This window comes from Mobula birostris, chromosome 1, assembly GCF_030028105.1.
Source record: "Mobula birostris isolate sMobBir1 chromosome 1, sMobBir1.hap1, whole genome shotgun sequence".
NCBI lineage: Eukaryota > Metazoa > Chordata > Chondrichthyes > Myliobatiformes > Myliobatidae > Mobula > Mobula birostris.
Window position 1 is genome coordinate 222,652,195 of NC_092370.1, and position 144,179 is coordinate 222,796,373.

The window sequence follows — 144,179 nt, forward strand, 5'->3', positions numbered from 1 at the left end:
CCACCACCACCCCTGGCAGCGCATGCCAGGCACCCACCAATCTCTGTATAAAAAAAACTTGTCCCACACATCTCCTTTGAACTTTCCCCACACACCTTAAATGCATACCCTCAAGTATTAAATATTTTGACAATGACTAAAAGATACCGGCTATCTATCCTACCTGTGGCTCTCATAATTTTATATACTTCTGTCAGGTCTCCCTTCAGTCTCCGACACTCCAAAGAAAACAACCAAAGTTTATCCAACTTCTCCTCATAGCGCATGCCCTCTCATTCAGACAGCATCCTGGGGAGCATCTTCTCCAAAGCCTCAGCCTTCTTCCTATGATGATGTGACAAGAACTGAATGCAATAAGGTACCATGTAAAAAACTGGAGCAGAATTAGGCCACTTGGTTTCTCAAACATGGTTTCTCTTTGTAGATGTGCTCAGTGTCGAGGGGAGCTTTTCCTGTGATGGACTCTAAATGTAGATCCCGTTTTGATAAAATAGAGAGGAGGTTCCTGGGGAATTGGCACTGAGGAACATTTGAGGCCAGAGGCTGATCATCCATGATTATATCGAATGGTGATGCAAGCTTGAGAAACCAAGTGGCCTAATAATTAGTGCGCATGCACCGGTCGTGCATGCAGCCTGTTACAGCCGTTCCGATCGGATTCTTACTTTTTTCTTCTTACTTTTTAACACGTTATTTTTTTGTTTTTTTTTCACAGTAACACGTCGAAGCTGCACCCTCTCTAACATGCTGGTAGAGAGAGTTTTATTTGGGTTTTTAGCGCTGGAAATAGTTACATCCCGACATGCGGGACAGAAGCATGGTCGCATTATTCATTCCAGGGACCAGCTGCTTGTGCTAATGCCAGCCGGTTTAGCGAGCAGAGCGGTGGACACCCCCGCTGAAATCTGGAGGAAAACACACAGAGGATGCAGAGGGGGATCACAAAGTCGAGGAAGGAGGACCGGGTCGAGACAACAGAGACTTATGGAGAAGAGGAGTTTGGTGGGTAATAAAATGGACGAGTTCACGGCGCTAGCCAGGCGTCAGAGAACATTTCGGGAGTGCAGTGTTATGTGTTTCACTGGAACAGGGCTGCACGAGGACATAACTGATCAAAACTTCTCCATGGACGGCTTCCAGACCGTTCGGGCTGACCGGAAGTGCACTGAGAGCGGTAAGCGTAGAGGAGTTGGGTGCTTACTGTTCTGGTTAACAACAGATGGTGCAATCTGGGTCATATTATGATCAAGGAACATGTTTGTAGACCGGATATTGAACTTTTTACTGTTGGACTTCGGCCACGTTCCACCGAGATTCAACACTGGGCGGCACGGGAGGTCGTTCCTGCCTGTGGCCATCGAACGTGCAGCTCCTCCCGTGGAGGGTCAGACACCCTGAGCCAATAGACTAGTCCTGGACTTTTTTCCATCTGGCATAGTTTGCATTTTGCTGTTTGGTTGTTTGTGGTTCTTGTATTGCTATATTTATGCTCTATTCTTGGTTGGTGCGGCTGTAACGAAACCCAATTTCCCTCGGGATCAATAAAGTATATCTATCTATCTATCTAACCTGGCTCTTATTTTTCTTGTGTTATTGTGTGTTGCTGTGGGTTTCAAAATCCTAACCCTTGAGAAATGAATTTACTTTTTTTACTGTACATTTTCTAAACTTTAAAATTTGTTAAAATATGCTCGATTTGGGCCTGGAGTAAAACAGCTCCCACTCAGTCTGGAACATCCCCTCAGCTTTGACTCAGACCAAGATGAATAGTGCAGTTTCTGGCATTTCACATTCATTCTCAAGCCAACTCCTGTCATCCTAGGAGAGGGCGCCAGTATTTTTTGACATTAGCACATCATTTGACATTCAATTGAACATTCCTGAAGACAGTTGCCAGTTGCTTTCTCTGGAAAAGTCACAGATGCACCAGGTTACTTGAGAAGGAAACTTTTAGAGGATAAGAATCTGGAGTAGGATTTGGTCACTCAGACCCCCGAACACACTTGGCTGTTCAATTGGTAATTGGTTTACTATTATCACACGTACAGTACTGAGATACAGTGAAAGCTTTTGTGATGTATACTGGGGCCAGAGGGCAGAGTCTCAGAATACAAGGATGTCCCTGCAGAATGGAGGTGAGGAGGAATTTCTTTAGCCAGGCTGACGTGGGGGCCAAGTCATTGGGTAGATTTAGAATAGATGAGGTTGAAAGGGAAAATAAATCAGCCATGATGGAATGGTAGAACTGACTCAATGGGCTGAATAGCCCAATTGTGCTCCTGTGGTCTTGTATGTAAATACACTGAGGTTGTACTGAAGGATAAAAGAAAACAGAATGCAGAGCATTCTGTATTACAGGTACAGAGAAAGTGCAAGGGTCACTCGTGTGAGGGTTCCCTGAGTTTGCCAACATTTGCTTCTCCCTGAAAGAAGGCACCAGGTGAAGGTGACTGGAGATGTACACATACGGCAAAGCATCACTGAAAAACAAATTTTGCATGGGCAACTTGGGCGTGCGAGAATCTTTGCATGGTCAGCTTAGTCTGTACAAGGAACGCCAAAAAGTAAGACTGGATTGAAACTTACTAAGCAGTTCAGAAGATGTTTATCCAGCAATTTTTCTGCAAGCTGTCCACAAAACTTTGCCATCTACTATCAGTGCCTTTTTTTATGGATTAGCAACAACATCTCCTCCTCCCATCAGCACAGGTGCAGCAGAAGGCTGTGTACGTAGCCCTCTGCTCTACTCACTTTATAGTTGTGACTGTGTGGCTCAGTGCAGCTCCAATGCCATATTTAAGTTTGCTGATGAGACCACTGTTGCTGGCAGAATCAAAGGTGGTGGCCAGTGCAGTCTCCTTTAAATTGGTGAGACCACACCTACACAGAGCGCTATCACAGGGAAGCAGCATCCATCATCAGGGATCCCCACCACCCAGGCCATGCTCTCTTCTCGCTACTGCCATCAGGGAGAAGGTACAGGAGTCTCAGTATTCACACCATCAATTCAATAAAAGTTATGACCCCTCAACCATCAGGCTCTTGAACCAAAGGCTCTTCACTCAGCTTCACTTACCCCAACACTGAAATGCTCCCACAACGTTATAGACTCACTTACAAGGACTTTTCATCTTACATTCTTGATATTTATTGCTTATTATTATTTATTTGCCCAGTTTGTTGTCTTCTGCACTGGTTGAATGCCTAAGCTGGTATAGTCTTTCATTGATTCTATTATGGTTATTATTCTATAATGAATTTATTGAATATGCCTACAACAAAATGAATCTCAGGGTTATATACGGTGACATATATGTACTTTGAAAAAATTTTCTTTGAACTTTAAACCAGACATAGATAAGGGAAAACATACAGTAAAATGTGTCATTTACATTAACAACCAACTCAACCTTAGGATGTGCTGGGGGCAACCAGAGAGAGTCGCCAGACATTCCAGCGCCAACATTCCAGCGCCAACATACCGTGCCCACAAGGTTCAGCAGAACAACACAAGTAACAATAACAACAACAGCAAAAACGTGCCCCTTTCCTCCCTCTCAACCACACACACACACACACACACACACACAGTCAAGCCTCCAACTCCAGACAGGCTGCCTCACAGACATTAGGCCTCTAACTTCCAGACATGTCAACCCAGGGCTTCGGCCATTGGGCCTTGACCTTTGGTATGGACCCCAGGAATAATTGATCATGGGATCCAGACTTGCACAGGCCTCCGACTCTGAGATTCTACTGCCTTTCAAATAAATCTAAGTTCTTATGAGATACAGAAACAAGTCTTGGTGAACACCTTTGTCTTTCTTACTCAGATAGGTGTTATACCTGAGAGATCTTCCTCAGGTACACAAACTAAAGATCTCCAGGTGACACAATAAATGAAGGTATCATCTGCCCTCCCAGTTACATACACACAAAAAAAAGCATCAATAACGAGGGCAGGCCAGGCTCCACACAGTAATTCACATTTGGCCAATTTTGTAGGTTTGTTTTAGTTATTTATTGTATTCTCATACCTCCAACAAAGATCCTGGGGAGATTGTTGCTGCCTACAACCTACGTTTCAGAGTAAAGGTCATTCCAGCCTCAGTAGTTGAGCTTGCTTGAGTACGTGTTCCGTTCCTTTCCATTCATTTCGAGAGGACTAGCATATAAAAGCTAAAATGTGACGCTGATAAGACATTGGTAAGACCACACTTGGAGCATTGTGAAAAGTTTAGGTTCCATATGTGCTGGTATTGGAGAGGGTCCAGAGGAAGTGCATAAGAATGATCCATCCTGCCTTGTGTAGCTGGATCCTGGACTTCCTGTCAGATTGCCAGCAAGAGGTAAGAGTGGCCTCCCTCACCTCTGTCCCTCTGACCCTCAACACAGATGCCCCTCAGGGCTGTGTACTAAGGCCCCTCCTTTACTCTCTGCCTACCCATGACTGTGCTGCCACCCACAGCTCCAATCTGCTAATTCAATTTGCTGACAACACTACACTGATTGGCCTAATCTCAAATAATAATAATGAGGCAGCCTACAGAGAAGAAGTCATCACCTTGATACAGTGGTGTCAAGAAAACAACCTCTCCCTCAATGTTGCAAAAACAAAGGAGCTGGTTGTGGACTACAGGAGGAATGGAGACCGGCTAACCCCTATTGACATCAATGGATCTGGGGTTGAGGGGGTGAACAGCTTTAAGTTCCTTGACATAAACAGAACTGAGGATTTCACGTGGTCTGTACATACCAGCTATGTGGTGGAAAAGGCATAACAGTGCCCCTTTCACCTCAGACCGTTGAAGAAGTTTGGTATGAGCCCCCAAATCCTAAGAACTTTCTACAGGGGCAAAATTGAGAGCATCCTGACTGGCTGCATCACTGCCTGGTATGGAAACTGTACCTCCTTTAGTCGCAGGACTCTGCAGAGAGTGGTGCAGACAGCCCAGCGCATCTGTAGTTGTCAGCTTCCCATGATTCAGGACATTTACAAAGACAGGTGTGTAAAAAGGGCTTGAAGGATCATTGGGATCCCAAGTCACCCGAACCACAAACTGTTTCAGCTGCTATCATCTGGGAAACAGTACCATAGCATAAAGGCCAGGACCAATTTTTTTATATATCAAAATATACCTTATTCAAAAATTAAGTTTACGTGCAATAAACCATTCAATGACTCTCAATCCTTTACAGATGTTTCCATTATGGTCTATACATTTCCACACTTCTAGCCAGCCACGTGGCACTCTGTTGTTTCATCTTTCCACACCATTGTTGAGGGGTATACTCCCCGCCACCCGTCCCCTCCCACTCCCGCGGGAAGAAGAACCCTAAACCGTGGTCCTTCCCCAGCGGGCCCTTACGGTGGTTGCACCAATTTTCAGTGCGTCCCTCAGCACGTACTCCTACAGCCAAGAATGTGCCAGTTGGCAGCATTCTCCCACGTACATCTCCATGTGCTGGTAGATCATCAAGTTTCAGGACGACCAAAGAGCGTCTTTCACCGAGTTGATGATCTGCCAGCAGCACCGAATGTTGGTCTCTGTGTGCGTCCCCGGCAACAGCCTGTAGATCAGAGAGTCCTCTGTTACACAGCTGCTGGGGATGGAACGTGACACTAGCCCATCCATCCTCCTCCACACCTTCTCTGTGAACCCACAGTGTGCAAAGAGGTGGGTCACAGACTCCTCCTCACTGCAGTCCACCTGTGGGCAGCGGGGTGTGGAGACGACATTCCGGGCATACAGGAGGGATCTGACTGGGAGGGCCCCTCTCACCGCCAACCAGGCAAGGCCTTGGTGCCTGTTGGTGAGGTCTGGGGATGAGGCATTTTGCCAGATGAACTGGACGGTCTGCACAGGGAACCACCCCACTGTGTCCATCACGTCCTTCTCCTGCAGTGCCTGCAGGACATTCCATGCCGACCACTGCCTGATGGCCCTGTGGTCAAAGGCGTTGTCCTGGAAGAACTTTTCTACGAAGGACAGGTATGGCGGCAACGACCAGCTGACTGGGGCGTTGCGTAGTAGTGGGGCCAGACCCATCCTTCGCAGCCAGGACAACAGGTAGAACCTGGGCACATGGTGCTACTTGGTGCCCACATATCTGGGTTCTACACACAACCTGATGCAGCCACACACGAAGCTGGCCATCAGGGTGAGGGTGACATTGAGAACGTTTTTTCCAACCAGGACCAATGGGACAACTTCTTCCACCAAGCCATCAGACTGATTAATTCATGCTGATACAATTATACTTCTATGTTATATTGACTGTCCTGTTGTACATAATATTTATTATAAATTACTATAAATTGCACTTTGCACATTTTGACAGAGATGTAACATTAAGATTTTTACTCTCATGTATATGAAGGATGTAAGAAGCTCAATTCAATTCAATTCAGAATAAAATGGTTTACATGTGAGATAGGTCCTTGATTTGTCAGATAATGGGCCAATCGCATAGCAAATGGGTCCAGCTCAATAGACTATTGGATCGGAATGGATGCATTGGGCCGAATGGGGCTGGACATTCATTGGTTGGTTTATGGACGGACGGGCGGGTCGAGCACAGCCACTGGGTGGGGAGAGCACCACGCACAAGCTAACACTTGATTGGTCGCAATGGGTGGGTGGCTGGATTGTGATTGGTCAGCATCGGTGCAGGCAGCAGTCCCCCTCTCCCTTGTCCCCTCCTAACTAGTGTGATCGCTCAGTGGCGGGTTGCTCGGGCTGCAATGGAGGCCTCGGTGCTGAGCGGCAAAGAATTGGCGGCGTAAGTGTTCGTCGCGAGGGGCCGTGGGGTCATGCGCGACTCATTCCCCCTCCCCCTCGCTATAGTTCGAACTGGAGTTTTCAACGGCGGAGGGTTGAAGCTGCGCCCGCGCTCTTTCTCTCACACGTGGAGGTCACCGAGTCCCCGCGGTGCTGATTGACGGCGCCAGGTCCGCGATCTGTGTGCTGAGGGAGGGGGCGCGTCCTATCACTGCCGTCAGCCCCTTCTCCCATTCGCCAATCAACCACCTATGCGCGTGTCCCTCGCGAAGCTCCCGGCGACGCACGCCTATTCCACTGCGCGTGTGCGCGCTCCCCCCACGTGCACGCACCCCCCCCTTCATGCGCGCCTCTACCTTCGGGCCCGATCCTTCCCCCCGCCCGCAGCGAGCGTGCTCCCTGTCACCCACCCACGGGACTTGGTGCTGTGAGTGGGGTGGCTTCAGAGAACTGGCTCCTTCAACGCAGACAGACCAAAAGAGTAGCAGTAACAGAATGTTAATGTTCAATGCCGGGGATTTGAATGCCAAGGATTCATTAAGGACTGGTGTGCAGAAAAGTTTACTAGGTTAATTACCTGGAATTGACAGGTTGCCATCTAAGGAGAGGCCAAGCGAGAGTTCAGAACAGGGACAAGAGTACTTACCTGAAGCATATGATCCTGAGGAGTACTGACAGATTGGAAGTGAAAACCAACACGCACAAAATGCTTGAGGATCTCAGCTAACAAAATAAAATGTCAATGTTTCAGGCTGAGAGCCTTCATCGGGATTGACTTTTTTTCTCTCCATAGATGCTACTTGACATGCTGAGTTCCTTCAACACTTGTGTGTTGCTCTAGATTTACAGCAACTGCAGAATCTCATGTGATGTGGTTGTTTAATTCAAATTCATAGTAAATTTTCTTGAGGGAATCTAGGAATGGCTTTCATTGTATAAAAAAATAAGAACTTTTCCATTTAAGATGAGGGAACTTTTGGCTTGGTGGCCATAAGTTTTCAAAATTGAAACATAATCAGTGAATACTATTAAGGCAAAGGTCAATAGATCCTTGATAAACGAAATGATGTGTGAAGTGTTACAAGTATACTGTATTGCAGAGCTGAGATTACAATCAGAATGTTACCTTTATGAATGGTGGAGCAAGTTCAAAGGCCAAGTAGCCTGCCCTTCTTCCATGAGTAAATTGCATAACTAGGGAAAGGAGATCTCAAGTTAAAGATGGGGTCCTGTGATGGGTTTAAAAAGCGGTGTGGTTAGGGATGTGTAGGCTGGAGATGAGACTGAGCAATTGGCTTTCAGTGAAAGAGAATTTAGTAGAGAATGTACAGCAGGTACATTGTGAATGGCAGTAAAGAGAAAGGAGGATTGTAGGGCAGAGTTGTGCCTTCCATAAGGTTCAGGCAGACAATTGGGCCACTCCAGAAGAGAGTATCTGACTCGGAACCAGACTGTAGCTCTTGTTGATAAATCAACAGGACTGGACTATCTTTCCTGGAACAGGTTTGACTTGAGAGAAGGAGATAGTTATCTTCGAGCATAAGAAAAAGGGACAATACAGCACGGAGGTAGGCCCTTCAGCCCAAGTCATCCATTCTGATCCAATACGCTACTGAGCTGTCCCATTTGCCATGTGATTGGCCCATAGTCTCACTAAGCCTTTCCTATCTATTTATCTGTCCAAATGCCTTTTAAACATTGCAGTTGTAATCAGTTTCACCTCTTCCTCTGGCAGATTGTTCTATGTACCACTGCTTTCTGTATGGAAAAAGTTGTCCCTTTTAAATCTTCTCCTTCTAGATTGAAGGTGTGAAGGGAGAGGAGATTGTGTATAGTCCATAAGATATAAGAACAGAATTGGACCGGTTGGCCTATTGAGTCTGCTCTGCCATTTCATCATGGCTGATCCAATTTTCTGCTCAGCACTAATCTCCTGCCTTCTCCCCATATCCCTTCAAGCGTGGATCAATCAAGAATCTATCAGCCTCTGTCTTAAATATACATAAAGACTTGGCCTCCACAGCTGCCTGTGGCAACAAATTCCACAGATTCACCATTCTCATGCTAAAGAAATTCCTCCTCATTTCTGTTCTAAAAGGACACCCCTCTATGCTGAGGCTATGTCCTATGGTCCTGGATTCTCCCTCCATAGGAGACATCTTCCACTCTATCAAGGCCTTTCACCTTTCAATAAGTTTCAATTAGGTCACCCTCATTCATATGAATTCCAGTGATTAGAGACCCAAAGCCATCAAAGTCTCTTCATATGACAAGCTGTTCAATGCCAGAATCATTTTCGTGAACCTCCTTTGAACCTTTTCCAGTGTCAGTGCATCCTTCCTAAGATAAGGAGCCCCAGACTGCTCATAATACTCCCCAGTGTTTTATAAACCCTTAACAAAATCAAAGATCAAAGCCCATCTGCCGTTTTCCTCAACTCCACTTTCCTGCATGATCTCCATCACTCTGGTTTTTATAGATTTCCCTATTTCTTAAAAAAAAGATATCAAGCTTGGAAATAAAACTGTGACTTAACTCTCAGCGTTCCTGAGTTAGCTGCAATCAACAACAGAAAAGTACACCACTAGACAGGCCATTCCATGAGACCATTATACTGTCAGACATAGAAGCAGAATTAAGACATGATGTGTTTACTCTGAGTAAACACTCCTCAGATTCCTTTTAAAATCTTTCTTCTCCCTTCTTGTTTTTGATGCTTATATCATGGGTAAATGTATCTACCCATCTATGCTTCCCATAATTTTATAAGCAGTACTTCTACCATGACACAGTCTCTTGGGTGGGGGAGAAAGCAAGCCCAGCCTATCCTGTCTCTAATCCAGTCAACATCCAAATGAATTTCCTCTGCACTTTCGCCAGCACCATCATTATTTCCTATAGTGTGGTGATCAGAACTGCAAACAATATTTTGTGTAGCCTGACCAACGTTGACAAGTTTCAACATAATGTGCGAACTCTTGTAGTCTGTGTCGTGACCCATGCTGTATGCCTTCTTCAGCACCTTGTTTATCTTAACAGTCATAAAGCACTACAGCGCAGGAACAGTCCCTTTGGCCCATCTAGTCCATACCTACCTGTTGTTCTGCCCATAAACATGCACCCAAACCATAGCCCTCCATGTCCTTCCCATCCATGTACTTTTGAAACTTCTCTTTAATATTACAATTGAACTCACATTCTCCATTTTTGTTGACAGCTCAGTCCACACTCACGCCATCATCTAATTGAAGTTCCCCCTCGTGTTTCCCTTAAACATTTCACCCTTCACCCTTAACTCTATTTCTAGTCTCACCCAACCTCAGTAGAAAAAAGCCTGCTTGTGTTGATACTACCAACACCACTCATAATTTTATATACCTGTGTCAAATTTTTCCTCATTTACCTAATCTCTAGGGAATAAAGTCCTAGCTTACTCAGGTTTTCAAATCCTGGCAACATCCTTGAAAAATTAATCTGTACTCTTCTAATCTTGGTGATTTTTCCTGTATGTAGGTGACCAGACCTGTTCACAATATGCTTTAATGCACAATGCCTTTGTTGCCTCTTTCAGAAAACTATAGGCTTGAACCTTAAGTCCCTTTGTTCATCAATTTTTCTGATGTGCTATCAATTATTGTATATATCATACCCATATTTGACTTGCCAAAATGCACAACTTTGCAATTGCAGGCATTAACTTCTACTTGCCACTTTTCTGCCCAATTTTACTTCTGGTCTCTATCCTGCTGTTGTAGACAGCCTTCCTTGCTATCCACAACACCAATCTTTATGTTGTCCACGTAACTTTCAATACAGAAAAGTGTGAAGTGTTTCACTTTGAACTTGAAGGGCGAATGCAAGGTTAAGGGCAGGATTCTTAGCATTATGGAGCAGCAGGAAGATCTTGGGGTCCAAGTTGATCAGGTGGTTAAGAACTTATGCTGGCCTGTATTAGTCAGCAGATTGAGTTCAAGAGCTGTGAAGTAATGTTGCAGCTCTATATAACCCTCGTTCGACCACACGTGTTCATTTCTGGTTGCTTCATTATAGGAAGGACAATGAAGCTTTAGAGAGGGTGCAGAGGAGGTTTATGAGGATGCTGCCTAGATTAGAAAGTATGTCTGATGAAGATGATCTGAGTGAGCTAGGGCTTTTCTCTTTGGAGCAAAGGAGGATGAGATGCAACTTGATAGAGGTGTACAAGGTGATAAATAGAATACATAGAGTGGAAAGCAGAGACTTTTTCCAGGGGCAAAAATGGCTAATACAAAGGGGCATATCTTTAAGTTCGGGAAAAGTTTTGGAGTTGATGTCATAAGATCTTTAACAGAGTGGTAAATGTATAGAACATTATAAATGTATAGAAATGTATAGGGTGGTAGGGGCAGATATTTAGGGACATTTAAGGACATGTAAGAAAAATGGAGGGCTATGTGGGAGGGAAGCGTTATAATAGGTTAAATAGTCAGCACAACATAGTGAGCCACAGGGCCTGTACTGTTCTATAATTGATACACTATACCTACTAATGATAATTCCTGTTTAATATCCAAATTGTTAGTATATATCGTAAACAGCAAAGATCCAGGCACTGATCATTCCAGTGTACAGACACAGACTTTCAATGAGGAAACCATCCTTCCACCATTACCCCCTCTCTCTATCTTCAAGGCAGCTTTGGATACATTTAGCCAGCTTGCCTTGAATACCATGTAGACCAAACTACTGTTCAGGACTGTCAAGTCCAAATAAACAACATCTATTACCCTGCATTTATCAGTCTCCTTTATTATCTGATCAAACTCACCCGGATGGGGATTCCCCCTCACAAAGCCACACTGACTTTCCTTGGTTTTTTTTTCCTGACAAAGGGGTCTTTAACCTGAAGTGTTAATTCAGCTTCTTTTCACGCAGATGCAGCTGAGGAGTATCAGCATTTTTCTTTTACATGGCTGTTAATGTGTGCTGTGTTTTACAGGGGACTATTAAGTGAAGATTGCTGAAGTTGTGAATCAGAACATTTGGGTTTATTCCAGGTGAAGGGAGATGAAAGTTGAAATGCCAGGACTAGTTTGAGGCTAGTTTATATTGCCTGGGTTCCCATCCTGCAAGGGATCCATACAGTCAAGATTTTATTGAGCTCAATGTTCAACAGTTGTATATATTTTATATCAGCTGACTTATAATCAAATCATTGTGACCTCGGAGTCATTCCAGCATCACCCTGCTCTGGCTGTGTGTTGGGAGTGGAGAGTGCTGCAGTAAAAAGGAAAAGACTGGTAAAGACAAATGTAGGTCCCCTACAGACAGAAACAGGTGAATTGATTATGGGGAGCAAGGACATGGCAGACCAATTGAATAATTACTTTGGTTCTGTCTTCACTAAGGAGGACATAAATAATCTTCCAGAAATAGTAGGGGACAGAGGGTCCAGTGAGATGGAGGAACTGAGCGAAATACGTGTTAGTAGGGAAGTGGTGTTAGGTAAATTGAAGGGATTGAAGGCAGATAAATCCCCAGGGCCAGATGGTCTGCATCCTAGAGTGCTTAAGGAAGTAGCCCAAGAAATAGTGGATGCATTAGTGATAATTTTTCAAAACTCGTTAGATTCTGGACTAGTTCCTGAGGATTGGAGGGTGGCTAATGTAACCCCACTTTTTAAAAGAGGAGGGAGAGAGAAACCAGGGAATTATAGACCGGTTAGCCTAACGTCGGTGGTGGGGAAACTGCTGGAGTCAGTTATCAAAGATGTGATAACAGCACATTTGGAAAGCGGCGAAATCATCGGACAAAGTCAGCATGGATTTGTGAAGGGAAAATCATGTCTGAGGAATCTCATAGAATTATTTGAGCATGTAACTAGTAGAGTGGATAGGGGAGAACCAGTGGATGTGGTATATTTGGATTTTCAAAAGGCTTTTGACAAGGTCCCACACAGGAGATTAGTGTGCAAACTTAAAGCACATGGTATTGGAGGTAAGGTATTGATGTGGATGGAGAATTGGTTAGCAGACAGGAAGCAAAGAGTGGGAATAAACGGGACCTTTTCAGAATGGTAGGCGGTGACTAGTGGGGTACCGCAAGGCTCAGTGCTGGGACCCCAGTTGTTTACAATATATATTAATGACTTGGATGAGGGAATTAAATGCAGCATCTCCAAGTTTGCGGATGACACGAAGCTGGGTGGCAGTGTTAGCTGTGAGGAGGATGCTAAGAGGATGCAGAGTGACTTGGATAGGTTGGGTGAGTGGGCAAATTCATGGCAGATGCAATTTAATGTGGATAAATGTGAAGTTATCCACTTTGGTAGCAAAAATAGGAAAACAGATTATTATCTGAATGGTGGCCGATTAGGAAAAGGGGAGGTGCAACGAGACCTGGGTGTCATTATACACCAGTCATTGAAAGCGGACATGCAAGTACAGCAGGCGGTGAAAAGGGCGAATGGTATGCTGGCATTTATAGCGAGAGGATTTGAGTACAGGAGCAGGGAGGTACTACTGCAGTTGTACAAGGCCTTGGTGAGACCACACCTGGAGTATTGTGTGCAGTTTTGGTCCCCTAATCTGAGGAAAGACATCCTTGCCATAGAGGGAGTACGAAGAAGGTTCACCAGATTGATTCCTGGGATGGCAGGACTTTCATATGAAGAAAGACTGGATGAACTGGGCTTGTACTTGTTGGAATTTAGAAGATTGAGGGGGGATCTGATTGAAACGTATAAAATCCTAAAGGGATTGGACAGGCTAGATGCAGGAAGATTGTTCCCGATGTTGAGGAAGTCCAGAACAAGGGGTCACAGTTTGAGGATAAAGGGGAAGCCTTTTAGGACCGAGATTAGGAAAAACTTCTTCACTCAGAGAGTGGTGAATCTGTGGAATTCTCTGCCACAGGAAGCAGTTGAGGCCAGTTCATTGGCTATATTTAAGAGGGAGTTAGATATGGCCCTTGTGGCTACGGGGATCAGGGGGTATGGAGGGAAGGCTGGGGTGGGGTTCTGAGTTGGATGATCAGCCATGATCATACTGAATGGCGGTGCAGGCTCGAGGGGCCAAATGGCCTACTCCTGCACCTATTTTCTATATTTCTATGTTAAGTGATTTTGATGCCCAGGAACTTGAAGTTGTTCACCCTTTCCAATGCTAACCCCTCAATGAATTCTTCCATTGCTTTTCATTCCATTACAACAATGAGTTGAGTTAGTTCAAGGTCAAAACAATAAAAAAGAGTGCAGGATAGCGTTACAGTTACAGGGAAAGTGCATCCTTCAGAGGGGGAGGAGTCAGGTGGAGGTAAAATGATTTATTATTGACATTTGTACCATCTTGCACACCATTCATACAGATAGTTTCATTACATCAGTGCATTGTCTAAGGGAAAACTTACAATGCAGAATAAAGTGTTGCAGTTACACAGGAAGTGCAGTGCAGGTAGACAATAAGGTTCAAGGTAGATTGTGATGTCATTGCGGCATCTTGCTGTACCAGGAGACCATTGGAAGTCTTAAAAAATGGGAAAGAACCTATCCTTGAGACTGGTGGTATGTCCTATGTACCTTCTGCCTTTTTTTTTGAAGGGGGAATGGAAGAAGAGGAAATGTTTGGGGTGTGTAGGGTCTTTAATTATGTTGGCTGCCTTACAATATCTTGTATACCTCTATCATATCTCCTCTTATCCTCCTTCTCTGCAAAGAGTAAAGCCTAGTTCCCTTAATCTCTGATCATAATTCATACTCTCTAAACCAGGCAGCATCCTGGTAAATCTCCTCTGTAACCTTTCCAATGGTTCCATGTCCTTCCTGAGTGAGGTGACCAAAACTGAACACAGTACTCCAAGTGTGGCCTAACCAGAATTTTATCGAGCTGCATCATTACCTCGCGACACTTAAACTCTGTCCCTCGACTTATGAGAGCTAACACCCCATCATTTTGGAAATATTTAAAATGGAAATGACCTACGCTCTGAGAATTCAAAAGGAAAAATTTTTATCAAATTTGGAATAAATGGATTGAATTTATAACCCCAGAGCGAGCAGACTTTAGATGACTCTCCGAATGGTTTATACTGTTTGTCTCACCAACATAGTAATAGTGTTAACATAAGCACCCTTGGCTTGAATGATTACTGTTTTTTTTTGGAAAATGTGGAATTAATACAAGTAAAGAAAAGATCTGGGGAAATTTTGGACCAGAAAGAAATGGAACAGAAGAGATGCATGGAAATTAGTATTCAACCACTATTATTAATATTTTTTATAACAACTATTATCATTATTTAGTTTAATATAGTGGAATTACAATTGCACATAAACGTCAAAAAAAAGGAAAGAAAGCTAACACCCCATAAGCTTTCTTAATTATCCTATCTACCTGTGGGGCAACTTTTGTGGATCTATGGACATGTACCCCCAGATCCCTCTGCTCCTCCGCACTACCAAATATCCTGCCATTTATTTTGTACTCTGCCTTGGAGTTTGTCCTTCCAGCTCACACTTCTCTGGGTTGAACTCCATCTGCCACTTCTCAGCTCACTTCTGCATCCTATCAATGTGTATCTGCAATCTTCGACAATCCCCTACACTATCCACAACACTACCAACCTTTGTGTCATCTGCAAACTTGCCAACCCACCCTTCTACCCCCACATCCAGGTCGTTAATAAAAATCAAGAAAAGTAGAGGACCCAGAACCGACCCTTATGGGACACCACTAGTCACAATCCTCCAATCCAAATGTACTCCCTCTCCCTCCACCACAACCCTCTGCTTTCTGCAGGCAAGCCAATTCTGAATCCACCTGGCCAAACTTCCCTGGATCCCATGCCTTCTGATTTTCTGAATAAGCCTACCATGTGGAACCCTGTCAAATGCCTTACTAAAATCCATGTAGATCACATCCACTGTAGATCTCATCCTTAAGAGGAAGTCTTGTCTGACAAATGTATTGGAATTCTTTGAGGAAATAACACAGGGTAGACAAAGGAGAGTCATTAGATGCATACTTGGATTTTCAAATGTCTTTGACAAGGTGCCGCAATTGAAGCTGTAAACAAGGTGCCGCACTTGAAGCTGTAAACAAGGTAGGAGCCTATGATATTACAGGAAAGATATTAGCATGCATAGGAGATTGGCTGTTGGCAGGAGACAGAGTGGGAATAATGGGGGTCTTTCCCGGTTGGCTGCCAATGGCTAGTGTACTGCAGAGGTCGATGTTGGGACGGATTGTTTTTACGTTATATGTCAATGATTTGGATGATGGAATTAATGGCTTTGTGGCCAGACTGGCCTGGGAGTATTGTGATCAATTTTCAGCCCCTTATCTAAGAAAGAATATGCTGGCTTTGGTGAGGATCCAGAGGAGGGTCAGGAGAATGATTCTGTGAGTGAAAGGGTAAATGTGTGAGGAGTGTTTGATGGCTCTGGGCCTGTACTCATTGGAGTTTAGAACAGTGAGGGGTGATCTCATTGAAACCTCTTGAATATTGAAGAGCCTAGATAGAGTGCATGTGGAGAGATGGTTTCTTACAATGGGGGAGTCTAGGACCAGAGGGCACGGCCTCAGAATAGAAAAAAGTCGCTTTAGAAAAGAGATAAGGAGAGAGGGTAGTGAATCTGTGGAACTGATTGTTACAGATGGCTGTGGGAGCCGAGTCACTGGGTATGTTTAAAGCGGAGGTTGATGGGGTCTTTGTTAATAAGGGTGTCAAAGGTTTTAGGGAGAAGGCAAAAGAACGGGATTGAAAGGGATAATAGAGCCATGGTGGAATGATAGAGTAGACAGGATGGGCTGAATGGCCTAATTCTGCTTCTGCATCAATATCATGGACATAGTTCAAGTTCCTTGGTGTCAATATCATGGAGGACCTATCCTGCCCCCAACACTTTGATGCAGTCACGAATAAGGCACACAGCAGCTCTAATTCACTAGAACTATGACGAGAATTGGTATATCACCAAAGATGCTTCCAAATTTCCAGCGATGTATCTCTGGTATGGCGGTTGCAATGCACAGGATTGCAACAGACTGCGGAGTGTTGTAGACTCAGCCAGCTCTGTTACAGGCACAATCCTCCCCACCATCAAGGAGCTCTTAAAGTGATAGTGCCTCAAGAATGTGCTATGAATCACTAAGGCCCTTGCCATCTGGTACATGCCTGTTATTACGGCCATCAGGGAGGAAGTGCCGGAGCCCAAACCCCCACGTTCATTGATAAGCTCCTCCTCCTCCGCCATCAAATTTCTGAATAGTCTGCGAACACATGAATGCTACCATTCCTCTTGTAATTTCATAATTTCTATTGTGTAATTTATAGTAAATTCTGGTCTTTGCATTGCTTTGTACTGCTGCAACAAAGCAACAAATTTCACATCATATAAGGCAGTTGTACAAAACCTGTTTCTGATAAATGAAACCTTAAACTAAGGCCCTATATGTATGTGCCCAGGAGGAGGCATGAATCAGTCTCCAACTAGAGTATAACAATGTGTCTTCTGTGTGTGGATTCTCTGCAGAAGGCAGCCAGTCGCTTATCTTCCAAAATGTAAATAGGCGGAATCAGTCATATGTTAGTCTAAAATTTCATCAGGAAATCATATGGTTGATTTATTTTCAGGTCACGAGTACCATCAGGTCTGTTTTTCATTTTATTGGAAAGCATTTTCAGTTTCCTAATTATCGCTAATCTTGATTCTTACATGGTTACTGTTCCAGGGACCACAGCTAATTCTGCGGCCACGTGGTGGGGCATTCAGAATCAGGTTTATTATCACTGGCATATGTGATGAAATTTGTTGTTTTTCAGCAGCAGTACAGTGCAAAGAGGTAAAATTGCTATAAATTTCTAATTAAATTAATAGTCTAAATTAAAGGAATAATGGGTTCATGGACTTAAAAATTTGATGGCAGAGGGAAAAAGTTGTTCCTAAAATGTTGAATGTGTGTCTTCAGGTTCCTATCCAACCTCAATGGTAGTAATGAGAAGAAGGCTGGTGAGGGTCCTTAGTGATGGATGCTGCCTTCTTGGAGCACTGCCTCTGGAAGATGTCCTCAGTGATGGGGAGGGCTTTCCCCATTATGGAGCCAACTAATCTACAATACTCTGAAGCCTCTACGATCCTATACATTGGAGGATCCATACAGGCTGCGATACAACCAGTCAGGGTACTCTCTATCATTCACCTATAAAATTAGCTAGAGTTCAGTGGTCAAAACTTCAAAGTAAATTTATTGTCAAAGTACATACATGTCACCATATACAACTGAGATTGATTTTCTTGTGGGCATACTGAATAAGTCTATAACAGAATAATAATCATAACCAAATCAATGAAAGACCGCATTAACTTGGGCATTCAGCCAGTGTGCAAAAGACAAACTGCACATAAAAAATGAATTAAATAAGCAATGAATTTCAAGAACTTGAGATGTTCCTTGAAAATAAGCCCATAGGTTATGAGAACATTTCAGTGATGAGGCAAGTGAAACTGAGTGAAGTTATCCCCTTTGGTTCAAGAGCCTAATGGTTCCTTAAGCTGGTGGTGTTAGTCTGAGGCTCTTGTACCTTCTTCCTAATGGCAGCAGTGAGAAGCAAGCCTGTCCTGGGTGATGGAGGTCCCTGATGATGGATGTTGCTTTTGGGCATTCACAATGGGTACAAAGAAACACAATAGAATCAATGAAAAACTCCATATGACAAAGATAGAGAAACAACCAATGTGCAAGAGACAACAAACTGCATATACATAAAAAAAGAAAATAGTAGTAATAATACATAAGTAAATCTCAAACTCCTAATGAGGTAGAACCACTGGCATTGCTTTCTCGTCATTGCATCAATATTGGGACCAGGATAGATCCTGCAAGATGTTGACACACAGGAATTTGAAGCTGCTTACCATTTCCACTACAACACACAAAAAGCTAGAGGTACTGCCTGACCTGAGTTCTTCCAGCTTGTGTGTGTGTGTTGCTCAAGACGTCCAGCAGATTTCTGCAGAATCTCTTGTGTTACCCCTGATGAGCATTGATGCATGTTCTTCCGAATTCCCCTTCCTGAAGTCTACTGTCAGTTCCTTGATCTTGCTGACATTGCTCAGACAGTGCAGCCTCTGTTTTAGATACTTTGCAGTGCACCAAGAAGATATTAAACCTACTATCAGCGAAACACAATCACAATGGTGTATGGAATGCTGGCCTTGTAAAGCATTTGTAACAGAAAGAAACAAAGAACCATCTCAATGGTTCTCAGCCCAGATCTGCATACTAACAACTCCACCAACCTTTGTATCATCTGCAAACATACTCATTTATTTAAATTTCACATCTTATGAGGCAATGATAAGAAACCTGATTCTGTTAGAGACCTTAAAATAAGACATTGTCTCCATAACATTGAGATGGTTCAGAACATCTTCACAGCCAGAGAAGTCACCCTTTGTTTCTATACAAGGATATAGGAGCTAACTTATGAAGAGCATACTGCCACAAACAAAACAAAAAAGCTTGAAGAAGAGGATTTGGAAAAAAAAAAATTAAAAAGAATATTGGAGAATTTAGTGAAATTGAAATCCAACAACCATCAAGAGCCAATGACCTGCATTCCAAAGCAATGATCCATATTGTTTCATATGCTCTCAGGGGGTAAGTGTCAGCCAAGGGTAACCTTATTTGCTCTGTAACTCAAGACCAGATACCTTACTAAGCCCAAGTGTCAGGGTTACGTGGCTTAGCAAGACAGCGTCTCCACCAGTTCTGTATTTTTCCAGTTATATACTAGAAACCTTCTATTGAGTGTTATTCAAACAAAACCTCACTGATCTATATGCTTGCACAATTTGTCCACAAACAAGAGAAAATCTCCAGACGCTGGAAATCCAAGTAAAACACACAAAATGCTGGAGGAACTCAGCAGGCCAGGCAGCATCTATGGAAAAAAGTACAGTTGAAGTTTCAGGCTGAAACCCTTTGGCAGGACTTGCACAATTTGTCTTCTTTTGCACATTGGTTGTTTGTCAGTCTTTATTTATACCTAGTTTTCATAAATTCTGTTGCATTTCTTTATTTTCCTGTAAATGCCTGCAAAAAAAGAACTTTAAAGTAGTATATGGTGAAGTATACATACTTCGATAATAAATTTTACTATGACTTTGAAACTGCAGTGCAGGTAGGCAGTGAAAGCCATACAGAGCTGGGTGGTGAGGTTAAGGATCCATCTTATCATATGAGGGGGACAAGTTGTATAACAATGGGGCAGAATCCTTTTGATACGGTCTTCCAGGCTTCTGCCCAATGGGAGGGGAGAGAAGAGAGAATGTTTTGGGGGGAAGGGGGTTGCTTTCGATTATGTTGGCTGCTTTAGCAAGGCAGTTCTCTTTACATCTGTCTTTCTTCTCCCCCTCCCCCCCACATACACACTTTTTTCAATGTAATGTGTCTCAGACCGGGGATGTTTATTACCAGTCTGTTAAAATTCAACTATAACTGAACAGTAGGAGAGGAATTTGGACCTAATCCTGATCGGGTGGCCTTGACTATGCAAAATCTTCATTTTAATAAGTTATTCACAGAAGTATAGGCTACTGAATATTCCTCATCTAATGGATATATGATTGTGGTCTGAAGGATTTATATGGGGGCATTGGGTGGTGACGGCAAAGGGTAGAGAACACATCTGAAAATTGTAACTGTGTTCGCAGGCTGTGTCTGTGCAAATAAGTAACACTTACTGTTCCAACAAGCATCACAGGCCAGTACACACTATAGTGTGTGGGCTGATTCCTGGCACTTCCAGCTGTTTCATACCGAGTATCAGTCTCTGCTTTTCTCTTCAGTAATGCGCAAGCTAACCTACCCTTTCCTCTCTCGTGGCCCCCTCCTGCCCCTTGGCAGGGGCTCCAGGCTGGCTGCAGTACTCTTTAATCCATGGAAAAGTTTGCTGGCAATGAGGGCAGTAGCGAGTGTGGTGTCCGGAGTGAAAACTTCCACGTGAGAACTGCACAGTTTATAGATGGTTTCTGTTTTGGTTTGAGTCCTGACCAATGATTGAGTGTGTGTGTTCTCTTCTTTTTCCTCCCCCTCCCCCCCCCCAGACAAGTCAGGGAACGACTGAAGAATGAAGTGAAACTGATGAAGGAGCAAGTCCCAGGATTTCGGCCTGGCTTGGCTATTCTGCAAGTGAGTATCATAGCTTTGAGTCACTTTCAGCACCCAATGAGCCAAATGACGTAATTCTGCTGCTACACCTTACGATCATTGCATATGTGTGTCAAATTAGTTTTGTATATAAGAAAGTATGGTAGGTGACTCTGAGATGTTCTGTGAAATTCAAGGCAGCAGCTACATCAATTCTCTCTCTCCCACCACCATGATTGTTGGGGGAAGGAGTCAAAACAGGTTAATGCTGACGAGAGGAGCAGGCTGTGTGATGGGTAAAGCAGCAAGACATTGAGCTGGGGTGGTGCAGGAAATGAATGGATGTGAACTGTAAAGTTGAAGCTGACCTCACACATCCATGCCAGTGAGCCTGAGGGTGTTCCGGGGTCCCTTGAGAGGGCTAACTTGTTCGTGTAACTAGTTCAGATGATGGAGACACGAACATGGTTCCTGGCATAATTTACATATTACTATTTAATTATTTATGGTGCAACTGTAACGAAAACCAATTTCCCCCAGGATCAATAAAGTATGACTATGACTATAAAGGGCGGAGGTGCTTTGGAAAATTCATTGAAACCTGTCAAATATTGAAAGGCCTAGATAGAATGGACATTGAAAGGATGTCTTCGGGGCCTACTTTTGCTCCCATTTTTTCCTCTAATCAAGGAAGATTTCTATGGGAAGTTGGCCTGAAGTACTGAGACTTAATTTTGCATAACCAAACATCATTTAATTTCCTGGCCAAGGTGCTTGACTCGTGCATCAAGGTAGCAGTTATATTGAACCGTTGCATGGCACACTTGCCTAGCACAGTGGAGCTGCTTCTCAGTCTTTCATGGTCGTACATTTGCTGAGCACCTGAACGGGGCACTTGACATGCAAGAATAATAAATTTTTCCAGCTCTGGGCGCAATCTATATGGACCACAGCTGGTAAATTGATTGGAAATTCCAAACGTGTAGAGCGTGACTAAGTGCTGGCCCGAGCAACTTTGGCCCATCCATCTCACCACTTCATTAACCTTGCTTCCGTTCTCCTTTGTTTACTGTTCTCGCATTGTATCTGGGCCAACATTGCATCTCCTCAATGTCAGACCTGCTGAGGCATATCACATTGCTGTGGAAATATTTTAAAAAGAAGAACCTGGAAATCTAAAATAAAAAGGAAAAATGTGCAGAATACACAGCAGATCAGGCTGCATCTGTGGGAAGAGAAATGTAGTTAACTTTTAAGGTCTGACAAAGGGCCTTTGATCGGAAACACTACCTCAGTTTCTCTTCCCACAGTTGTAGCCTGACCTGCTGAGTACTCCCAGCATTTGTCACATTGCTGTGGGATTGGCGTCACATACCTACAGTGGATAAGGATTCCTATCCTACAGAGCAATAGTCAATCGGACAGGGTTTAACACAGTTCAGTGGTTTCATGATCACTATTAATAAACCACCTTTTATTCCATATTTAATTACGTAAATTTAAATTCTTCAAATAGAAGGATTAGAACATGATCAGTATTTCTGGGCCATAGTCATATCAATTTCTTTTTAACAAGGAGAGTTTTACAGTTTTTAATATATTGTTTCTGTTGCACAATTGCATTCTCATTCTTTTTTTCTGCCACCTTATGCTTTCTTCTATTTCTGACTATATTAACTGCCAGTCTCTGTCACCCATATCTATCCAGCACCTCAGTCATGAGACCCATCTGTCACCTTCCCTTCCTATGCATCCTGATCCTATCATCCATTCTGCTCCTCCCTCTCTCTCTCTCTCTCTCTCTGTCTCTCTCTCTCTGTGTCTCTCTCTCTCTCTCTCTCTCTCTCTCTCTCTTTCTCTCTCTCCCTCTATCTCATTTGCTTCCTATTCTTCAGTTTGCTCATGCTCCTTTTCGCCTCTCATTCTCCTCCTTTCATTCCTTTTTAGGTTGGAGACAGGGATGATTCGAACCTGTACATCAGTATGAAACTGAAGGCAGCTGCTGAGGTATGAAATATTTTAAACATTTTCACTTTTGATTAACCAGGTTAACTGCACTGACTTTCAATTGCAGCTGTCAAAACTGATGTTTCTTCCTCCTCTCCTACTTCCTTGATGTATCTCTGGTGTTGGTTATCAGATTAAAGATCCCAGAAGATCTACACATTGAGATACTCAAACCATCCTGCCTAACACTAACAATCATTCCACGGTCCAAGTCACTTAAATCACATTTTATCCCCATTCTGATGTTTGGCCTCACCAACAAATGAACCTCTTGACTATGTCTGCATGCTTTTATGCATTGAGTCGCTGCCACGTGATAATTGCATTAATCTGCAGGTGTACCTAAAGTGGCCACTGAGTGTACATAGACTGATTGTAATATAGTGACGCCAAGTGGTGATGGTGGGGTGGGTTAATTAGTGGAATTTGATCAGCCTGTCAGTTTGGGGGAAGTAACTGTTTTTGAGTCTAGTGGTCCTGGCATAGGTACTGTGTAGTGTCTTCCCTGATGGGAATTCACAGTCCATGAGCAGGGTGCATGGGATCCTTCATGATATTGCTTGCCTTTTTCTGGCACCTTTCTATATATATTTGCTTGATGGTGGGTAAGTGCAGAGCAGTTTTAACTACCCATTATAGAGCTCCCCTGTCTGCCACAGTACAGTTTTTGTCCCACAGGGTGATGCAGCACCTCAGGGTGCTGTCCACTGCACACCTGTAGAAATTGTGAGTAGAGATGTGCATAGGCCAGCTCTCTTTAGCCTCCTCAGAAAGTAGAGGTGTTGGTGAGCTTTCCTGACCGAAGAGGTTGTGTTTCTTTGTTGTTGATTTATATCTCTCCCTGCAGATTGGAATGAATGCCAACCACATGAAGATGCCAAAAACTGCCACTGAAGATGAGGCAAGTACAGCTTCTGCATTTTCTGTTCCACCCTTCCATTCATTTCTCTATGCCCCCACCACCGAGAAATTTTTCTCTCCCATTCAGGAAAGCATAGAGCACTGCAGCACAGAAACAAACCCTCCAGCCTATCTAGTCCAACAGTTCAACACGCCCTGCCTTGTCCCATCGACCCATACAACAGGAAATCTGCAGATGCTGGAAATTCAAGCAACACACATCAAAGTTGCTGGTGAACGCAGCAGACCAAGCAGCATCTGTAGGAAGAGGTATAGTCGACGTTTCAGGCCGAGACCCTTCGTCAGGGCTCCTGACGAAGGGTCTCGGCCTGAAACGTCGACTATACCTCTTCCTACAGATGCTGCTTGGCCTGCTGCGTTCACCAGCAACTTTGATGTGTGTCCCATCGACCCATGCCTGGACCATAGTCCTCCATACCCCTCACATCCATGTACTTTCCAAACTTCTCTTAGATGTTCCAATTGAACCCACCTCCACCACTTCCGCTGGAAGTTCGTTCCACCCTCCAAATCAGGAAGATCCTCCTCTTGTTCTAGTCTCACCCAACCTCAATGGAAGAAGCCTGCATGCATTTACCCTATCTATATCTCATAATTTTGTATACCTCTATCAAATCTCCTCCTTCTGCTGCACTCCAGGGAACAAAGCGCTCACCTACTCAACCTTTCCCTGTAGTGAAACAAGGACCACTGCTTTCCCTTGCAGTGCGGGTACTCCAGTCTCTGTTCTGTGAGTGGGAAATTTAATCCGGGAATCTCTGTTTTGCCCTCACCTTCTAGGTTACAGCTAGTAGCAGGAGCTCGGGTCACTTTCACCCATTCTGAATCGGGAGTCCTTGGTTTAAATGAGAGCACCAGATTGAAGATTAGCTATTTTTGTACAAGCTGAGCAGTGCCCTTGTTCCAAACCGCAAGGTTGAATCAGGATCAGAAATATGTTGTGAGTTGTTTTGGTTTGTAACAGCATAAAAAAATTGTAAGTTACAATCATAAATAAGTAATAAGTAAATAAGTGGTGCAAAAAGAAGTTGTGATAAGAAACATATTAAAATAAATAAGTAGTAAATTAAATAGGAAGCAAATAATTGGTGACTGGGGGGAGACATAGGAAGAAAGTCAGAGTTAAGTTCTTTGCACATGGAATGCCCTGTAGGGGTAGTGGTAAAGGCAGATACATTAGGGAGATTTTAAGTAACTCCGAGATAGGCATGTGGATGATAGAAAAACTGAGGGCTCTGGTGTAGGGAAGTGTTAGATTGATCTTTGAATAGTTAAAAAGGTCAGCACAACATGGTGGTTCGAAGGGCCTGTACTGTTCTATAAGCAGTAATGACTAAGTAGTACAAAAAGTAATGTCACATTCATTGTTGTTCAGTACAAAAGCCACTCCAGGTCACATGAATGTTCACTTCCTTGGTTCCTTGGAGGATAATCAGTGAAGCATTCTGTTCGTGCTAACTGGCAGCCAGGCATGTTTCAGCCCTGTGTTTTACTTCAGTTGTTAACATTTGTCCTCCCATTCCACTCATAGAATTATCTTTCCCCTACTCTTGATTGTCTTTGTGATATTGCTTGAGCCATGAAGTTATAGGGCAGGGAAGCAGGCCCAACTTACCCAAGGTGAGTTAAGCCTGTCTGTTAGGGAGCATTGTTGAATTGAAGTTGAGGTAGCAGGTTCAAGAGTGCCATTCTGCGGTCAGTGAACTCGATCTGAGTGTTTGTTCGTTCAGTCAAAGGTCCCTGGTTAATGTGTCCGTGGATCCCCTGGAGTGCAATGTCTTTTATATAGAGATACAGCACAATAACAGGCCAGTCTGGCCTAACGAGCCCATGCCACCCAACTACACCCATATGACCAATTAATCTTTGGCATGTGGGAGGAGACTGGAGCACCTAGAAGAAACTTATGTGGTCACAGGGAGAACATCCAAACTCCTTACAGACAGTGGTGGGGATTGAATCCAGGTCACTGGTAATATAATAGTGTTATGCTAATTGTTCACTACCATGCCAGCCCTCGCTTGGGATCCCTTGCTGTGTTATCTTGCTGACTGACCTATTCTCTATTGTTGCAGGTGCTGAGTAACATCACTCACATTAACGAAGACCCTAGTGTGCATGGACTCATTGTACAGCTCCCGCTGGACTCCATTAATCCAATCGATGTTGAGAAAGTAACAAATGCTGTTGCCCCTGAAAAGGATGTTGATGGGTATGGATGCTTATGCACATGGTGTCAGATCCACTCTACTCCTTGTGTTCCCCAGAAGGGGCCAGTAACTAGCAGTCAAGTATGAGCACTTTACCTATCACCTACCAGCTTGTACTCCTCCCTATCTCCTCACCTTCTTATTCTGGTTTCTTCCACTTTCCTTTCCAACCCTGATGAAGGGTCTTGGCTTAAAACGTCAACCATTTCCTCCTCCCATAGATGGTGCCTGATCTGCTGAGTTCCTCCAGCATTTTGTGTTTTAATCTGCAGATTTTCTCTTTGTGATTAAGCTGGCCAGGAAGCACCTTTGGAGCAAAGGCACAGTTAACATTTCAGATTGGCAACCTTGCATAGGAATTCTTCGTAAGAAGATCAGTTAAGAGTCAACAAAATGCTGGAGGAACTCAACAGGTCAGGCAACATCCATGGAGAGGAATAAACAGTCGGCATTTCAGGCCAAATGCCAAATCACTTCATCAGGAGTTCCTTCAGCATTTTGTGTGTGTTGCTCAAGATTTCCAGCGTTGCAAAATCTCTTGTGTATTTGATTTGCTAGAGGTGTTTTATATAGGCATATGAAAGTGCAGAGAACGGAGGGGTATGGGGACTGTGTAGGCAGAAGGGAATAGGTGTAGTCTTAAAGGATCTTGGCCTGAAATCTCAATAGGTGCTACCTTACCTGCTGAGTTCGTCCAGCACTTCTGTGTGTTCCATAATCTGCACTTCACCAACAAGTCTGTTAGGGTCATCTGTGTGCTTCTGATGTATCCTCCTCTGTATTGGTAAGGCCTGGCTTAGATTGGGGGACCTCTTTGTTGAGCACCTTCGCTCCATCCACAACATGCAGGATTTCCCTGTGGCCAATCATTTTAATTCCAATCCCTACTCCCATTCTGATATGTCGGTCCATGGCCTCCTGTACTGCCACTCTCAGATTGGAGGAGCAACGGGCCTTCTGTCTGGGTAGCTGCCAATCTGATGGTATGAACATTGCTATCTTTAACTTCTGGTAATTTCTCTCCCTCCCCTTTCTTCTTTCATTTCCCACTATGGCTCCCTTCTTAACTCTTCTCACTGCTGATCAACCCCTCTCTTTCCCACACCACGGGCCTCTCCTCCTGCCCTTTCTCCCATAGTTTACTCTCCTCTCCTTTGAGGTACCTCTTCTTCAGCACTTTACCCATTTCACTTATCACCTCCCTTAAGCACATGCCCTCTGGTGTTAAACATTTTACTCCTGGGAAATAGATACCAGCTGTCAAATCTGTCTATGCCTGTCATAATCTTATAAGTCTCTGTCCATGACCTCCTGTTGCGCCATGATGAGGCCACCCTCAGGGCGGAAGAGCAAACTTTATATTCTGACCGGATAGCCTCTAATCTGATGGCATGAATATCAATTTCTCCTTCTGCTAAAAAAAAAAAGTTCCTCCATCTCCCCTCTTCTTCTATTCCCCACTCTGGCCCCTAACCTCTTCTCATCTGCCTATCATCTCGCCCTGGGTCCTCTCCTCCTTTCCTTTCTCCTGGGGTTCACTCTCCTCTCCCATCAGATTCCTTCTTCTCCAGCCGTTTGTCTTTCCCACCCACTTAGCTTCACTTACTACCTTCTAACTATCCTCCTTCCCCTCTCCTCAGTTTTTTATTCTGTCATCTTCCCCTTCCTTTCCAGACCTGAAGCAGGGTCTCAGCCCGAAACGTTGACTATTTATTCATTGCCGTAGATGCTGCCTGACCTGCTGAGTTCCTCCAGCATTTTGTGTGTGTGTGTTGCTCAGGATTTCCAGCATCTGCAGAATTTCATCTGTTTAAACTCTCCCCTCAGCCTCTGCCGCTCTAGAGAAAACAATCTAAGTTTATCCAGCCTCCCATCAGAGCACATATCCTCTAATCCTGGCAGTATTCTGGTAAACCTTTAACGCACCACTCCAGATTATTCAGATTTATGAGGTATTTTTGGATCACAGCAAAGAAACAGGCCTTCTGCATTCTCATCCATGCCAAGCTGAGCCTGTCTCATTTAGTTGCATTTGACCCACACCCCTCTTAACCTTTTCTACCAATGTAATGTCTTTTAGAAGTAGTAATTGTATGTGCGTCCAGCACTTTATCTGGCAGCTCTTTTCACGCATCCACCACCCTCTGTGTGCAAAAAATTCACCTCTTGGATCTCCTTTAAATCTTTCTCTTCTCACCTTAAGCCTATGCCCTCTAGATTTAGACTGAAAAGGCGATGCCTCAAAAAGATGGCATCCATCATGAAGGTCCCTTTTATTATATATTTTTTATTGTAACTTATAGTATTTTTAATGTATTGCAATTCACTGCTAATGCAAAACAACAAATTACATGACATTTCACTTATGGGCATTCCCCAGCACATCCATGGGTGTGTTGGCTGTTAACACAAATGACTCTTTTCATTATATTTCAATGTAAATGTGATAAATAAATCTGAATGTAGTAGTGTTAGTAAACCTGATTCTTGGGTACGTCTATGACCTTATTGACTGCCTGTCTTGAGTTGATGTATTTGTAATTTTTAACACCCATTTTAACAAACTCCCAGATTAACAAGCATCAATGCGGGGAAGCTGGCTCGAGGAGACCTAAATGACTGCTTCATCCCCTGTACTCCCAAAGGCTGCCTGGAGCTGATCAAACAGACTGGTAGGAGCTGAGTCTGATTATAAGATCATGGAGATGTGGAAACATGAATATCTACTTCCATTTACTCCAACATGTAATTACAGTAGATCTCTGAGGCCTCAGTCATTGAGCTTATTGTAGACTGGGATAATTGGACTTCTAAGGATATGAGGACATGGATGATAGAAGTGGGGGGGTGGATGGATATGCTGAAATCTCGGGCATTTCGATATGAACAAGCGGGGGGTGCTGGGTTTCGTGATTATTTAGGTGGACAAGTCACCAAACCTGATGGGATCTATCATAGGTTATTGAGACCATAAGACATCAAAACAGAATTAGTTCATTTGGCCAATCGAGTGTTCCACCTCTCCATCATAGCTGATTTTGTTACCCCTCTCAGCCCCATTTTCCTGCATTCTCCCCGTAACCTTTGACACACCCTTGCTAGTCGAGAGGAGATTGCTGGGGCCTTGACAGAGATCTCTGCATCCTCTTTACAGTTCAAAGTAAATTCATTATCAGTGTACATATGTTGCCTTGAGATTCATTTTCTTGCAGGCATTTACAAGAAAAATAAAGAAAATACAATAGAAACTATGAAAACTATACATAAACTGACAACTAACTAATGTGCAATCTAAACAAACTAAATAAAAAATAATATTGAGAACGTGAGTCTATAGATCGTAGAGTTCATGCTGGCTCTGGAACTTGATGGTTGTAGGGACAAACTGTTCCTGAAATAGTGGTCTGAGATCTCAGGCTTCTGAACTTCCTGCCTGATGGCAGTAATGAGAAGAGAACATGGGCTGGATGGTGGGTTCTTTGATGGATGCTGCTTTTTTTGTGGTAGCTTACCATGTAAATGTACCCAGTCATGGGAAGGGCTTTGCCTGTGATAGACTGGGCTGTATCCACCACCTTCTGTAGCCTTTTCTGTTCTTGGGCATTGGTGGTTCCATACCAGGCTGTGATGCAGCCAGTTTAGGATACTCTCCATCTGTAAGTGGGCTGCTTCGTGTGTTCAGACGATAGAAAAATTCAGAGTCGTGGATCGTGAGAAAGGTGGTCAAAGAATTCAGCAGGAAATCAGTTGGAAATATGGGTGCAGAAAGGCTATATCGAAGGCGAACGACTTTTTACAGAATAACCAGCTTCTGAACTCCTTTGAGTATATTATTTGCTTTTTAAACATGGCCCTGTAGCTTAAGTTTAAAGTTATCTGCTTTTAGACACAAGGATAATCTCAGATTCTGGATTTAACCTTGTGTTCCTTGGTCCCTTCCACTTTCCAGGAGGGGTGCCAAGTGAGCTTGTTAGCCTCCATAGTGCTGCCCTTTGCAGAGGCTATCAGTTAAATATTTAAGGGGAACCTGAGTGCCTTTGCTCAGAGGGTGGTGAATTTGTGGAATGAGCTGGCAGCGGAAGTGGTGGGTGCATCTGCAACATTTACGAGAAGTTTGGATTAGTGTATGGATCAGAGGGCTATGGTCGAGGTGCAAGTCAATGGAATTAGATACAATAACAGTTGACACGGACTAGATGGGCCAAAGAGCCTATTTTTGTTCTGTAGTGATCTATGACTGCTGCACACCTACTCATACAGACTGCCTTCCGGCAGCAGCACTGCTTGGTTGAAGAGCCTATGAGGAATGGACAGATGAATTAATTATCTACCATATTCCACTATAAATATTCCAAATGTTCACTGCCCACTGGCAGATGAAATTCTTAAGTTAGGCAGACCCTCATTTTGTAGTTATGTCTGTGCCTCACTCACCAGTGAAAATATCTCTATCTACCCTGTGAAGCCTTCTATGCTTTGGTTCTGAAACACAGGTCAATTAACACAGCTGACATTGTTCCGGCCCTGAGTGCATTCTGCCTTAACCTGTTGTTATAGGTGTGAAGATACCCGGCTCCCAGGCAGTTGTTATTGGGAGGAGCAAGATTGTTGGCGCTCCCATGCGTGACCTGCTGGTGTCGAGCAATGCCACAGTGACCACCTGCCATTCTAAGACAGCAGACCTCCAGGGTGAGGTAAGAGGACACTGGCAACCTTTTCTTAAAAAAAAAAGTAGGTAAAAACACACCCAATCCAGAATCGGAATCAAGTTTATTATCACTGAATTTTGGGGAAGTTGTTGAAAATGTGTTGGTTTGTGGCCATAGTACAGTGCAGGCATAACAAATTACTTCAAGTTGCCGTAGATAGTAAGGAGGGATGAACAGAAAAGCAGCTGGCAGAAAGACAGATGGAAAGACAGCAAGCGAACTCTGAGCCATATGTCCTAAACCCAACCAACTCCAGCCATTTCATCAGTGATGTGATCTTCCGGAGACTGCAGTTGTTGGAACCTGGAGCTAAACCACAATATGTCACAATATATATTGTACTATGCAAAAGTCTTTGGTGCGTGCACGCACCCCCCCCCCCCCCCCCCAGGCGGCTCAGACTTTTGCATAGTACTGTATTTGTCAACGTGGAGCGGAGAGCGAGTTTGTTAATCTGGCCAAAGGAAAGGACGTTGGGAAAGGCGGGTTTGGGATGCCATGGAAGGGGTGTGGGACAGGAGGCAGAGAAGGAGTACTAGGGACAGGGGTGTGGCACAAATGCAGACATACCCAGACTTGAGACACCAGGCAAAGTCATTTGATTCCAAACAATGGGTTTATTGATCATTACAGTATGTTTCTCTGGCGCTTCCCACTCTCTTCCTCTCTCCCTGCCCCCTTCCCATTCTCAGTTCACAACAGAGACAACATCAGAATTGGGTTTATCATCATTCACATTAGGTCTGGACCCAGGGTTGAGATTTTTGATTGGAGAAAGGCTAACTTTGAGGAGATGCGAAAGGATTTGGAAGGAGTGGATTGGGACAATTTGTTTTATGGGAATGGTGTAATAGAGAAATAAAGGTGAAATTTTGAGGGTACAGAATCTTTATGTTCCTGTTAGGTGAAAGGAAAGGTTAAAAGTTTGAGAGAGCTATGGTTTTCAAGGGATATTGGAAACTTGGTTCGGAAAAAGAGAGATATCTACAATAAATATAGACAGCATGGAGTAAATGAGGTGCTCGAGGAATATAAAGAATGTAAAAAGAATCTTAAGAAAGAAATTAGGAAAGCTAAAAGAAGATACGGGGTTACTTTGGAAAGTAAAGTGAAAATAAATCCAAGGGGTTTCTACAGTTATATTAATAGCAAAAGGATAGTGAGGGATAAAATTGGTCCCTTAGAGAATCAGAGTGGACGGCTATGTGTGGAACCAAAAGAGATGGGGGAGATTTTGAACAATTTCTTTTCTTCGGTATTCACTAAGGAGAAGGATATTGAATTGTGTAAGGTAAGGGAAACAAGTAGGGTAGTTATGGAAACTATGATGATTAAAGAAGAGGAAGTACTGGTGCTTTTAAGGAATATAAAATTGGATAAGTCTCTGGGTCCTGACAGGCTATTCCCTAGGACTTTGAGGGACGTTAGTGTGGAAATAGCAGGGGCTCTGACAGAAATATTTCAAATGTCATTAGAAACGGGGATGGTGCCAGAGACTGGAGTATTGCTCATGTTGTTCCATTGTTTAAAAAGGGTTCTAAGGGTAAACCTAGCAATTATCGACCTGTAAGTTTGACATCAGTAGTGGCTCAACTAATGGAAAGTATTCTTAGAGATGGTATATATAATTATCTGGATAGACAGGGTTTGATTAGGAACAGTCAACATGTATTTGTGCATGGAAGGTCACGTTTGACAAATCCTATTGAATTTTTTGATGAGAGGTTACTAGGAAAGTTGACGAGGGTAAAGCAGTGGATGTTGTCTATATGGACTTCAGTATGGCCTTTGACAAGGTTCCACACGAAAGGTTAGTTAGGAAGGTTCAATGGTTAGGTATTAATATTGAAGTAGTAAAATGGATTCAGCAGTGGCTGGATAGGAGATGCCAGAGAGTAGTGGTGGATAACTGTGTGTCAGATTGGAGAACGGTGTGTAGCGGTGTGCCTCAGGTATCTGTACTGGGTCCAATGTTGTTTGTCATATACATTAATGATCTGGATGATGGGGTGGTAAATTGGATTAGTAAGTCTGCAGATGATACTAAGATAGGTGGCGTTGTGGATAATGAAGCAGGTTTTCAGAGCTTGCAGAGAGGTTTAGGCCAGTTAGAAGAGTGGGCTGAAAGATGGCAGATGGAGTTTAATGCTGATAAATGTGAGGTGCTACATTTTGGTAGGGCATTGAAGAATGCAGTAGAACAGAGTGATCTAGGAATAAAGCTGCATAGTTCCCTGAAGGTGGAATCTCATGTGGATAGGGTGGTGAAGAAAGCTTTTGGTATGCTGGCCTTTATAAATCAGGGCATTGAGTATAGGAGTTGGGATGTAATGTTGAAATTGCACAAGGCATTGGTAAGGCCAAATTTGGAATATTGTGTACCGAACTGGTCACCAAATTATAGGAAAGATGTCAACAAAATAGAGAGAGTACAGAGAAGATTTACTAGAATGTTACCTGGGTTTCAGCACCTGAGTTACAGAGAAAGGTTGAACAAGTTAGGTCTTTATTCTTTGGAGTGTAGAAAGTTGAGGGGGGACTTGATAGAGGTATTTAAAATTATGAGGGGGATGGATAGAGTTGATGTGGATAGGCTTTTTCCATTGAGAGTAGGGGAGATTCAAACAGGATATGAGTTGAGAGTTAGGGTCCAAAAGTTTAGGGGTAACACGAGGGGGACCTTCTTCACTCAGAGAGTGGTGGCTGTGTGGAACGAGCTTCCAGTAGAAGTGGTAGAGGCAGGTTTGGTATTGTCATTTAAAGAAAAATTGGATAGGTATATGGACAGGAAAGGAATGGAGAGTTTTGGGCTGAGTGCAGGTCGGTGGGACGAGGTGAGAGTAAGCATTCAGCACGGACTGGAAGGGCCGAGATGGCCTGTTTCCGTGCTGTAATTGTTATATGGTTATATGTTATGATTTTTTTGCGGCAGCAGCAGTACAGTTCAATACATAAAATTTCTATAGTACTGTACAGAAGTCTTAGGTGCCCTAGCTATATATATCTGCCTAAGACTTTTGCACAGTTCTGTAAGTAAATTGGTAGCCAAAAAGAGAGAAAGATAGACATGCAGACAGAGAAAAAGACAGACAAGAAATTGATTCGCATCTGTGGAGGACAAGAGATGGTGGGTGTTTCAGGATGGTACCCTGCATCAGGAATGGGACAGTAAAGGGAAGATAGTCAGTAGAAAGGGGAGAGGGGCACGGATCTGGTGGGTGATAGGTAGAACTAGATGAGGTGGCAGATCATGGTCAGATAGAGCCAGGAGAGAGAGGGGAGTAGTTTAGAGAAAGGGGTTGGTGGGTGATGAATGGGAAAATAGGCAGATGAGAGGAGGGAGGGGTATGGTAGTGAATAATATTCCCTGTTGACATTGGGGAGACATTGGTATTGCCTGTGTCTGAAAGATGTGTGAGATGAGAATTTCTCCTCATCCAGTCACCAGATGGCAGCAGTGTACAAGATTCTTTGAATCACCGTAGATCTTCCTTAAGGATCTTTAGAACAGTGGATTCCAGATAGCTGGGGCAACACTCGTTTGGGAAAACTCGTAAAGAACAAACGCTAATTTAAAAAATTGCTGGAATTCCCTTCATTTATTTGGGACACTGCTGCTTAATCCAGGCAGGAGACTTGCTGAACAGGTTCTAACTAGTATCAATCACACGCACTTGAGTAGCCTTTAGATGTTTCACTGTGCTTAGAGTGAGCAGAGTGAACAGGTTTTGAATGACATCAGTTGCATGTGTTTGTGTTCAAAAAGCAGTGATTTTTGTCACTGATAATTCACGGGAAATAAACAGTAAGACAATTCCAAACTGTTGAGCTCACTGTGGTTTCAAGCATTCAGGCTTGGAGATGCCAGAAACAGCTAGGAGTGAAAATTAAATGATTTCATTACTTTAGCAAAGTTCAAAGTAAATTTATTATCACAGTACATATGTCACTATATACAACCCTGAGATTCATTTTCTTGCGGGCACACAAGTAAATACAAGGAACACAATAGAATTGAAAAAAGACCACATCCAACATGACAGACAAATCGACAATGTGTAAAAGACAACAAACTCCGCAAACACAGAAGAGAAAATAATCTAAATAAATAAGCAATAAATATCAAAAATGTAAGATGAAGAGTCCTTAAAAATGAGGACAGTCACTTACTAAGAATGCTAACAAGTTCGGAAATAAAAATTTGAAGGTATCGACAACCACCTTGAATGTTACAATGAAAATGAAGATTTGGAAGATGCAATCATTGACAGCATTGTATGAAGGCAGTCCATTATCTTCACTCCGTGTCTGCTTTGATTTTGTTCATGAGTGCACTGGATGAATTCCTCCGACAATAACTATTAAGAATTAATACAGTTTTATGGCACTGTACAGTTGGTAGTGTTCTAATTTGTTCTGTATTTCATTTAGATACAGAATTCATTACTCGGTTTATCTTTTAATACCATTTTAACTATCTCCATGAAACTTCGGCTCAAGTCTCTGGCCTCACTCCTCTCACTGTGAGAACTTGCCTCCCCTCCCCCTGATAGATTGAGCTGTGTTCAAAACTCTGCAATTTCTCTCAGTCTTTGCAGAGCAGTTGCTACTGGTTAGCTTGACCAAGTGTTCTCCCATCCATTGCATCCTACTTTCTCAGGTCTTTACTAATCCACATGACAGCATGTTCCAGATTCACCATTCTTTGTGTGAAGAGGTTTCTCCGGACTTTCTTACATCGGGCTTCTAGATTTGTGATTCAATCAGATAAAAATGCTCTTAAGTTCAAAATTTTCTGTCTCTCTACCACTTTGCTGACTTAAGATCTACTTCTTTGGCCAGCTTCTGTGGCTCAATATTGGCATTGTCCTGGCTCGGATGGGTTTCCATTCCTGTGAACTATTTGTAAGTCTAAAATGAGCAAAAATAGTGTGGGAGAGGATCACAGAAACATCTGTGAAGGGAGAGCAAGGGGGCACGAGTTAGCTGGCCTCACTGACTCAGTGAAATAATGAGTCTACTCTGCTATGCTTGAGGCAGCCATTGATCATTGCATCTCAGAGGAGGCAGGGTGGGAGACAAGGCACGTGGAAATGTTCTGTTCCCACCTTGCAGAAGATGTCTGCAGCCCCCACAGCACTATCTAGCTGGTCTCCCAAACGTGCTTCCACGTGAGAATGATTGCCATAAATTACATGAGAAGGACCTCCATTATTATTTAATTTTAGTTCTTTGTAGTACATTCTTCCACATTAAAGGAAAAGTACTACCTGGTAACAGGCTTATATTTTTCCCAGAAGAAAGAGCACCACTCATTGGTGTTACCTTGCACATATATAATTCCCTCTGTTGCCATATCTTTAGGTTGGCCGAGCAGACATCCTGGTAGTTGGAGCTGGCAAAGCAGAAATGGTGAAAGGCAGCTGGATCAAACCTGGAGCCGTGGTCATCGACTGTGGAATAAACCATGTTCCTGGTAAGTAGAAACTGTAAGTAGAGAATCAAAGCAAGAAGGAGGAAGAGACATGGACAAACAGTCCCACAAGTCTGCCTCTGCATTCAGTGTGTTAACGCCTGATCCTCTAATTTTCATTGAGAAGTCCAGAAACTACTTAAAGCCAATTCTTTTGTCGCCTGTTTTCACCTTGGGTGATTCAAGGTCAAATTTTAGAAGCCCTAAGACATTGTAGTGGAATTAGACCATTTGACCCATCCAGTCTTCAATGCCATTCGATCATGGCTGACTTATTATCCCTCTCAACCTCATTCTCCTGACTTCTCCTTCAACCTTTGATGCCCTCACTAATCAAATATTATCAACTTCTGCTTTATAAATAGACCCAACAACTAGGCCTCTAAAGCCACCTGTGGCAATAAATTCCACAGATTCATCACTCTCTGGCTAAAGGAATTCCCCCTCATTCAAGCTTCAAGGTACATTTGTTATTAAAGTATGTATGCATTATACAACTCTGAGATTCGTCTTCTCCAAACAGCCATGAGACAAAGAAAACCATGGAAGCATTTCAAAGAAAAACATCAACCACCCCTCACACATGCAAAAAAAAATTGGGCAGACGGCCCCAAACCAACCCCCATTCAAAAAAAAACCAAATCATGCAAATTGCAACAAGAAAGAATGGACAAAACATAGAATATAAAACACAAAACTGAAAGAGTCCACTTAAGCTACAGTCCCAATCCATAAATCGTAGACCCAGAACTTCTGTAGCATCCTCTGACAACATTATGGGGCAGAATGAGAGACCACCTGAATGCAGGGGCCTCACCTATGCATTCAAAGGAGGGAGCAGCAAGACCGTCACATGTAGATAGCCTAGTTCAGCAGCAACAAGCGAGAGACCATCACACACAGACGCACTCGTGGCAGCAGTGAGCGAGAGGCTGGTATATGGCACCGAATACTCACTTGCCTTCCACATTTGCCTAAGTGTCTGAATCTTCCTCAGTGCTTTAATCAGTGAGAAACGGAGTCGATCATGAGCTCTTGCCCCACCTCGAAGCTTCCAGGCCTTGTGGCCACTCGGTCCCTGAAACCTTCACAGGGACTGCAAAGCGCCAGATCACTCAATCGATCTCTAACCTGTAGATCACAGGCTCCAACAGTACCTGAAACACAATTAAAATAAAGAGAAGGTATAGAAGATGTGAAAGAAGCTGTTTTGTGGACTACCTGGGAGATGTCACCGGAGGTAGCGCTGTCGGCTGGTGCCTTCTTGACTGGAACTCTGTTTAAAAGGGGGCTGTCATCCTAGACTTGCTCACTATTGGAAATAGCCGCTCCATGTCCACCCGATCTAATGCTGAAGAGATACAACGCAGAGACAGGTCCTTCAGCCCACTGAGGCCCTGCCCACCATCAACCACACATGTATACTAATTCATTTTGCGCTCCTCACATTCCCATTATTTCCCATCAGATTCCACCCCTCATCCATACGCTATGGGGAAATAAATCATTACCAGTTAACATGCCAGCCCACGTGGTCACAGGAGCAATGTGCAGACTCCACATAGACAGCACCCAAAACCAGGATGGAACCTGGCTCCCAGGAGCTTTAGGGCAGCAGCTGTACCAGCTGCATCATTTTGCCACTGTAAAGGATGCCAAGGCTTCTCAGGACCCTGGGAGGGCAAAGGTGGGTGGGTGGGGATAGTGTTAACACACTGTCTGGTGGGTGCATGAGAAACTGTGGGATGAATGTGTGAAGATCAGATGAACCAACAGGCATTGTCTTCTAGCCAGCAATGATATGGGGCTTAGGGCAGATGTTTCGCATGCATAGGTGAGGCTGGCTGTATAGGAGATGTGTGGGAAGGTGCATGGGACTTCAAGAGTTTGGGTTAAATATCAAACATACATATTTAAAAGAATCCCACCATCTGGGTCATGCCATCTTCTCGCAGCTCCTATCAGGTAGGTATAGAAGCCTGAAGTCCCACATCCCCAGGTGCAAGAACAACTACTTCCCTTCAAATATTTGGTTCTTGAATCAACCTAATCACTACAGTTTAGCAACACTAATCACGTTGATTACTTAGCACTAAAATTTTTTTCTGATTTTTTTTGTAAAAACTGTACATAACTTGTTTAATTTATATTTTTCTTGTAAATGCTGCTTAGCTGATGCGACTGTGATTCTGCTGCAAGTAAGTTCCTCTTTGCACTTGTGCATATGTCAAGAAACTCAACTTCAACTTTAAATGTCTGAAAAATTTTTGCTTAAGGACTGTAACTTTTACTGAGGATTTCAATTGAACTTCATGCCCAAAAGATGGCCAACTTGTAGCTGAATTTGAGCAACACACCAAATGCTGGAGGAGCTCAGTGCGCCAGGTAGCATCTATGGAGAGGAATGAACAGTTGAATTTAGGATTGGATTGCAGGAGATGCCTATGGACTTGATGCCTTTTGGAAACCTGATGGGATTCCATTGTTAATCTACATCAGAAAATTACTGAACACCTTGGTAAAATTCCAGCCAGTAAATCATTCCCTGTATGATTTAATCTGCTTCCTACTTCTCCCCAAACCCTTTGATTAGATTTCAGCCTATAACTGTGTTCAGTTCTGGTCGTCTCATTGCAGGAAGAATGTGGAAGCTTTAAAGAAGGTCCAGAGAGAATTTACCAGAATGGTGTTTGGACGAGAGATCTTATGAGGATACATTGAGCTAGGGTTTTTCTTTTTGGATAAGAGTTTATTTAATAGAGGTGTACAAGATGATAAGAGACATGGATTGGGTGGACAATCAGAAACATTTTCTAAGGGTGAAAATGGCTAATACACGGACATAAGTTTATGGTGATCGGAGGAAAAGTATGGAGAGGTGTCAGAAGTAAGTTTTTGCACGGAGAATGGTGGGTGTATGGAATGCATTGCCAGGGTTAGTGTTGGAGGCAAATACATTAGGGGCATTTAATAAATCTTTAGATAGGCATATAGATGATACAAAAAAAATGGAAGGTTACACAGGAGGAAAGAATTGGATTGATCTGAGAATAGATTAAAAGGTTGACATTATGGGCTAAAGGGCCTGTACTGAGCTTTAATTTCCTGATCTAACGCATCCTGAGTTCTTGATGTTCAATGTATGAATGCCTTGAAATATTGTCTCTCCAACACATATGTCATTTTCTATGCTGCTGTTTCTCAGACAGCACAAAGCCAAGTGGAAAGCGAGTGGTTGGTGACGTGGACTACAGTGAGGCCAAGAAGGTGGCTTCATTCATTACCCCAGTGCCTGGTGGTGTGGGGCCAATGACTGTCTGTATGCTTATGGCGGTGAGTGGTTCTACTGTCATTCTGGTTTTAGAACATAGAACATTACAGTACAGGCCTTTTGCCCTACAATGCTAAACTGACATATTATTCTACTACAAGATCAGTCTAATCCTTCCCTCACATATACAGTGCCTATAAAAAGTGTTCCCCCCCCCCCACCCCGGATGTTTTCATGTTTTATTATTGTTTGTAACATTGAATCACACTGGATTTAGTTTGGCTTTTTTCACAGTGATGAACAGAAAAAGTCTCCTTTGTGTCAAAGTAAAAACGGATCTCTACAAAATGATCTAAATCACTTGGATTTTCAGAAGGCCTTTGACGAGGCTGCTAAACAACATAAATGCTCATGTTATTACAGGAAAGGTGCTAGCCCGGATAGAACGTTGGCTGATTGGTGGGAAGCAAAGAGTGAGAATAAAGGGATCCTTATTAGACTGGCTGCCGGTCACAAGTGGTGTTCTGCACGGCACTTTGGTAGAAGGAATGAAAGCATAAACTATTTTCTAGATGGGGAGAAAATTCAAAAATTTGAGTACAAGAGGATTTGGGAGTCCTGTTGCAGGATTCCCTAAAGGTTAATTTGAAGGTTGTATTGGTGGTGAGACAAGTGAATGCAATGTTAGCATTTATTTTCAAGAGGACTAGAATATAAAAGCAAGGATGTAATGCTGAGGCACTGATAAAGGCCTTACTTGAATATTGTGAGCAGTTTTGGGGCCCCTTATTTAAGAGAGGATGTGCTGACATTGTAGAGAGTTCAGAGGAAGTCAACGAGAATGAAAGGGTTATCATATAAGCACGATTCAAGGCTCTGTGCCTGTACTTGCTGGAATTCAGAAGGATGGGGGGGGAGCATCTCATTGAAACCAATTGAATGTTGAAAGGACTAGATAGAGTGGATGTGAAGAAGATGTTATCTTTGGTGGGGGAATTCTAGGACCAGAGGGCACAGCCTCAAAGTAGAGGGATGTCAATTTAGAACAGATATGAGGTGGAATTTCTTCAGCCACAGGGTGGTGAATCTATGGAGTTTGTTGCCACAGCCAATTGTAGAGGCCAGGTCACTGGGTACATTTAAGGCAGAGGCTGATAGGTTCTTGATTGGTCAGGGTATGAAAGGTTATAGGGAGAAGACAGGAGGTTGGGGCTGAGAGAGAAGTGGATCAGCCATGATGAAATGGCAGAGCAGACTCGATGGGCCAAATGGCCTAATCCTGTGCCTATGTCTCATCATCTTGTGGTTATATGTACATCGAAACATGGAGTAAAATGCTTCACTTGCGTCAGATCAGCAAGGATCCTGCTGGACAGCATCAATTGGCGCCATGTCTCCAGTGCCAATATAGCATGCCGACAACTCACTAACCCTAACCCCCACACATCTTCGGTATGTGGGACAATACCAGAGCATTCAAAGGAAATCCATGCGGTCATGGGGAGAACATGGAAACTCCTTACAGGCAGTGATGAGAATTGTACCCTGATCTTCCAGCTGGTGCTATTGTGCCACCGCCTACACCTGAAGGTTGAGGTTGAGTCTCCTTCCTCTGTCCTTTTAGGCAGCTCATTCTAGATCACAGATTGTAGCACTTTTTTAAAAAAAAAAATTCTCTTTCTCTGCACTTCTACTAGATTTATTGTCATCTTGTTGCTGGAGTTCAAAACTGGCTGCCACTGTGCTCTCTGCCCAGGCAAAATTCACAGGAAAACAATCATCTAAAGGCAAATCACTCAAAAACTTTCATTAGAGATTTGGGTGGGATGGAAGTACGCTTGTGGCTGGTGGGCTGAATCAGACTTGGTCTGCTCATTTGGGTTTGAGCAATGAATGGACTCCAGTGTGACTCCAGAGTCACAGAACATTTGAGTGAAAATGTACACCTGGATTATATAATTGACATTACTGGTAAACACATCATACAAAACGATCCCTCAAAGTTGCCACACAAGTTCGTAGTCTGGTAAGAAGGCATATGGTATGTTGACCTTCACTGGTCGAGGGATTGAGTTCAAGGGCCATGAGGTTAGAACACACTTGGAATATTGTCTTCAGTTCTGGTCACCTATATGAAGAATGTGGAAGGTTTAGAGGAGATTTACCAGGATGCTGCCTGGATTAAAGTGCCTGTCTTATGAAGAAAGATTGAGAGATCTATGGCTTTTCTCTTTGGAATAAAGGGAGGATGGGAGGTGATTTGATAGAGGTATACAAGATGATGAGGCATAGATTGAGTGGATAGCCAGAGGCATTTTCCCAGAGCAGATGGCTACCATGAGACAGCATGATCTTAAGGTGATTGGAGGAAAATATAGGGGGATAGCAGAGGTAATTTTTTTTTACACAGTGGCGAGTTGCTGGAATGCAATGCCAGGGGTGGTGGTAGAGGCAAATACATCAGGGGCATTTAAGAAACTCTTAGATAGGCAGATGTTTCAGTGAAAAATGGAGAGCCATGTAGGAAGAAAGAGTTAGATTGATTTTAGAGTAAGTTAAAGGATTGGCACAACATTGTGAGCAGAACGTTCTATATTGTGCTATAGCGTTCTGTGAAATGTCACCTTGTGCAACTGTAACATGACATCCCAATTCCTGTACTCGGTATCCCGACCGATGACAACAAGCATGTCAAATGTCTTCCTCACCACCCTCTCTACCTATGTCACCACTTTCAAAGAGCTATGTACCTGTATCATAAGGTCTCTCTGTTCTGCAACACTGTTGTTAGGGTAGGGACCAGAGGAGCTGAGAGCACAGTGCAGAACCACTTTGTGTTGCACAGAAGCAATGCCTTCAGTCTTTCACTTTCTCCGACAGAACACCATTGAGAGTGCCAAACGTTTCCTGGAGAAATGCAAGCCTGGCAAGTGGGCCATTCAGTACACGAAGCTTCGTCGTGTGGAGCCTGTGCCCAGGTACGTGTGCAAACTGTCCACAGCCTGAGCGACACTCACATTAGAGAAGTGGACACTAAAAATCTAGTCCACCGTGTTTTTAAGTCTCACTCATCCTGTTACACTGCGCTGATTTCCTGCTCAGAGGTATTGAAATTACTTTATTATTTTTACATGTTCTAAGAAGCAGTGAAAAGCTACTCACGCAAAATGTTGGAGGAACCCAGCTGATCAGGCAGCATCTGTGGAGGAGAATACACAGTTGATGTTTCAGGCTGAGACTGTTCATCAGGATTGGAGAGGAAGAGGAAAAAAGTGAAAAGCTTTTATTTAAAAATTAAAAAGATCTGAATATTAATTTTATTTGTCACATTTGTATGCCATCCAGCACAGCCAGACAATGTGGATACTTTTCAAAGTGCAGTCACTCTTCTAACTTGGGAAAGGAACCTGACAATATCCACACAGCAAGATCCCACGTGATAACTGCCAAACTATTTATTACTAGTGTTCAGCACCAAATACTGGGCAGGACTTTGGGGAGATCTCTTTCCCTGCTTCCAACTGGTCCGATGGAATTTTTCACATCCATCTGAGAGCAATGAGCTCCAGTTTAATGTCTCAGATCAGAATCGGGTTTCTTATCAGCAACATACATGGTACCTATTGAAGAAGCCACTGAGTGTACTTCTGAGGTCTTCTGCTGTAGCCATCCAATTCAAGATTTGAAGTGTGTGTTCAGAGATGCTCATTTGCAAACCACTGTTGTAATGCATGCTTATGAGTTACTGTTGCCTTCTTGTCAGCTTGAACCAGTCTGACCATTCTCCTCTGACAGGGTGTTTTTGGCCACAGAACTGCCGCTCGGTAGATTTTTTTTTCATGCCATTCTCTGTAAGTTCTAGTGACTGTTGTGCATGAAAATCTCGGGAGATCAGTTACTGAGATACTCAAACCATCCCATCTGCCACCAACAATCATTCCATGGTCAAAGTCATTTGGATCACCTTTCTTCCCCATTCTGATGTTTAGTCAACAATAACTGAACCTCTTGACCATGACTGCATGCTGTTATGCACTGAATTGCTGCCACGTGATTGACTGATTAGATATTTGCATTAATGAACATGTGTATCTAATAAAGTGGCCTCTGAGTGTATGTAGTAAAATTTGTTGTTTTGTGGCAACAGTAGAGTGCAATACATTAAATACATTATAAGTTACATAAGAAATAAATAAAAACAAATTAAACTAGTGCAAGGCAGCAAAATAGTAAGGCAGTATTCATGGACCATTCAGAAATCTACTGGTGGAGGGGAAGAAACTGTTCCTAGGACTTTGAGTGCATACCTTCAGGCTCCTGTAACTCCTCTTTGATAGTAATGAGCATGTCCTGGGTGGTGGCTGCTTCATGATGGAATCTGCCTTCTTGAGGCAAAGGTAGCTCTCCGACAATGCTGCACTGGATTATATGTTTGCATTTTTGGAGAGTGACACAGCACTCTCTCAGACTCACTCAAGGCAGGTCTACATATCAGATCTTTGATATCAGTCTCCTTGACCGCTTGTATGCACAGAATCACAGGTCACATGTATCCAAGCCTTCTGGAGAGGTGCCAGAAACAAACTGCTGGAGAAATTCAGCAGATCTTAGATTACATAGTGGCTGGTGTAATGCTTTACAGTGCCGGTGACTGAGATTCAATTCTCATTGCTGTCTATAAGGAATAGCATTCTGGCTACATTAGTGTCAGAAGTACAGTAAGCCTTGCAGACTGCCCCCAACATATCACTGGACTGTTGGTAGTGATGTGTTTCACTGTATGTTTCACTGTATGTTTCAATGTACATATCAAAATAATGCAAATTTTATTTAATCAGATCTGTCAGCATCTGTGGAGGTAAAGGGTTTTTTCAGGTGAGATGAGAACCTACAGTATGGATGTCAGCTGTAAGATCTTTTTCAGGTCTCAACTCTGCCTCCATGGATGCTGCCTGACCTGCTGAGTTCCTCCAGCAGTTTGTTGATTTGCTCACAACTCTGGCATCTGGACTTTGTGTCTCCCCTTGGAGAGGTAATATGAGTATGTAGTTATTGATTTAGATCTGTTTGAGTTCTGCTCATTTTTTAATTGTTCTTTCCTGCTAGTGACATTGTCATCTCACGATCTTGTACACCAAAGCACATCAGCCGTGTGGCTAAGGAAGTTGGCTTGTTATCCGATGAAGTGGAACTGTACGGCAAGTCAAAGGCAAAGGTACTTCTGACCTCTCTGAAACGCCTAAAGGACCAACCAGATGGGAAATATGTTGTTGTCACAGGGTAAGTCCTTAAAACAAAGAACAAAGAACATTGAACATTAAGATCGTTCAATCCATGATATTGTGCCAACTTTTAACCTACTCGAAGATCAGTCTAACATTCCTTCCCACATAGCCCTCCAATTCTCTTTCATCCATGTGCCTATCTAAGTGTCTCTTAAATGTCCCTAATGTGGGAGAGTCTAGTACGAGAGGGCATGACTTCAGGATTGAAGGGCGCCCTTTCAGAACAGAAATGCAAAGAAATTTTTTTAGTCAGAGGGTGGTGAATCTATGGACTTTGTTGCCACGGGCAGCAGTGGAGGCCAAGTCATTGGGTGTATTTAAGGCAGAGATTGATAGGTATCTGAGTAGCCAGGGCATCAAAGGTTATGGTGAGAAGGCGGGGCAGTGGGACTAAATAGGATAAAATGGATCAGCTCATGATAAAATGACGGAGCAGACTCGATGGGCCAAATGGCCTACTTCTGCTCCTTTGTCTTATGGTCTTATGTATCTGTCTCTACCACCACCTCTGGCGTGACATTCCGTGCACCCACCACTCTCTATGTAAAAATCCTATCTCTGACATCCCCTCTGTACTTTCCTCCCATCACCTTAAAATTGTGTCCCCTTGTATTAGCTATTTCCTCCTTGGGTAAAAGATGTTAGCTGTCTACTCTGTGTCAATGCCTCCTGTCTTGTATATCTTATCAAGTCACCTCTCCTCCCAACCTCATCCTTAGCTCGCTCAACATATCCTCATAAGATGTACTTTTTATCGAGGCAGCATCCTTGTAAATCTCTTCTGCACCGTCTCTAAAGCTTCCACATCTTTCCTAAAATGAAATTTCTGAACCAAGCCTTTTTCAGAGGGTTGTTGAGTTGATACAGTACTGAAGTAACACCGCTGATTTCTATTACAGCATCACCCCGACTCCCCTAGGTGAAGGCAAGAGCACAACGACGATTGGCCTGGCCCAGGCCATCGGTGCTCACTTGGACATTAATGTGTTCGCCTGTGTCCGACAACCATCCCAGGGCCCCACCTTTGGAATTAAAGGTAACCCCATCTTGAATCGGTCATACAAAAGGTAGTTAAACATCCACTTTCATTTGTCTGTAGAGTTATTTTTGTACTTATCATTGTTTGGAAAGTTTGTGATGTATTTCTGCGCTAAAATTCAAAGAAATGTGCACATTAGTTTGTTGGTGGTATGTGGACAGCCATTCTGTGCAATTAGTGTGAATTGTAGCTCACCCCTAACACAATGGCCCCTTTATTAGGTACAGCTGTACACCTTGCTAATACAAGTATCTAATCAGCCAATCATGTGGAGGTTACTGTATAAAAGCGGGCAGGCACTGTTAAAAATTTTAGTTGTTGTTCAGACCAAACATCAAAAGTGGGAAGTAATGTGACCTAAGTAACACCAGATGGGGTGAGTAGCTCAGAAAACCCTGATCTCCTGGGATTTTTATCCACAACTATCTCTAGAGTTTACAGAGAATGGTGCGAAAACAAAAATTGTTCAGTGAGTGGCAGTTCTGTGGGCAAAAACATCTTGTTAATGAGAGGTCTGAAGAGAATAGCCAGACTGACTCAAGCTCACAGGGAGGTGACAGAGACTTACGCAGAAGAGTGTCGCTGAATGCACAATATGTCGAACCTTGAAGTGGATGGGCTAATGTTGTAGAAGACCACAAACAAACTCAGTGGCCACTTTATTAGGTACCTCCTGTATAGAGATTAGTGCACTGTTGTAAAGTGGCCACTGAGTAGATGTTCTGGTAAGGCTGAAAGGCAAAGATTAAGGAATTTTGGATGACAAATGCCATTGAAGGTTTAATTAGAAATATGAGTGGCATGGGCAATTGGAATAGTCTCTGGAGAAATATAGAGAGTGTAGGAGAGAAATGGAAAGAATTAGAAGGGGAAAAAAATGGCAATGAAATATCCTTGGCAAGTGTTCAAATCTTTTCTCCCATCTTCCTGTCATGTGGTATACAGGCAGATAATGGAGGAATCTTTGGCTACATACGATTTCCCGCTCTCTGGTCTTGTGTTACAGGTGGTGCTGCTGGCGGAGGATATTCCCAGGTCATCCCAATGGAAGAGGTACTGTGTCATGGTACTTTAGAGATTTCATTAATTTATCATTGGTGATGTGAGTCTGTTGGCGAGGCCAGAATTTAGTGCCCTTAAGATGGTCATCAGAAGCTGTCTTAACCTGCAAGACTGGTTTTGGTGTAGACTGTGCTGCAATGGGCACTGTAGTACTCCAGTGCACAAGTCCGCTGGAAGCCCAGAGGCCTGGCTTGGGTTGGGTTGGAGGACTATTTGTGTTGGTGGCTGTCTGTATGTCGCGTGGGAGGGAGGAATGGTTTGTTATGCTGTTGTTGTTTAATTGCTTGGTATGTCATGTTTTGTTGTGTTCTATGTAATTATGGTGAGCATGCTGTGTTGGTGCTGGAATGCCGGAACTTGCAAGTTGTCCCCAGCACTTCTTTGGGTCGTGCCTTTGTTAACAACCCATTTTCACTATATGTTTCCATGTACATGTGACAAATAAATGAATCTGAATCAACGCTGTTAGGGTGCTTAGACCCAGCAATGATTATTGCCCGGTGTATTTCCAAGTCAGAATGCTGTGCAACTCTGAGGCAGTGATGTTCCGTGAAACACTCACAACACGCTGGAGGAACTCAGCAGGTCGGGCAGCATCCGTGGAAAAGATAGGTCAACGTTTCAGGCCGGAACCCTTCGTCAAGACTGTAGAGGGAAGGGGCAGAGGCCCTATAAAGAAGGTGGGGGGAGGGTGGGAAGGAGAAGGCTGGTAGGTTCCACGTGAAAAACCAGTAAGGGGAAAGATAAAGGGGTGGGGGAGGGGAGGCAGGGAGGTGATAGGCAGGAAAGGTGAAGAAAGAACAGGGGAAAACGGAAGGAGACGGAACCATGAGGGAGGTGATAGGCAGCTGGGGGAGGGGGCAGAGTGACATAGGGATCGGGGGGGGGGGGGGGGCGGAATTACCGGAAGTTGGAGAATTCTATGTTCATACCAAGGGGCTGGAGACTACCTACACAGTATATGAGGTGTGGCTCCTCCAACCTGAGTTTAGCCTCATCATGGCAGTAGAGGAGGCCATGTATGGACATATCTGAATGGGAGTGGGAAGCAGAGTTGAAGTGGGTGGCTACTGGGAAATCCTGTCTGTTTTGGAGGATGGAGCGGAAGTGCTCGACGAAGCGGTCCCCCAATCTGCGTCGGGTTTCACCGATATAGAGGAGGCCACACCGGGAGCACCGGATGCAATAGATGACCCCAACAGACTCACAAGTGAAGTGTTGCCTCACCTGGAAGGACTGTTTGGGGCTCTGAATGGTGGCAAAAGAGGAGGTGTAGGGACAGGTGTAGCACTTACGTTTGCAGGGATAAGTACCAGGTGGGAGATCCGTGGGGAGGGACGTGTGGACCAGGGAGTTGCGGAGGGACCGATCCCTGCGGAAGGCGGAGAGGGTTGGAGAGGAAAAGATGTGCTTAGTGGTGGGGTCCTGTTGAAGGTGGCGGAAGTTGTAGAGGATAATGTGCTGGATCGGGAGTCTGGTGGGGTGGTAGGTGAGGACAAGTAGGTGAGGACTTGTCCCTGTTGTGGTGGCGGGAGGATGGGGTGAGAGCCGAAGTGCGGGAAATGGAGGAGATGCGGGTGAGGGCATCATTGATGACAGCTGAAGGGAAACCACGATCCTTAAAGAAAGAGGACATTTGAGATGTCCTGGAACGGAAAACCTCATCCTTGGAGCAGATGCGGCAGAGATGGAGGAACTGGGAATAGGAAATAGCATTTTTGCATGTGGCAGGGTGGGAAGAGGTATAGTTGAGGTAGTTATGAGAGTTAGTGGGCTTGTAGAAGATGTCAGTGGACAGTCTGTCTCCAGAGATGGAGACCGAGAGATCGAGAAAGGGGAGAGAAGTGTCCAAGATAGACCAAGTGAATTTGAGGGCTGAGTGGAAGTTAGAAGCAAAGTCGATGAAATTGACGAGCTCAGCATGGGTGCAGGAAGCAGCACCAATGTAGTCGTCAATGTAGCGAAGGAAAAGTTGGGGAGCAGTACCAGTATAGGTTTGGAGAGCAGTACCAGAATAAGTTCCATGAAAGTGTTGCATTTGTCTTCCTAGGAAGTGAATTTGTAGATGCATCAGGGCAGCCTATGTGCAGTTAGGTAGCCTATCCAGATTCCAGCATCTGCCCCTGTTTGTGCCTCCAGTCAGCATAAGCAAAGAACCACAGTGCATCCTGCAACAGTGGTGCTCCGTTGAACAGAGGTTCAGGCTGCTGACTGAGGTAATGTAGAACAGTACAACGCAAGAACAGGCCCTTCAAGTCAAAGGCTTGTGCTGAACTAATTAAAATAGTTCTCTCTGTAATCTCCATCCTTGCTGTCAAAATCTCCCCAAAGTATTGCCGACCCTTTTGAAAGGACTCCTCCCTTACATTCCCCACACCTCCCAAAATTGTACCCTTCCTCTCCAGTCTTTCAGCTTTTCAGCTTTGCAGCAAGCTCTGAACACTGAACAAGTAGCCCTGTGTTCCTCACTGCATCCCAGCATCTCCAGAGCTCAGATCAGTAGAATCCATTTGATAAGGAGGCATTCCTTTAAGCCAGAAGGTGGTGAATCTGTATAATTCATTGCTGTGGACAGCAGATCATTGGGTGTATTTAAAACTGAGGTTGATAAGTTCTTAATTAGAGCATCAAAGGTTATATGGAGAAGGCAGGAAAATAAGGTTGAAAGGGATAATAAATCAGCTATGATGGAATGGCATACTAGAAAAGCAGAATAGATGGACTGAATGGTTTATTCTATTCCTATGTCTTATGGTTTTATGGGTTGAAGCGGTGGGAGAGGTGCAAACTATTCCTCCTAACGCACACAAAATGCTGGAGGAACTCAGCAGGGCAGGGAGCATCTATGGAGGGGAATAAGCAGTCGACATTTCGGGCCAAGACCCTTCTTTGGCACTATCCATCTGTATGATTTTGAGTGGTGACACTCTCTCCTTTGGCTGTTTACCTACAGTTCAATCTTCATCTGACTGGTGACATCCATGCCATCACTGCTGCTAACAACCTGGTTGCTGCTGCCATCGATGCCCGCATGTTCCACGAGACTACTCAGTCTGACAAGGTATGATCTCTTTTCAATCTGAACTCCAGCTCTCTGGAATTGGAGTGTGTCAATCAATCAAGGGTGTAATGCTGAGGGTTTATAAGGCATTGGACAGATCACACTTGCAGTATTATGATTAGCAACACACGTCAAAGTTGCTGGTGAACGCAGCAGGCCAGGCAGCATCTCTAGGAAGAGGTACAGTCGACGTTTCAGGCCGAGACCCTTCGTCAGGACTCTGGTGTGTGTTGCTTGAATTTCCAGCATCTGCAGAATTCCTCGTGTTTGAGTATTATGACTAGTTTTGGCCCCATATCTGGGAAAGGACATGCTGGAATTAGAGAGGGTCTAGAGGAGGTTTGCGGGAATGAAAGGGGTTAATGTCTAAGGAGCTTTTGATGGCTCTGGGCCTGTACTGCCTGGAGTTTAGAAGAATGGAGTTGGGTGGGGGGTGAAATCTCATTGAAACCTATTGAACACTGAACAGCCTAAATGTGGATATGGAGAGGATGTTTCCAATAGTGGGGGAGTCTCGGACCAGAGTGCACAGTCTCAGAATATAAGCTCATCTCTTTAGAACAGATATGAGAAGGAATTTCTTTAGCCAGAGTGTGATGAATCTGTGGAATTCATTGCCACAGATAGCTGTGGACACCAAATCATTAAGGATATTTAAAATGGAATTCAATAGGTTCTTGATTAATAAGGGCGTTAAGGGTTACGGACAGAAGTCTGGAGAATGTGGAGACAGGTAATAGTTCAAAGCATAATAGAATGGATGAGCAGACTGCTTCTTTGTCTTATGGTCTAATCTCTCCTCTCTCCCTCTTCCATTGCAGGCTTTGTATAACCGTTTGGTCCCTTTGAATAAAGGTGTAAAGGCCTTCAGTGACATACAGCTGAAGAGATTGCAGGTACGGCTGTTAACACAGAAACAGGAGGAACCTGTTTCAATCAGTAAAACAGCTTTTTTACTGCTGTAAATAGTTGGGGCCTGCCAGGGCAATAGTAGGGCTTTTCTACTAGGGATTTTCACTTTGAGTGAGAGGTGATGATAGAGATATAAGAGACAGATCAAGTGGATAACCAGCGCCTTTTTCCTAGGATGGAAATGGCTAATAGAAGGCGGCATAATTTTAATGTGATTGGAAAAAGTATGGGGGTGGGGGGGGGGTGTCCGAGGTCGGATGTTACACAGAGAGCAGTGCGTGCATGGAACACTCTGCCTCGGATGGTGGTGGAGGCAGATGCACCAGGAGCAATTAAAATAAAATCTTAGATGGGCACATGAATGAAAGAAAAATGGAGGCCTATGTGAGAGGGAGGGGTTAGTTTGATCTTGGAGTAGGTTAAAAGGTCAGCACAACATCATGGCCCAAAGAGCCTGTTCTGTGTAGTATTGTTCTATGTTCTAGACACTGATCCAATTGTTCATATTCAGAAGAAAGCTGAATAAGTATCTGCAGAAAGAATTTGCAAGGATATGGAGGGAGAGTGGAGGGTGGAGCTCAGCCCAGCTGCTCTTACATAGAGTTGATGCAGGCATGATAACTGAATAGCCTGTTTCCCCCATTGTAGTTGTTATGTAAATCTGTGTTTCCAGGTCTGCTGCCTCTTTAGAATCTGGTCCTGAGCTCTCCAGCCAATATAAATAGTTTCTTTTGCTGCCTTATTAATTCTTCTAAGTGTCTAATCATGCCTTGATCTTCCAAATCTCAAGCATTTCATTGCTTCTTACTGCTGTTCCTCTTTGTGATGCAGCCATTAATTTGTTGAAGAATTGAACTTTGCATCATCAGTGGGAGATTGGATTAATATTGGGTCAGGAGGTTTGGACAAATTGTCCACTTGGCTTGAGGGGAAGTTAGCATACTTTTGAACTGCTTTGACTCCCTGTCCATGCAGAGCTTCTCTGGGCTCCATTCCACTTTTTTGGGGTGTAGAAATGAATACGTTCCTCTGTGTCTTGAGGTTGAATAGCTCACTAGCTGCTCAGCTACCTAAGGCAGCAAAATGAGGATGGCTGTTCAGTCATTGGCTCTGGAAATCAAAAGCAATCAGACTCATACAGTGTGGAAACAACCATTTGGCCCATCTGGTACATGCTGACCAAGACTTCTGCCCGAGTTAGTCCCATTTGCCTGCATTTGGCCTGTATCCCTAAACCTTATCTATCCGCGTACCTGTCCAAAAGTCTTTTTACCAATCCATTCTGCCAACCTCTACTACTTCCTCTAGCAGGTCATTCCATACACCTACTAACCTCTGTGTGGAAAATCTGCCCCTCAGAACTGTAAACGTGCACCCCTCACAATTACACACACATCCACAAGGTCATGCCTTGGCCTCCTATTCTCCAAGAAAAACAATTCCAGCCTATCCGTTGCTACCCAAGTCCAGTCCTGGCAACATATCTTCTCCGCAGTTTAAGAACATAAGCATAGAACAGTCAGCACTTGCCAGTTTTCCTATGTATCATCCATATCCCTCCATTCTCTTCATGTTCAAGAGTGAGTCTCAAAGCATCTTAAACTCCACCAGACTGCCTGCTCCCACTATTGTCCTGATAACGCATTCCAAATACTTACCTACCTCTTTGTTTCAAAGAAAAGAAACTTCCACTTCATGTGCCTTTTAAACCTGTCCCCTCTAACCCATGTCCTCTAGAGTGTTTAGACCTCTCAGAATTTTTTTTAAAAACCATCGGAGCTAGTTTTTTTTTTGACAGAGAGTGGTGAATGTGTGGAACTCGTTGTCCTGGGTGGTAGAGGCAGATATATTAGAGACATTTAAGAAGCTCTTAGATAGGCACATGAATGATATAAAAATGAAGATCTGTGGGTGGGAAGGGTTAGAATGATCTTGGAGTAATTAAAAGGTTGGCACAACATCGTGGGCCAAAGGGCCTGTACTGAACTGTTCTTTTCACCCATTACCCTCTACATGAAGTGCCCATCGGGTCCCCTTTCACCTTAAACCTGTGCCCTCTAGTTTTAGACTCCTCTATCCTGAGGAAAAGACTGTGACCATCTACCTTATCTGTGGCTCTCATTATTTTAAGCATTTCCATAAAGTTCTGAGCAATGAGGACCTAGGCTTGTCAACCTTTCCCTATAACTCAGATTCTCTAGTCATTCTTGTACAGCTCTCCTGCACTCTTTCCAGTTTAACAACATCTTTCCTAAAACAAAGTAACTGAAACTGAACTCCTAGTGCAGCCTCATTTCACTTTATATTACAGCATAATGTATGATTCTGTCTGTGTCACACACAACCTTAAAACCTCTATCATGTCTCTCTCCGCCTCTGGTTCTCCAGGAAGAACAACACATGTTTGTCCAACCATTCCTTATAGCTCATACCCTCTAATTCAGGCAACATACTAGTGAACCTCTTTTGCACCCTTTCAACAGCCTCAACATCTTTTCTATACGTTGATGCCCTGAACAGCACACAACACGCACAGCAGTGTGCATACACAATGCACACAACAGTGTGTAGCTCTAGAGTGTGGTAAAACAGAGGTATCTATGAATACAGATCTATAATTCCTTAAAGTAGTGTTACAGATAGATGGGGGTCACTAAAAAGGGCTTTTGGTGCATTAACCTTCATAACTTAAAGTATTAAGTACAGGTTGGGATGTTGACGTTGTATAACATGTTAGTGAGGCTTAATTTGGAATATTGTCTGCAGTTCTGGTCACCTACCTATAGGAAAGGTATCAATAAGATTGAAAGAGTACAGAGAAATTTGCAAGGATGTTCCCAGGACTTGAGGACCTAAATTATTGGGAATGATTGAAGAGGTTAGGACTTTATACCCTGGAACATAGGTGAATGAGGGGATGCTTAATAGAGATATACAAAACGATGAAGGGTATAGATAAGGTAAATGCCAAGCAGGCTTTTTCCACTAATGTCGGGTGAGATGAGAATTAGAGGTCAAAGGTTAAGGGTGAAAGGTGAAATATTTAAAGTAAAGCTGAAGAGGAACTTCTTTACTCAGGATGGTCAGAGTGTGGAACGAGCTGCCAGCAGTAGTGTTGGATATAAGTTCAGTTGTAATATTTAAGAGAAATTTGTGTAAGTACATGGATGGGAGAGATCTGGGGGGCCATGATGCAGGTATAGGTTGATGGGACTAAGCAGGATAATGGTTTGGTATGGACTAGATGGGGTGAAGGGTCTGTTTTTGGCTCTGCATCTATTTGTTTAGCACTTCACTTGATGGCATTTATCTCCAGCTCTATTGCTTTCTTATGAATTTCTAATTTGCATCTTTTTTCTGTATTCCCAGAAACTTGGAATTAACAAAACTGATCCTACTGCGCTGACTGACGATGAGATAAATCGCTTTGTGAGGCTGGACATTGAACAAGATTCTATCACCTGGCAACGAGGTATCAAACCAGTTTTATTCTGCTGTGCTGTATAGAACATAATGCATGATGAAACGTGGAACAGTACAGGCCCTTTAGCCCACAATGTTGTTTCCAGTGTTGTTATACCCTCTAAAATCAGTCTAATGTTTCCCTTCCACATAGTCCTCCATTTTATTTTCACCCATGTGCCTATCTGTGGGTTTGTTAAATGTCCCTAATGTATCTGTCTCTACCTCCATCACTGGCAGTGTATTCCACGCACCCACTGCATACACTCTGTGTAAACAGTAAAACCTACCTCTGACATTTCCCCTATGCTTATTTTCAATCCCCTTAAAATTATGCCCTCTTATTATTAGCTGTTTTTGCTCTGGGAGAGAAAAAGCACTCTATCTAAGTCTCTTTATCATCTTACACACCTCTGTCAAGTTACCTCTTACCCTCCTTCACTCCAAAAGACATAAGCATGTCCTTATTAGAGATGCTCTCTAATCCAGGCAGCACTCTGGTAAATCTCCTCTGCAATCTATGGACCAAGATCTCTTGGGTCCACCCACTATTAAGAATCCTGCCAATAACCCTGTGCTCTGGCTTCAAGTTCGACCTTCCAAAGTGTATCACTTCACACACTTTTCTGGATTGAACTCCACCTGCCATTTCTCAGCCCATTTCTGCATCCTATCAATGTCCCATTGTAACCTACAACAGCCTTCTACACTATCCACAATACTACCAACCTTTATGTCATCTGCAGACTTTCAAGCCTACCCTTCTACTTCCTTATCCGAGTAATGTATAAAAATCATAAAGAGCAGGGGTCCCAGAACTGATCCCTGCAGAACACCACTGGTTATTGACCTCCAGGCAGAATACGCTGCATCTACAACCATCTATGGGCAAGCCAGTTCTGAATTCACACAGCCAAATTTCCCTGAATCCAACAGCTCGTTTTCTGGATGTATCTATCATGGGGAACCTTATCAAAAGTCTTATTCATCAACTGCTCTACTTTCATTGATGTGCTTTGGCACATCCTCAAAGAATTCAGTCAGGCTTGTGAGTTATGACCTGCCCCTCGTAGCTGTGGTGACTATCCTTAATCAGACTGGTTTCCTCAAATGCTTGGAAATCCTGCCCTGAATAATCTTCTATAATTTGCCCATAATGAGGTAGATTGTGAGGTTAAGAGTCCAGTTATGGTACTAAGGGATTATTTTGTATCTTCTACCCGATGGGAAGGGGAAAAGAGAGAATGTCTGAAGTGAATGAGGTCTTTAATTACATTGGCTGCCTTACGGAGGCAGTGGGAAGTGTAGACAGTCTATGGAGGAGAGGCTGGTTTCTGTGATGTGCTGAGCTGTGTCAACAATTCTCCGAAGTTTCTTGCGGTCTTGACATACCAAACTGTTATACATCCCCACATGTCGACTTTGCTGGCTCAGTCCAAGCTTTTGTTAATTTTGTTCTCACCAATAATAAGTTGGACAATTCTCAGACTATCCAATAGGGAAGGTGGAGAATGAAATATTTTTAGAGCAATCATCGGGTCTGTGTCTCACGTAGTGCATGTTTTCTATTTTAAAGTAATAGACACCAACGACAGATTTCTGAGGAAGATTACAATCGGCCAGTCCCCCACTGAGAAGGGATTCACCAGAACAGTAAGTCTTTAATATCTCCTCTCTCCCCGACCCACCCTCCACAATTAGCAGACAAGAGAGAGGCTCAGCCTCCCTACAGGGACTTGGGGACTTAACTGCTCACCATGTTAATGACAGGATAACTAGGTGCAAATCCAGGTGTTGGATTGTTGCAGAGACGGAAAGCCATGACTACTGTGCTGGTATAATAGCTCACCGATAACTGTCATGAACGGTAAAACTGGCAAATGGATTTCAACGTGGGTAGATGTGGTCATCTGTGCTGAATATGCAAAGTGAACAGAAAACTTTTGTAATGCTAAAACTATAAGCAGTAGAGGTCCAAAGTAAGGGAGTGTAGCAATTGGAAGGGAAAGGGTGGTTAAGTGTATTTTGTTAAAATTTTGGACTAGAATGGGGTATAGAAGTCAAACCAGACACATTGGAGGCTGTGGTAGAACAAAGGACCTAGGGAAAATCCTGGCAATTCTGGACAATGTTTCTCACCCTCTGGATGCCACCTTGGCTGAACGGAGGAGCACTTTCAGTAGTAGACTAAGACAACTGTGCTGCTGTGAAGAGCGCGATTTGAGGTCATTCTTACCCTCGGCTGTATAGGCTCTATAATGAGTCAACCTATAGCCAGAGAAGTGATGACCCCTTCCTGTTAGATTGTTTAAGATTTTATTTTTATTTATTCTTACTTCTCTTCTTACACTGTTTATCTGTGAACTTGTAATGTTACTGTGACACTATAATTTCCTTTGGGATCAACAAAGTATCTATCTATCTATCATTATATATTCCTAGTTAGGGGGCTGGAGTGCAGAGAGGAGACGTTGCAATTTAGCAGCACTAAACTCTGTTTGGACACCCCCTTGGAATTCCATGAACAGTTCATGAGATCACTGCTTACAAAATGGAACTGCACTTTCCCTGTTGTGTATACAATGCACTTGGAGTATTGTGGATATTTATGGGCCCCTTATGGCAGGGATCCCCAACCTTTTGCACACCACGGACCAGTTTACTACTGACGATATTCTTGTGGACCAGCCGACGGGGGGGGGGGGGGCGGGGGTGGTGTTCAAGTTCAACAGTGCGTGACAGGGAATGAAGAAAGGTGCAGCTGACTCATATTGTTTGCGGTCCACGGCCTGCTGGTTGGGAACCACTGCCTTATGGCATTGGAGAGAGTCCAGAGGAGATTCGTGAGAATGATCCTGGGAATGAAAGTGTTAATATATGAGAAGTATTTGATGGCTCTGGGCTATACTGGAGTTTAGAAGATTGAGGGGGGATCTCATTGAAAATAAGGCCTAGGTAGAGTGGATGCAAAGAGGACATTTCCCATAGTTGGGGAGTCTAGGACCAGAGGGCACAGCCTCAGACATCCCTTTAGAACAGAGATGAGGAAGAATTTCTTTACCCATTGGGTGATGAATCTATGGAATTCATTGCAACAGATGGCTGTAGAGGCCAAGTCATTCGGTATGTCTAAACTGGAGGTTGATAGGTTCTTGATAGACGTCAATCATGTGGAGAAGACAAGAGAAGGGGTGCAGAATGGCAGAGCAGACTCATGGGCTGAATGGTCTAATTCTGCTCTTGTGTCTTCAGCCTTGTAGTTCAAGGTTTAAAGGAAATACAGCACGGTTTTACCAAATTGCCAAGGGTATTCAAATTACAGACCTTTAGACTTGAGGTACAGGACTGACAAACGAAAATGGCATTACAGTAGAATATTGAGCGAGAGTATGTTGAAGGGCAGTGCAGGCTCAAGGGACTGAATAGCCTACCTCCTACCCCTTTGTTTCCTGTATTCTTATGAGGGAGGCTGTCTGCTTCTCAAACCTGTGCTGCCTTTGCTCATGAGTTGTTTAATGGGAGTGTTGAAAGAGTTTTAATGTGACTGAGGAACTTGTCTGAACTGAAGAAGGGGTGGGGTGAATCGTATCAGATCGATTGCAAGAATGTGATGGATGCACACGCAGCGTATTGATTGGGCCTCCTACACATGGGCATGTCTCTCTCTTTTCACAGGGTTTCAAGTGTGTATGTTTTTGTCTCGGCAGGCCTGGTTTGTCGCCCGGAATGCACTGTTGACTCAGTAAAAATGTGTAATCACAGTACTCCATTATCATTCTTGCTCCATGTATATGTAACGGCGAAGGGACGGTGGATTTGAATTCAGCTGCTTGTGATAAGTCTGAAGGATTCGAGGATGACGATGTTTGTGTGTTCCACCTTTTAGGCGCAGTTTGACATTACAGTGGCAAGCGAGATCATGGCTGTATTGGCACTGACAGATGGATTAAAGGACATGCGGGAACGGTTGGGAAATATGGTTGTTGCTTCCAGTAAGAAAGGAGAGCCAGTCACCACGGACGATTTGGTAAGCCTAGAATTCAGTGCCCCCAGAACTGCTGAGGGCTCACAGCATGTTACATACAGTAAAATGCTACGAGGAACATTGAATCATGTGCAGGTTTTTACACAACCAACTCTCACATGCTGCCTTGGGAACAAATGGAACAAAAAGACAGCCAAAATATTTCCCCAGGTTTGAAATGTCAAACACTAGAGGACATGCATTTAAGTGAGAAGGGGAAACTGTAAAGGAAGTGTATGGGCAAGTTTTTATAGAGAGCGGTGTGTGGCTAGAACAGGCTGCCAGCAGTGCTAGTGGAAGCAGATGTGGTACTGGTCTTTAAGAGGCTGTCAGAAATAGGAATAGTCAGGGAATGGAAGGATATGGATCATGTGCTGGCAAAAAAGATTTAGTTTAGTGTTCAGAGCAGAGATTGTGGGTTGAAGGGCCTGTTCCTGTGCTGTACTATTCTATGTCCTAACTGATTTTATTTTATTTGTGAATCAAAAGTATACACTCAGTGGCATCTTTATTAGGTACAGCTGCTCATTAATGCAAATAGCTAATCACCAATCATGTGGCAGCAACTCATTGCATAAAAGCATGCAGACATGGTCAAGAGGTTTAGTTGTTGTTCAAACCAAACATCAGAATAGGGATGAAATGTGATCTAAGTGAATTAGACCATGGATTGATTGTTCCGGATGGGGTGGTTTAAGTATCTCAGAAACTGCTGATTTCCTGGGATTTTCAAGCACCACAGTCTCTAGAGTTTGCAATGAATGGTGCAAAAAACAAGACATCCAGTAAGTGGCAATTCTGTGGCCAAAAACACCTTGTTCGTGAGCAAGGTCAGACAAGAATGGCCAGATTGGTTCAAGCTGACAGTAACTCAAAAATCCACGCATTACAACAGTGGTGTGCAAAAGACTATCACTGAAAACACAAAACATTGAACCTTGACGTGAATGGGCTACAAAGGCAGAAGACCACAAACAAACTCAGTGGCCACTTTATTAGGTACCTCATGTATAGGGATTAGTGCAGGATTAAAGCCATATCGAGCTCAAATCTCAGGCATACACTTTTTAAGTATACCCTGTGACTTGGTTCCCACAACCACCTGTGGCAATGAATTCCACAGATTCACCATCCCCTGGCTAAAGAAATTCCTTTTCATCTGTTTCAAAGGGATGTCCTTGTATTCTGGCACCGTGCCCTCTGGTCCTCGACTCCCTCACCATAGGAAATATGCTCTCTACATCCACCCTAGTCCTTTCAATATGCAATAGGTTTCAATCTCCCCCTCATTCTTCAAAACTCCAGCGAGTACAGGCCCTAGAGCCGTCAAACACTGTTAATACATTAACCCTTTCATACCTGGGATCCTGATGAAGGGTCTTGGCCCAAAACATCAACTGTTTATATCTATCCATAGATGCTGCCAGCCCTGCTGAGTTCCTCCAACAGTTTGTGTGTGTTGTTGAAAGTAACCCGAGTTTACTTTGTACCAAAGGGAAAACTAAGGTGTGATTTGCCTCTCTCTCTCTCTAGGGCATCAGTGGAGCCCTTGCTGTGCTAATGAAAGACGCCATTAAACCCAACCTCATGCAGACATTGGAGGTTTGTGATGCTTCATATGTGTTTCTCTTAGTAAATCTGCTTCCGTTTTTACAACAGAGGGAAGACAGACTTTTCATTAAAACTCTGGAATCTGTATGCCTCTATGTTCCCAGGCTTGCTGTTATTAAATGGAAAATTTGAAAAGGATGGGTGAAAAAGGCAAATGTTCACCTTGGATCAAGGTGAAATATCATTTATTTGATGTCTAGGATGTGGACAGCCTTGGTAACGATTTGTCTTGCTCCTCAACTCTATTGTATTGGCTGCCCATTGTCTTCCCCTCACTGTATCCGCATTCAGATGGGTTCATGTTGTATACACCAGGGTGTGATGAAGTTCCTTGCTTGGATGAAGCTCAGAGTATGAATGGTATGGTAATAATAAATACAGTGACGAGTACAAAGCAAAGATATTATCAAAGACCCCACCACCCCGGACATTCTCTCTTTCTTGCCCTCCCCTCAGGCAGAAGATACAAAAACCTAGAAGCACAGGCTCAAGAACAGTTCAAGAAAGGGTGGTGTGGTACCACAGGAATTAATGTAATGTTTTACAGCACCAGCTGTAAGATTGGGGTTCAATTCCTATCACTGTCTGTAAGGAGTTTGTATGTTCTCCCTGTGACTGCATAGGTTTCCTCTGAGCGGTCAGTTTCCTCTCGCATTCCAAAAACATACAGATAGGGTTAGTGAGTTGTTGGCATGTCATGTTGGTGCCAGAAGCATAGAAACATAGAAAATAGGTGCAGGAGTAGGCCATTCGGCCCTTCGAGCCTGCACCGCCATTCAGTATGATCATGGCTGATCATCCAACTCAGAACCCTGCACCAGCTTTCCCTCCAAACCCCCTGATCCCTTTAGCCACAAGGGCCATATCTAACTCCCTCTTAAATATAGCCAATGAACTGGCCTCAACTGTTTCCTGTGGCAGAGAATTCCACAGATTCACCACTCTCTGTGTGAAGAAGTTTTTCCTAATCTTGGTCCTAAAAGGCTTCCCCTTTATCCTCAAACTGTGACCCCTCGTTCTGGATTTCCCCAACATCTGGAACAATCTTCCTGCATCTAGCCTGTCCAATCCCTTTAGGATTTTATATGTTTCAATCAGATCCCCCCTCAATCTTCTAAATTCCAACGAGTATAAGCCTAGTTCATCCAGTCTTTCATCATATGAAAGTCCTGCCATCCCAGGAATCAATCTGGTGAACCTTCTTTGTACTCCCTCTATGGCAAGGATGTCTTTCCTCAGATTAGGGACCAAAACTGCACACAATACTCCAGGTGTGGTCTCACCAAGGCCTTGTACAACTGCAGTAGTACCTCCCTGCTCCTGTACTCGAATCCTCTTGCTATAAATGCCAGCATACCATTTGCCTTTTTCACCGCCTGCTGTACCTGCATGCCCACTTTCAATGACTGGTGTATAATGACACCCAGGTCTCATTGCACCTCCCCTTTTCCTAATCGGCCACCATTCAGATAATAATCTGTTTTCCTGTTTTTGCCACCAAAGTGGATAACTTCACATTTATCCACATTAAATTGCATCTGCCATGAATTTGCCCACTCACCTAACCTGTCCAAGTCACCCTGCATCCTCTTAGCATCCTCCTCACAGCTAACACTGCCGCCCAGCTTCGTGTCATCCGCAAACTTGGAGATGCTGCATTTAATTCTCTCATCCAAGTCATTAATATATATTGTAAACAACTGGGGTCACAGCACTGAGCCTTGTGGTACCCCACTAGTCACTGCCTGCCATTCTGAAAAGGTCCCGTTTATTCCCACTCTTTGCTTCCTGTCTGCCAACCAACACTCTATCCACATCAATACCTTACCCCCAATACCGTGTGCTTTAAGTTTGCACACTAATCTCCTGTGTGGGACCTTGTCAAAAGCCTTTTGAAAATCCAAATATACCACATCCACTGGTTCTCCCCTATCCACTCTACTAGTTACATCCTCAAAAAATTCTATGAGATTCGTCAGACATGATTTTCCTTTCACAAATCCATGCTGACTTTGTCCGATGATATCACCACTTTCCAAATGTGCTGTTATCACATCTTTGATAACTGACTCTAGCAGTTTCCCCACCACCGATGTCAGGCTAACCGGTCTATAATTCCCTGGTTTCTGTCTCCCTCCTTTTTTAAAAAGTGGGGTTACATTAGCCACCCTCCAATCCTCAGGGACTAGTCCAGAATCTGAAGAGTTTTGAAAAATTATCACTAATGCATCCACTATTTCTTGGGCTACTTCCTTAAGCACTCTGGGATGCAGACCATCTGGCCCTGGGGATTTATCCGCCTTTAATCCCTTCAATTTACCTAACACCACTTCCCTACTAACATGTATTTCCCTCAGTTCCTCCATCTCACTGGACCCTCTGTCCCGTACTATTTCCTGAAGATTATTTATGTCCTCCTTCGTGAAGACAGAACCAAAGTAATTATTCAATTGATCTGCCATGTCCTTGCTCCCCATAATCAATTCACCTGTTTCTGTCTGTAGGGGACCTACATTTGTCTTAACCAATCTTTTTCTTTTCACATATCTATAAAAGCTTTTACAGTCAGTTTTTATGTTCCCTGCCAGTTTTCTCTCATAATCTTTTTTCCCCTTCCTAATTAAGCCCTTTGTCCTCCTCTGCTGAACTCTGAATTTCTCCCAGTCCTCAGGTGAGCCACTTTTTCTGGCTAATTTGTATGCTTCTTCTTTGGAATTGATACTATCCCTAATTTCCCTTGTCAGCCACGGGTGCAATACCTTCCTTGATTTATTCTTTTGCGTGGCTGCTCAGCACAATCCTTGCAGATTTGATCTGACACAGACTGCATTTCACTATATACATGTGACAAATAAACCCAATCTTTTCTTTTTAGCATCTCTCTGGCTGTAAAAAAAAAAGATAACATTATTGAACAGTCCCTTGGCATGATAAGATAGATTCTTGATTTCTCAATCTTCCTCATTATGACCTTGTACTCAGTTGTCTGACTCTGTAACTAACATTGTATTCTATATCCTGTTATTTTATCTTGAATTACCTCTACGCACTTATTTATGGGTGGCATGCAAAGAAGGTTGTGAAATGAGGACTGATGGATCTTTGTGTTGTTAACAGGGGACTCCAGTGTTTGTCCACGCAGGACCTTTCGCCAACATTGCACATGGAAACTCCTCAGTTCTGGCAGACAAAATAGCATTAAAGCTGGTTGGGCCCAGTGGCTTTGTAGGTGAGTTATGGAACCTGTTTGCTTTCACACTTTGATACTTTTGAATACTGGACTTGGGCAAAACCTTCCACTAGACAAGTTTGCTGATAGCTCCTTGAATTCCACTGTCACTTGCAGCCCAGCTTGGCACAGAGCTGCTCCATGTAGAACCCATGGATGTTACCTCTTGTGACAAACGATGCCCAGACTCCAGATTTACCAGCTGTCCATTGAATGTTCTTTTTGAACATTACCAACACAAAAACTATTAAAACTACTGCTAAGAAGTTATTTTTAAAATGATAGTTACTGGAGATAATAGTAAAAATGTTCAAATTTCCTCACTTGAATTAGAGGATAACATGCCTGGCAACCGCCCCCCCCCCCCCCCATCAGCTCTCTCCTGCCATGGGGAACAATGAACCTACTGGGTCTCAACAAGCAGAGGTGGGGGGGGGGGGCGTCACGTGATGACGTGGGATTGAGACGTGTAAATCCAGCTGTTCCGCAACAAATCAGTAAAGTACCGTTTAAACAAAACAAAGTTAATAAGTATTTTCTGAAAACTATTTATAAACTTTGTAAGACTACTTTACGATATGCCTCCTAAACCGCAACAAAAGAAGTCTGCTGTTGCGAAGCAGCCGCGAGAGGGGAAGAAAAAAGGGCCTACTGCAACGATGGAGCCTCGGACTCAGGTTGGATCTCCTTCGGTAGAACAGGGAGCAATGGCGGTGGTAACGGGTTCTTCGAAGAAGGCACCGGAAATGCGCATGCGCAAAGAAGAGCGCATGCGCAAATCGACACGACGCAAACTACAAGAACCGACAGCCACTGCAATTGAAAATGACTCAGAGTCAGAATTGGATTCTGCAGAGAACACAGATGAAGAAGAGGAGGAAGAATTGGAAGCGATTGGAAGTAAAGGAGATGATAGAGACATAAGAGAGGCTATATTGCAATTAACAGCTGAACTAAGAAAAGTAAGAGAAGAGTTTAGAGATACGAAGATGTGCTATAATAAAGTTATGGAAAGACAGGACAAAATGGATAAGAAGCATCAAAAGATGGAAAGAGCAATGGGGCATATGAATGATAGAGTGGAAAAAACAGAAAATGATTTGCTTGTCTGGAACTCGGAAAGAAATCGACTCTTGGAGAAAGTGGACATGTTGGAAAATTTCAGTAGACGTAATAATATTAAAATTGTTGGTCTTAAAGAAGGTACAGAGGGAGAAAAACCAATAGAATTTTTTCAAAAATGGATCCCGGATGTTTTGCAAATGGAAGAGGAGGTTCGACCAATTGAAATTGAGCGGGCACATAGAGCTTTAAGACCAAAACCAAAAGATGACCAATATCCACGATCGATTTTAATAAAATTCTTAAGATTTCAAGACAAGGAAAGGATTCTACAGGCAGCTGCTCGAGCTGCCAAGGATAGAAAAGGGCCATTGATAATTAAAGGGAACAAAGTTTTTTTCTACCCTGATATAAGTTATGAACTTTTGAAGAGAAAGAAGAAACTTAATCCAGTGGAAAAAACCCTATGGAATCATGGTTATCAATTTATATTGCGTTATCCTGCAACCTTGAAGATTTTTTTGCCTGGTGGAGAAAAAAGATTTTTTGATGACTACCAGAAAACAGAGCAGTTTGTGCGAGATTCTCTGAATATTCACCAGATACAAGAACAGATCCAGGGGAGCGAGATAGATTGAAGATGAAGATTGGGTTAAAGAATGGACTTGTTGGATTTTTGAAGCTGGATGAATGTATAAATATATCATTAATTATACGAGGGGGGTAAGAAAGGTTAAAACTGGAGGAATATTAGTTGGGAATAGTAACATTAATTTTGCCTATATATATATAATTTTTTTTTGTTGCGGGGGAGCTGGAAGAAGCACTGATCGATTGCTACGCTAGTCATGTGTGCAAGCGTGGCTTTTGCCACGACCCGTAAAATGGAGGGGGGTAGTGTTGTGTATCTTTTCATTCACAACATTAGTGGGGGGGGTATTTTGTTTTTTTCTTTTTTTGTATTCTTTCTATCTTTTCTTTTTGCCTGGAAGGTTGGGAGGGAAACACATAGCAACATGGTGAAGTTTAAAGAGATTCCCCAAGGAACTATGAGAGTTGAGAAGATAAGTAATGTTTTAGATTGGAGTAACTTTGTTAAGAATAATGACTAATTTATTGAATTTTTTGAGTTTTAATGTTAATGGGTTTAATGGACCAGTGAAAAGAAAAAGAATTTTAACACATATTAAAAAAATGAAGATAGATTTAGCTTTTTTACAGGAAACACACCTAACAGAAACAGAACATCAGAAACTAAAGAGAGATTGGGTGGGAAGTGTTGTTGCGGCTTCACTTAATTCAAAAGCGAGGGGAGTAGCAATTTTGATCAATAAAACGTTACCAATTAGAATACAAAATGTAATAACTGATTCTGCGGGGAGATATGTGATTATACGTTGTCAACTTTTTTCTGAATTATGGACTTTTATGAATATTTAAGCACCAAATGAAAATGATGCAAAATTCATACAAGAAGCTTTTCTGAATTTGGCGGATGCACATGGAAAAAATATTAATTGGAGGAGACTTTAATTTTTGCTTAGACCCAGTCTTAGATCCATAGATCAACCAAGGCTGTTATAAAATTGAAGATAGTAAATTTAACTTTATCATTGATGAAGGATTTAAATTTGATTGATATATGGAGAAGAATCAATCCTAAAGAAAGAGACTATTCGTTCTATTCCCATAGACAAAAAACTTACTCAAGGATAGATTTGTTTCTATTATCAATGCATATTCAACACAGAGTGAAAAATATGGAATATAAAGCAAGAATATTATCAGATCATTCCCCTTTATTAATGACAATAATAATGGCTGATAAGGAAGAAGTGGCTTATAGATGGAGATTTAATTCAACATTATTAAAACGTCAAGATTTCTGTGATTTTATGAAAAAGCAGATTCAATTTTTTTTTGGATACAAATTTTCATTCAGTGGATGATAAATTTATATTATGGGATGCGATGAAAGCATATCTTAGGGGCCAGATAATAAGTTATACGTCTAAAATTAAGAAAGGATATATGGCAGAACTAGATCAATTGGAAAAAGAGATTACAAAAATAGAAAAAGAATCTCAAAGATATATGTCAGAAGAAAAACGAAGACAACTTGTCAATAAGAAGTTACAATATAATACGCTTCAGACATATAGAACAGAAAAAGCAATTATAAGAACTAAACAAAGGTATTATGAGTTAGGTGAGAGAGCACATAAAATTCTTGCCTGGCAGTTGAAAACAGAACAAGCTTCCAAAACAATAAATGCAATTAGAACAAGGGCAAATAAAATATCTTATAAACCTCTTGAAATAAATGAAACTTTTAAAAATTTCTATTCTGAATTATATCAATCAGAATCCCAAAATGATGTTAATGAGATAGAAAGGTTTTTATCACAAATTTCTCTTCCAAAATTGAATTTGGAAGAACAGAAGGGGTTAGATATGCCTTTTACATTAAAAGAAGTTGAAGAAGCTTTAGGATCACTCCAAAGTAATAAGTCTCCAGGAGAAGATGGTTTTCCACCTGAATTTTATAAAAAATTTAATGATTTATTATTTCCTCTTTTTATGGAACTAATACGTCAAGCAGAAAAAATACATAAACTTCCAGAATCTTTTTCAACAGCGATTATAATAGTATTGCCAAAAAAAGACAGAGACCCTATGAAACCAACATCATACAGGCCTATTTCTTTATTGAATACGGATTATAAAATAATAGCAAAAATTTTATCGAATAGATTATCTAAATATTTACCAAAATTAATACATATGGATCAAACAGGATTTATTAAAAATAGACAATTGGCAGATAATGTAACCTGGCTACTTAGTATAATTAATTTGGCACAAAAAAGGGATGAGAAGAGTATAGTAGTAGCTTTGGATGCAGAAAAAGCATTTGATAGATTAGAATGGGATTTTTTATTTAAAGTATTAGAAAAATATGGGTTAGGAACATTTTTTATAAATTGGATTAAAACTTTAAATTCTAACCCTAAAGCTAAAGTAGTGACAAATTCTCAAATTTCAACACCATTCCAGTTAAAAAGGTCAACTAGACAAGGTTGTCCATTATCACCTGCTTTATTTGTACTGGCGATAGAGCCATTAGCAGAACTAATCAGAATTGATCCAGATATTATGGGTTTTAGAGTTAATCAGGAGGAATATAAAATTAATCTTTTTGCCGATGATGTTTTGATCTATTTAACAAATCCACAACATTCGTTACATAAACTATCTTCTAGATTGGATGAATATGGGAAGGTATCAGGTTACAAAATAAATTGGGATAAAAGTGAAATTTTACCTCTTACTAAAGGAGACTATAGTCAATGTCGATTAGTAACCCAATTTAGATGGCCGGTAAATGGTATAAAGTATTTAGGTATAAGACTTGATAATGATGTAAAGAATTTATATAAATTTAATTATTTACCACTGTTGAAAAAAATTCAAGAAGATTTTGACAAATGGATGATACTACCAATAACATTAGTAGGTAGAGTCAATGTTGTAAAAATGAATATATTTCCTAGATTACAGTATTTGTTTCAAACATTACCAATACAATTGCCACAGAAATTTTTTCAAGAGTTAAATAAATGTGTGAGAAAATTTCTTTGGAAAAGTAAAATGTCAAGAATATCATTGGAAAAATTGACATGTAAATTTAGGTTAGGAGGGTTACAACTTCCAAACTTTAAAAACTATTATAAAGCAAATCAACTTAGATTTATTGCATCTTTCTTCGATGAACAAAAACCAACATGGATTAAAATAGAACTAGATAAGATAGGAGAAAATAGACCTGAAGATTTTATATATAAATGGGAATCTAAATGGATACGGGAAAAGAAAGAATCTCCTGTATTAACACATTTGATTGATTTATGGAATGAGATAAATGATAATGAAACACAGAAATCTCTATTAGCAAGGAGACCTTTGTTTCAAAACAGACTTATTCCTTTTACAATGGACAATCAACTTTTATATAATTGGTACCAAAAAGGGATTAAATTTATAGGAGATTGTTTTGAACGAGGTATATTGATGTCATTTGAACAATTAAAGGATAAATATAAAATATCTAATAATACTTTCTTTTGTTACTTTCAATTAAGGGCTTACTTAAAAGGTAAGCTGGGTCAAACAATGTTTTTGCCAAAACCTAATGAAATTGAAATTTTAATTCAAAAAAGGAAAATTAAAAAATTTATTTCTTGTATGTATAATTTGATTCAAGAACAGACAATTAAACAAGGAATCCATAAGTCAAAGCAAAAATGGGAAACAGATTTGAATATTAATATTGATGGAACAAATTGGTCAAGACTCTGTCTTGACAGTATGACAAATACAATAAATGTTCGACTTAGATTAGTACAATATAATTTTTTACACCAATTATATATTACACCACAAAAAATAAATAGATTAAATTCAAATCTATCTGATAAATGCTATCGGTGTAATCAAGAAATTGGTACTTTTTTTACATTCTACTTGGTCTTGTTTTAAAATTCAACCCTTTTGGATAAATTTAAGAGTCTTATTGGAACAAATTACTGGAACTCAACTTCCACATAACCCTGTATTATTTCTATTAGGTGATATTGAAGGGATAAAACCAAAACTTAAATTGAATAATTATCAGAAAGAATTTATAAAAATTGCATTGGCAGTAGCTAAGAAGACTAAGCAATTACTAAGCAAAGACTAAAGCAGTTACTTGGAAATCTGATTCGTATTTAAGTATGGATCGTTGGAATAATGAAGTGGCTAGTTCTATTCCACTTGAAAAAATTACTTATAATTTAAGAGATAAATATGTAACATTTTTGAATATTTGGCGCCCTTATTTACAAAAGATAGGATGGCATATTTAAGTGCTTCGATAAAGACCTTGGTCCCTTGGGGAAAGTAATGAATAATTATACCAAATTTATTTTGAATCCCATGGAGCGTGTGGAAACCTTCCAACACCCAGGCGGTTCTTTTCTTTTTTCTCTCTTTCTTTCTTTTTAGGTAGGACTATATATATGGGGGGGGGAGGGTAGATTTTATCTTTTCATGTATTCTTTTTGAAAACTCAATAAAAATTATATTAAAAAAAAAACAAGCAGAGGTGGCTGGAAGTCTGTGCTCTCTATTTCATTCCTCTCTCCTAGTCACATTTGATACCTATCCCTCTCTGTATTACCTGGTTCAAGAACAGCAACTTTCCTTACACCACTCGGTTCTTGAACCAACCTGCACAACTTCAATCACCGTCTTAGTATAACAATGCTGATCACTTTGCAGTGTAGCAGTTAGCATAACACAATTACAGTGCCAGCGGCCCTGGTTCAATTCATGTAAGGAACTTGTACGTACTTCCTGTAACTGTGTTGGGTCTCTTTCCACGTTCCAAAGAGGTACAGGTTAGTGTTAGTAAGTTTTGAGTATGCTATGTTGGCCCCAGAAGAATGGTGGCACTTGCGGACCGCCCAGCATATCCTAGAACTGTGTTGGTCATGATGCAAATGGTGTATATCCATGTACATCTGGCAAAAAGCAATTTTTAAGAGTCCCAGCAAGAATGTGCAGGTCTCTCGGCCAACAGTTAACAGAGCAATAGTGCCAGATGGCAACATAGGAGACTGCAGATGTGGATTCAAGGACAAAAGACAAGCTGCTGGAGGAACTCAGGAGGTCAAGCAGCACTGGGGGTGGGGGGTTGGGATGTACAGTCTGTGTCAGTGAATGATTTGAGTACAGCAACATCACAGGCACATGGCATAAGATGAGCAGCATTCACAAGAAAAATATAATTAAACATTAACTATATGTAATTCTTACAAGAAAGAATGCAATTAAAACAAAATTAAAACACAAAATCCACAAAGTGTTGCTATTCTGAGGTAGTGATTAGTTGTAGTATCAATTGGTTCTGGAACTGAGTGACTGAAGGAAAGTAACTGTTCCTGAGTAATGATGTGGGACTTCAGGCTTCTGTATGTCCTGCACAGTATTAGCTGTGAGAAGATCGCATGGCCCAGATGGTGGTGATGTTGCTTCCTTCAGGCAGCATCCTCAAAAAGAATAAAATTAATATGGAGCACTGTGCTGGTCTAGTGGGTTCTGTCTAGGTTCATAGAAAGTTATTCTTATTCCAATATACTTCTAATTAATTTCTGTAAAAGACATTTCAAACAAGTGAATTTCACTTCAGTGACACGGAGTGACACACAAGATGCTGGAAGCCCTCAGTGGGTCGGGCAGCATCTACAGTCTCTTGTATTGACACAAAACATCAACTGTCCATTTCCCTCCATCCCCACCACAGATGTTGCCTGACCCACTGAGAGTCTTGTGTGTTGCTGCAGTTCCAGAATCTGCTGTCTCTTGTATCACCCGTTTTAGTAAACTGAGTAAGTCAAAAGTGAGTGAGTTGTCATGTTGTATGGGGCTGGGCAGAAAATGTGAGAATTGGGGTGCAGGTAGAGGGAGAGCGCAGACACCACCTAATGAAGCAAATACTGCTCATTCAGAACTTCCGAATTGTTGGATATCGGGTTATCAAAGATTTTAATTAGAGATACAGTACAGTAACAGGCCCTTCTGACCCAATGATTTCACATCACCCATTTACACCTGTGTGACCAATTAACCTACTAATCTGTTCAACTTTGGAACGTGGGAAGACAGGGAAGCATCCAGAGGAAACCCACACTGTCAGGGGGCAAACGTACAAACTCCTTGCAGACAGCAGTGGGAAATGAGCCTGGGTTGCTAATGCTATGGTAGCATTACACGACTATGTACTCATTACTTGGCTCCTGACTTATTCTTCCCGAAGTATCTGTTTCAATGTGATTTCTCACCCAGCAGGATTTTTTTTTTAATGTTCTGGTTTGTTTAATTCCAGTGACGGAGGCGGGATTTGGAGCAGACATCGGAATGGAGAAGTTCTTCAACATTAAGTGCAGGTACTCAGGTCTACGTCCCCACGTGGTGGTGCTGGTTGCTACAGTACGAGCTCTGAAGATGCACGGCGGTGGCCCCACTGTGAGTACAGCGAGTTAATGGAGAGCTACACTCCGGCAAAACTCTGAAAGCAAGCAGGAAATGAGTGGGAGAGGCTGCATGCTGCACACAGACTCCTGCAGGGCAGTGCAGTTTTTGCCACATCAGCAGTGTGGTTGGCATAAGGCTTTACAGTATCAGCAGTTGGGGTTCAATTCCCATCGCTGTCTGTAAGGAGCTTGTACATTTTCCCTGTGACTGTGCAGGTTTTCTCCGCATGCTCCAATTTCCTCTCATGTTCTAAAGACGTACGGGTGAGAGCTTGTAAGTTGTGGGCATGCTATGTAGGTGCCAGAAGCATGGTGACACTTGCGGGTGCCCCCAGCACATCCTTGGCTGTGTTGGTTTTTGACAAAACTAAGCATTTCACTGTATGCTTTGATGTACATGTGACAAATAAAGTTAATTGTTGATATTGCTCCTACGTCCACTTTGACCACTATTTACTGCAGCTCGTTCCAAATGGACAGCATGGTAGCGTAGCAATTAGTATAAATCTTAACAGCGCCAGTGCCCTGGGTTCAACCCACTGCTGTTTGTATGTTCTTGTTGTGACCGCATGGGTTTCCTCCAGGTGCTGCAGTTTCCTCCCACATTCTAAAGACATACTGGTCAGTAAGTTGTGGGCATGCTGTGTTGGCACTAGAATCCTTTAACCTACTCAAGATCAAAATGGAATCCCTTCCGTTTTTCCTTCATCCACGATACTGAGAGCCTCTGAAGTATCCTCTACCACCACCCATGGCATCACATTCCACGCACCTACCACTCACTGTGTTTTTAAAAAAAAAGATACTCCCTTCCTATACTTTCCTCCAATCAACTTTAAATTATCCCCCTTCATTATCTTATACCATTATCAACTCACCTCTCACCCTCCTTTGCTGCAAAGAGAAAAGCCCTAGTTCACTCAGCCTATCCTCATAAGACAGTTTATTGGACTCCTGAGCCCTGATTTAGACAGGACAGTAACGAAGCCATGCATGGCAAGTCTGGTAGTCTCCAAGCTGTCACTGTTTGGTGCAAAAGTGATTTCAGTGAAGTGTCAGCCCTGTCCTAGCAGGAAACCTGTTAGTCGAAACCAGTGGCTGCAATTCTTACTCGGGCTCATTCAACATCTATTTGTAAAGTTATGAGAAGCATGAATGGGATCAATAGTCTTCCTCCTGGGTGAAAATGTCAAATACCAGAGGGCATGGGTTTAAAGTTTAAAGGAAACATGCAAGATAAGTCCATTTACCTGAGTTTAGCCCATAAGTATCCCTCTAAACTCTCCTAACCATAAACCTGAACAAATGTCTTTTAAGTATTGCAATTGTATCTACCTCAACCATTTCCCATCTTTCCTGCTCAATATATTTGAAAATAGAATTTTAATACTACTTTGTATTTTTTCTGCAGGTGACAGCCGGTGTCCCCTTGCCTAAGGAATATACTGAAGAGGTAAAGCCTAAGGGTGGTTATTCTTTGTTGGGGGTGGGGGGAATGTACAGCAAAGGTGAATGGCAACATACTCAAGTAAAGACAGGGCTGGTTTAACTTGGACAGGGTTTAACATAACAGATTTATTTATTTATCAGATTTTATTTTGCAGCAGCAGTACAGAGTAAAGATATAAAATTACCATTAATTACCGAATTAAATAGTGTAGAAGAAAAGGAATAATGAGGTAGGGTTCATGGGGTTCAAGGACCATTCAGAAATCTGGTGGTGAAGGGGAAGAAGTTGTTCCTGAATTGTTGATCGTGGATCATATGCTTCTGTACCTCCTCACTGATGGTAGTAAATGGTAAGAGGGCATGTCCCACATGGTGAGGGTCCTTAATGGTGAACATTATGTGCAGTCTCTCTCCTTACTCCAGTTGTTAGACATCAGGATCACATTTATTATTACACACTTAGATGTTAGAGAATTTTTTTTACACAGAGTGATGGATGTGTGGAACACCCTGCCAGGGGTAGTAATAGAGGTAAATACACTGGGGGTATTTAAGAGACTCTTGGATAGGCACATGGATGAAAGAAACATGGAGGACACTATGGGAGGGAAGAGTTAGATTGATCTTGGAGTAAGTTAAAGGGTCAGCACAACATCGTGGGCCAAAGGGCCTATTCTGTGCTGTAGTGTTCTATGCATCTGCTGCTGACCACACACTGGGTTGATGGGCGTATGTGGATGTGCATTCCAGACGTGCAGCAGGATGAGATGGGACAAGTCTTAAGGAGATATGTGGGGTGGGGTGAGTTTTTTTTTTTGCAGAGAGTGTGGTAAACACACTACCGGGGTAGTGGTGGAAGCAGATATGGCAGTGGTGTTGAGAAGCTGTTAGACGTATAAGTATCCATGGATTGGATTGATATCGATCCCGTACAAGGGGAAGAGATTTAATTCGCTTTCTTGTTTAGTCCAGACATTGTGGGCCAAAGGGCCTGTTCCTGTACTGTGCTTCTATCTTCTCACCATGGATTATCCCTAATGTGGGAAAGTGACAGAAGAGTCAAGGGAGTTTATGGACACGAGGGTGGAAAAGGTTGCAGGGTTAAGCAAGAACTGGAGGAATAGAATTGCTGGGATTGCTCTGCTAGGAGTTAGCATGGACTTGAGGGGCTGAATGACCTTCTGGGGTTGAATAAGTAAGTAAATTTGACATGATGTGACTCAACATTCTCCCTCCTTACTGCAGAACCTGGACCTGCTGGCGAAGGGCTGCAGTAATCTTCGGAAACAGATCGAGAACGCAAGCTCATTCGGGGTCGCAGTGGTAGTGGCAGTCAATGCCTTCAAGTAAGTTTGTGACCTGCTGTCATTCTGTTAATACAGCTCAGGTTGCGGTGCCCTCTGGGCCAAAGATTAGGAGACTCAAAAGTAGGGATGGGTTGGAGATATGCGAGTCATTAAACTTCAGCATGGCAAGGCATTCTCCCCATGACCATGTGGTTTTCCACCAGGTGCTCTGGTTTCCTCCCACATTCCAAAGGCGTATGGGTTGGGATTAGTAATTTATGGCATATTACGTTGACACTGGAAGCATGGCAACATTTGCCGGTTGCCCCCAGCACATCCGCAAGACTGTGTTGGTCATTAACACAAACAACATATTTCATTGTAGCTTTTGATGTATACATGACAAATAAAGCTAATCTTGAAAGATCTTTCATCTTTCTCTTGGAAATTCAGCGCTGACTGACACAAACCTGAGGAGTGTAGTTTCTTGCTTTATTAGACAGTGCTGTTGCCATACCAAGCTGTGATTCATCTGGATAGGATGTTTTTGATGGTGCACTGATTAAAAATTGGTGAGAATTGAAAGGGACATGCCAAATTTCTCTACTGAGGAAGTCGAGGCCTTGGTGACCTTTCTCAGCCATGGCAATACATGGTGATGTTCATTAGTGTCACGAACCCCATGACAGGTTGAAAAGGACCAGCAGAAATGGAACACAGCTGGAGTCTGGCTTACTATAAGTAAAGACTATATTTATTACTACTACGAATTAATATCATTAAACCGAATAATACACTACAGGTTATAAACTATTTTTTATATATATATATATATATCTCCGTAAATGTGTGTGTGGATACAAAAAGTAATAGTCCAGGAGGTAGATATCAGTCTTACGGTGTCAGGTAAGTTTAAACAGTTCAGTTCACTTTGTGTTGCGTCGAGTTGAATTGGTGGAGAGAGAGAGAGTTAATTGAGTTGATGTTCAAGTTGGCAGCTTTAGTTGTTCTTGCTTCCGAAGTCTTCAGAGTCACTTGGTGTGACTCCCACACAGACACAGATGGACAGAGCCCCTTCTAGGGAACGGTCTACTAACCCACGGCACGGGTTCACCACCAGCAGACCCCCCACAGGCAAGCTCTTAGCAACACTGGTAATCACGGGTCGAAATTAATCGGTCCATTGCCTCCACCCTCGTGGTGGTCTTAAACTCCACCAGTGGTTTTTCGGGTAGCTTCTGCAGTTCTGTCGTGTCGTGTCTCCTCTGCCGTTATCAGACTGAAGGATCAACTTTTTAATAATCCAACCAAAATTTCAGCGTCCGTTAGCTCAACCGCTCTGAGCTGTTACCATGCATGGTGACTTCTCAGCTCACGTCGTACTCTCTCTCTCTCTTTTAATTGCCTCCTTGTTTATTAGACTGCTGAACTTTCTAGCAGTTTCTCACCTGCGTGATACTAGAAACTTGAAGTTCTCAACTCTGTCAACCTCAGCACCGTTCAGTGGACAAGTACATTTGCACTGCACTTCACGCCCCCCTCCACACTTTCCCGAAGTCGATGACCATCTCTATTTTGACATTGAGGAAAGGTTATTGTCATATCACTATGGCACTAAGCTCCCTATCTCCTTCCTGTATTCCAACTTATTGTTATTTGAGATACGGCTCACAACAGTGATGTGGTCTGCAAATTTGTCGATGGAGTAGGAGCTGAATCTTGCCTCAGAGTTGTGAGTATATAGGGAGTAGAATGCAGGGGGTGGGGGAGCAGAGTGTACAGCTTTGTGGAGCTCCAGAGTAAAGAATAATGTGCCCTTGGGATCAAAGAGCAGGAGACACAAAAACAGGAGTGGGAGGGTATTGTCACATGTACCAATATACAGTGAAAAGCTTGTCCTCATACTGCTATACAGATAAAATCATTACATAGTGCATTGAGGTTGAACAGGACAACACAACACAGAATGCAGAGTAAAGAGTAACAGCTATAGAAAAGGTGCAGTGCAGCTGTCCTTCAGCCTTGTGGTACATGCTAGAATAAGGTAAATCAACAACAATACAGAATAAAATGTAAAAGCTACCAAGAAAGTGCAGTGCAGGCAAACAATAAAGTACAGAATCATAACGAGGTAGATTGTGAGGCTGAGTCCATCTTATCATACAAGAGGCCTGTTCAAGAGTCTGATACTAGTGTCATAGAAGCTATCCTTGGGACTGGTGGTACGTGCTTTCAAACCTTTGTATCTTCTGTCTGAAGGGATGGGGGAGAAGAGAGACTGTCTAGAGTGGGTGAGGTCTTTGATTATGCTACCTGATTTACAGAGGCAGTGAGAAGTGTAGACAGAGTTTATGGAGGGGAGGTTGTTTTCTGTGTTGTGCTGAACTTTGTTCACAACTTCTCTGCAGTTTCTTTGGTCACATGTAGAGTAATTGTCATGCCAAGCTGCAAGGCATCCAGACAGAATGCTTTGAAAAAATTGGTGAAGAATCGACAGGGACATACCGAATTTCTTTAGCCTCCTGAGAAAGTAGATGCAGTGGTGAACTTTCATGACCGTGACTTCAACAAGCTTGGACCAGGGCAGGCTAGTAGTCATGTTCACACCTAGGAACTTGAAACTGTCAACCTCAATGGAGTTGATACAGACATGAGCACGTGCACTGCACCCCACCCCTTCTTATAGTCAGTGACCTGCTCTTGTTTTGCTGACATTGAGGGAAAGCTTGTTATCATGACACCATGTCACTGAGCTCTCTATCTCCTTCCTGTACTCTAACTAGTCATTATTTGTAATTAGACTTTCAGAAATTCAGCACTGACCTACAGAAACCTTCACCAGTATGTATGGTAGGGTGCTAAGTGAGACGAACATCTCTGGAAATATCTGTGGCATGAACTGATGACTGGATTCTTCTTCCCACAGATGCCACTTGACTGGCTGAGCACTTCCAGCATTTTCTGTTTGTGCTTCTGATTCCGGCATTGGCAGTTTTACTACTGTGTGTGCCTGTAAAGATGTGGAGCTGTCTTTGGGTGGAGGTATTCCCATGGTTCATATTCCTCTGTATATTCATGTGTGAGTGTTCTTGGAGTGAATGGAGACACAAGAGACTGCAGATGCTGGAATCAAGAGCAACAAACAACCTGCTGGAGGAAGTCAGTGGGTCAAGCAGTGTCTGTTTGCGGAGGTGATCGGGGGTTGGGAGGAATTGTTGATGTTTCCGGTCAAAACTCTTGTCACCAGCTTTCTCTTGTGCTTTCTTGCAGGTCAGACAGCAAGGCTGAGCTGGAGTTAGTCTGCAGTATGGCCAAGGAAGTGGGCGCATTTGATGCAGTGACGTGCACTCACTGGGCTGAAGGAGGGCTGGGAGCCGTTGAGTTGGCAAAGGCTGTGCAGAGGGCTTCCGAGTTGCACAGTGACTTCAAATTCCTCTATGATTTAGAAGTAAGAATTAACTTATATGCTGATTTAATTTGTAGATCTGATCGTGGAGGGGACCATAGGAAATCAGACTGCTGGAGAGTGGTAATGGGAGGACAAAGAAATGGCAGATGAATTTAAGTATTTTGCATCAGTCTATACAGTGGAAGATACCAGCAGTGTGCCAGGAATTTGAAAGTGTCAGAAGGCACTCAGGATTGTAGTTGTTGTTACTAAGGAGAAGGTGTTCAGGAAGCCAAACGGTCTGACACCAGATGCACCACACCTGAGGGTTCTGAAAGGTAACTGAAGAGATTGTTCAGGCATTAGTACTGATCTTTCAAGAATCATGAGATTCTGCAATGGCTTCAGAGTACTGGAAAATTGCAGATATCATTCCATTCTTTAAGAGAGAGAGAGAGGCAGAAAAAGTGAAATTATAGGCCAGTTAGCCTGACTTTTAATGGTGGGAAGATATTGGAATCCATTATTAAGGATGAGGTTTCGGGGTACTTGGGAGCCTGCGATAAAATAGGCCAAAGTCAGTATGGTTTCCTTAAGGGAAAATTTTACCGGACAGAACCATTAGAATTCTTTAAGGAAATAACAGGCAGGATAGAAAAAGGAGAGTCAGTGGAAGTTGTATATTTGGATTTTCAGAAGGCCTTTGATATGGTGTCGCACTTGAAGCTGCTAACAAGATGGGAGCCCGTGGTATTACAGGAAAGATACTAGCATGGATAGAAGGTTGGCTGACTGACAGGAGGCAAAGAGTGGGAATAATGGGGGCTTTTTCTGGTTGGCTACCGATGACTAATTGTGTTCCACAGGGATCTGTGTTGGGACCACTTATTTTCATGTTACATGTCAATAATTTGGATGACAGATTGATTGTTTTGTAGCCCAGTTTGCAGGTGATATGAAGATGGCTGAAGAGGCAGTTGGTGTTGGGGAAGCAGGGAGTCTGCAGAGGACTTGGACAGATGAGGAGAATGGGCAAAGAATGGAAGATGGAATATAGTGTAGGGAAGTGTATGGACATGTACTTTGGTAGAAGGAATAAAGATGTAGACTATTTTCTACACAGGGAGAAAATTCAGAAGTGAGAAGTGCATAGGGACTCAGGGAATCTTCATGCAGGATTCCCTAAAGGTTAACTTACAGGTTGAATCAATTGTAAGGAAGACAAATGCAGTGTTAGCATTCATTTCGACAAGACTGCAATGAAAAGCAAGGAGCTGATGCTGAGCAAGGCATTGGTCAGACCAACGGAGTATTTTGAGCAGTTTTTGGCCCCTTATCTAAAAAATAATGTGCTGGCGTTGGAGAGGGTCCAGAGGAGGTTCATAAGAATTATTCTGGGAATGAAAGGGTTAATACATGAGACGTGTTTTTTGGCTCTAGACCTGTACTCACTGGAGTTGAGAAGAATGAGGGGAGGATATCTTTGAAACCTACCAAATATTGGAAGACCTATTAAGGTCCAGATAGAGTGGATGTGGAGAGGATGTTTCTAAAAAAAAATTATAGCAGTTGTAAAGAGGAGAATTTACCCAAAAAAAGTCACTTATAAAAAAAATTGAAACTTTGGGACTAACTTTACTTTTGTAATGACATACCCCAGCAGAGGGTGAATTACCTGTTTGATCTTGTCAATCTGTTTTCTAAGCACTGCTCTGTAATGTGGGGGTCTGACTTTGTGTTTCTCTGGTAAAGCTGCCTATTGTGGACAAAATCCGTACTATAGCCCAGAGGATCTATGGTGCTGCAGATGTGGAGCTCAGTCCTGAAGCACAGCATAAGGTGGAGGTTTACACCAAGCAGGTAAGGAGCCTGTCATGCAGTCTCATCTTCCTCCAGGCAGGCTTAGTCATCAGAATCAGGTTTATTACCACTGACTTAGATGATGTGACATTGGTTTTGTGGCAGCAGTACAGTGCAAAGGCATAAAATTACTACAAAGTACAAACATCAATAAATAGTGCAAAAAAAAAGGTGTACTGTTGATAGATCATTCATACATTTGGTGGCAGAGGGGAGAAGCTGTTCTGAATTGTTTAGTGTGGGTCTCAAGGCTCCTCCTGTTTCTCCTCTTCATGATGGTAACAAGAAGGGAGCATGTCCTAGATTTCATAAAGTCGCACAGCATAGAAATTGGGCCTCTGATCCACGAACCATCAAGCACCCATTTACATCAATCAGACACTAAATATTTTATTTTAACCATGTTCCTATTAACACTCTTCCCCCACCCCCCCATTCTACCCCCTCACTCTCACACTAGGGGCAATTTACAGCAGCCAGTTGATCTACTAACTTGCACATCTTTGGGATGTAGGAGTACCCAGGGAAACCCGTGAACTCATGGACTGATAGTGCAAACTCCATGCAGGCAGCAAGGTTGGGATTAAACCTGGATCTCTGGAGGTGTGACACAGCAGCTCTGCCTGCTGTGCCACTTACTGCGAGTGGAATCAGAATCGGGTTTATTATCACCGGCATGTGACGTGAAATTTGTTAACTTAGATAAGCAGACATCTCCCTAGTCGGAGAAACTCACACAATAGGTGTGTCTCAGTGGGCATTCACCATCTGCTGAGTCAGTCCATGACTGCCAGAACTGTCATCCCTCCTCCCTCCAGAATGGCACAGCTGGTGCCCTTTCTTTGTGCTCTTCAGCTATCATTCCTCTGCAGAACCCTACGGCACAGAAACAGGTGATCTAGTCCACACTGAACTATTATTCTACCTAGTCCCATCGACCTGCTCCCAGACCATAGCCCACCGTACCCCTCCCAACCATGTACCTGTCCAAATTTCTTTTAAGTGTTGAAATCTCTTTGACCTTTGCCTGTGGGTGTCCAGGATGTGTGAAGAGGTAAAACAGGATCACGGCTCCCTGTGTTTATAGAAAGGAGCCCAAACGTGCTCATGTGATCAGCACGCTGTAAGCATGGGGGTAAAATCATAATAGATTAGCCTAGCTTATTGCCAAATGCCTTTTCACTGTCTGTGGAAGAACTCCGGGTAGATTTACCCCTATATCTTCTGTCTTGGTTAAAATATGAATCTAGTTTATCTGCCCCAGCAATAATGTACACTGCATTCTCTCTTAGAAAATGAGATTATGTTTTCATCCCCATTCTATAGCAAGTTCAACCAATACCACATCCCTTTCAACATTGACACTGTACAAGGGAGTAACTGCTGAACTGAACCTGTAATAACCTTGTCATTGTTTTCTATTATTCTGCCAATTTGATGCTGGCACAAGAGACCTCAGATGCTGGAATCTGGTGCAACAAACAACACACTGGGGGACCTCAGTGGGTCAGGCAGCATGAATGGTTTCTACCCAAAATGTTGACAGTCCATTTCCCTCTACGGATCCTGCCTGACCCACTGAGTTGGTAGGTGAGACTAGGACTAGGGGACATTGCCTCAAGATTCAAGGGAGAAGATTTAGGACGGAGATGAGGAGAAACTGTTTTTCCCAGGGAGTGGTGAATCTGTGGAATTCTCTGCCCAGGGAAGCAGTTGAGGCTTCTTCACTAAATATATTTAAGATACAGTTAGATAGATTTTTACATAATAGGGGAATTAAGGGTTATGGGGAAAAGGCAGGTAGGTGGAGCTGAGTTTACGGACAGATCAGCCATGATCTTATTGAATGGCGAGGCAGGCTGGATGGGCCGGATGGCCTACTCCTGCTCATGTTTCTTATGTTCAGCATTTTGTTAATTTTTTGATGCTGCTTACTTGGTAAAGGAATAGGCCAAGGATTAAGGATCAACTTTATTCACTACAGCACGCTGGAGGAACTCAGCAGGTTGGGCAGTATCCGTGGAAACGAACAGTCAATGTTTCAGGCCGAGACCCTTCGTCAGGACTGTAGAGGGCAGGGGCAGAGGCCCTATAAAGAAGGTGGGGGGAGGGTGGGAAGGAGAAGGCTGGTAGGTGCCAGATGAAAAACCAGTAAGGGGAAAGGTCAAGGGGTGGGGGAGGGGAAGCAGGGAGGGGATAGGCAGGAAAGGTGAAGAAGGAATAGGGGAAAACACAATGAGTTGTAGAAGGAGGTGGAACCATGAGGGAGGCGATAGGCTGCTGGGGGAGGGCAGAGTGAAACAGGGATAGGAGAAGAGATGGGGAGGGAATTACCAGAAGTTGGAGAATTCAGTGTTCATGCCAAGGGGCTAGAGACTACCCAGATGGTATATGAGGTGTTGCTCCTTCAGCCTGAGTTTGGCCTCATCATGGCAGTAGAGGAGGCCATGTATGGACATACCCAAATGGGAATGTGAAGCAGAGTTGAAGTGGGTGGCAACCGGGAGATCCTGTCTGTTGTGGTGCACGGAGCGGAAGTCCTCGACAAAGCGGTCCCCCAATCTGCGTCGGGTCTCACCGATGTAGAGGAGGCCGCACCGGGAGCACCAGATGCAATAGATGACCCCAACAGACTCACAAGTGAAGTGTTGCCTCACCTGGAAGGACTGTTTGGGGCCCTGAATAGTGGTGAGAGAGGAGGTGTAGGGACAGGTGTAGCACTTACACTTGCAGGGATAAGTGCCGGGTGGGAGATCAGTGGGGAGAGACGTGTGGACCAGGGAGTCGCAGAGGGAACGATCCCTGTGGAAAGTGGAGAGGGGTAAAGAGGGAAAGATGTGCTTAGTGGTGGGGTCGTGTTGAAGGTGGCGGAAGTTGCGTAGGATGATGTGCTGGATCCAGAGGCTGGGGGGGTGGTAGGTGAGGACAAGGGGATCTCTGTCCCTGTTGTGGTGACGGGAGGATGGGATGAGGGTTGAAATGGAGGATGGGGTGAGGGTCGAAATGGAAGAGATGCGGGTGAGGGCATCATTGATGACAGCAGAAGGGAAACCATGATCCTTAAAGAAAGAGGACATTTGAGAGGTCCTGGAACAGAAAGCCTCATCCTGGGAGCAGATGCGGCGGAGACGGAGGAACTGGGAATAGGGAATAGCATTTTTGCATGTGGCAGGGTGGGAAGAGGTATAGTCGAGGTGGTTATGAGAGTCAGTGGACTTATAGAAGATGTCAGTGGACAGTCTGCCTCCAGAGATGGAGACCGAGAAATTCCGAGATGGACCAAGTGAATTTGAGGGTTGGGTGGAAGTTAGAAGCAAAGTCGATGAAATTGGCGAGCTCAGCATGGGTGCAGGAAGCAGCTCCAATGTAGTCGTCAATGTAGCGAAGGAAAAGTTGGGGAGCAGTACCAGAATAGGTTTGGAGCATAGACTGTTCCACGTAACCAACGAAGAGGCAGACATAGCTGGGGCCCATTCGAGTGCCCGTAGCTCCCATCCAGCACTTATCCCTGCAAGTGTAAGTGCTACACCTGTCCCTTCACCTTCTCTCTCACCACCATTCAGGGCCCCAAACAGTCCTTCCAGGTGAGGCAACACTTCACTTGTGAGTCTGTTGGGATCATCTATTGCACCCGGTGCTCCTGGTGTGGCCTCCTCTACATCGGTGAGACACGACACAGATTGGGGGACTGCTTCGTCGAGCACCTCCACTCCGTCCACCACAACAGACAGGATCTCCCGGTTGCCACCCACTTCAACTCTGCTTCCCATTCCCATTCAGATATGTCCATACATGGCCTCCTCTACTGCCATGATGAGGCCAAACTCAGGTTGGAGGAGCAACACCTCATATACCGTCTGGGTAGTCTCCAGCCCCTTGGCATGAACACTGAATTCTCCAACTTATGGTAATTCCCTCCCCCTCTCTTCTCCCATCCCCATTTCACTCTGCCCCCTCCCCCAGCTGCCTATCACCTCCCTCATGATTCCGCCTCCTTCTACTACCCATTGTGTTTTCCCCTATTCCTTCTTCACCTTTCCTGCCTATCACCTCCCTGCTTCCCCTCCCCAACCCCTTTATCCTTCCCCTTACTGGTTTTTCACCTGGAACCTACCAGCCTTCTCCTTCCCACCCTCCCCCCACCTTCTTTATAGGTCCTCTGCCCCTTCCCTCTTCAATCTTGACGAAGGGTCTCGGCCTGAAACGTTGACTGATCGTTTCCACGGATGCTGCCCGACCTGCTGAGTTCCTCCAGTGTGTTGTGAGTGTTGCTTTGACCCCAGCATCTGCAGAGTATTTTGTGTTAACTTTATCTGCTGTGTACATTTACATGTATGAGGAATTTGGTGTGATGTGTTGGTCAGGTCGCAACCTGCAAAAAAAAAACATTCAACAATTAGACAGAATAAAGAATTATATAAAATAAATTGGAGGTTAAAGTACAAATTTGGAATAAAATGCATAAATACATAATACCAGCATGTATTTACAATGTAAACAACATTTTTTAAATGGTTTAAAGTATTTATAGTGCAGTGACTGAGGTAATTCATAGAGAGGGGAGGGGAGGGCTAACAAGAATGATTGATCAAGTCAACTGCCTGTGAGGAAAACTTTTAAGATGGCATGAAGTGTTTGATTTAAAAGCCCTTTTAGCACTTTCCATAAGGAAGCTTTGGGAAAAGGCAGTTTGCAGAGTGGGTAGTTTAATGGTATTTCCTGTCTGCTTCTTTTTGTTGGCCACGTACAAGTCCTGCAGTGATGGTAGAGTCTAGCCAATGGCTTTTTCTGCTGACCTGACGGGCATATCTCTTCTTCTCCACCCCTACCCACCCCACCCCCCCGAATCCAAGAGATATAAAACCCTGAGTATGTGTTCTACCAGGCTCAGACAGCCTTTATCCTTCTATCAAAACAACAGATTCACACATATGTCAGCAACAGCAAACCCGGTTCTGAAATTCTGTTATCAGGTTCTTGAACTGACCCTCTTGTATGATAAATATGAACTCATTCTCCCAATTTACCTCACTGAGGCCTTTGCTCTTTATTTGTCTACCTGCAGTGCACTTTCTCAGTAACTGCAACACCATAGAATATTACAGCATGCTACAGGCCCTTCAGACTTTTAAACCTACTCCAATATCCATGTAACCCTTTCTTCCTACATAGCCCTCCATTTTGATATCATCCAATATTCTGTCATCGTGTTTTCCATTTAGTATGGAAAAATATTTACATAAAGATTACAAAAATTATATGAACTATAAGCTCAATGTAATTTTGTCTGGATGATACAAATTTTTTTTCACTTTATTTTGGTAGACCTGACAAATACCAGTAGTTGTGTAAAGTGGCTCTATTTAGATTTGACATTGAATAAAATGAGGAGTCCTTGCCTTACTCTTAAAGTCTCTTCTTGTTTTGACCAGGGATTTGCCGGCCTTCCTATCTGCATGGCCAAGACTCATCTGTCGTTGTCCCATGAGCCAGAGAAGAAGGGAGCACCAACTGGGTTTGTTCTGCCAATCCGGGATATCAGGGCAAGCGTTGGTGCTGGGTTCCTCTACCCACTGGTGGGCACTGTGAGTACATCAGGGCACAATAGTTGATTCATGTGGCGGACTTCCGAGACCGGGACTCTGTTCCCTTAAATATAAAAAGTTAGGGGATGATTTAATTGAGGCAGCTTGAATGCTGAATAAATTTAATAGGAGAGAGAACTTGTTAGATTAGATTAGTTTTATTGTCAAGATTCAAGTTTATTTATCACGTGTACATCAAAACATAATGCGTCATTAGCATCAATGACCAACACAGTCCAAGGATTGTGCTGAGCAGCCTGCAGGTGTCGTCATGTTTCTGGTGCTAACATAGTGCTCCCACAACTTTCTAGCCCTAATCTGTGGACCTTCAGAATGTGGGAGAAAACCCACGTGCTCACGGGGAAAACATGTAAGTTCCTTAAAAACAGCAGAGGGAATTGAACCCCAGTTGTCATCACTGGTACTGTAAAGTCTTATGCTAAGGCCTATGCACCATGCTGCCCTTATGGAGAACTTTGTGGAGGAAATTCAAGCAAGAGAAACATAACAAAAGGAGCCAGGTTTATTGCCCTCTATAGATGCTGCCTAACTTGCTGAGTTCCTCCAGCACTTTATGTATTTTTGCCTGCATATGGTATTTATTCCTTCATTGTGTGTCTGTCTGAATGCTTCCTAAACACCACCATCGTATCTGCTTCCATCGCTGCCTCTGTGTTTAAAAATACTCAATTATTCTGCACAACTCATTTAAACTTTCCCCACTCACCTTGAAGCTAGGCACACTAATATTAAGCATTTCTGTCTGGGGGTAGGGAAAGGCTCTGACTCTATGCCTCTCTAATCTTATAAACCTCTACCATCTCCACTCAGCCTCCAGTGCTCTAAGGACAGCAACCCAAGATTGTCCAACCTCTCCTTGTAGCTCATACTCTCTAATCCAGGCAGCATCCTGGAGAACCCCTTCTGCACCTTCTCCATAGTCTCCATATCATTCCTGTAATAGGGTAAAACAAACTGGTTGCAGAGGCATTGTGCAATGTCATAACACTGTGCTCTCTACCAATCTGCTTTTAAAGGCTCCCTTGCCTAATAATTTTGATCAAGCTAAAACGTTCTCTTCTTTCTCTCTCCACTGCCTGGCCTGCTGAGTATTTTCAGCATTTTCTGTTTTGTTTTAATCTACATATCATTTCTTTCCTCATAAACACAAAAGATTTTGCAAATGCTGGAGGAACTCAGCAGTTCAGACAGCGTCTATAGAGGGGAATAAACACTCAACGTTTTCGGCCAAGATCCTTCGTCAAGACATTTACTTTCCTCGGTTTTCTCAAGACCGATCTGAGTAAATGCGGATTATTTTATTGAAAACAGTTTCTCTGAAAATGGAGCTAAGTTAGTAGGGCCAGCCAGGAGTGGGTAGTTCACAGGCATTGATGAGGATTCTCTGCTGCAGTCTCTTTTAATTAACACACTGCAAAAAAAAAAGCAAGTTGTTAATTGGATGACACACCGATGGTGTGTTTCCTCGAGGGCGTGGGTAGGCAATAGACTCATAAATTAAATGGCTTGGAGCATGGGACACTAGAGAAATCTTGAGCAAAACACACACAATGCTGGAGGAACTCAGCGGATCATCTACAGAAGAAAATGAAGGGAAGATGAGACCCTTCATAGTTCAAGTTTAATTGTCATTCAACCATACGTAAATAGCCATGAATACAGCCAAATGAAACAGCATTACTCCAAGACCAAGGTGCAAAACACATTACTATCAGTCACACAAAGCACATGTAGCATATACAAGATGGCAGTAAAATGGAGACAGCAGACACCTCCCTCCTGGGTGACTGTAAACTAGCGATACAGCGGCTTGAGGCCTAGTCCTTGCCATGACCAAAGCCATGCAGCTCCTGTGCTGTCCGCCAATAAATCATTGAATCAGATTTGCAGCATTCCACATTAACAACATCCAACAGGATCTTGTGATCACAAGAAAAAAAAGACGATCAGTCGCTGTTAGACTGCTCGCCGCCTCCTCCTTTGTGCACCAGAACCTCTCTGACTCAGGTAGCAGCACGATCTGGACTGTCCAGCTCCTTCAGTTTTTCCACCAATGAGCAACTCGCTGTTGGGGTAGACTTGCAGTACTTTAAGTTCTTGATGTCCAGCAGGGTCTTATAATCGTGAAAAAAATAAGTTTTAAAAATGACAATATCACCTTTGGTTGACCCTGTAAAAGCTGCTGTGACCGTTTTACTGGAATGGTCATCAGGAAAGGTCTCAGCCCAAAACGTTAACTGTTCATTCCCCTCCATAACTGCTGCCTGAGCTGCTGAGTTATTCCAGCATTTGATGTGTTGCTTTAATCATCTAAAGATTTTTTTTAAAGATTTTATTTGTCACTTGTACATTGAAATATCAAAACATACAGTGAAATGCATCGATATCATCAAATCAAATCATTGTGCTGGGCAGCCAGTAAGTGTCATCATACTTCTGACGCCAACATAGTATGCCCACAATTTACTAGCCTTAACCTTTGGAAGGTGAGAGGAAACCCATGCCATCACAGGGAGAATGTACAAACTCTTTACAGACAGCAGTGGGCACTGAACCCCAATTGCCGGCTCTGTAACCGTGTTATGGTGAGAGGTGTATACGATGTTGATAGGGCCGATTTCCCCAGGGCTAAATGGCTAATACAAGGGGCCATAATTTAAAAGTGATTGAAGGAAAGAATGGGGGCGGAGATATCAGAGACAGATTTTATACTCCATGATCAACTTTGTCCTTCCTTCCTACATAACCCTCCATCAATGTTCCCTCTAATTTGTAATGACCAGTGTGCACAAGAATCTTCGTGCTGTATGATTTTTTTGCCTAGTTTCAATACGTGCGCACTGAATTTTTAAGTGGAAGTAAACCTGAAGTTATTCTAAGGATAATAAAATACCAAGAATAGCTTCAAACTCACAGATAAATACACGTGTTGCTGTTTGCGCTCAGAAGCTTTGTTTTTCAGAACACGTATTTGGTGGTTTTATTCTGCTTTTCTGGACGTCCATATAGATATAGTGGAAGACAGTGTTTTATTTTGATAAATATTCATCAAAAGAAAAGAATTTCACTTATCTGAGATGAACTAGCCCAGGACTTTTTGACAGAAAAATGCCATATCCCAGCATCAGAAAAGGATGGCCGTGTGCTTCGGGCTGTACAATTTCCACACCCTGCACAGTGACAGCTGAGAACATGCAAAGCCTGCTACCAGCTGCAGAGTGATATATTATAAGAAGTCAAAGTAGATTAGATGATGAAATCTGTTTAATATGTTAAAACTTGAAATGAAGTGTACTTAACATGCCAACAAAATAGAGGGTGTCAAACTTTTGTTTGCAGTTTAAATTCCTTTGTGCACTAGTTGTAAAAGATGTGTGCATGCGCACACCTTAGAGGGAACATTGCCCTCCATTATTCTATCATCCACATATCTATCTAAGTGTCTCTTAAATGTCCCTAATGTATCTGCGTCTACCATCACCCCGGCAGCACATTCCATGGACCCAACACACTCTGTATGACATCTCCCCTGTACTTTTCTCCAATCACCTTGGCACAACATTGAGGGCTGAAGGGCCTGTACTGTTCTGTGTTTTACATAACCGCTATGCTACCATGCAGAGGAAACCCACGCTGTCACAGAGAAGATGTACAAACTCCTCACAGGTAGCGGTGGGAATAGAACCCCAATCACTGACGCTCTAACAACACTGCTGACCACTACACTGCTATGCACGAGATACAAGTTGCTGCATAAAGCTGTGTGGGCCCCCAAATCCTAAGAGCTTTCTACAGGGGCACAATTGAGAGCATCCTGACTGGCTGCATCACTGCCTGGTATAGGAACTGTACATCCCTTAATCACAGGACTCTGCAGAGAGTGGTGCGGACAACCCAGCGCATCTGTAGTTGTGAACTTCCCATGATTCAGGACATTTACAAAGATAGGTGTGAAAAAAGGGCCCGAAGGATCATTCGGGACTCGAGTCACCCCAACCACAATCTATTCCAGCTGCTACCATCCAGGAAACAGTACCGCAGCAGAAAAGCCAGGACCAACAGGCTCCAGGACAGCTTCTTCCACCAGGCCATCAGACTGATTAACTCACACTGATTTGAGTATATTTCTATGTTACATTGTTCTATTTATTATAAATTACTATGATGGAAAAGTAGCATAAAGATTTTTACTCCTCATGTATGTGAAGGATGTAATAAATAAAGTCAATTCAATGAAATTATGAGTAGCAGGTCCTGTTTCAAAAGTGGTGAAAAGCCTGTTGCTCCCATTGCTCTGGGCACTCTGCCGACTGTCGGAGTGCCAGAGAGAGACAGCTGTGGCCCTATCCAGACAGATTGTTCATCCAGACTGGGTGTCTTCTTACCCATAAAGAGCAAAGTCACGCTTTCTGTATGTGAAGTGAGGCTTGACACACACAATGCCGTCTGTTCTTCAACACTCCCCATTCATCCTGTAATCCTTCACCCGCGGCTGTTCGGAACTCTCTTCACTCTTAATTTTTTATCAGTTGCAGACAAGCGGTATTGTACAATGGAGTCATACTGACTTTGAGTGACATCTGTATTCAGTATCCTGTGTCAATGAACTTACCCGGTTACACAATGGAAATTTGAAGGTACCAGTGAAGTAATACTCAGAGCAATGAGGCAAGATAACACAGTGTCTTGTTTTTAGCCATTTCCACCCTGGGAGAAAGTCTCTGGCCCTCTACTCAATCAATGCCTCTTATCATCTTGTACACCTCTGTCAAGCCACCTCTCACCATCCTTCACTCAAAAGAGAAAAGCCATTGCTCACTCAACCTATCCTCATGACATCCAGGCAGCATCTTGGTAAATCTGCTCTGCACTCTCTCTAAAGCTTCTATATCCTTCCTATAATGAGATGACCAGAACTGAACACAATACTCCAAATGTGATCTAACCAGGGTTTTATAGAGCTGCAGCAGTAGCTCGCGGCTCTTGAGCTAATGTAAGCCCACACACCGTACACATGCTTAACCACCCTATCGGCTTGCACGGAAATTTCAAGCTATCTATGGACGCAGACCTCAAGGTCCCTCTGTTCCTCCACGCTGTTAAGACTCCTACCATTAATCCCATACTCTGCCTTCAAATTCAACCATCCAAGGTGAATCACTTCACACTTTTCTGGGTTGAACTCCATCTGCCACATATTAGCCCAGCTCTACATCCTGTCTATATCCTGTTGTGACCTACAACAATCTTCTACACCATCCACATCTCCCATCATCCTTCATGTCAACTGTAAACTTACTAACCCGCTCTTCCATTTCTTCCTCCATCCATAAGAATAGGAGCAGAATTGGGCCATTTGGCCCATCAGTCTGCTCCACCATTCCGTCTTGACTGATTAATTACCCCCCTCAACCCCATTCTCCTGTCTTCTCCCCATAACCTTTTATAAATTCATTTATAATAATCACAAAGAGCAGTGTCCCAGAATGGATCCATACAGAAGCTGGGTTCCCAGAACAGATCCCTGTGAGCTATAGTCAGACAGCCAGCTGCTCATGCTGGCCATCAAATACTAATCCTACATGAATCCCACTTTATTCTCCTCACATTCCCATCACCTCCCACCACATTCTACCTCTCACCTGCTCACTAAGAGTACCTTACAGCAGCCACTTAACCTCCTGACCTGTACATCTTTGGAATGTGGAGGAAACCAGAGGACCTGGGAGAACCCCAAATGGTCATGGGGAAAGTGTGCAAATTCCACACAGACAGCGCCTGAGGTCAGAATCAAACTTGAATCTCTGAACCTGTGAGGTAGCGGCTCTCCCTGCCACAGCACCGTGCCCTCCCCCAGTACTATCCTTCTGCAGTTCCAGCTCTCTGCTGCTTGCATGCAGGTCCATGCTGAAGGGAAATGGGTTGCATGTCAGTCTTTTTGTTTTGATGCTCCTCCATGGAGGGGTTGCGTGGGTGAGGAGTAGGTTAGTAAAAGGGCAGTGTTCACTTTTGATGTCTGGCTTTTGTTGTGTGTGTCTGTGGAATGGTCATCTAGTCCCTACTTGTAAATTCCTTTGTACTGGATCAGTACAGTTCCGGTTTGGTCGCCGGCCGCTTGACCATGGTTTTCGGCCGGGCGTTCGGAGAGATTCGGCGGGGGGCGGGCTCCCAGCGCTCAGCTGGGGACCGTGGTCGAGTGGTCGGCGACTTGGGCCGGCACCCCCACCGGACTTAGTCTGGTGAGGAGGGTGTGAGGGCACCCAGCAGGACTTAAAAAAACAAGACTTGACAAAGGGCGGATGAGCTCCTTCTGAGCCAACGGCCATCTTCCGTGGAAGAGATTAAAGCCTCACCATGTATCTACGAATCGTGTGCTGTGCACCTAGTTAGAAGAGATATGATGAACTTGGGCGCCGCACCGTGTGCCTGGACCTGCCCAAGGCCTCCGCCTAAGGAAGGGCCGAGCTCGAAGAAGCAGCTGCGGTTGGAGGCCGGCACGGCCTCGGGCTCGAGTTCGGCGGGGGCGGCGGCGGGCAGTGCCAAGGCGGCCAGCGAGAACAAACTGGAGGAGAGGCTGTACTCGGTGCTGTTGCAAGATCAAAGAAGATGGAAGTGCATAGCTGCCAACCCCAGATTCGGGACGGCACCCACTGATTGGATCAGTCAGTAACTCTGCCTCTGTGTGTGTTACAGATGAGCACCATGCCAGGACTGCCAACCCGACCCTGCTTTTATGACATTGATTTGGACCCTGAGACTGAAGAAGTGAACGGACTCTTCTAACTGCAGACCACAGTGAAAGGTAAGGGTTATCTCCATGACACCCTTCCCTCCATGGAGGTTTCAGAATGCATAAAAGTAAAATAAATCTAGGGCCGGGGTTCCGAATCTTTTTATGCCATGGATCAATACCATTAAGCAAGGGGCCTGATAAGTTAAATCTGATTTTTTTTTTTTTGGGAAGTCCTCCATACCCCTCCCTTCCATGTACTTATCCAAACTTCTCTTAAACGTTGCGATCAACCAGCATCCACCACTTCTGCTGCAACTCATTCCACACTCTCACCACCCTCTGAGTGAAGAAGTTCCCCGTCAGGTTCCCCTTAAATATTTCACCTTTCACCCTAAGCCTATGACCTCCAGTTCTAGTCTCAGCCAACCTCAGTGGAAAAAGCCTGCTTGCATTTACCCTAGCTATACCGCTGATAATTTTCTATACCTCTGTCAATCTTACTGATGTCTTTCCTGTAGGTAGGTGACCAGAACAGCACTCAGTACTCCAGATTAGGCCTCTCCAATGTCTTGTACAACTTGAACACAACATCCTTGGCCTGCTGAGTTCCTCCAGCATTTTGGGTGTTTCTCTGGATTACCAACACCTGCATCAGTGACCCTGGTAAACCACTTGCAGCCTCCCCAGAGTCACCACATCCTTTCTATAACAGGGCAACCAGAGAGGCACACAATACTTCAAGTATGACTAAAGTTTTATACAGTTTTTTAAACATAAACATTAGCTTTATTTGTCACATGTACATTGAGACAGTGAAATGTGTCATTTGTGTCAAGAACCAACACATTGCACTAACCACTATTCTTCCATGTTAAGCTTAAATTAAATGAGTTTCTGTATCTCTTTCCTGCCCTTTGCCTCTGCCTATGGCAATGCTAAGGGTCTGTTCATGGACCTCTGTTATTTCCATGCTGCCCCAGGACACCATCTTTCAGAGAGACTTCACATTAAACATGATGCAGAGGACATTGTGTTGCGTCGCCCCATCCTCATGCTGGTCCACTCGGCCCTCTGTTACACTATCCAATGATGGACTAACTGAAGTTACCTTGGACTGAGAAAGGAAAGGATTGAAGCCATTTCTCTTGGTCGGTGGCACAAACATAACTACCACTGTTCACAGCCCAGGGACTTGGCTGTAGCTGACACATCCTGGTACTGTATTTGACACAGCTGAGCTTTTAACCGCATTTGGGAGGATTGTGAACAGTTGTGGGCCCCATGTCAATGAAAGGGTGTGTTGGCATTGGAGAGGGTTCAGAGAAGGTTCACAAGAATGATCCCAGGAATGAAAGGGTGACTTATGAGGAGTGTTTGGCTCTGGGTCTGTACTCGCTGGAGTTTAGGAGAATGTAGGAGAGGATCTCATTGTAACTTAACGAATATTGAAAGGCTTGGATAGAGTGAGCGTGCAGAGGATGTTTCCAATAGTAGAGGAAATTATGACCAGAGGGCACAGCCTCTGAGTAAGAAGTCCATTTAGAGATGAGGAGGAATTTCTTTAGCCTGAGGGTAATAGATCTGTGGGATTCATTGCCACAGATGACTGTGCTTTATATTATTAAAGCAGAGATTGATAGGTTCTGTATTAGTCAGGGTGTCAAAGGTTACGGGGAGAAGGCAGGAGAATGGGGTTGAGATCAGCCGTGATCAAAGATTGGAGCAGACTCAATGGGCCGAATGGCCTTTCTGCTTCTGTCTGTTATAGTTTAACTGTAACTCCAAAGTCACTGTTTCTAGTGCTGTAACAATTAACCGATAAACCAGGTCAGGTGAAGACAGTCAAATTACTTTCTAGAAGGATAGTGTTCACAATACTCTCTCGGCCTTGTACTCCCGTGCACTGTATCATCAGACTTCAGCTTCTCAAGCTGCAGGTATGGAAACAGCTTCTTCCCTTCACCATCAGATTTTTGAATAATCCATGAATATTACCTCCTTCATTTCTGTAAATGTCTGTAAGAACTTAAGCACTATTTCTTTATTTTTGTAAGTTTCATTATTTTTTGTATTTGCTCCACACCTGCTGCTGCAAAGGAACAAATTTCATGTTATCTGAGTCAGCGATAATAAGTCTAATTCTGATTCAGACACAGGGGTTCAAACTCCCTTTGTTTGTATTAGTCAACCCAGCTTTCTCGTTGTGTCCCTGGCCGATCTCCGCTTTGTGATCCCTACCCAGCCAAGTGGAGACGTTGTGCCGTGTGATGTGTTAATAAACAGCTTTTAGGCCCACACACCTCCTCCTGGCTTCCACTCCATTCTGGTTCTCTGTCTTTGCAGTCCCCTCAGCCTAAATCGCAGCCTGTTCCAAGATGGAGTGTAGATGTGATGCCATCTGTCTGCTCGGTTTTCCCTCTGCTGATCCTTAGTGTAACCGTGCCGTTGTAAATCAAACTTGAAACCCTCCACCACCATAGAAGCCTTCTGACCGTGCTGAGAAGTGGCAGGTGCTGCTAAACAAGGGCAGTATCAGGTGTTGTGAAAGAACCATGTCTTATGACGTACAGGAAAGAAAATAAGATTGTAAGAGTACTGAGAAAATTTACAAGAATGTTGCCAGGATTCGAGGGCCTGAGTTATAGGGAAAGGATGAATGGGTTAGGACTTTATTCCTTGGAGCGTAGAATTAGAGGAGATCGATAGGTATACCAAATTAAGAGGGGTATAGTTAGGGCAAATACAAGCAGCATGTTTCCATTGAGGTTGGGTGAGATGAGAACTAGAGGTCATGGGTAAAGGGTAAAAGGTGAAATATTTAAGGGGAACCTGAGGGAGAATTTCTCCACTTAGAGGGTGGTGTGAGTGTGGCCGAGCTGTTAGCAGATGTGGTGGATGCAGGTTTGATTGCAGCATTTAAGAAAAATTTGGATGCATGGATGGGAGGGGTATGGAGCTCTTTGGTCTGGGTGCAGGTTTGTGACGAGACAGAATAACATTTCAGGCCAGACTAGATGGGCCAAAGGTCCTGTTTCTGTGCAGAAGAGCTTTATGACATAGAACAGGTTGATAATCAACTAGGCCACTTCAGAAGGGAGCGGGTGGTTGGGTGGGATTCTGGAGTCATATGAAATCTTGGCATGAGACCCAGTTTCCCAAAAAGATTTGGATTTAGCTGATCATGCCCCAGGGATTCATCTGCCTTAATGCATTCTGAAACCTCCTTTGTAATGTTGATATGGTCCAGGATATCGTTGTTCTCTTCCCTCAATTTACCAGCTCCACCTCCACAATAAATAGGAGCAGTGCGGTAGCATGGCAGTCTGTGTAATGTACTTACAGCACCAGCAACCCGGGCTCAATTTCCTCCTGTGCTCCAGGTTTCTCACACTTCCCAAGGATATCTGGTCACATGGGTGTAATTGGGTGGCCCAGCCCTGTGGACCAGAAGTCCCTGTTACTGTGTTGTATCTCTAAACATACAATAAAAAGAAATAAATATACATGAAAAGTTTTCATTTAAGAAGCATTAGGACTCAAAGTTTCTTAGAAAGTCAAGATGAGGCTTAAAACTTGTTGCTTACAAGTGTTTTATTAAGTATTACAAGAGCAGAAAATGAACAAGAAAGGGAAACAGAGCAAAAGAAAGGCAAAGAAAAAGTCATGGTCATTTCATACTCAGACTGGGGATTACAAAATTCTAGTAATAGCAATTAATCTATAAAATTGCCAGATTCAAGTGGCATGACACCTGCTACAGAAAACTTACAAGTTTCCAGAAAAATGTAGAAGCAACTGTACCATAATTACTGGGAAATTCACTGAACAATTACATGTATGTAGGTGATTATATAAAAATACAAGCAAACATAGGAAAGTTAAACTACAAAGAAAATCCAAGAAAAATAACAAATCAATATCCTAATCCAAGACCTCATCCATTTCCCGTGGCTCCACACACAGATCATCATACCAATCCTTTAGGAGAATTTTTTTTTTTTGAGGATGTAACTAGTAGATTGGATAGGGGAGAACCAGTGGATGTGGTATATTTGGATTTTCAAAAGGCTTTTGACAAGGTCCCACACAGGAGATTAGTGTGCAAATTTAAAGCACACAGTATTGGGGGTAAGGTATTGATGTGGATAGAGAATTGGTTGGCAGACAGGAAGCAAAGAGTGGGAATAAACGGGACCTTTTCAGAATGGCAGGCAGTGACTAGTGGGGTACCGCAAGGCTCAGTGCTGGGACCCCAGTTGTTTACAATATATATTAATGACTTGGACGAGGGAATTAAATGCAGCATCTCCAAGTTTGCTGATGACACGAAGCTGGGCGGCAGTGTTAGCTGTGAGGAGGATGCTAAGAGGATGCAGGGTGACTTGGATAGGTTGGGTGAGTGGGCAAATTCATGGCAGATGCAATTTAATGTGGATAAATGTGAGGTTATCCACTTTGGTGGCAAAAACAGGAAAACAGATTATTATCTGAATGGTGGCCGATTAGGAAAAGGGGAGGTGCAATGAGACCTGGGTGTCATTATACACCAGTCATTGAAAGTGGGCATGCAGGTACAGCAGGCGGTGAAAAAGGCGAATGGTATGCTGGCATTTATAGCAAGAGGATTCGAGTACAGGAGCAGGGAGGTACTACTGCAGTTGTACAAGGCCTTGGTGAGACCACACCTGGAGTATTGTGTGCAGTTTTGGTCCCTAATCTGAGGAAAGACATCCTTGCCATAGAGGGAGTACAAAGAAGGTTCACCAGATTGATTCCTGGGATGGCAGGACTTTCATATGATGAAAAACTGGGATGAACTAGGCTTACACCCATTGGAATTTAGAAGATTGAGGGGGGATCTTATTGAAATGTATAAAATCCTAAAAGGATTGGACAGGCTAGATGCGGGAAGATTGTTCCCGATGTTGGGGAAGTCCAGAACGAGGGGTCATAGTTTGAGGATAAAGGGGAAGCCTTTTAGGACCGAGATTAGGAAAAACTTCTTCACACAGAGAGTGGTGAATCTATGGAATTCTCTGCCACAGGAAACAGTTGAGGCCAGTTCATTGGCTATATTTAAGAGGGAGTTAGATATGGCCCTCGTGGCTAAAGGGATCAGGGGTATGGAGAGAAGGCTGGTACAGGTTTCTGAGTTGGATGATCAGCCATGATCATACTGAATGGCGGTGCAGGCTCGAAGGGCCGAATGGCCCACTCCTGCACCTATTTCTATGTACTCTCTTCCTAGCTACATTTTTACTCTTAAAATACTTGCAGGATCCTTCAGGATTTTCCTGTACCTCATCTAATAGGATACTTGATGTTTCTGCATCCTTACATTTTCTGCCTTTTTTTTTGCAGTGTACAAAAAATTAGAGAGTCCTCCAGCAGATCCAGAATGCAGCTGATTTCATTTCCAAACTCCTGTTTACAAACAACACACAGTGCCAGGGATTGCCTTCTGTCCTGCTTCTAGAACCACAGTCAACCACAGTAACAGAACTTCTGAATCATGAGCTGACAATCAATAAAAGTTCACTCGCATGCTCTAATTTTCTATCGGAATAAAAGATTGATTTCCTAGCTTTGCCGCTGTCTGTGTCTGTTTCACACATTTTGCCCCTCGGACTCATTGCATCTCCATCCTGTTTGGAAACTCCAACAATCTGCAGAATGTTACAGACTCGGCTCCGCCATGGCCATGGCCCTCCCTGCTATTGAAGACATTGCCCCAGGACGTCGGCATCCATCATTAATGATCCTCGGCACTGGGGACGTGTCTTCTTTCCTCCTCCTCCTCAGGGAGGAGGCACAGGACCTGAAATGTAAGTATTGGGATAGACAGGGACTGATTAAGGATGGTCAACATGTCTTTGCGTGTGGTAGGTCATGTCTAACCAATCTTATAGAGTTTTTTGAGGAGGTTACTATGAAAGTTGATGAAGGAAAAGCAGTGGATGTTGTCTACATGGACTTCAGCAAGGGCTTTGATAAGGTCCCATGTTGGAGGTTGGTCAAGAAGGGTCAGTTGCTTGGATTCAGGATGAGGCAGTAAATTGTATTAGACATTGGCTTCATGGGAGAAGACAGAGAGTGGTAGTAGATGATTGCCTTTGCTAGAGCTGTTGCGAGTGGTTTAAACAAATATGGCAGTGGAATGGGAACCAGTACGATAGAGCTGAGGATGAGCCAGCAGGTTTAAAAGTAGATGATATAAGGAAGGACACACCATTGATTGGGTACAAATGCTTAGAGCAAAGAGTTATGTTGTACCACAGAGGCAAAATTCATAAGGGCAAAGAATGCAGTATTGAAGGTGCTGTACTTAAATGCATGTTGCATTTGGAATAGGGTGGATGAACTTGTGCAATTAGAGATTGGGGGGTACGATGTTGTGGCTGAAAGGTCATAGTGGGGAGTTTAACATCAAAGGATGTTCTTTGTATTAAAAGGATGGGCAGGAAGGCATAGGCGGTGGTGTGGCTCTATTGGTAAGAGAAAGAAGGTGATGGGGCAGAGGATGTCTAATTTTTGTGGGTGGAGATAAGAAACTGCAAGGGCAAAAAAACCTTGTGAATCACATGTAGGCCCCCAAATAGTAGCCAAGAAGTGGGGTTGAGATTGCAAAGGGCGCCGGAAAAGGCATGTAATAAGAGTAATGTCACAACTGTAATGGGGGACTTCAATATTGTAAGGGGATTGGGAAAATCAGGTTGGTGTCGGATCGCAAGAGAGAGAACTTGTTGAATGCCTACCAGTTGGCTTTTTAGAATAGCTTGTGCTCAAGCCTACTGGGGGAAAGGCTATCTTAGATTGGGTGTTGTGTAGTAATGCAGATTTTATTAGTTTAATGTAAAGGACCCCTTAGGAGCCAGTGATCATATTATGATTGAAGGACTGGAAAATTGCAAATGTCACTCCACTCTTTAAGAAGGGAGGAAGGCAAAAGAAAGGAAATTATAGGCCAGTTAGCCTAAACTCAGTGGTTGGGAAAGTGTTGGAGTCTATTATTAAGGATGAAGTTTCAAGGTATTTGGAAAGTAATGATAAAATAAGTCAAAGCCAGCATGGTTTCTGTAAAAGGAAATCTTGCCTGACAAATCTGTTAGACATCTTTGAGGAAGTAACAAGCAGGGTGGACAAAGGAGAGACAGTAGATGTCATTTCGTTGGATTTTCAGAAGGCATTTGATAAGGTGCCACACGAGGTTGCTTAACAAGATAAAATCCCATGCTGTTACAGGAAAGATACTGGTATGGATAGTGGAATAGCTGACAGGCAGGAGGCAGTGAATGGGAATAAAGGGGGCCTTTTCTGGTTGGCTGCCAGTGTCTGGTGGTGTTCCTCAGGGGTCAGTATTGGTGGGACCACTGCTTTTCACATTGTTTGTCAATGGTCTAGGTAGTGGAATTGATGGCTTTGTGGCAAAGTTTGCAGATGATATGAAAATAGCTGGAGGGGTAGGTAGTGCTGAGGAAGCAATGCAATTACAGCAGGACTTAGACAAATTGGAAGAATGGACAAAAAAGTGGCAGATGAAATACAGTGTTGGGAAATGTATAAAACAGTAATGCATTTTGGTAAAAGGAACAATAATGCGGACTATTATCTAAATGAGCAGAAAATTCAAACATCAGAGCTGCAAAAGGACTCGTGCAAGACTCCCAGAAGGTTAATTTACAAGTTGAGTTTTTGGTAAAGAAGGCAAGTGCAAAGTTGGCATTTATTTCAAGGAGAATAGAATATAAAAGCAAGGAGATAATGCTGAGGCTTTATAAGACTCTAGTCAGTCTGCACTTGGAGTATTATCAACAGTTTTGGGCCCCGTATCTCAGAACGGATGTGTTGTCCGTGGAGAAAGTCCTGAGGACGTCCATGAGGATGATTCCAGGAATTAAGAGGTTAACACATGAGGAGCGTTTGGCAGCTTTGGGTCTGTACTCACTGGAATTTAGAATAATTCAGGGGGATCTCATTGAAACAAACCGAATGTTGAAAGGACTAGATAAGGTAGATATGGAGAGGATGCTTCCTGCAGTGAGGGTATCCAGAACAAGAGGGCACAGCCTCAAGATTGAGGGGGGACCTTTTAGAACAGCGGTAAGGAGGAAACTTTTCAGCCAGGAAGTAGTAAATCTGTGGAATGCTCTGCCACAGGCTGCGGTGGGGGCCAAGTCCATGGATATATTTAAAGCGGAAGTTGATAATTTCCTGATTGGACAGGACATCAAAGGATATGGCAAGAAGGCAGGTGCATGAGGTTGAGTGGGATCCGGGATCTGCCATGATGGAATGGCGGAGCAGATGGGATGGGTTGATGGCCTAATTCTGCTCCTATGTCTAATGGTCTTATGGCCTAACACTGTTCCTAAGGTCTCTTCACGGTCTTATGACTTAGCATTAGAGGCACAAGAAAGATATGAATTATACAAGGAAGAACACAATTACAACAAAAACCAGCCCATTATAGTGCACGGTTGTCAAAGTAGTAGCTGGACCCTAGAATCTGTATCAGTGATTGGGTTGAGGTGATCAAGCATCATATGTCCAAGCTTGGTGAGGATACAGAGCTGGTGGCAAGTTGGGGTGTGAAGATCAAGAGAGGCTGAGTGAAGGGGTGGATGGAAGAATGTGAAATCTCCACTTGGGTAGGAAAAATAGGAACATGGTATTTTTAAATGCTGAGAGCTGGAAAGGCGTTGGTGTTCAGGCGGACTCAGACATCCTTGTCAGTGAGTCACTGGAAGTTGACATGCAAATGCATAAAGCAGTTAGGAAAGCAAACAATATGTTGGTCTCCACTGCAAGAGGATATGAGTACAGGAACAGAGATGCTGTAACTTCTTCCATTTACATAGGCGATACTGAGTGCAGAATACTGTGCATAGGTCAGGTCTCCTGTTAACAGAGTCAAAGTTCAAAGTAAATTTATTATCAAAGTACGTATAGTCACCATGTACAACCCTGGGATTCATGTTCTTGTGGGCATTCACCGTAAATACAAAGAAACGCAATAAAATGAATGAAATACCAAACACACGACAGACAAACAATCAATGTGCAAAAGACAACTGCATAAATACAAGAATACAATAATAAATAAATAAACAAACAAACAGTAAATACCCAAAACATGAGTCCTTGAAAGTGAGTCCATAGGTTGTGGAAATAGTTCAGTAATGGGGCAAGTGGAGTTAAGTGAAGTTATTCCCTCTGGTTCAAGAGCCTGATGGTTTAGGGGTAATAACTGTTCCTGAACCTGGTGATGTAGGTTCTGAGGCTCCTGTACCTTCTGCCTGATGGCAACAGTGAGAAGAAAGCATGTCCTGCTGCTTTCCTGTGACAGTGCTCTTTGTAGATGTGCTCAATGGAAGGTTTTACCTAGGATGGACTGGGCTGCCCATTACTTTTTGTTGGCTTTTCTGTTGAAATGCATTGGTGTTTCCACATCAGGCCATGGTGCAACTAGTTTAGTCGTATACCCTTCACAGCACACCTATAGAAGTTTGTCAAAGTTTTAGATGATGTAATCTGCCCACGCTGTCAACAGATTCAGTAAATATACTCGATGCTGATATAAGCCTAGATGAGATCAGGAAGGTCATCTCTTCCCTCCCCAATAATAAGTCAGCAGGTCCAGATGGCTTTAGCATGGAATTCTTCAAAGTACTTGGTCCAAAATTGTCACCTCTACTCTTACGAATGTTGAATCACTCTAGGACAGCTTCCAGATTGCCACCCACTTTATGTAAAGCCAATGTGTCTCTGATTCCAAAACCAGGCCGTGATGCCGAGGTGGTTTCATCATATTGCCCCACTTTGCTTCTGCCCATTGAAACCAAAATTCTTGGGAAAGTCCTGGCCAATAGGTTAAAAGAATGCATTTGTTCTATTATTCATCCAGATCAATCTGGCTTTATGCCAGGTAGACATATGTATTTTAATTTGCATCGTCTTTTCAATATTTTATATGTAAAACATGCAGAAGAGGCTGTAGTCATCTCATTAGATGCGCAATGTGCGTTTGACCAAGTAGAATGGCCATATATGATGTTTGCACAAGAAATTTGGATTTGGACCATCTTTCATTAAATGAATTGAGATAATTTATTCACACCAATCTGCTTCTATTATCACTAATCAGAATATTTCCTCCCCTTTTGCAGTTCATCGTGGGACTCGTCAAGGCTGCCCCCTTTCACCGTTTTCATTTGCAGTTATCATTGAGCCACTGGCTGTTAGCATCAGACAGGACCCTTTGATATCTCCCATTGATATGCATGGGCATAAACATCACCTTTTGTTATACGCTGACAATGTCCTTTTATATATCTCCAGCTCACAAACATCAATACCCGCCCTTCTGACTCTAATCAATAATTTTGGTCATTTCTCAGGTGTCTCTATTAATTGGAATAAGAGTGAACTAATGCCAGTCACTGCAGTGGTTAATACAGCGTATTTACAGTCCATTCCCTTTTAAATAACATATGATAATTTTTCCTAATTACAAAAAGCCCAGATGACCTTTTGCAAGTGAATTGGCGAAACAAAGTTGAGCGGGTTAAACGCAATATTGACTTTTGGAAAATCCTTCCAATTTCTTTGGTGGGGAGGGTTAACGCAATCAAGATGATTGTACTGCCATGATTTCTTCATCTTCAGTCAATTCTATGTTTTATTCCTCTGTCATATTTTAAGCAATTGGATTCAATTATTATACCCTTCATTTGAAATTATAAAGCCATTAGAATTGTTAAAAAACACTTGTCAAAGCCCAAGGAAGCAGGTGGTTTTGCCCTACCGAATATTAAAATGTATTACTGGGCTGCCCACCTATCCATTCTTACATGGTGGAAAAAAGGCCCACCCTCTACCTCAGTCTCGTGCCCAGCATGGTTACTCATAGAGTGAATGCTTTGTAAGAAGACTTCCTTACCAGCTCTCCTTAATAGCCCCACTGCAGTTTAAGTCACATTTTAGTAACAGCTTCGTGGTTGGCAGCACTATAAGAATTTGGAAGCAGATTCAACTACACATTAAGGCCCCAAAAACTTACATTGACTCTCCGATTTGTGACAATCATTCCTTTTTGCCTGGCCTGAATGATACTGTTTTTCCTACCTGGAAACAGAGAGGCATCTGCAGTGTAAGTGACCTATATATGAATGGAAACATTGCCTCATTTGCACAATTACAAGCAGTTTACAATATCTCTTGCATCTAGTTTTTTTGTAGATATTTACAAATTCAAGATTATGTTAAGAAATATATACCTAACTTCAAAGTTTTAGACAAACGTGAGTCCCTGGAGGCAATAAATAAATGTGATCCTGTTATTCATAGTGCGGTATCCTATTTTTATCAGATCCTACATAATGAAGCTCGGGTGAATACTGCAGGTTTTAAACAGGCATGGGTGGATGAATTGGGTATAGAACTGACAGAGGAGGTCTGGGATGAGAAGGCCCCAAGTCCTCGGTTTTGCTTGTTGCTTGGCAGCTGGGGTGGTGTCAAAGCGCTCGGCAGAGGATGGTGCTCGGAGAGGCTGTGTTGGAGGGGCTGGTCGGAGGCTCGAAGTTTTTGGACGGACTCAGAGTCGGCTGTGGTCGGGTGCTTCCAATGGTGCTGCATCGGCAAGTTTGCGGTGCTTGGAGGTTCAAGGCAGGAAGAGTTTCTCCCTTCTGCTGCCTGCGTGAGATGATGAGTCTATCAGGACTTTGAGACTTTTTTTTTACCATGCCCATGGTCTGCTCTTTATCAAATTATGGTATTACTTTGCACTGTTGTAACTATATGTTAGAATTATGTGGTTTTGTAAGTTTTAGTCTTGGTTTGTCCTGTGTTTTCTTGTGATATCATTCTGGAGGAACATTGTATCATTTTCTAATGCATGCATTTCTAAATGACAATAAAAGAGGACTGAGTGTCCTCATAATCTAGTCTAATTTAATCTGATCTAAAGTGCTGCCATGCCTTTTTTGTAATGACACCTACATGCTGGACCCTCTGAAATGATAACGTGGAGGAATTTAAATCTGCTGGCCATCTCCACCTCTGATCCCCTGATGAGGACTGGCTCTTGGACCTCTGGTTTTCTCCTCCTGTGGTCAATAATCATCTCATTGATTTTGCCAACATTGAGTGAGGAATTCTTGTTATGGCATCACTCAGCCAGATTTTCAACCTCCCTCCTATATACCGATCTGTGGCTGCCTTTGACTCGGCCTGTGACAGTGCTGTCATCAGCAAGCTTGAAAATGGCATTGGAGCTGTGCTTAGCCACGCAGTCATAAGTGTAAAACAAGTAGAGCAGGGGACTAAGCCCACAGCCTCGTGGTGCACCTGTGCTGAAGGAGATCGTGGAGGAGATGTTGCTGCCAATCTGAACTCACTGGGGTCTGCAAGTGAGGAAATCAAGGATCCAGATGCACAAGGAGATATTGAGGCCAAGGTCTTGGGGCTTATTGATTAGTTCTGAGGGGATGATAGTATTGAATACCGAGCTGTAGTTGATAAAGAGCATCCTGATGAACGCACCTTCATGATATTCCAGGGTTGAGTGAAGAGTCAATGAAAGAGCATCTGCTGTAGACCTGTTGTGACGGTAGGGCAAGTTGGTGTGGATCCAAGTCACTCCTCAGGCAGGAGTTGACATGTTTCACCACCAGCCTCTGAAAGCTCTTCATCACGGTGGATGTAAGAGAATTGACAATAGCCTCTGAGGCAGGCTACCACATTCTTCTTCAGCATCAGTATAATTGAAGCCTGCTTGAAGCAGGTGGGTACCTCAGACTGCCAAAGCAAGAGGTTAAAGATATGAACACTCCACCCAGCTGAGAAGCACAGGTCTTCAGTACTTGGCCAGCTACTCTGTCAGGGCCAGATGCTTTCTGTGGCTTCACCCTCCTGAAAGATGCTCTCAGGTCGGCCACAGAGACTGAATTCACAGGGTCATCGGGGGCAGTGGGAGAAGCAGGCCCTTTAGCCAACTAGTCCATACGGACCAAATTGCCTACCTGATCTGCTCCTGTTTGCCCTTCATAATCCTCTGAACCTTTCCTACCCATGTATCTGGTCCAAATGTTGTAATTGCCTCTGCTATCTCCTTCCGGCAGCTCTTTCTGTCTGCCCACCATCTTCTGTGTGGAAAAAGCTGGCCTCAGGTCTCTCTTAAATCTTCCTCACTCTGACTTTAAACCTATGCAACACACAACATGCTGGAGGAACTCAGTAGGTCAGGCAGCGTCTATGGAGGAGAATAAACAGTCAATATTTCAGACCGAGACCTTTCATGTTCTCTCGTTTTAGACTTCCCTGCCCTGGGGAAAAGACTGTCCATGACCATCTGCTTTATCTTTGTCCCTGGTGATTTTACAAACCTCTGTAAGGTCAAAACTCAGCCTCCTATACCCCAGATTAAAACATCAACTTCCCCTTGTAACCCAGCAATATCCTAGTAACACACATCAAAGTTGCTGGTGAACGCAGCAGGCCAGGCAGCATCTCCAGGAAGAGGTACAGTCGACGTTTCAGGCCGAGACCCTTCGTCAGGACTAACGAAGAGTTAGTAAGAGATTTGAAAGTGGGAGGGGGAGGGGGAGATCCAAAATGATAGGAGAAGACGGGAGTGGGAGGGATGGAGCCAAGAGCTGGACAGGTGATTAGCAAAAGGGATATGAGAGGATCATGGGACAGGAGGCCCAGGGAGAAGGAAAGTGGGGAAGGGGAAAAAAAAACCCAGAGGATGGGCAAGGGTTATAGTCAGAGGGAGAAAAAGGAGAGAGCGAAAAAGAATGTGTGTATATAAATAAATAAATAATGGATGGGGTACGAGGGGGAGGTGGGGCATTAGCAGAAGTTTGAGAAGTCAATGTTCATGCCATCAAGTTGGAGGCTACCCAGACGGAATATAAGGTGTTGTTCCTCCAACCTGAGTGTGGCTTCATCTTTACAGTAGAGGAGGCCGTGGATAGACATATCAGAATGAGAATGGGACGTGGAATTAAAATGTGTGGCCACTGGGAGATCCTGCTTTCTCTGCATTCAACAGCAACTTTTATGTGTGTTGCTTGAAGTTCCAGCATCTGCAGATTTCCTCGTGTTTGCGTTTTGAAATATCCTAGTAACATCTTTTTGGTTCCCTCTTCAGTTTAATGCCGTCCTTCCTAACTGGGTATGACCAAAACTGTACACAGTACAACAAATGTGGTCTGATCAATGTCCTGTACAACCATAATATAACGTGCTCAGTATTCTGATCAATAAAGCCAGCATGCTAAGTCTCTTCTTCACTGCCCTTTCTACCTGTGTCGCCGCTTTCAGCAAACAATGTGTCTGTACTTTGGATCCACGTGCATAGATCCTGCAAAGTTGCCATGCAAGTTGATAGGGTGATTAAGAAGGCACGTGGTGTGTTGGCATTCATTAGGCGAGAGGTTGAGTTCAAGAGCTGTGAAGTAATGTTGCAGCTCTATAAAGCCCTGGTTAGGCCACATTTGGAATATTGTGTTCCATTTTGGTCACCTCATTATAGGAAGGATGTGGCAGCTTTAGAGAGGGTGCAGAGGAGACTCACCAGGATACTGCCTGGATTAGAGAGCATGTCTTATGAGGATAGGTTGAGCAAGCTACAGCTTTTCTCTTTGGAGATGAGGATAAAAGGTGACTTGATAGAGGTGCACAAGATAGGAGACTTAGATAGAGTGGATAGCTAGAGACAATTTCCCAGGACAAAAATCGCCAATATGAGAGGGCATAATGTCAAGGTGATTGGAGGAAGGTGTAGGGGGGATATCAGAGGTAGATTGTTTTACACAGAGAGTGGTGAATATCTGGAAAGTGCTGCCAGGGGTCATGATAGAGGCAGATACATTATGGATAGTTAAGAGACTCTTACATAAGCACACAGGTGAAAGAAAAATGGAGGACTCTCTGGGAGGGAAAGTTAGATTGATCTTAGAGTAGATTAAAAGGTCAACACAACATATAATAAAGTGGGTCGAAGGCCTGTACTCTGCTGTACTCAGATTTAGTATCACTGGAATATGTCATTAATTTTGTTGTTTTGCTGCAGCAGTACATTGCAATACTTAGCAATAAAAATTATAAACTACAACAAGTATAGATAACAAAATAAGTAGAGGAAAAAGAGAAAAATACTGAATTAGTGTTCATGGGTTCATTGTCCATTCAGAACTCTGATGGTGGAGGGAGAAGAAGCTGTTAAGAAACATTGAGTGTGTATCTTCAGACTCCTGCACCTCCGCAAAGTGAAGAGGGCACGTTCTGGGTGATGGGGGTTCTTAATGATGGATGCCACCTTTTTGAGGCATTGCCTTTTGAAGGTGTCAGAGAAACTGGGGAGTCTGCTGCCCGTGATGGAGCTGTCTGAGTTTACAACCTTCTGCAGCTCTTTCTGATCCTGTGCGGTGGCCCCTCCGTAACAGACGGTGATGCAGCCAGTTAGAATTCTCCCCATGGTAGATCTGTAGAAATTTGCAAGTGTCTTTGGTGACACAGCAAACTCCTGTGTTGTTGAACAGACCTAGGGGTATGTTCTATGTAGCACTAGGTCTGTTTAACAGCTATTCCCAGAGACCTGCCCTTTACTGAGTAAGTCCTGCCCTGGAGTGTTGTACACCAGAAGAACAATGAAGAAGAATGTCCTTCTTTAGCAATGTTCCCTCTAATTTGTAATGACCAGTATGTGCAAAAATCTTGTGCTGTGCAACGTTTTGCCTGGTGACAACAACATGGCGCAGTGAATAACTTCTTCAATAAAAACAGTATAAATAAGCCAGTTCTAAAATCTGCAGACAAATCATCACAAACTCCATGTTGTCAACACCATCCACATCAGAACCGGAAAAGGAAATATGAATGGGTACAATTATGAAATACACTTAGCATGCCAATGAGGTAGAGAGTGATAACCGTTTGAGCACAGTTTAAATTCCTTTGTGCACTAGTAGCAAAAGATGTGTGAGTGTGCACAGCTTAGAAGGGACATTGTTCCTTAGATATGGGGAGCGTCAGGAGATGCCAATGTTGTTAAGCTCCCACAGAGCGCAGAGATCTCAGTAGATGTGGTGTTCCCACTAAGTCCAAGCATGGAACATAAAACACAGCAGCAGTGAACAGACCAGTCCTGATGCCACTTTACACTAACTGTTCTCCTCCTGTGTATTATCCGTATCGCCCATTCCCTTCATATTCCTGGGCCTATCTAAGCCTTTTAAACTCCACCAAACTGCCTGTTTTTACCAAACTGCTGGTATCTTTTCCAGCTACCCGCCAATCTCTGGGTAGAAAAACTTGCCCCTAACATCACCTCTAAACCTCTCCCATTCAGAGAAGCTTGGATAGGTGCATGGATGAGGAGGTCTGTGGTCTGGGTTCAGGTAGCTGGGACTAGGCGGAAAACAGGCCAGCATGGACTGGATAGGTTGAAGGGCCTGTTTCTGTGCTGTAGTGCTCTGTGACTCTAGGGCCAACAGCACAGGCGATGGAGCGATTCATGTTCAGGATCTCGAGGGCTACAGAATGTTTCCAAGACATGTTCAGATACTCCAAACTGTAACAGGGTGTTCAGCAATTTATAATATGATCTGCTTAGTACAAACACTTCCGATTCAGTGTGTGTGGTTAGACAGTGAGAGAGACAGACTTGAGACTTGAACAGTGCATAATTAACAGGTTTTAACCTAAGTGTGAATTGCAAATCTACAGAGAGATGATGAAGTTTTGAAATGAGGCAAATTTGAGAGCAATTCCTTGCCGTGGGCCCTGTCGCATTACTGGAAGGATTTGGAAGCTATGGAGAGGGTGCAGAAGAGGAAATCAGGTCACAGGCTCATCCATGCTGACCAATATGCCCATCTATGCTAGGCCCATATCCTTCTTAACCTTTCCTATCCATGTCCATTACTCCCTCAAAGTTACCACACAAGTTGTTAGGGTAGTTAAGAATTTCTATAGTGTGTTGGCTTTTATTAGTCGGGGGATTGAGTGCAAGAGCCACAAGGAAATGTTGCAGCTCTATGAAACCATAGTTAGACCACACGGAATATTGTGTTCAGTTCCAGTTGCTTCATTATAGGAAAGATGTGGCAGCTTTAGAGACAGTGTAGAGAAGATTTACCAGGATGCTGCCTTGGATTGGAGAGCATGTCTTTCGAGGATAGGCTGGGCGAGCGAAGGGTGAGAAGTTTCCAGACGTTAATTCTTCCTTCTGTTGAACCCATCCAGAGAATATTAACCTGCAGTTCCCTGACAGCAAACATTGCACGCGGTCACAGGGGTCGCCTTGGCTACGTTCCGACATTGGTGATGAGAGCGCGTGTGGAATTAGTACCCTTTGCCACCCTGAAAACCTGGAGAAATACAAGGATGGAACTTGGGACCAGCACTTTGTCTCGGCAGTCAGTGTTCTGCACAATTACCCTCTCAACTCTCTCTGATATTTCACTGGGTAAGTGTAGCAGCTTTAACCTGCTCAGGTGTGGTGCAGTCACCGATGGTCTTTTATTAACCACTGTTGAAACATAGAAGACATGATGGCAAGCACACACACCACAGTGTGATAACAGCCTTCTGGTCACCACTAACCCTTCAGGGACTGGATGGAGGCAATGTGAATATCAGTAAATGTTAGGAGTAGGTGGGTGGGCTCATTCCTTGGAGACAGTTCTTGGCTGGAATGTTTGTGGTAGGGACTCTATCACATGAGCCTATGCCAGAGAGCACAGCCTCAGAACGGGTTGTCCCTTCAGAACAGAGGTGAAGAGGAATTTCTTTAGCCAGAAGGTGCTGAGTCTGCAGAGTTCATTGCCACAGGCAGCTGTGGTTAGAATAGCCCAGTTCTATTCAAAGACAAAAGCCCTAGCTCACTCAACCTTTTCCTCATTAGACATGCTCTCTAATCTAGACAGCACCCTGGTAAATCTCTGCATGCTTTGTAAAGCTTCTGTGTCCTTTCTATAATGAGGCAAGCAGAACTGAAAACAATACTCCAAGTGTGGTCTAACCAGAGCTGCAACGTTGCCCCATGGCTCCTGAACTCAATTCTACAACTAGCGAAGGCCAAAACACCATATGCCTTCTTAACTACCTTATTAACTTGTGTGGGATCTTTGAGGGATTTACAGACATGGACCCCAAGATCCCTCTGTTCCTCCTAACTGCTAAGAATCCTGCCATTAACCCTGTACTCTGTCTTCGACCTTCCAAAGTCAATCATTTCACACTTTTCCAGACTGAACTCCATCTGCCACTTAGCCCAGTTCTGCATCCTATCACTGTCTCGTTGTAACAGTCCTCCACGCTATCCACAAAAATGATGTCTTCACAGATATCTTCAACGTTTCACTCATCCAGGATGCTGTCTCCACATGCTTCAAATCAGCCACCATCATCCCTGTACCAAACAACGCTGTATGGAACAACCACTAGCCGGTGACACTGACACCAATCATCGTGAAGTGCTTTGAATGGCTGGCAATGACACAAATCAAAAACTCCATTCCTGTCACAATGGACACTCCCCAACATGCTTACCGACAGAACCACTCTACAACAGATGCCACAGCCTGGGCACACCTGGAAAACACAGACACTTGTGTCAGGACGCTGTTTCTGGATTCCAGTTTCAGCGTTCAACACTGTTGTCCCACAGAACGTGGTGAACAAACTCCTACTCCTTTGTCTAAATGCATCACTGTGCAACTGGGTGTCGGACTTCCTACCCAACAGATCTCAGACAGTCAGGATGCACGATCGCTGCTCCCTCCTCCTCATCCTCAGCACGGGCACCTCCCAGGGCTGTGTGCTGAGCCCAGTGCTGCACACTCTGCTCACACACGACTACACAGCCAAACACCTGAGTAATCACACTGTCAACTTCGCCGGTGACACGACAGTGATGAGGCTCATTACCAACAACGACGAGACGGCCTAGAGGTGGGAAGTGGAAGAGCTCGAGGCCTGGTGCTAGACAAATAACTTCTTCCTCAATGTCAATAAGACAAAGGAGATGGTTGTCAACTTAAGGAGAACTTGCACCACTCACACCCTTCTTTACATCAGCAGCATTGCAGTGGAAACCACGAGCAGTTCAAACTCCTGGGGGTGCACATCCCACACAGCCTCTCATGGTCCCAGAACAATCAAGAATTTCCTCATGATCAAGAAAGCTCATCAACACCTCCATTTTCTGAGGAGAGTGAAGAGAGCTGGAGCTGGACCTTACACATCAATACTCTCTTTTCTATTTATGATTTATAATTTAAATTTTTAATATTTATTAATTTAATTATTTTTAATATCTTTAATATTTAATATTTGTAATCCAGGGAGTGTGAAGCGCAGAATCAAATATCGCTGTGATGATCGTACATTCTAGTACCAATTGTTTGGCGACAATAAAGTATAAAATAAGTATAAAGTATGTCCGTTTACAGATGCGCAGTAGAGAGCTTCCTAACATGCTGCAGCGGTGTATGACGCAGAAACTGCACTCGGTGGACAGGAAAGCTCTACAGCGGGCACTCAGAACTGCCCAACACATCACTGGCACCAGCCTACCCGCCATCAAGGAAAGGTGCCAGAGAAAGCCCAACAATATCCTGAAGGGTCCCACCCACCCTGCTCATGGACTGATTGACCCACACCCAGCAGGCAGGAGGTTACATAGCATCCATGCCAGAACCACCAGACTCAAAAACGGTTATTTCCCCCAACAAGTAAGGCTAGTTAACACCTCCACCCCACCACCACTACTTTATCATTTCCTGTCAGTCACCTTACGTACAGACACTCCTGTGCCCAGCGAACTTTCTGGACATACAATCAATCTCTGTATATAAGCTATCTTATGTATTTATATTTATTGTGTTGTTATTATTGTGCTTTTACAGTGTTTTTTTTGTGCTGCATTGGACCTGGAGAAACAATTATTTCATTCTCCTTGACACCTGTGTACTGGACATTTATAAAAATCACAAAGGGCAGGGGTCCCAGAACAGGTCCTTGTGGAACACCACTGGTCACCGATCTCCAGGCAGAATCTGCTCCATCTACTACCGCCCTCGGCCTTCTCTGGGTATCCCAGTTCTGTATCCATGCATCCAAGCTTCCCTGGTTTCCATGCCTCCCGACCTTCTGAATGAGCCTACCATGGGGAACCTTGCCACGTGCAATCTCTTCCCTAGCATTGCTTAGTAACCTGTGATATGTCCTGTCCGGGTCCATCCTTTCTAAAGTTCTACAACACTCTCTTTCTTAACCTTGACATGTTTCAGCATATTAACCTGTTCAATGCTATTCTCACATTTGTCAAAGTCCCCCTCACCAGTGAACGTTAAAGCAAGTTACTCATTAAAGACCTCACCTACTTCCTCCTACTCCAGGCATAATGCCACTTTTTCTCTGAACAGTCTTACTCTCACTCCAGTCATCCTCCTGTTTTTCATGTATGTGTAGAATGCCTTGAGGTTTTCCTTAATCCTACTCAACAAGGCCTTCTCGTGTGCCCTCTGGGTCTTTGAAGTTCCTTCTTAAGCTCCTTCCTGACTACCTTGTAGGTCTCAAGAGCCCTGCCTGAGTCCTGCTAGACCTTAAATATGCTTCTTTCTTCCTCTTGACTAGACGTTCCACATCCCTTTCATATCTCATGGTTCTTTCACACTACCATTCTTTCCCTGCCTCAATGAGAGAGGATGTCCAGAATCCAGTGGAAGTACTCCCTGGTCCAACCATGTTGATGTCACAGCCAAGAAAGTTCATGGGCAGCTCTACTTCCTCAGGAGGCTAAAGCAATTTGACACATCCCTGTCGATCTTACCAATTTTTATCAATGCACCATAGAAAGCGTCCTATCTGGATGTATGAGAGCTTGGTATGGCAACTGCTCTGCCAAGACCACAAGAGACTGCAGAGAGTTGTGTTCATAGCTCAGGCACGTCGCAGCAGTCAGCCTCCCCCTGCATGGACTTTGTCTGCACTTCTCGGAATCCAATAAAACAACCAATGTAATCAAAGACCCGCAGACATTTTCTGTATGTACCACCAAACTAAAGCACAGCTTCTATCCCTTGTTATAAGACTGTTGTACCATAAGAAGGACTGTTGGCCTCACAGTCTATCTCATTATGATCTTGCACCTTATAGTTTACCTGTACTGTAGGTTTTACACTTTATTCTGTATTGTTATTTTTTGCCTTGTTCTACCTGAATGCTCTGTTTAATGATTTCTTCTGTATGATCAGTATAAAAGACAAGCTTTTCACTGTATCTTGGCACATGTGACAATGATAACCCAATACTTAATACCTATTAGTTTACAGAGAGAGCCAAATTAATTCATTATCGCTAACACCTTCAGCCTGTCCTCTGCAGGCGCAGATCGGTGATGTGTGCGTTACACAGCTGCCCAGTAATGTAATATTAATATTGTTCTTTGAGTAAGTTTGAAGCAAGTGGTGGTTGCTGTCTGTGACTGGCGGTTGCCACGGGTTACGGGCTGCCCGTGTGCTGTGTGAGGTGGGTGGAAGTTTGGTTTCTGGTGAAGGGGCTGCTCAGAATCTGGAGTACATCACTGGTGAGCTGCCGTCTCTGTAAAGACAAGCTGTTCTCTGCCAGGAACTGGTGCTGCGGTGAGTTATAACTGCTCAAAATTAAACCTCGGACATGTTTCTGCATCTCCACTCCGCTCAGTATAGTTTCATTGCATGTGTCAATGTTGTGTGTGTAGTCGCAACAGGTTCTCTGCCCACACTTTCTCATCCTTGTCCTCCCTGCATTTTATGACTTTCAGAAAATAACTGAGTACAATTTCTTGTATAAAATCTGGCGATCTCCTCTAATCTCCATGTGTCTCCATGATATACCCACATTCTTTAACCCCCCCCTCCTTTCTCCCTCTTTCTCTCTCTCTCCCCTTTCTTCTCTCTGACTCTCTCTCTCTCTTTCCCTTCCCTCTCCTCTTTGTCTCTCTCTTTCTCTCCACTCTCTGTCTCTCCCTCTATCTATCCCTATCTGTCCATCTCTCCCTCTCTCACGCTCTCTGTATAGTTTCTCTGCATCTTTTTCCTCCTCTGTATCAATGATTTTGAACAGCTCTAAATGCACATCTAACGTCAGACTATATTACAGTAACACCATCTGTTATATGGTGTTGCTGGATATGAAAATCTTCCTCTGCCCCACCTTAGCTTGTACCTGCCTGGTGTGGGATTCGAACCTACCAGTGCACACTGTGTGATGTTGGAGGTGTTGCACTCTGTCAGGGAACCTCACTCATGCTGAACCTTCTGGTGTGGGCTTGTGTTCTGGGTGCTGGGTTAACTGGCATTAAGACAGGGAGAATGACAGCCAGGATTCCTATATCCACCAGTTCCACTGGCAGCTTGTTCCACCAAACTCTGAGTGAAGAAATTCCAAGTCAGGTTCTCCTTAAATATTTTTCCTTTCACTCTAAACCTACATGACCTCTAGTTTTAGTCTCACCCAACCTCAGTGGAAAAAGCCTGCTTATATTTACCCTATCTTACACTCCATGGGGTGGCAGGGTGGAGATAGGTCTCTACCAAGGGAGTGCAAGGCGCTCCTTCCCTCCGCTAGCCCTGGGCAAGGTGTAGCTTTGCTTAGCCCCTCCACAACCCCCCGCCCCCTGCAATCAGGGTCAAATGAAGCCATGGGAGCAGGTGGTGGATGGTTGTATGAGCAGCCGGCGTACATCACAAGTCCTGGTAACGTGACCACTTATGGCAGGCAGACAATCTCTGAAGAGTGTTGATAATGGCTAGGGTCACCCGTCTGGTAAAGACACTGACCAGACAAAGGCAATGGCAAAATCACTTCTGTAGGAAAATTTGCCAAGGACAATCATGGTCAAGGAAAGACTATGATCACCTATGTCATACGACACAGCACACAACAAATGAACACACCAATAGTCATAGTCATAGTCATATTTTATTGATCCCGGGGAAAATTGGCTTTCGTTACAGTTGCACCATAAATAATTAAATAGTAATAAAACCATAAATAGTTAAATAGTAATATGTAAATTATGCCAGGAAATAAGTCCAGGACCAGCCTATTGGCTCAGGGTGTCTGACTCTCCAAGGGAGGAGTTGTAAAGTTTGATGGCCACAGGCAGGAATGACTTCCTATGACGCTCTGTGTTGCATCTCGGTGGAATGAGTCTCTGGCTGAATGTACTCCTGTGCCCACCCAGTACATTATGTAGTGGATGGGAGACATTGTCCAAGATGGCATGCAACTTGGACAGCATCCTCTTTTCAGACACCACCGTCAGAGAGTCCAGTTCCATCCCCACAACATCACTGGCCTTACGAATGAGTTTGTTGTACACTTCAGAATGTTGTACACGTCTATCAGATCTTCCCTCATTCTTCTGCACTCCAGGGAATGAAGTCCAAACCTACTCAGCCCTTCCCTGCAACTCTGCACATTTCTCTGCTACAGAATGCTGCTGTCAGGAAGAGTGATGGGACCAGGTTCAACGCAAACTGGCTCTGGGCTTGGGAAATTACCAGGGCTTTAAGAAACAGGATGGACTGATTATAGAGGTCTTCCGAAGAGCTAATCAGACTGTCAGTGCTCAATTCTGTAGTACAATATTTTCCCACTACCTGTAACTCTTCCAGCAGAGCTGCCTTTATTCAGCCTCAGAGGTTCGATCCCCACCTCCAGCACTGCCTGTGTAGATTTGTGTGTCCGCCTGTGGCTCATGGGTCTGCGTGTCCCTCCTGTGGCTCATGGGTCTGCGTGTTCCCCTGTGGCTCATGGGTCTGCGTGTCCCCCCTGTGGCTCATGGGTCTGCGTGTCCCCCCTGTGGCTCATGGGTCTGCGTGTCCCCCCTGTGGCTCATGGGTCTGCGTGTCCGCCTGTGCCTCATGGGTCTGCGTGTTCCCCTGTGGCTCATGGGTCTGCGCGTCCCCCCTGTGGTTCATGGGTCTGCGTGTCCACCTGTGGCTCATGGGTCTGCGTGTCCCCCTGTGGCTCATGGGTCTGCGTGTCCCCCCTGTGGCTCATGGGTCTGCGTGTCCGCCTGTGGCTCATGGGTTTCCCCTGGTGCTCCAGTTCTCTCCCACATCCTAACAACATGCGAGGTCACCGAGTTAGTTGGCCACCATAAATTTTCCCCTAGTGTGTATATTGGTGTGCAAGAAGACTCGAAAGGGAGGTGAGTGAGAGATCCTTACACAGAGAGTGGTGAGTTCGTGGAGCACCCTGCCAGGGGTGGTGGTAGAGCCAGGTAAAACAGGGGTATTTAAGAAACACTTTGATAGGCACATGGCTGTTAGAAAATGGAGGGCTATGTAGGAGGGATTGATCCTAGAGCTGGTTAAAAGGTTAGCACAATATTGTGGTCTGAAGGGCCTGTGCTGTGCTATGTTCTGTGTTCTAATAAGTTACAGATGTGTAGGCACGTGAGGAGAGGGGAGATGGGATTAACAGGGTGGGGGTGAGGTATGGGGCTTGATTTGCGGTTGTTGTTTTGTTCCTTGTTGTGTTCTGTGTTGTTCTGCCGGGCATTGAGGGCATGCGGTGTTGGTGCCAGAACCTGTGACAACACTTGCCGGCTGCCTTCAGCACACCCCTGGACTGTGTTGGTTGTTAACGCAAACCACACATTTCACTCTTTCGATGTACCCGTGATAAATAAAGTTGAACCTTGAAGCGCCACGGTAGCTCAGCGGCTAGCGCGACGTCACTGCAGCTCGGGGCATCAGGGTTTGGAGTTCAATCCCAACGTCCTCCGGAAGGAGTTTGTACGTCCTCCCCGTCGAAAGCGTGGCTTTCTCCGGGTGCTCCAGTCTCTTCCCACACTCCAAAGACATCCTAGTTGGTTGGTTAATTGGTCATTGTGATCAGGTTAGGGTTAAATTGGGGGTTGCTGGGTGGTGTGGCTCGAAGGGCCTATTCTGCACTGCTACTCTAAATAAGCTTTCTCCCCTACAACTAGCAGGGACCAATTGGGCCAAATGGTCTGCTGAGACATTTGAGGAAAGGTTGTTGACCTGTTCCTGTCCCCGAGAACAGGGGACTTTCAGTGGAGGTGTAGACGCCTCCTCCTGGCACTGGACAAACAGCCACACCCAAAAGCAGCTAACTCCATTAATCACAAACAGGAGAAAATCTGCAGACGCTGGAAATCCTGAGCAACGCACACAAGGAACTCAGCAGGCCCGGCAGCATCCATGGAAAAGAGTACAGTCGACGTTTCGGGCCGAGACCTTTCACCAGGACTGGAAAAATGATGAAAAGTTAGAGCAAGAAGGTGAGGGGAGGGGGAAGAAGAAGTACAAGGGTGGTAGGTGAAAGGTGAAACTGGGAGAGGGGAGGGGTGAAGTGAAGAGCTGAGAAGTCGATTGGTGAAAGAGATACAGGGCTGGAGAAGGGGGATTCTGAGGGCAGAAGGCCATGGAAAAAAGAAAAGAGGGAGGAGCCCCAGAGGGAGGTGATGACAGGTACAGAGATAAGGTGAGAGGGAAATGGGAATGGGGAATGGTGAAGGACAGGAGGGGCATTACCAGAAGTTCGAGAAATTGATGTTTATGCCTCAGGTTGGAGGCTACCCAGACAGAATATAAGGAGTTGTTCCTCCAACCTGAGTGTGGCCTCATTGCAGCAGTAGAGGAGGCCATGGACTAACATGCCAGAATGGGAATGGCACGTGGAATTGAAATGGGTGGCCACTGAGAGATCCTGTTTTTTCTGGCAGACGGAGCATAAATGCTCGGCAAAGCGGTCTCCCCATCTACTCGGGTCACACTGATGTACAGGAGGCCACACCGGAACCACCGGATACAGTAGATGACCCCAACACTCACAGGTGAAGTATTGCCTCACCTGGAAGGACAGCTTGGGGCCCTGAGGGAGGAGGTGAAGGGGCAGATGTGACACTTGTTCCGCTTGTAAGGATAAGTAGCAGGAGGGAGATCAGTGAGGAGGGACGAATGGACAAAGGAGTTGTGTAGGGAGCGATCCCTGTGGAAAGCAGGAAGTGTGGGGGGGGGACGGTGTGCTCAGTGGTGGGATCTCATTGGAGATGGCGGAAGTTACAGAAAATTATGTGCTGGAGACAGAGACTGATGGGGTGATAGGTGAGGACAAGGAACCCAATCCCTGGTGGGGTGGCAGGAGGATGGGGTGAGGGCAGACATGCACAAAATGGAAGAGCTGCGGGTAAGGACAGCGTTGATGGAAGGAAGGACATCTCCTTGTTCTGGAATGAAAAGCCTCGTCCTGAGAGCAGAAGATGGAAGAATTGAGAGAAGGGGATTTGGGATTTTTACAGGTAGCAGAGTGGGAAGAGGTATAGTCCAGGTAGCTGTGGGAATCAGTGGCTTTATAAAAGATACAGTATCGGTGGATAAACTGTCTCCAGAGATAGAGACAGAGAAATCAAGAAAGGGGAAGGAGGTGTCGGAAATAGACCAGGTAAACTTAAGGGCAGGTTGGAAGTTGGAGGCGAAGTGGATGAAGTCAGTCAGCTCCGTGTGGGTGCAGGAAGCAGCACCAATGTAGTTGTTGATGTAATGTAGGAAAAGTGCGGGACAGTCACCAGTGTAGGCTTGGAGCATAGACTGTTCCACATGGCCAACAAACAGGCAGGCATAGCTGGGACCCATGTGATTGCCCATGGCTATTCCTTTTGTTTGAAGAAAGTGGAAGGAGTTGAAGCAGAAAATATTGAGTGAGGACCAGTTCCGCCAGACGGAGGAGAGTGGTGGTGGAGGGGAACTGGTTGAGTCTGATGTCCACAAAAAAATGGAGAGCTTTGAGGCCTTCCTGGTGGGGGATGGAGGTGTATAGGGACTAGACATCCATGGTGAAAATAAGATGTTTAGAGCCAGGGAGCTTGAAATCATTGAAAAGATCGAGAGTGTGTGAAGTGTCACGGATGTAGGTGGGAAGGGACTGAACGGGGTGGGGGTGGTATGTTGAGGTATGTAGGTATGAGTTCAGTGCGGCAGGAACAAGCAGAGCCAATGGGTCTACCTGGACAGGCAGGTCTGTGGGTCTCGGGTAGGAGGTAGAAACGGGAGGTGCGGACTGAGGGAACTGTGAGGTTGGTGACAGTGGATGGGAGATCCCCGGAGTTCATAAGGTCGATGATGGTGTGGGAGGCAATGGCCTGGTGCTCCTTAGTGGTGTCCTGTTCCAGAGGTAAGTACGAGGAGGTGTCAGACAGCTGTCGCCTAGCCTCAGCAAGGTAGAGGTCAGTCCGCCAGTCTACAGTAATCAGCCGTGTGCAGTACCGTGGTCATCACCAGCCAGATCGGATTCAGAGAGTCCGGTCTCTCTCTTGGAACACGGCCTTCAGCATCATCAATTACAGATCCAACTTTTCATTTCTCACACATATATCGAAACACAGGCAGTCAAATGTGCCGTTTGTGTCAAATCAGATCATATCTGTGCAAGCACCGAATCGGTATGGGAATGTAGACTTGAGACAGGAAAAGGCTCTTCAGCCCATCGTGCCTGTGCTGACCACCAAGCCAATCCAAACTAATCCCATCTGCCTGCACACGGTCCATATTCCGCCCTTCCCTGTCTGTTCACGTGTCTGTCTAAATGCTTCTTAAACACCATAATAATATGTGCTTCCAGCACCTCGCCATGTGGTGCACCCACCACTCTCTGCGTAAAACAGCTCTGTCTGCCCGCACATCTCCTTTGCTGAAAACTCACACCCACTCAGCTTAAGCTCTTAAGGCTTTACCCACGATATGACATTTCCACCCTGGGGAAAGGTGCCCGACGATCTACCCGACCCACTTCTCTTATTTAAGCTTTTCACCAGGTCTTTGTGCTCCAGAGGAGGTAGAATCCTCTGTCTCTGGCCTCCACTATGTGTCCATGGAAACCTGAGGCAGTATTATACAGTTCACCCAGTGTTCCCATGGTATCTGATTAGGAAAAAAGAATCGAACCAGTTCAAACAGAACGCACAAACAGCATAAATTAATAGCACAGATTAGGGCGACCTGGTAGTGTAGCGGGTGGATTCCGGTTGATATTTGTAAGAAGTTTCTACATTCTTCCTGTGATCAAGTGGGCTTCCTCCGTGTGCCCCGGTTTCTTCCCACATTCCAAAGACGTACGAGTTAGGGTCTGAATTGCAGTTCACAACTTCTCACCCAGCACGATCCTCGCTGATATGATTTGACACAAACGACGCACATTTCAATGTACACGTGAGAAATGACACCTTTAATCTTCCATTGATGATGGTGGCGGTTGTGTATCTGGACTACAGAGGATGGGAGTGGGACACTAATGACGACAGATGTTTCTCTAGTGAATCTCTGCTGCTCCTTGAGCTGACACTGAAGGCTGGAGAGTCGTTGGGAGTCGAGGGAGGTTCTGTCTGCTGAGTTTAAGTTTAACTTTAACTTTTGAAGTTTGAGTTTAAGTTTAAGTTGGAGATGGCAGAAGTTACAGAAGATTATGTGCTGGAGACAGGGACTGATGGGGTGATAGGTGAGGACAAGGAACCCAATCCCTGGTGGGGTGGCAGGAGGATGGGGTGAGGGCAGACATGCACAAAATGGAAGAGATGTGGGTAAGGATAGCGTTGATGGAAGGAAGGACATCTCTTTAGTTCTGGAATGATCTTCACAATTATTTTCACAATGGATGTCCGGTCCCTATACACCTCCATCCCCCACCAGGAAGGCCTCAAAGCTTTCTGGTTCTTTCTGGACATCAGACTCAACCAGTTCCCCTCCACCACCACTCTCCTCCGTCTGGCGGAACTGGTCCTCACTCAATATTTTCTCCTTTAGCTCCTTCCACTTTCTTCAAACAAAAGGAATAGCCATGGGCAATCACATGGGTCCCAGCTATGCCTGCCTGTTTGTCGGCTACATGGAACAGTCTATGCTCCAAGCCTACACTGGTGACTGTCCCATACTTTTCCTACATTACATCGACGACTACATTGGTGCTGCTTCCTGCACCCACACGGAGCTCACTGACTTCATCCACTCCGCCTCCAACTTCCATCCTGCCCTCAAATTTACCTGGTCTATTTCCGACACCTCCTTCCCCTTTCTTGATTTCTCTGTCTCTATCTCTGGAGACAGTTTATCTACCGATACTGTATCTTTTATAAAGCCACTGATTCCCACAGCTACCTGGACTATACCTCTTCCCACTCTGCTACCTGTAAAAATCCCAAATCCCCTTCTCTCAATTCTTCCATCTTCTGCTCCCAGGATGAGGCTTTTCATTCCAGAACTAAGGAGATGTCCTTCCTTCCATCAACGCTGTCCTTACCCGCAGCTCTTTAATTTTGTGCATGTCTGCCCTCACCCCATCCTCCCGCCACCCCACCAGGGATTGGGTTCCTTGTCCTCACCTATCACCCCATCAGTCTCTGTCTCCAGCACATAATTTTCTGTAACTTCTGCCATCTCCAATGAGATCCCACCACTGAGCACACCGTCCCCCCCCCCACACTTCCTGCTTTCCACAGGGATCGCTCCCTACACAACTCCTTTGTCCATTCGTCCCTCCTCACTGTTGAGATTGAGTATAATGCCACAGTGTAATGTTAGAGTCATAGAGAACTACGACAGAGACAGGCCGATGACCCAACTGGTCCGTGCCAAATCGTTATTCTGCCTAGTCCCATCGACCCGCACCCCAAACTCCTCCCATCCATCCCCTCCAAACCCCTCTGAAATGTCACGATCGAACCCACACCCGCCGGCAGCTCTACGAAACTCTGGTTAGACCACACTTGGGGCATTGTGCTCAGTTCCACTCACCTCAATATAGGAAGGATGTGGACGTTTTGGAGAAGGTGCAGAGGAGGTTTACCAGGATGCTGCGTGGATTACAGGGCATGTCTTATGAGAACAGGTTGAGCGATCTACGGGATTTCTCTTTGGAGTGAGGGGGGAGGAGAGGTGACTTGATAGAGGTGTATGAGGTAAGCGACGTTGATCGAGTGGGCAGCCAGAGACGTTCTCTCAGGGTGAAAGTAGTTAACTGGGGGAGGGGGTCATCATTTTAAGGTGATTTGAGGAAAGTATAGGGGTTGTCAGAAGCAGGTTGCTTACACCGATGGTGGTGGGTGTGCGGAACGAGCTGCCAGGGCTGGTATGAGAGGCAGATACACTAAGGACATTTAAGAGACGATTAGATTAGCACGAATGAAAGAAAACCAGAGGGCTATGTGAGAGGGGAGGGTTCGAGTAGGTTAAAAGGTCAGCACAATATCGTGGGCCAAAGGGCCTGTACTTGATCCCACAATCTACCTTGTTATAACCTTGCACTTTATTTGTCTGACTGCACTGCGCTTTCTCTGTTACTGTGACCCCCTTTTTCTGCATTCTGTTTCCCTTTTTAACACCACGATGGACATACGTACAGCATGTTAACAGGCAAAGGTTATTCACTGTGTCTCGGTAACAAGCTGGGGAGCAGGCCTAACAGTCTTCACTGTGGCACGGAGAAGGGGTGGGTTACTCTGCTACTGGGGAGAGAGTAGGAGGGCAGCACTAATTGAACAGGTCTTCAAGTGGCTAACACGGGCACACAGAGTCGAACACTCCCCTCTGGCACTCTAATTCTATTATCAGTCATGGAGCCACAGAGCACAGAAACGGGCCCCTCGGCCCATCGTGACCGCACAGACTATCAAGCAGCGATCTGCTGGGGGAACTCAGCAGGTCAGGCAGCATCTATGGAGACTGAGAGAAGAGTACAGAGAAAACTCAGGGTCTTTAACACCTGAATTACAGGGAAAGGTTCCCAATAAATATTCTTAGAAGTACCACACGGTAACTGGCCCGCGCCACCCATGTGACCGATTAACCTACGAACCCGTACACCTTTGCAGTGTGGGAGGAAACCAGAGCGCCCGGAGGAAACCCACGTAGTCATGGGGAGAACGTACAAACTCCTGACAGACAGGAGTGGAGTTGAACCCTAATCACTGGCGCTGTCAAGTATTACATCGGATACTCTGCTGCCATTCCCGGGTTGAATCGGTTAAGACTTTATTCCTGGAGCGTAGGACAATGGGGAGAGGTATTATGGGGAAGTATAAGATCATGACAGGTGTGGCTAAAATCCATACCGCTCATTCATGCCTGCGTGAGACTAAAGGTCATAGGTCTAGGGTGAAAGGTGAAATGTTTAAGGGGAACATGAGGAGGAACTTTTTCACTGAGGGTGGTGAGAGTGTGGAACGAGTTGCCGGTGGAAGCGGTGGGTGCGGGTCCAATTGCAATATTTAAAAGTAGTTTAGGTAGGTACGTGAATGGGAGAGCTATGGAGGGCTATGGTCTGAGTGCAGGTAGATCAGACGGGGCAGAAGACCAGGTCTGCATGGACTAGACGGGCCCAAGAGCCTGTATCTGAGATGTAATGCTCTACGATCCTGTAACATCCATATTAAAGTCCTCCCCCAAGTAATCAACTTAACCACGCCTTACGACCTCCTGGTGTGTGTTTTGCAGATCACCTGAAGGGACAAGCAGCAAGGGGATATTGTCCTGGTGTGCGGAGGGAGAGGTCACCTCCTGGTGTGAGTTCCCCTTGGAGCGCGCAGGAGCGAGTAACATGGACCGGCCTGTTCGGACGGAGGAAGAACGTAGTCATGAACCCGCGGGGAAAACTAGGGTCGGCCTGGCGAGGAAGCTGACGAGAGGGGGAGCTCCCAAAATGTTCTTCGTGAAGAAGAGAAGACCGAGCGGGGCGGGGGTGTCCGGAAGCGGCGTTCTTCCGAGGAGTCCGAGCGACTTAAGCGCCTGGGGCGGTGAAAATCCCGATGGTGGGGCGGTTTGCGAAAACCCCGGGGACACCGAGAGTCTGAGAGCTGTTCGGGACCGCACAGACACGCTTGATCGGACGCTCTCTCACGCAAGAAACAGCGCCAGAAGCAACGGTGGAGGGACCGGGTCGGAGGATGAAGGCGCTGACGAACCCCCGCCGCCCGTCGGAAGGGAGGATGGAGTGGCAAGGATGGAGGGGGGGCAGGGAGGGGAGCAGAGACAGAGAAGGCCGAGGGGGTCGAGAGCTTCGTGGGGGGCTCTGATCTGCGTCAGGAAACCCAGGAAGGGGAGAGCGGACAAGGCGGAGAGGAGACTCCCGAACGGCACGCGGGCAAGCGGGGAGAGCCGTGGACAGAGCCGCGTGTCCACCATCCCGGTGGCGGAGAGGGAGACCCCTGCCTGTGGGGCCGGAGACCAGAGCACCGCCGAGGGCAGGATGCGGAGGAAGCTGACCGGGAGAGGGTGGTCCTCCTTCAGGCACCTGCTGGCCTCCAGGAAAGGGTGGAGACACTCATCGGGGAGGGAAGTGGAAGCGTCGGGAGGTGGGGGTCTGCAGACAGGGTGCGTGGGGAGCGCAAGGCGCCAGGTTTCCCGCGACTCAGACGTGCAGCTCCTGGGGGGCGAGGAGCAGGGAGCAGGAAGCCCAGAGGCTGAAGGAGGGGCAAGCCCTTCGGGGGACTCCGGATCCCTGCGCCTGGTCGGAGCACACCGGAAGACAAATATCCCCGGCCTGTGTCAAGGGGGAAGAAGAGAGAAGGCGGGCCCAGGGGAAGTCCCTCAGCAGCCGGAGCCCGCTACTCCTCGCTCGGATGCGGCGCCGTCGCTACACAGCGACCCACGGCCCCGGGTGGAGACTAGTGGGCGTGCAGAGGACGCGCTGGACGATGCTGCAGCTCCCTCCCGGGGGGAGATAACTCCACTTCCCCTGGGGACAGCCGGTGGGGTCTGGAAACCTGGAGTGGACGGGAACACCCACAGCGAGGGACCCCCTTCACCGGCAGAACTCGGGCCCTTGCTTCGGCTAGACACGTTTGGGATGAAACCAATGTCATTGAGAGAGCTGGAGGGCTTTGGTGGGGTGAATAGCCGCGAAGGAACCCCCGCGGAGGACCTGACGCAGGTACCAATCCGGGAGGCTCCCGGGTTGGAACGGTCATGGCTAGGTGAACCTCGGAGCGGTACCGCACGCCCCGATGAAGGTCACGGACGTGCCACCGCACTAGTGGGCATCTCTGACTCGGTCCACACCCCGTCTTTGATCCCTGACTGTGGCTCCCTCCATCCCACCCGCCGCCAGCAAGCAGAGGCTGCCCAGGAACCCCGCTCCAGGCAAGACGGGGCGTCCGAAGTGAATGGGACAAGGCGGGATTCGGAAGTCCCGAGCTGTGGGCTCCCTGGTCATGGCACACCGTCAGAGGTGGCGTTGAACCAGGTCGCTTCCTGCGTCGTCCGCTGGGCAGTGGAAGCGGCGGTGGAGAAGCTGTCCGCAGAAGCAGCGGGTAGCTGCGACCCCCAAACCCCCTCATCGTCCATCCTCCCCGCCCCAACCTTTGCCGTGGGTTCCGTGGCAGACACCGGCAGAGCGAGACAGACAGCCGAAAGTGTGGACCAAGTCTGGGCGATGGGAACCGGATTCCATCCTTCACCCCTCCCTCAGTGAGTCTCACTCCGCCCTCCCCCTTTAACCATCTACCACCCCGATCTACCACTAGGACCTCAATCTAACACCTCCCCGCCCAGTAACATAAGCACCATCAGGGTTCAAGGAAATAAGGATGTGGTGTAACTGGTGTGCAGTGCGGGGATGTTCTACCCAAAGACTTTTGTTCCCTCTAAACTGCTCGGGTGGAGTCGATGCCGCGGAACTGAAACTTTCTTTTATATAAGGAAAGAAGGGAAAATCCTGGGAATTATATAGCAGTTAGTCTCACGTCAGCTGGAGAGAAATTGCTGGAGAAAATTCTTAGGGATAGGATATATGAGCATTTGGAAAACCATGACCTAGTTAGGGAGAGCAGCTTTCTGTGTGGCAAGTCGTGCCTTAACTTCGATTGAGGTTTTTCTGACAAGGTAACGAGAGAGATTGATGAGGATAGGGCAGTGGATGTTAGTATGGGTGGCTAATGCAGAAGATTGAGATCCGCGGCAAATTGGCTGTTTGGATTCAGAACTGCCTTGCGGAGAGACGAGAGAGGGTGTGGTTGAAGGGACTTGTTCGAGCTGTAGGTCAATAACTAGCGGTGTTCCACAGGGATCTGTGCTGGGACCTCTGCTGCTTGTGATGTATATAAATGGCCAGGATGAAAATGTAGATGGGCGGGTTAGTAGGTTTGCTGATGATACCAAGATTGGTGGAGTTGTGGATTGTGTAGAAGACTGGCAAAGAATACAGGGCGATATAGATCAGTTGCAAATATGACCAAGAAACAGCAGATGGAGTTTAACCCAGAAAAATGTGAGGTGTTGCACCTCGGTAGGGCAAGTGCAAGGAGACAGTACACTGTTAATTGCAAGATCCTTAACAGTGTGCCTGAGCAGAGATACTGGGATCCGATTTCATAGCTCGATAAGGTGGTTAAGAAGGCTTATGGAATGCCCGCCTTTACGAATCGAGTTTAAAATCAGGAGGTTATGATGTAACTTTATAAAACTCTGGTTAGGCCACATCTGGAGTATTGTGTACAGTTCTAGTTACCCCACTACAGGAAGGATGTTGAGGCTTTGGAGAGGGTTACCAGGATGGTTCCTGGTTTAGAGCGCATGTGCGATCACGAGAGGCTGGATAAACCTGGGTTGTTTTCTCTGGAGCGTCAGAGTCTGAGGGGAGATCTGATACATGTGTACAAGATTATGAGAGGCATAGAGTCGACAGAGTATCTGTTTTCCAGGGTTGAAATGTCCAATTCCAGAGGGCATGCGTTGAAGGAGAGAAGGTGTAGGTCCAAGGGGGATGTGAAGGGTAAGTTGTTTACTCGGAGGATTGTGGATGCCTGGAATGCACTGCCTGGTATGGTGGTAGAGACAAATATATTAGAGACTTCTAAGAGATGTTTGGATAGGCACATGAATGTGAGGAAGATGGAAGGATATGGGCATGGTGTAGGTAGGAGGGAGAAGTATTTGGGTGATTTTGATTTGCTTTTTAGCTGGTTTTCACATTATGGGCTGAAAGGCCTGTTCCTGTGCTGTATTGTTCTATAATGTTAATATAATTGCGAAATATCCTGTAATTAATTGTGTGTTAATGAATATAATCCATAAATTAGTGTGCAGCGCAGTTTAAACATCTCCTACTAAGACCAATGCTTGGTCCATACAGCTGTAAAAAAAATTAGAGGGAACATTACGACCCTTTGTGTGGATTACTGTTCATTGAAGCTGAATGTAACCCCGAAGACAAAAAGCAAACCTGTCATCTAGAAGAGCTTCTCCGTGTACGGTAGTTTAGTGCAATAGCATTGTAGCATCTGCAATTGGGAGACAATTCTTGCCACTGTCTGTAAGGAGTTTGTACGTTCTCTCCTTGAATACATGGGTTCCCTGCACTTCCCCACACACACACATTCCAAAACCGTATCAGTGAGGATTAGTAAATTGTGAGCATGCTATGTTGGCGCAAGAGGTGTGGCGACTCTTGCAGGCTGCCCCCAGCTGTTCCTCAGACTGCATTGGATGGTGAAACAAATGGCGTACATGTGGCAAATAAGGCTAATCTCCCCCCCACAGGACTCCACAGTGAAGTCGCGGAGTGATGCTTTAAATTCACAGTTCTGGGGTTTATTGCCCTTCCTTTGACTGCCCTTTTTAGAAGGTGGGGTGAGGTGCCTCTTTCTATCACTGCGGACTCCCTGGTGAAGGTGCTCTCGTGATCCAGTGGGTGAGTCCAAGAAGTTAGACCCAGTGACAATCTGTCCCGCCATTCCATTATTCCCTCAACCTCATTCTCCAGCCGTCTCTATGTAACCTTTGACCCCTTTACTAATCAGGAACCTATCAAACCTCCACTTTAAATATTTTTTTACAGAATGGAGTAGCCTTTCGAGCTGCTCCGATTTAACCTTTGCCTAATTACAGGACAACTTACAATGACCAATTAACAATGCGGAGGAAACCCATGCAGTCACGGGGAGAACTTACAAACTCCTTCCAGACAAGGGCGGGAAGTGAATCTGACTCGCTGGTACTGTAAACCGTCGTGCTAACCACTATGCTACCATGCAACACCAATAAACCCTATGACTTGGCCTCCACAGCTGTCTGCAGCAATGCATTCTACAGATTCATTAAACTGGCTAAAGAAAGTCTTCATTTCTGTTCTAAAGGGATGTCCTTCTATTCTGAAGCTGTGCCTTCTGGCCGTAGACTCCCCCCACTGTAGGAAACATCCTCTCCACATCCACTCTATCTAGGTGTTTCAATATTCAATCATTTTCAATTAGATTCCCTCTGATTCTTCCAAACTCCAGCAAGTACAGGCCCAGAGCCTTTTCCTGTGTTAACCCTATCATTCCCAGATTCTCAGGATCATTCTTGTGAATCTCCTCTGGACTCTCTCTCTCCCCAATGTCAGCACATCTTTTCTAGATGCAAGGCCCAAAACTGCCATTTCTTTAACCATTCTCCCAAACTAAATCCTTCTGCAGACTCCCAGCTTCTCCACCTATCTTCATATCATCTGGAAACTTGGTCACAAAGCCAGCAAATCCATCATCCAAATTATTGACATTTAACATGAAAATTATCAGTCACAATACTAACCCCCACAGAACATCACTAGTCACCAGCAGCCAACCAGAAAGGGCTCCCTTTATTCCCACTTTTTGCCTCTTGCCAGTCAGCCAATCTTCTATCCATGCTAGTATCTTTTCTATAATACCAGGTTCATATAACTATTTCCTATAATACCAGGTTCTTATTTAATAAGTCTCATGTGCAGCACCTTGTCAAAGGCCTTTGAAAATCCAAGTCAACAATATCTGTTGTCTATCCTGTCTGTTATTTCCTTAAATAATTCTAACAGATTCGTCAGACAAGCTTTTCCCTTCATCATGTGCCTCAAATACCCCGAAACCTCATACTTAATAATGGACTTGAACATCTAAAACTGATGTCAGGATAACTGGCCTATAATTTCCTTTCTTCTGCCTCCTCCCTTCTTAAAGAGTCTTGAGGCAAATTAGGGTGGATAAATTCCCAGGGGTTGGCAGGGGACTCCTTGGTGGGCGAGTGCAGAAATTGCAGAGATATTTAAAAGTTCTTCAGTATGGGCCGGCAGTCTGGAGGATAGCTACGGGTGTTCCATTGTTCAAGAAAGCTCTATGAATATGTCAGTGTATTATAGTCCAGTGAGCCTGCTTTCAGTTGTGGATAAAATATTGCACGTACAAGGATAAAGAGGGCTTGATTAAGGATTGTCAACATGACTTTGTGCATGGTAGGTCACGTCTAACCAACTTTGTATAATTATTTGCGGAGGGTAGGTACCAGGAAGGTTGATGAAGTAAGGGCAGTGAACATTGGCTACGGGGATTTTAGCAAGGCCTTTGACGAAGTTCCTCATGGGAGGTTGGAAAATGCTGAATCCAGTTTATTACTTCATGCCTCATTTATTTTCCATCTCAATTTCATTTCCCCATAACGTCTGACTAATTAAAAACCTATCAATCTCTCATTTAAATATACCCAGTGGCTTGGTTTGCACAGCCATCTATGGCAATGAATTCCACAAATTCATCACCCTCAGTCTAAAAGATTCCTCCTCATTTCTGTTCTAAAGGGTCGTCCTTCTTTTCTGAGGCTGTGCCCTCTAGTCCTAGACTCTCCCACTGTTGGTAACATCCTCTGCACCTCCACTCTTTCTAGGCCTTTTAATATTCAGCAGGTTTCAATGAGATCCCCACTCATTCTTCTGAACTCCAGCGAGTACAGACCCAGAGCCATCAAATAGTCCTTGTACATTAACCCTTTCATTTCTGGAATAATTCTCATGAACTCCTCAGGATCCTCTCCAAGGTCAGCACACTATTCCTTATAAATGGGTCTAAAACTGCTGATAATATTCCAAATGTGATATGGAAGGAAATTAGAGGCCCAGGGCAAAGTCAGGCTCAAACCCAGGCCAAAGGCACTCTACCAGTTGACTGCACTGAGTTTGGTCTCTGTGTAAGGACAGATGTACCTGCAGTGGATGCAGCTGAAATGGAGGGGTTATCCTAACAGGTAGAGCTGAGTCTACTCGTTGAAAGTCAGAAGGAGAGTGATCTCACTGAAGCAGACAAAATGCACTCGTGCTTTGACAAGTTACATATAGGGATGTGCACATCTAAGACCCAGGGATCAAACAGCTAAAAATTCAGATCAGAAGAAATTCCTTAAAGGTTGGCGATCCACCATAATTGTCCACAAAAGAGGGCGAAGGCCAAGTCTGAGGGTATTCACAAACAGCCCGCTGGCACACAGTATCTGTGCCAATCACGATGACAACTGGAACTCCAGGTGTGCTCCGTTTCCTGCCCGTTCATGTATCTGTCTAAATGCCTCTCACACATTCACAGGTGTGGAGAGAAATAAAAGATTTGAGAGCCGTACAGAAAGGGAAGATGGCATTAAAGGATTAGCTATGATCTCACTAAATTGGAGAGCAGACACAACAGACAAAATAAGCCAGCCAGGTCCCAACAAAGGTGATTCAGGGTCTAAACCAGAAACATTCTCTTCCCTACACAGATGCTGAGTTCTCTCTCCAGATTCCAGCACCTGCAGCTTTTTGTAACTCAACCTCCAGGTTGAGTCGGTTGTGAAGAAGGCGAATGCAATGTTGGCATTCATTTCCAGTGGTATAGAATATAACAGCAGGGATATAATGTTGAGGCTCTATAAGACACTCGTGAGACCACAAGGAGTATTGTGTGCAGTTTTGGGCTCCTTATCTCAGAAAGGATATACTGACATTGGAGAGGGTTCAGAGAAGATTCACGAGAATGATTCCAGGAATGAAAGGGTTACCGTATGAGGAACGTCTGGCAGCTCTTGGGCTGTATTCCCTGGAGTTCAGGAGAATGAGAGGGGATCTCATAGAAACATTCCGAATGTTAAAAGACCTGAACAGATTAGATATGGCAAAGTTATTTCCCATGCTAGGGGATTCTAGGACAAGAGGGCATGATTGAAGGACGTCCTTTTAGAACTGAGATGCAGAGAAATTACTTTAGTCAGAGGGTGGTAAATCTGTGGAATTTGTTGCCACGAGCAGCTGTGGAGGCCAAGTCATTGGGTGTATTTAAGGCAGAGATAGATAGGTTCTTGATTAGCCAGGGCATCAAAGGGTATGAGGTGAAAGCAGGGGAGTGGGGATGACTGGAAGAATTGGATCAGCCCATGTTTGAATGGTAATGCAGACTCGATGGGCCGAATAGCCTACTTCTGTTCCTATATCTTATGGTCTTAAATGAACTGTGTCACGAAACCAGCAAGCAGCAATCTAACTTTTCACTTCCTCATTAATTTGCCTACAGAAAGCTGTAATAAAAAATGATTAAAAACTGCTTTTTAAAAAAAAACAATCTTTATTTTTACTTTTAAAATACAAGTGAAAAAACTACTGCAGTTAAAAAGAAATAAATCTACTCAAAGCACACTTGTGGTGGAAGTGTTTTGGGTATTCTGCAACAGCTGGAAGCTATATTCCACCCTGAGCAAGACCATCTCTCTTCCAGCCTGCCACACCACCCCAATACACTGGCCCTCGGGGAGAATGGCTGGTAGCAAAGGTGTGGTCAAAAAGAGGGCCCCATTGACGGGAAGGTGAACACATTCCCAACAACACAAGATGCTGGGCAGACCCAGTGGGTCAGGCAGCACGGAGGGAAGGAAATGGATGACACTTCTCACCAGATGAAGAGCTGCGACCAAAGACACACGGTCCATTTCCCTCCACGGATGCTGCCCAACCCATCAAGGTTCTCTAGATTCTGGTGTGATGCTCCGGATTTTAGCATCCAAAACTCTGGGGTCTACATTGAGACAATCCTGAACCTGCCCCATCGACTTCCAGACTTCTAAAGTTCCACTCTGTTAGCATTCAGCATGGGGACAGACCTGCCTACTTATGCCCAAACCCCGATAGCTCTGTGACCCCCCATGAACTCACATATCTGCCTTGGTTGTCATGCCCAAGGGCATGGGCGAGGAGAAGGGGCCAGCCAAGGGAATGGCCAGACTCAGGCACTTCTACCTTGGCGTCAGCTCTGGCTGGGCGTTTGCAGGAAGACCCAGGGCTTAGTCGCAGAGGCTGTCCTCTGAGTCACTCTCGTTGTCGGCTTGGAGCTGTAGGGCGCCCACTGTCTGATCCAGCTCCTGCTGCAGCTGTTCCAGCTCCTGCTCCGAGCCCTCTGAACAGCAGGCCTCGGCCGCCTCCTCAGCCTTGAAGGATGCCAGCGGGGGTTTCTGGTGGGCTAGGACCACTGTGCCCTGGCACCTCTGCTGTAGGAAGGCGAGGGCCGCCTCCTGGATCAGCTGTGTGCAGTCGGCCGTACCCAGCTCGGGTCCGTTTACCGAGATCTGTAGCAGGCTGTCAAGCAGGCCGGTGTCTTCACAGCGCCCACCCCGCAGTCGCGTCTCCAGCCTCCGCAGGGCAGCAAAGGCCCGGTCAGAGCGGGCCGGGGCCACGGGGGCTGAAAGTGCCACCTCGGCAAACTGCGTCAGGGCCGGGTATGTGCCGAGGCCCAAGAGGTGGCGCAGACAGCACTCAGTCGCTGAAGATTCGCCCAGCGACAAGGCTGCAACACCAAACTTCCAGCCCGGCAGCTCCAGCTTGAGTCGGGCCCACTCAGCCTGCAACCGGGCCTCGGCAGCCAGGTCCCCGGGGTGGAAATGAGCGGCTAAGGCCCCGACCTCAGCCCGTCCATGAGCAGCAAAGCCGGAGGAACCCGGATCAGGCACCAAAAGGGGGTTAAAAATGGAGACGGCGGCTAGCAGCGGAGCAGACGCCTCAAAGCGGCGGCGTAAGTCGGTCACCAGCCGGGCAGTGTAGGTCTCCAACAGGCCACGCAGCTCAGCCTCGTCCCCAGCGCCCAGCCCTGGCAGCGCACAGCAGGACAAGCGGCCGCCGGGCTCCAAATCCACTCGCAGGCGAGTTAGCGCGGCCCGGGAGGAAGCAACCTCCTCCAGCCTTTGCAGTGCCTGTCGTAGGAGAGACTCCAGGGCGGGTGGGTGGAGGCCACCTCGGCGCCAGGCCCGCGACAGGCCCAGGAGCGCAGCTGAAGCCTCCCGCAGGATATAGAGGGCCCCGGCAAAGCGTGGGCTGCCCAACTGGGCCAGTAGGCCAACAGCTGCTGCCTCAGCCTCACTCAGTGCTGACAGGGCCCGCAACAGCGCCGCATAGTCATTGTAGGCGCCTTCCACCGAGGCCTCGAGAGACAGTCGGCGGCGGCGGCAGGCCCGTCTCAGTCGGCGCAGCAGTGCCGGTTTCAGACGGCCACTGGGCTGCGCAGCCGAGGCCCCTGCCAGCCGGGCACTCAGATAGGCTTCGGCCAGGCCAGGCGAACGCTCCAGCACCTCCCACAGCTGCTGCAGATAGGCCTCAACCCGCAGCAGGGGCCGGCAGGTTGGACAGCCCGAGGCGGCAGCTAACAATAGCCGGCGGCTCACACAATGCAGGCCCAGCAAGGCTGGGCTCAGCTCCCTCAGCCGCGACACAACCGTCGGCATCGCCTCGCCGCCATCTGTCACCAGCGAGGCCAGCCGAGAGACTGGCAGCTCCAGGCAGCCCAAGGTGCGGCTGATCACTGCTGCCAACTCGTCAGGTGAGTCCCAGCCCCGGCCAGGGCCTGGGGCCTCGGTGAAGAGCAGCCCACTGGCCACCTCAACGCCAGGCTCGATGAACTGAGCGAAGGCCAGCAGCGAGGCCTCGGCTCCAGGACCGGCGCGCTCGCAGCGGATGCCGAAGGCGGGGGCGCGGCGGATACGGCTGATGAGTCGCTGGCGGACAGCGCGGCCCAGTCCACGAAACACTTCCTGGAGCGTATCGGCTCGCCGAAAGTGCGTAGCGGCACCTCCCGCTAGCCCTGCCTCGCCAAGCAAGCGCAATGCAGGGCGTAGCTTTGCAGTGGGCAGTCCCTCGCGCGCCAGCCAATAGGCGGCGAGGAAAAGGGCGCGCAGCGAGGTGCTCTCCTGGCGCTCGCGTTCGGCCATCTCTCGCTCAGTCATGCGGCCCGCCAGCTCAGCGTGCACAGCAGCGGCATGCTGCTGCGACTCAGCGTGCACCTGCAGTGCCGACTTCTTGTAGCGCACAGCCGGCGTCCCGTTAAACACCTTGGTCTTGTTCTGCTTGTTCTGGGTGTCGTGACGCCGGCACAGGTAGCAGAACATGCCTTGGCCCTCTTCGTAGAGCAACCAGTAAACACCGGTGCGCTCGCAGTAAGTCAGTTCACGGTCCGACAGCCACTTATGCACAAAGCGGTCTCCACGCCGCGGCTCAGCGGACACAGCCGCCCGCTCACAGCCAGTGCGCGCGCACTTGTAGTGTGCATGGACACGCGCCGCCTCATAGTTGGCGAAGACATCACGGAAGGCACTCTCGAGGTCAACGGTGGAATCGGGGCTTCCACTCGGGCCTGAGTCCTCCTGCCGGGGCTGGGGCTGGGGCTGGGCGGCAGCTGGTGACTCCTCCAGGGCTCCAGGTAGTGCTGCTGTAGGTGGAGGTGTGCTGCTGGGCTCAGGGTCTGCAGAGTCTAGGAGAGAGAGAGGCGTCAGGGTGGGTGCTTTATGGGGACAGTGGGGGAGAGAGGGGACTTGTGGGCAGAGAAGGGAAGGGATGTGGTGCAAGATGGTAGGGGGAGAGAGGAAGTGTGGGGAGGTGGGTTGAACAATCAGGCCACACTGGTCTGTCCTCAGCTGTGTTTAATTATTGTAGGGAAATGGGGTTGAGCCCCATCAGGGTATGGTCACATTGAGTGGAGGGACTCTTTCTACACTTCTCCCTGCCTCCGTAAAGCAGCCAGCGTAATCAAATATCCCATCCACCCCAGTCATTCTCACTTCTCCCTTCTCCCATCAGGCAGGAGCTACAAAAGCATGGAAGCAAATTATTATAGGACTGAATAGTTATCCCCATGGTAATCTGAGACGCCATTACCCCAAACCTCTCCAATCAGAGACATCCTCCCCAAAACCTTCCATCCAGTCATAGGCATCATTCCCAACTCTCCAATCAGAGACATCCTTCACCAGCACTTCTGCCCAATCAGACATTCTCCCCGAACCCTTCTGCCCAGTCAGAGACATTCTCCCCAAACCCTTCCGCCCAGTCAAAGACATTTTCCTCAAACCTTTCCGCCCAATCAAAGACATTTTCCTCAAACGCTTCCACCCAATCAGTGATATTATCCCTCCTACAGCTGTACTTGCTCGAGGGATGGACAGAGTACATGGAAGTGAAGCAAAACAGTAGGTTATGGACCGTATGCAGAATACAGAGGAGGTAACACACACAAAATGCTAGAGGAACACAGCAAGTCAGGCACAAGAGGGGGCCCATGGACTGACATGTCAGAACAGGAATGGGAATTGGAATTAAAATTTTGGCCATCAGGAAGTTTTGCTTTTGGTGGATGGAGTGGAGATGCTTGACGAAATATCCCCAATTTACAACGTTTCAACAATGTCAAAGAGGCCACATCAGGATCACCGGATACAAGAGACAACCCCAGCAGATTTGTAGGTGAAGTGTTGCCTCACCTGAAAGGACTGTTTGGGGCCTGGTATGAAGGAGGTGAATGGGCAGGTGTAGCACTGCAAGCTGGAGGTATTTGATGTTTTGAGACAAATTAGGGTAGATAAATCCCTTGGGCTTGACAACGTATATCCCTCAAACCTTGTTGGAGGTCGGTGCAGAAATTGCAGGGCCCCTAGCAGAGATATTTAAAATGTCCTCAGCCGCAGAGGATTGGAGGATAGCAAATGTTGTTCTATTATTTAAGAAAGGCTCTAAGAAAGATGGGCAGTTATAAGCTGGTGAGCCTCTAACATCAGTAATAGGTAAATTAGTGGAAGATACTCTAAGCGAACCAGTATTTAAGTATTTGAATAGACATGGATTGAATAAGGATAGTTAACGTGGCTTTGTGCATGGCAGGTCGGGTCTAACAAATCTTTTGGAGTTTTTCAAGAAAGTTACCAGGAAAGCTGATGAAAGCAAGGCAGTGGATGTTATCTGGATGGACTTTAGCAAGGCCTTTGACAAAGTCCCACATGGGAGGTTGGTCAAAAAGAGTCAGTCACTTGGCAGTCAAGATGCAAGATGAGGTAATAAACTGGATTAGACATTGGCTTCGGGAGAAGCCAGAGAGTGTTAGCTGATGTTCGCTCTCTGACTGGAGGCCTGTGTCTAGTGGTGTACTGCAGAGGCTGTTGTTTGTCATCAATATAAACAATCTAGATGATAATGTTGTAAACTGAATCAGCAAATTTTCAGATGATACCAAGATTGGGGATGTAGTGGACAACAAGGAAAACTATTAAAGTTTGCAGCTAGAAAAATGGCAGATGAAATTTAATACTGATAAGTGTGAGGTGTTGGACTTTGGGAGGACAAACAAGTGTAGATTTTACAAGTGTGGGGCACTAAGGAGTGTGGTAAAACAGAGGGAACTGGTAATACAGATACGTAACTGTTTGAAAGTGGCATCACAGGTAGATAGGGTTGTAAAGAGATCTTTTCACACTTTACTTTCATAAATCAAACTATTGAATACAGGAATTGGGATATTAGTTTGAACTTGTACCAGATGTTGTTGAAGCCTACTTTGGAGTATTGTGTACAGTTCAGTTCTGGTCACCTACCTACAAGAAAGATATCAATAAGACAAAGAGTACAGAGAAAACTTAGAAGGAGGTTATCAGGACTTGAGGACCTGAGTTATAGGGAAGGGCTGTATAGGTTCGGACTTTATTCTCTGGAGCGTAGGATCATGAGGAGATTTGATAGAGGTTTACAAAATTATGAGGCATAGATAGAGTAAATACAAGCACAGATGGCAGGGTGGAGATATGTCTCTACCAAGGAAGGTGGAAAGTACTCCTTCCCTCTGCTAGCCTGTAGGTCACCCTTAGTTCCCCAATTAGGGTCATGTGAAGCCATGGGAACAAGTGGTGGAAGGTCATATGAGCAGGTGGTGCATATCACAAGACCTAGTTATGCAGCCACTGAAAATCTCTGAGTATTGATATTGACAGCGGTCACCCATCTTGTAAAGACACTGCCCAGAAGAAGACAATGGCAAACCACTTCTGTAGGAAAACTTGCCAAGAACAATCATGATCATGGGACTATGATCGTCCATGTCATACAACACAGCACATAATGATAAGGAGGAGATACAAACAGGCTTTTTCCACTGAGGTTACATGAGACTAAAATTAGAGGTCATGGATAAAGGGTGAAAGATGAAATGTTTAAGGGGAACTTTTCACTCTGATGGTGGTGAGAGTGTGGAACGAGCTGCCAGTGGAAGTGGTGGATGCGGGTTCAACATGTAAGAGAAATTGGAACAGATACATGGATGGGAAACGTGGAGCGCTATGGTCCGGGTACAGGCAGGTTAGTAATTTGGTACGGACTAGATGGGGCAAAGGTCTAATTAATATCTGTGTTATAATGCTCTGTAAAAGGAAGGAAGAGGGGGAACCTGAGGGGGATGACGGACAAGCCAGGAGAAATGAAGGAGACAGGGTAACCAGAAGGGGGATAGAAAAGAGAAGAGGGAGGGGGGAGAATTTACCAGAAGTTGAAGAAGTCATTGCCTCCTTCCCCTTTTCTCACTTTCTTATTCTGGATCCCGCCCCCCTCCGAACCAGTCCTGTTGAGGGGTCTTGGTCTGAAACGTTGACTGTTTTTCCCCCTCCCTCGCTTAGACACCGCTGAGTTCCTCCAGCATTTTATGTGTGTTGCTCAAGATCTCCAGCAGCTGCTGAATCTCTTGTGTTTAGAGTTTGGAAATGAACTGGTTGGGGTTGGAACTTCAGCCAGTAGGTTTAACACCTTGACGGCCCTGGTCCTCAGTTCCTTTCCAACTCACGCCCCTGGGAGCCCTGGATACTCACGGCCGCACACACTGCAGGTGAACCTCCTCCTCTTGGCCGTGGTGAAGCCGCTGCCTGGGTCGACGGCGTCCCCGCAGGCTCCAATGGTCACAGTCAGACCGACGGGAGGCTGTTCGTCCAGACCGCTTCCCTCCTGCTGATCAGGGGTGGAAGGGAGGGCCTCATCTCCCTGGGACAGGGAACCTCCGACTCCCTCGGCCTCCTCCCCCAGGGCCCTGCTCTCGGTGGGGGCTCCAGCGGGCACGGCACCACTGGCGTGCGAGTACAGGTGATCCCGCAGGCTGCCCCTGGCAGAGAACCGCTCCCCACAGTAGTGGCAGGAGTAGAGCTTGTGGGTCTTGCTCCGCTTAAAGTTGAGACCGGGGACCTGCAGACCCCTGGACGCTGCCGCAGATGATGAGGGGAGGCTCTGGCCACTCTCCTCTGCTCCCATCTCCTGGCCGATGGGAGGACGGGCGTACCGGTGCTCCGGGATGTTGGCCACTCCCAGGGTCGTCTGACCGGTCTGCTCTGCGCTCAGGGTGGTGACCCCGCTCCGGCCTCCAGGGGGCACTGGCAGCTTCTGTGAGCCTGAGATCTGGATGCCGTAGAGGTTGGGAGACTGAAGGGATGGCACCTCGGGGTGCTGGGTGAACGCCTGTCCCCCTTGGCTCGGGTCGTGGACCAGGTTGTAGGCATGCAGGAATCGGATGCCCTCCTCCAGCCGGTTGGGGTCTACTGGCTGCTTCGGACCCTTGCCCGTGTACATGAGGTGTAGTAAGTAGCTGAAGATATCTGGCTGGATGTCCATTGGCTGCACTTTGATGTAGTCACTGTCAGGGAGAGGAGATGGAGGGAGAAAGAGGGTGTGAAGGAGTGAGAGCCGGGGGGGTGGGGGAGATGGAAGAGTAGGGAAGGGGGAGAGACATCAAAACATGTGAGCAGCATTTTCAAAAAAATGTGAAACTCCTGGCACACGCATTCCCCCAGCAGACCCATCTCAGGCACAGGATTCCAGCACTGGCAGCTGATCCTGACAACAAGAGACCCAAACCCATAACTTTGGTTAATACGACAGGAAAGGAAAAATGAAAGCAAGAAGTGCTGGAAGAACTCACCAGGTCAGTCAGCAACTGTGAAAAGAGAAACAGGGAAGCATGATTCCCTGAAAGTACCCACGAATAGATAGAGTGATAAAGAAGGCATATGACATCTTTTCTTATTGTTACAGGCAGGGACTATAAAAGTCAGAAGGTCATTGTGCAATTTATAAAACTTTGGATAGGCCACATTTGGAGGAGTGACACTGAGGGCCTGAGCCGTGAGGAGAGGAGAGGATGGAAAAACTCGGGTTGTTTTCTCTGGTGTGGTAGAGACTGAGGGGGAGACTAGACAGAGGTTTATAAAATGATGCAAGATATAGATAGAACAGACAGTGTTTTTTATCGCCGGGTAAAAGTGTCAAATACCAGAGGGCACAGGTTTAAGGTGTGAGGGGAAATGTTTAAAGGGGGAGTGCAGCTGCCACAGTGATGCCCTGGTTCAGTGACCTCTGGTGCTCTGTTTGGAGAGTGTATGTTCTCCCTCTGACCTCGAGTTCTGCTGTTTCCTCCTACATCCCAGATGTGGCCCTAGGAGCCATTCACTTCAAAGCCCATCGAGCTGTGATGCTGATCCCAAACGGCTGCTGTGAATTGCCCCCAGAGTGTGGGTGGATAGAATCTAGGGGGAAGATGATTAGAATGCGGGGAGAAAAAAAATGGTCATTTTCCATTTGGGTAGCCTCCAACCTGACAGCATGAACTCTTATTTCCCTAACTTCCAGTAATTTCTCTACCCACTCCTATTTTTTCCATTCCGGTACTCCTCTTACCCCTCCTCTCATGCCTACAACCTCCCTCCTCTTTCCCCTTTTCCTGTGGTCCACTCTCCTCTATCAGGTTCCTCCTTCTCCTGCCCTTTACCTTGTCCACCTACCCCTCCCAGCTTTTTACTACACCCACCTCCCCCCTCACCTGGTCTCACCCAACACCTACCAGCTTGTACTCACCCCACCTTCTTATCCTGGCTCCTATCCCCTTCCCTTCCAGTCCTGATGAAAGGTGTCAGCCCAAAGTGTCGTTTGTTTATGCTGCGCTCTTCCAGCCTGTTCTGTGTGGTGGCAGTGTGAATGTGTGCATGATGGTAGGATGAACCCACAGGGTCTGTTTCTGTACCGTGAGGGGAAGCATGGAGGAGACCCGTGAACGAGCAGGAGTCTGAACAAGCTGCAGGAGGCAGGCTAAGAATGCCCCCTTACCTGGACTGATGAATGAAGATCATCTTGAAGTAGTTGGAGAATGCAGCCAGCACAGCTCGATGGGCTTTGAAGTGAATGTCCCCTACGGCCACCGTGCAGTCACACAGGAAGCCAAACTCCCGCTGGACATTCAGCTGCTGCAGCAGGACCACACTGTGATTCGCCACGTCCATAGCGTCGCCCCAGCCCTGCAGAGAATAAAGCTGCACAGTTAACATTTGGTACCGCCCTTTGAAAGTTCAAATTCAAGGTAAACTTATTATCAAAGTACATATATGTCACCATATACAACCCTGAGATTCACTTTCTTGCAGACAGACTCAATAAATCCAATAACCATAGCAGAATCAATGGAAGAACACACAAAGACAACAACTTGCAAATACAAAATAAAAGTAATAATAATAACTAAGCAATAAATATCAAGAACTTGTAATGTTCTATGTTTGCCCAAACAACAAAATGGGCTCATAGACTATTACAGCACAGCACAGGCCCTTCGGCCCACAATGTTGCCCTCCATTTCCTATTATCCATGTGTCTACTAAGAATTTGTTCAATGCCCCTCTACTACACATCTGGCAGGGCATTCCACATACTCATCACTCTGTGTAAAAAAAACTTACCTCCACCTATACTTTTCTCCAATCACCTTAAAATTATGCCCCTCGAATTAGCCATTTCCACCCTTGGGGAAAAAGTCTCTGGCTGTCCACTCAGTCTAAGTCTCTTATCATCTTGTATACCTCTGTCAAGTCACCTCTCATCCTTCTTCACTCCAGTGAGAAAAGCCCTCCAGGAGGTTCACATCTCAGAACAACAACATAGCAAACTACTTACTGTGTGTGGCTCAACATTGTTCATAAGACCATAAGACATAGGAGTAGAATCAGGCCATGCTGTGTGCCTCCTGGCTACCACTGCATCCTCCACGACGCAATCGCCTCTGATCTGGGCTGACAATTACGTGCCGGGTGGCACCTAATTAATTAGCATGTTTATTTCGTCTATTTTATAAAGATGTGCTGGGTGCCTCCCGGCTACTGCTGCATTCTCCGCAAATCCGTATCTGTTTGCGGCCCGGGTGGTGGGACACTGGGGTGTCATCTCATCGTCGATCAGGACAGGCAGGTCATCTTCTTCTATGTCTGCCTGCCTCAAGGTCGAAGGTCGAGGTTCGTTGTCTGCTGTGGCTGATGTGGAAGGCTTGAAAAACGACAGTATGCTTGACTGCTGAGCCTCGCGCATTTTCTATCATACAGTTCTTTGTAAGCACTCAAACCAGCTTGCAAGTATGCCCTAAACTGACGTACTCTTTCAAAATTAAAGTCGTACTTTATCATTGCAGCGAAAATCTCACACAGTTGCTTCACGTTCAGTTCCTGGATGACTTCATTTTCTGTCCGTTAGCTATTGCATTCGGTTTCGATTGTTATCCTTTCCTCTTCCAATTGCATCAGCTCTTCATCTATCAGTTCTTGGTCATGGGATGCCAAAACCTCTTCAACAGCATCTTCATCACTTCCACAAGCCAAACTCACTTTGTCCTTACTTCGTTCACCACGATCGAAACGCTTAATTATGTCTAGTTTTACGCTAAGTGTAACACCCTTACCAGCCTTTTTTAGACTTTTCCGATACCTTAAAACTCATCTTGCTAACAGCTGCTCACAGGCACGTGTTTAAGCAATGCCGGCTAGAATGCCGTTCCGAATCCGGGGGAGAGCGGCTGTTCAGGCACGCGCTGCCTTTTTTCGTAACAGTGAAAACACCTTCTGTTAGCGAAAACAGGTAACTAATGTAGGTCTTTCGTAACAGTGAGGTTTCGTAAAGCGAACGTTCGAAGAGCGGGGGACACCAGTACATTGACCAACAAAGATTTTGCTTCCTGATTACTTTTGGATGTATCTTATGGATTTTGGGCTGTTGATCAAGGGAATCACCATGAGATTTCCCTATCATGCACCATTTTAAAAAATGATCTATGCTTGTTATTTCAATTTATAATTCAAGTCAGAATAACAGATGCCAAAATTAATGAAAGCTTTTCTTGCTGGTTCACAAATCAAACAGGTCATCAATGATAGGCAATTCTGAGAACTTCTGGTGGGACCAGAGAAAATTACATGGAAGGCATTCAAAGATGTTGTTGAAAATTTTCTTGGCAGCTGGCTGACAACCTGCTTCAAGCATACAAAACCATGAAGTGCAACATATCACTAAAGATTCATTTTCTGCATTCCCATTTAGACTTCTCCCCTGCAAATCTTGGAACTGTCAGTGACGAGCATGGCGAAAGGTTTTACCAGGGCATTGCCGTCTTGGAGAAATAGTGTCAGGGCAATTGGAATCCATCAGCACTAGCTGATTATGGTTGGCCACTTAAGCGAGGATCCGCAGGCACCGAGCACACACAAAAAATATCAGCAAAACATTTTTGGTTTAATTGAACTAGTATAGAACGTCAGCACTGTTATCCATTTAAACACATTATATTCAATAAAAATTAATTTCTTTTTCTCCAAATTCCTGCGTGATACAAGTAGTCTGAAATCATATTTGTGTTCAGCTTCAAGTGGTCTATCATGAACAAAAGAATATTCTGAGGAAGCAACACTTTTGAAAAGATCTGTTGTCCAGTGTTATCCCTCTCAACCCCAGTCTCCTGTCTTCTCCCTATAACTTTTGTTGTTTTATGGGGTGGCACTTTTGCTGTTTCCACAGCATTTGACTGTTTTTTGAGGCCGAGTTCAACCCAGCACAGATTGAAAGCTTGCGAGGGCCTGGCCAGATTCAAACTCGGAACCATTTGCCTCAAAGTCCGGTGCTGATGCCATACCACAACCGGCCAGCTATTATTACCTTTGATGCCCTTACGAATTAGCGTCCTATCTCCACTTTAAATATACCCAATGACTTGGCCTCCACAGTTGTCTGTGGCAATGAATTCCATAGATACATCATCCTCTGGCAAAATAAACTCCAGTCACACCATCTAGAAACAATTCCAGGCACAATCAAATCTTGGCACAGCCCACAGATTCTAAGGCGACGTATGAGATATTGATAAGACCATATCTGGAGTATGGTGTATAGTTTTGGTTATGGTCTTATAGGACAGACATCACTAAACTTGAAAGAGTGCAGAGTAGATTTTGAAAGATGTTACTAGGACTAGAGGATCTGAGTTATAGAGAGAGGTTGGCCAGGATAGGTCTTTACTCCTTGCAGTGCAGGGAATAGATAAATAGATAGATAAAGATACTTTACTGATCCCGAGGGAAATTGGGTTTCATTACAGCTGCAGCAACCAAGAATAGAGCATAAATATAGCAATACAAAAACCACAATCAAACAACAAAATGCAAACTATGCCAGATGGAAATAAGTCCAGGACCAGCCTATTGGCTCAGGGTGTCTGACCCTCCACGGGTGATCTTACAGAAATGTTTAAAATTATGAGAGACATAGAATGTTAATGGTCTTTTCCCCCGGGTAGGGTGTCCAAAACTAGAGGGGAAGGTCTAGGGTGAGATGGAAAAGGTTTAAAAGGGACCTGAGGGGCAACTTTTCCATGCAGAGGGTGGTGAGTGTATGGAACGAGATGCCAGAGGAAGTGTTTAAGGTAAGTACGATTATACTTGGATAGGTACACGTAGGGTCAGAGCATGGAGGGATATGAGCCATAGGCAGGAAATTGGAAACAGCTGGGTGGGGGGGCACATTGGTCAGAATGAACTGGTTGGGTGGAAGAGCCTGGATCCCTATATTGCTGTGAGTCTAAGGGAGGATTTTTAAAGGGAACCTGCGGGCAAAGTGATTTTTATACAGAGTGGTTGATATTTAGACCTTGCTGCCGGAGGAAGGAGGTGGAGGATTCAGTTTGGCAGTTGAATTGCTAAGACATGGGATGCAGACCTAGTTCGGGCAAGTGGGACTGATGTAGATTGGCACGGACATAGTGCTGTGTGTGTGATTCTCCCACTGGTGAGGCTTTTGTGCCCAGTGATGGGGGAGGTCTTGCTGCATGCTTACATGTATGATGACAGATACTGAAAAGACATTTCACTCAAAAATGAAAGACTTTCATGTGCTTTTCTCTAAGTATTGGAAACGAGTTCTGATAATCCTACTGTGCAAATTGAAGTAACCACAGTAGCAAGTAATGGAGATGAGGCGCAGTGTATTTTCCCTCTCGTGCTGTGATTCCTGGACCCAGTGCCCTGCTGACTGAGTACAGAACCAGCATGACTATCATATCAAAAGGATCTGAACTGGCAGCATCTATTTCTTGACAGGCCACTTCTCCCAGCTGTGCTGGTCAGATT

General features: G+C 44.8%; 2 protein-coding genes across 7 annotated transcripts in view; one reads left to right on the forward strand and one right to left on the reverse strand.

Annotated features, from left to right (window-relative positions):
* Window positions 1-6,677: 6,677 nt before the first annotated feature.
* Window positions 6,678-97,241, forward strand: mthfd1b (methylenetetrahydrofolate dehydrogenase (NADP+ dependent) 1b). Of its 3 annotated transcripts, none has more exons than XM_072272249.1 (28): window positions 6,678-6,783; window positions 20,869-20,953; window positions 22,859-22,918; window positions 23,766-23,819; window positions 25,915-26,051; window positions 28,621-28,721; window positions 30,607-30,743; window positions 36,123-36,234; window positions 39,437-39,564; window positions 42,383-42,480; window positions 44,609-44,782; window positions 45,687-45,823; window positions 46,833-46,879; window positions 49,842-49,949; window positions 50,771-50,845; window positions 54,231-54,333; window positions 55,900-55,976; window positions 58,210-58,350; window positions 59,881-59,949; window positions 63,076-63,187; window positions 71,178-71,317; window positions 72,737-72,778; window positions 74,020-74,120; window positions 77,331-77,508; window positions 79,201-79,308; window positions 84,741-84,893; window positions 91,608-91,716; window positions 97,009-97,240. In XM_072272249.1, exons 1-27 carry the CDS (start codon window positions 6,746-6,748, stop codon window positions 91,695-91,697), a joined length of 2,805 nt encoding a protein of 934 aa, XP_072128350.1. In that variant the 5' UTR covers window positions 6,678-6,745; the 3' UTR covers window positions 91,698-91,716; window positions 97,009-97,240. The 3 variants fall into 3 exon arrangements, with proteins under 3 accessions (XP_072128350.1, XP_072128342.1, XP_072128357.1); XM_072272241.1 differs by lacking the exon at window positions 6,678-6,783 and adding an exon at window positions 20,528-20,764 and having other exon boundaries at window positions 97,009-97,241; XM_072272256.1 differs by lacking the exons at window positions 6,678-6,783; window positions 20,869-20,953; window positions 22,859-22,918; ... (3 more) ...; window positions 30,607-30,743; window positions 39,437-39,564 and having other exon boundaries at window positions 36,153-36,234; window positions 97,009-97,239.
* Window positions 97,242-131,042: 33,801 nt separating this feature from the next.
* LOC140205099 (uncharacterized) overlaps window positions 131,043-144,179 on the reverse strand; it is a 28,499-nt gene continuing 15,362 nt past the window's right edge. For all 4 annotated transcript variants that reach the window (XM_072272280.1, XM_072272289.1, XM_072272298.1 and 1 more), the window contains exons 2-4: window positions 139,852-140,039; window positions 137,574-138,385; window positions 131,043-134,203 (exon numbers count right to left, since the gene is read on the reverse strand). In XM_072272280.1, the coding sequence (XP_072128381.1) occupies window positions 131,751-134,203; window positions 137,574-138,385; window positions 139,852-140,039 (3,453 nt within the window). In that variant the 3' untranslated portion in view covers window positions 131,043-131,750. The remainder of the gene's footprint in view (window positions 134,204-137,573; window positions 138,386-139,851; window positions 140,040-144,179) is intronic.

What these genes read in the sequence shown, in the direction of transcription:
- mthfd1b (XM_072272241.1), top strand. Translation starts at nt 20,613, where the DNA reads ATGCGCAAGCTAACCTACCCTTTCCTCTCTCGTGGCCCCCTCCTGCCC. An exon ending in TGGAGGTTTACACCAAGCAG is followed by an intron (nt 79,309 to 84,740) that starts GTAAGGAGCCTG and finishes TGTTTTGACCAG; the next exon opens with GGATTTGCCGGCCTTCCTAT. An exon ending in TCTACCCACTGGTGGGCACT is followed by an intron (nt 84,894 to 91,607) that starts GTGAGTACATCA and finishes TGTGTGTTACAG; the next exon opens with ATGAGCACCATGCCAGGACT.